This window comes from Nuphar pumila, chromosome 15 (genome assembly GCF_984573655.1).
Source record: "Nuphar pumila chromosome 15, dmNupPumi1.hap1.1, whole genome shotgun sequence".
Lineage (NCBI taxonomy): Eukaryota > Viridiplantae > Streptophyta > Magnoliopsida > Nymphaeales > Nymphaeaceae > Nuphar > Nuphar pumila.
Window position 1 is genome coordinate 24,028,927 of NC_143263.1, and position 144,179 is coordinate 24,173,105.

The 144,179-nt window shown below is 36.9% G+C and overlaps 2 protein-coding genes across 5 annotated transcripts; both read right to left on the minus strand.

The window, feature by feature from the left end:
* Positions 1 to 9,296: 9,296 nt before the first annotated feature.
* Positions 9,297 to 76,035, minus strand: GC1 (golgin Putative 1). Of its 4 annotated transcripts, XM_089990155.1 has the most exons (21): positions 75,776 to 76,035; positions 74,468 to 74,548; positions 74,252 to 74,292; positions 73,486 to 74,130; positions 73,336 to 73,398; positions 66,864 to 66,941; positions 66,527 to 66,730; positions 65,158 to 65,214; positions 64,971 to 65,045; positions 64,808 to 64,879; positions 43,466 to 43,528; positions 43,264 to 43,362; positions 41,488 to 41,559; positions 40,614 to 40,682; positions 39,209 to 39,256; positions 39,008 to 39,103; positions 38,836 to 38,912; positions 30,272 to 30,317; positions 27,457 to 27,555; positions 27,323 to 27,367; positions 9,297 to 9,533 (listed from the first exon to the last, which is right to left on the minus strand). In XM_089990155.1, the coding sequence occupies exons 1-21, from the start codon at positions 75,801 to 75,803 to the stop codon at positions 9,462 to 9,464; spliced, it is 2,130 nt and encodes a 709-aa protein (XP_089846281.1). In that variant the 5' UTR covers positions 75,804 to 76,035; the 3' UTR covers positions 9,297 to 9,461. The 4 variants fall into 4 exon arrangements, with proteins under 4 accessions (XP_089846281.1, XP_089846283.1, XP_089846282.1 ...); XM_089990157.1 differs by lacking the exon at positions 30,272 to 30,317; XM_089990156.1 differs by lacking the exon at positions 27,323 to 27,367.
* A 39,893-nt stretch (positions 76,036 to 115,928) lies between these two features.
* Positions 115,929 to 116,797, minus strand: LOC149814830 (uncharacterized). The gene has a single exon (XM_089989412.1). The coding sequence runs from the start codon at positions 116,773 to 116,775 to the stop codon at positions 116,128 to 116,130; it is 648 nt and encodes a 215-aa protein (XP_089845538.1). The 5' UTR covers positions 116,776 to 116,797; the 3' UTR covers positions 115,929 to 116,127.
* Positions 116,798 to 144,179: the final 27,382 nt, after the last annotated feature.

Here is a 144,179-nt window from a genome sequence, read left to right on the forward strand (position 1 = left end):
GCAGCCAACAAACCACCTGCGATGTAGTGTGTCCGGGTGCTTTACTGCAACAATCGCTGCAAGTGGGTCGGGTTCTGTCTAGCATGAACCCACCTGCTATCGAGTTTTCCACAGTAGGCCATCACCAAATGAGACGAGTTTGAGCCTTGTTTGTCAGCTGGGCCTAAACCATTTCAATTTGGACTTGGTTGTGTGTGTGTGCAGCGGTTTGGACTAGGTCTGGTCCCACCTGGACCAGACCCGATTCCTCAGGCGCACCTAAACTAGGTGATGTTTTTTCCAGCAATCGTTCACCCCGGACAGGTTGCATGCATTGCGACAGTGCTACATCGTTCCTACCCTGCTTCCCCTTATGTTTTGTTGCAGCTAGCACATTTACTAGCCTATTATTCTAAGCGGCCTGCAACAGGCTCGTTCCCAGTCCCTTGCCGATATCGTTGAACGCTTTTGGATGGCCGCACGTCCCTACTGCCTCCAAGTTGTGGCAGGCACGGATTTACAGCCACATGGGCTGTGAAACACGTGCCACATTGACTATTTCTTTGTTGTAGTTTGTCCCTCTTTGTGTTGGGTATTTGGTTCACTTCGTTGTCGTTCTTGTTCACAATTGTGAGCTTTTTTGTGGCAACATTCTCCTGCGAGATTTTTTGCAATGTGGTGCCCCTCTTATGGTTTGGATGTGTTATAATGAATGGGGGCACATCGATGCCAATGCCTGAGCTTTACTCTAAGGATAGCCACATTGACGAGATTGCACTTTAAAAATAGTCATCGCCGCATGTTGAGTGAATCGCCATGTATCACGTGCACTTTTTGCATATCGTGACACATATACGAACTATTTATGACAAACATGTATAGAACCGCTCATGACTTGCTTAATGATGTGGCGAGTTTTAAAACCTTTGAAATATTGTTGCATGATCAAAAATCTATAGAGCAAATTGTTGTAAAATGTAGCGTGCCAATATATTTCTGCAATGTATTATTATTGCACATCATGACACATGCATGGGAATCTTTCATTAAATTGCGTATGAATAATGGCGCGATGCGTTGCGATTATGTGAATCGCCTTTGCGGTTCATGGCACCTAATGTGATGTGGCACGAGAAATGTAAATGCTTATATTGTTATACCATGTGAAAAAGTGTATTTGCTTACGTATCATTAGTTGTTGACCAGTGACACTTTGCACATGACATGTTAGCCTTGGCCTCCTAACCCAAGTGACAAGAGACACACTGTAAATCTATCGCTCCCATAATGAATATAACAATATCACTATTGGCTATACCATCCACCCCTTACAAGGTAAATATAGTTTTGAATGGGCCTGAATGATTCTTTTATAGGATTTAACATTTTCTGAGCTTTATATCTGTAGGCAAAACCAGAGCTCAATAGCCCAAATACCCGTTTAGGGTAAACACTAAGGTCATATGTACTAAGCCCATTCAGTGTTACTCTGTAAAAACAAGCACTCGCTTGTAAAGGCGAAACTATATAAGTTTGTGTGTAGACATGACTCATGAAGCGAATGAGTGCTCTATTTGCACTTTTTTTGGTTTAGAAAACTCATACAACAAAATTTTGCAAGAAATATCATGCTACACAACAATTTCTCTATTCAACGACATTTGAAAATAGTTTGAACCTTAGCCATAATATTTTATAAAAAAATTGGACATTTTAGTTCAAAATCCACATGGTTCGACTAACCCTTAATCTTATCATTTTAACAGGCATTTATTTATTCATGCAGATACTAAAATTTATGAAAATGGGCATGAATAAAATTTTAACCAATCATGCATGCATTATAAACTTGTCAAATATAAAAATTATGTCTTTGATAGAAAAAACTTAAAGACCACTGCGTTCTTGGATTTATTATGGTAAAAAAATTATTATATTATATTATATATTTTTACTAAATTTTAAGCAGTACCTGCCCTATAAAAACTAAAGAAAATCCTTTTTAAGAACCTCAAAAAAATCTAGAAGCTATTTAAAATGATCTTAATAATTTTTATAAATTTTTTTGCAGAGTTTCCTCTATAATAACTCTAATATTCAAAAAAAGGTTTTGAACTTGAATTTGAGTTATAAAAATTTCAACATGACTTTGCGTTATAAAAATTTGAATCAAGGTTTTAAAAAAAAATTAATTCAAATATCTAAAAAGGATTTTGAAATTTTTTAACAGAATTCTCTTTATAGAAATTTGAATTTTCTGTAATATTTATAAAAATTTTGAAATAATTCCTGCTAAAATAATTCAAAACTTTTGAAATGTATAAAATTTTTGCCAGAACCCTGGTTATAATAATTCAAAAGTTCAAAAATATTTATAATTTTTTTGCTAGAATTATTGCTATAATAGTTATATTTCTAAAAAAATTTATTTTTTTTTGCAAGAACTACTTCTATAGTAGTTTTGAATGCTTAAAACGTTTATAAAATTTTTAACAAAACCTTCCCTGTGTAGAGGTGAGTTGGATTAAATTCAAACTAAATTGCCTCAATTTAAATCCAAAAAAAAATCCTAAGGGTTTAGGGAAGGAATATGAGGTCCTATGAGCACATGCTAGGGTCTAGATGAAGAATACGAGTACTAACCTTATTCATAAAAATTTGAGCAACACTTTCGTAGTAGAATTTTTGAATTTATATTGAATTGAGCAGAACTTTCGCTATCTGGACTCAAGAGACCGATTTTGACCCATCAATACTCCTTCAAAGAAACGAAGGTTGCACTTGGATAGAGGGAAAAGGCTTGGAAGGGTTTGTCAGACGAAACCAGGATTTTAACAGAGGTTTGGGTTGAAAATTCTAAAGAGAAGGGCTAGGGTTAAAGAGAGAAAGATATGATTTAGGAGAGAGAAAACTAGAAAGAGAAAATGGGAGAGAAAATTATTGTAAAGAGAGAATGGAGGGTGGAGCTATTTATAGGCCCATGAGGAGGTGCCACCCCCCCCGTGGGGCTCACACCCCTTCTAAGTGTCAACATTTTGAGAGGGGAGGGGTGACTCACCCTCTCCCTTGTCATGTGTTAGCAGTAGAGAGAGGGAGAGAGAGTGTCACCCTTTCTCTAATATGGAGATACCTAGAGAACATGGTTTTTAAGTACATGGTTTTATGAAAACCATGGGCTATCTATTAAAATATATTAAAATAATAATAAAATATAAAATTATATTTTAATATCTAAATTTTATAGCTAAATTGCCCTTATTCAGATCTCATGTAACCAAAATGCCACTTGAGTATAGAAAATTATCATTTTACTCTTCAGTGGTTTAGAAATTTACCTAAACTTGCAACTAGGGTGGCAAATTATTGTTTTACCCTTGATAATTTTATTAATTTCCTAAAAATGCCTCTGACATGAAAAATACCTTTTCACTCATGTATAGTTGGAGAATTTACCTGAATATGTCACTAGAGTGGTAAATTATCATTTTGCCCTTGACAATTTAATTATTTATGAGTATGTCCCTAAATTATGGATTTTGAGATCTTTCTGCTTGAATAATATCCAAATCAAATTATCATTGAAAATTTTCAGATATTATAGGTATGACTCACTAGTCTCATTCAATGTTATGAACTTGCATTGTTGACTAAAGAGAAAGCAAGCCCACTTGAGTGCAAGGCGGAGTTGGCTAACCGATTACTCTATATTTGACAAGTGACCAACAAGGGCAAGAGTACGTCCGAGCATGAGAATGGGCTCAGTTTAACACCCAAGCAAAAAAAGAGTGACAAGATCTAACCAAGATTACCAAAGAAGATGCAAATCAAGAAGATCACCAATGAGAAGATGGGGGAGCATAAAAGGCTTGGCTTATGCTATTATTGCAATAAAAAGTGGTGATCAAGCCATAAATGTAAATCCCTCAATATGTACATTGAAGAAAGTGAAAGTGAAGAAGAAGGAGAAGAGAATGAGGGAAAAAATAAGAAGACAAGATCATCCCAAGATCTATTATGCTCTTACCAGGATAGTGATACTCCAATGCATGTGCATGATCAGGAGGTTCATAAATGCTTTCATATCCATATTGGTGGATACCAAATCACACAAAACTTATGGAGTGCTCACGTAGCCAAAATTGTGGGATGTGAGGTCCTCCCCGAGCACCAACTTGCAGTGGTGGGGAATGGATTCAAGCTCAAATACATGAGTCAATGCCCAAACATAGAGCTCATGATTCACTGCCACAAATTTCGAGTTGATATGTTTGTGCTGTCTCTAAAGGTGCTGATGCCATGTTTGTGATGCAATGGTTGCAATCCTTGTAAAGTGTGATATGGCATTTTTAAATTTTAAAAATGATTTTTTATCATGAACAACAAAGGGTTGAGATCTAAGTCCAAAATGAAACTCCCCTACAAGAGATCAATTTCAAGCAAATAATTGAGGAAGCTAAGGCTAACCCCCAAAACATTACGATGAAGACTCTAGAAGGTCCAAACTCGGGCCAAAAGGCCATAGCTCCAAGAATTGAAGAGCTTATTAAAGAACTCATAGAGAAAGAGCCAAAGGGACTTCCGCCCATGAAGAACCATGACTACTACATTCCTAGTGTGATAGTGACCCACTTAGGCAAAGAATGACCCTACAAGAATATGAAATCACATGAAGATGAGAAAGATAATGTAAAGGTAAATGTATTTTCATATGCCTTGTGTGGGTTTACACAATGAAGAAAAAAAGGCATAAACAAGGAAAAAATGGTGAAAACTCAATCCATCAAAGAAGGAATTCAACCTACCATTCTACAAGAAATATCAAATAGTAAAGAGATTAACATAATGCAAGTGCTACCCATGGTAGACAAAAAGTTTAAAGAGGAAAACTCAAGAAAAGGTCAACAATTTGGGTAACCACATGGTCATCAAAGTGACCATTTGAGGCACTATATGGGAAGACCCCCCCCCCCTCCCCCCTCATGTACTTTTTTACTTGAGTGGAAGTGCAAGGACCAATGTGGTTGATATGACTCTCATTGCAAGAGATCCAGTTTTGAAAAGAATACCTCTTGGAGAGCCAAAATATAGCATGCAACCACTTGGGACCATGAGGATGACAACATGACTAGGTTTTCCAACTACTTGCCTTGAGGATAGGCAAATTTTAATGGGGATGAGAATGTTACATGCATTTTTCTATGTTATCATCATCGAAGACCTCTATTCATATATGTTGGCCATCTAATTTGGGATCTCTCATATACTGAAGGCTAATTGACTCTTCTACATATCCGATTTTAGGTGTCATCAAAGCTACAATTTTTTTATAGCTACCATTTTTGAAGACCAATATAGATCTTCAAGCTGGGTGATCAATGTTACATTAGTATATTTTAACTCTTTCAAATGCCATCATTAGGTGCATATACCAACCACACAATATATGAAAAAACTTAAATATAATAAACCCTAAACAATAAATTCGGTGACAATTATTAAATAAAATATAAAAAATCCACAAAAAAATCCACAACAACAACCAAACACAAATAAATAAATAAATATATACATATATATATATATATATATATATATATATATATAAACACCCACAACATGGGTTTTTTTATATGATCATATCTACAAAAAAGAATCATTAAATCGTTAAGAAAACAACAAAAATCAAACATTGTGCCCAATATACCATATTTATTATACAAGTTTCACAACATATAAACAACAAATTGGACGATAGAATAAAAGCATATAAATTATCAAAAAAATAAAAAAAATGTGTTTAAAAAAATGGTTTAACCATTAAATATGTGCTTACAGGAAAAAACCACTATCGATGAATTTAGAATACTCGATGACGAAATCTCATTGGAATAGTTGCCAAAATAATTGTCAGAAAAGTTGCCGCCAAGAAGCTGGTTGGGGACCACAAAAAACCCTAAAAAATTATGCAAAAAGAGCCTTGGGGTGCAGTGTTTTAGTTTTTATACTAAATTGTTTCACATATAATTTTATGTGAACTTCGTGACATATGTGCGAACTTCGTCAGGTATGTGCGATGTTTTGAAGCTTCAGAGTAACACGAGATTCACACATAATTTTATGCGAACTTTGTAATATATGTGTGAACTTTGTCAGGTATGTGTGATGTTCCAAAGTTCGAGATTAACATAAAGTTCACACATAATTTTATGCGACCTTCACGATGTCTGCAAAAAAAACTTGCCAAACTCTTTCTAAGTGAGAGCGTGCATTACCCGAGGAGCAGAGTGATATATCATGTGAACTTTGCTAGTTTCGCACAAGCGGGGTTAAAAAGGTCAAAACAAAGTTGGGTATTTATAATTTTGGACATGGGAGAAATATTGAAATTTATAGGGTTTTTAGGAAAACACATCAAATTACAATTAGTATGATTATTTTTTGAAAAAAAAAATGTGAACCTCCTTTTAAATGGGAGTTTGCGCCGATGCACAAACTTCATGAGTTTTGCACATGTGAAAGGTAAAAAGGTTATAACAAAGTTGGCTATTTGGGGTTTTGGTCATGAGGCAGATTTTAGCAAATTGTGGTTTTTTTTAAGAAAACACATCATTTTTACTGTATAGTACAATCATTTTTTGATATAAGAAACATGACTGTTTTGCTTTTTTCTTGACAATTTTGCTCTTTTATTTGGACAGCTTACATGATGCCCGATTTTTTCAGGTGGCAACTTAAGACAGGTGGTTTGACAAGGCGCCTAAATTTTCAGATGACAAAAAGGTAAAATTGTCAAAAAAAATATAAAATTGGCCAGACTTGTCATATTTTGATTCTTGAATTAACCCTATTTGTCATATTTTTTGGTCTCATCCTAAACACGGAATGGTGTCAAAAGTGAGTGCCATCTAAATCTTTGTCAGAAAGGGTAAAACCCAAGGTCTTTTTACTTGTGAAACGAGCAGATGGATCATATTTGATGCGTACCTGAATGCAGAAATGGTGATTTGAATATAAATTCGAATCCTAAAAAAGCCCGACCATGTACACGTTAATCCCTCATGAATATAAAGGTGATCTTAGTTTAGGATCCAATCCTACAATGATCTATGGAACTCTTACAAAAAATCCAACCTAATCTGGGCCATTCGCACTCAATGCCCGTGGTTTTTACCTACATCTCCCCCTAATGTTCTAGACTTCTAGGTAAGGTGGGAAATTGCTTATGGTTTGGCTCATTCTTGGCTCATTAAAATTTGTACAATAGTCTCGGAAAGCCTCGTTAACAATAGATATTCAACTCATACATACAGACTTGTTAAGTAGTAACAAACATACTTTTAATATATTTTACATCACATAAATGCAGTATAAAATAGGTGTTCCAAGTATTTGGCTTGTAAGAAATAGGTTTAGATTTCAAAATCCTATTGCTTCCAGCTTTGTGACAATGTCTTTTTTCTGTAAACTAGGCAGTCTGAATTTGACTTAAAGAAAGGTCGTATGTTATTATGTAATACGAGTTTCAACGAGGCGTGTTTATGTAATTTACTTAATGTAAATGCTTCTTATGGAACGTCCCTAGGATGCAATATTTTCCAAGGGCGTCACCTTGGTTGCATCTTTTTTCTCTCCTATGATGCTTGTGCACAATTTACGTAAATTTGATAAAATATCAGCGCAATCAAAAGAATAAAAAAGTAAGTCCCCATTGAATGGAATACTATTGAATATTCTTCTCTTCTCTCTCTCTCTCTCTCTATATATATATATATATATTTATTCTTCTCTTCAAAGTTTTCAAACCCTTGATCTTGAATACTTGTTCTTAGAGTCGTTTCCTTTAACTGTTTTAGTCTCTCAACACTTTTCTTCTCCTTAAATTTCCCCGAAACTCAATTGGTGTAGAGTTCCAATTTTCAATTTCGAATCAATATATAATTTTTGTAACGAAATAGCTCAAGCTTGTCGTGAGCTCACACTTGGCTCAACTCACTACAAGAATGAGCCAAGATTGAACTCCCAATGTTTGACTCATTCAGCTTGTTTACCGGCCCTAGCTTTGGGACATTGCATAGCTTGCCCAAATTTCTGTGGACATAAATGCCCTCACTTCTTAAACAGGGTTCTCTTGGTCGTGAAGGTTGATCGCGTGAGCACCGTGCTCACTTGTGTTAGATAAGGCCGCTATGGGGACTGTGGATGGATGTTATCTTGAGGTGCAGTTTGAGCTACGTCTTTTCCGTGGGATGCTACATCTGTTCCTGGCAAAATGGTTTCACCAGGGCGTGGTTGAGTTACAGGGCACACCCGAGCAAGGACTGACGGGTCCCTGCCTGGATGCTGTCCGGCGTATGATATGCTGGAAAAAACTGGTCTGGCAGGGACCAGTTGCTTCCCGCCATTTGTATTTAAAAAGGGTGGGACAGAACCAGTGAGTCACACCCCCAGGGGTGCGACCTACTGGCCCTGGACAAATGCTACCTGGCATGTCCAGTGAAGCAAACACGCCCCAGGGACAACAATAGTTCAGGCTAGGGTCAGATCAGATACCTGACTAAAGGTGCAAACAGGTCAGATGCGGGATCGATCATGATACATACAAATCCGAACATTGGGCAGCAGTCTGAATACAAATTTGGGTCCAAACTAAATCCAACGTGGTAAGAGTTGAATCTGAACCCGGATTTAAATGATGTTACTGAATCTGATAAAAAACAGTTGAAAACAAGGGTTTCACATGCAAAAGGTGAAGATGGAATTACAAAATCTGCATGTAAATCAGACAAAGTATCAATCTTAATCGGAATCTGAAAAGAATCCTATCATACAATGTCAAATATCCGATGAGAACATACTACCGTATCCCAATTTGAGATCCAATCCTATCATAATGTCGAGGAATGGGATCATAAGTTTGGCTAAAACTAATCCATTTACAACCCTACGAGTGACCAACTGCCGCTTAGTTAGATTCAGTTTCAGAATTTTACATCCGAATCTGCATCCAACTAGCATACAAAGTCGCATATGAAAATGTAAAAACAAAGGTTATGACCAACAACAGAAGGATACTTCAATCAAATAAGAACATGATATTGCATAAATGATTGAAGCACAACATATATAGCGCCACGTATAGCAAAGGGAAACGTAATAGGAAGGTTCACTAACGAACTATATTTGCATGGTTAAAAGAAATATAAAGAAGCTGATACAGGCTCACATGAATGCAATTTGATTCTGGCAAAGCATAATGCACGACGTATAAGACTTCGACAATGGGCACTCTTGGTGAAGCAATAGAATCAGCCTTCGAGTTCAAGCAACCAGTAACAGCTCATATTTTACTATATAAAAGAATGAATATAAACTCATTTATAGGTAATTAAAATATGAAAAAAAAACATATGTAGCAAGGGAGAGATCAAAATATTCCCAAATCACTGCAGCCCATAGATTTACATAGGAAAGAGTTGAACCCTTTATGGCAACTCCGGTTTCACAAGCCCCATTGATGCTGCAACTTCTTTTGATGAGAGATTGTCAGCTTGATCCTGGAATATGACAATCAAAGATTCAAGATGCTGATAGCAAAAAAAATAACAAAGGCAAAACAACCAATGTTGAGAGCTTATACCCCCCAAATTTATTAATCTAGACCTACTGAAAGATTTCCAAACCCATGGTTCTACGTTCTAACAAATCCCCATTAGAGGTCATGAACAGTAATCAAGGAACATTTCCTCAAAAATTGTAATTTGTTGACAGAGAGGGAAATTATATTTATTTTGGTGGTCTAAAAGCACTGATATACACATAGTATACACATTTCACGTTAGGCTAATTATCCATAATCACAGACAAGCGGAAATGGCTCAGACTTCTAGAGTAGCTAAGGCCACACCAGTTCAACTGTCTTTTGAACAACAAATTAGGCGGGATAAATTATTGAGAAGAGACGATATAAATTGACTATGAACTTCACATGAAGTCAGATATCAATTATGCAAGCACAACTGAGTGCAATGGCCATTATCAGGAAATCGTGACAGTCTAGATTGTTAAAATGTAACCGTAATTCCTTTTATATATATATACATATATAGATAGATAGATACATATATATATATATGTATACGTATCTATATATACGAATATATATGTTTTTCTTGTAATACCCTAAAAGGGTATTTTTGTCATTTCAATTTTACGCACATTCCATTAGGAATACGATTGTATCTTTTTTATTTCTTTTTCTTTTATTTTTTTCCTTCTTTCTTTTATTCTTTTTGATATTCGTACCACCTTGGGGGGGGCCAATGTAGACGTTGGACCCCTCCAACGGTCACATTTGTGACCGTTGGAGGGGCTCCAACAACTACATTGGAGCCCCTCCAAGGCCCTCAATGTAACCCTTATAAAAGTGGGTCCTCTCTTTTGTATTAGTATTCTTGTGGGAGCTTTAGCTCCATTGTAAAAGGGTTTTTACCCTACTTTTCATAATAAAGAAATATTCTTTTAGCCTTTTGGCTTAACCCCTTTGTGGGTTTATGGGTTTAGCACTTTATGTGCTTTTGGTTGCCCCTTAGTGGGTTTGTGTATTTGCACCTTAAGTGTGCATTTATGGGTTCATTATCGAACCCTTTGTTTTCTAACATGGTATCAGAGTTAGGCCATGATCGGATTGTCTTTTGGTGCATCAGAAAGCGTGTCGCTCAAAGAACTTCAAAGAATGATGAAGTATCTTCAAAGAACGGTGAAGTATTTATTGTTTTTTTTTCTTCTTTTTCTTGAAGTTATTCGGTATGTATCCCTTTTCTTAAAGTATTATGCATTATGAAACTATTTTCTTGTATGTGCTTTCTTTATCATTATGTTTTGCACATTTAGTGTTTGTGGTACTTGAGAACCCTTACTTTTCACATATCACATTTCACTTATTCGCATGTTCTAAAATATTTCCTTTTAAAAATTGGTAAACTTGTTTTTTTTCTAGATATATGATTGCTCAATAATGGGTCATATATCATATTTATTTTTTTAAAATTTGATGTCAATCCTATTTGAACTCGTGTATGGCTTTAGGAGTTTTTTTATTATTATTATGTTGACTCCAAGTATTAAAAGCTTGAAGTTCATATTTTCCATGTCTTTGTGCATGTGTATCCATGCCTTTGTGCACTTGTGAGAGTTCTTGTGCCTTTGTGCACACTTTTTGTTTGTTAGCATTGTGTTTATACACAAACATTTTTTATATATAGAGATTTTTGCATGAATGAACATACATGGTTGTGATAAAATTCGTTTATATGTGTAGGAAGCTCTTAAAGAAAGTTGGTTTGAGATTGGAATTTTTTTTAGTATATGAAGGATTGTGATAATTCACATACTTCTCTACAATTCATCGATTACTCATCACATATAATAATAATTTATGAAAAATCCTTTATATAGTGATGTTTTTCAAAATTGTCTTCAATTATACAAGATTGATGATTCTTGCATAGTGGTTTCGCGATTAACTTATAAGTTAACTTATAAAATTATATATGTTTTCTTGCTAAATGAGTATTATTGGTCTTTGCTTAATACTTTTGACTCTCATATGAAACCTAATTTGTTTTGAGGTTCTCTCTTGTTTGTGTGTCTTAGTGCACTTTTTGCAAAAAAATAATATATGAATTTGGTAATTCTTGAATATGAATTTCTCACATTTGAATTAAGTCTTTGTCTTTCTTTTTTGTATCAACCTAAGTGGTTCTTGTTAATGATAACTATTTGTGAGAATTCCGCAATCCTTGTGAAAAGAAGGATTGTAAGGGTCCTTCAATGTTTTTTGTTTATTTAAAAATCTTGAATTTTTTTTATGGTAAGCATGTTGTATGAACCATTGTGTTCATTAAGAAAGATCTTTTAAAAGAACTTCCCACATTATATAGAATCTTAATATGCATTATTTAAAATTTCATATTGTGTTTATTGCATAATAAGATCTTTTTGTATAAAAGATTTCATTAGTTTGGATTTTCTTCTAAATGGTGCAAGTTTATAAACTTGTTTGTATTGTATCACTTCTATTAAAGGATGCCTATGTTGGCCGTAATATGTTCTCATTTTCTTGCATTAAATTACACTTGTTGAGCATATAATTGCATAATTAAAGCTTAAGAGACTCCGGCTCTCTTCTTTCTTCGAATATATTTTCGTTACATGCCTTTGTGCATGTTTGTATTATTTTACGCCTTTGTGTGTATTTGTTCAAGTATAGTTTGAGTCGCTTCGTGCACATCTTTTGTGAAAACATTAGTGCTTGTTTGAATACTCTTTAAAAGAGTTTTTATATTTTTAGTGCCTTTCTCAAGGCTTATGTATGTATTGTTCCTTAGAGGACTTGGCTATTGACTCTTTTATTTGTCCATTATAGGACATTGTAAGTGATTATAACACTTTTTATGTTTCCGCATCTCATTACAATCAAAGAATATTAAAGCTTGGTTTTACTCTTGATTATCCCCAAAATGGTTCTTTCACATAAGCATTGCGTATTCAAATGTTATTTTTTAAAGAGTATTCTTTGCCTTTTATGGCACTCTTATGTTGTCCATCATAAGTTGTTATATGATGCATCAATCCTTTATGGCCTTGTTGTTGTTATATCAGAGATGTTTGTTGAGGTGAGTTATGTGCACCTCGTGTTATGTCATTTTAGATTGTCAACTTGCAGTTTGACTCTAAATGGCTTGTTATGAGATCTCTGATTATGAGTGTGTCACTTATTTGTTTTTGGCCGTTGATTTTTATGGATGCTTTTAATTATGTATACCTGTGATGGATGTCTAAGGTTTGAAACCATAGTGTTTCGTGGTATATTGAAAAATTGATGTTCTTTAATTGTATTTTCATTACAAGCTTTCTTAGCTCAAGTGTTTTCTCCTCTTATGCCTCTTATCTAAGTGTCATCACATGTAGACAAGAAATATCTTGGCTTTGTTCTCTTGATCTAGTAGCTGAACACACTTGTCTTGAGCGTCATTATATGTAGACAAAGATTGTTGTTTCACACCATTGTATGTGATGTTAGCCCATGGTTGGCTTTTGTGTCCTTGTTCTAGTCGCTGATACACTCATTTCAAGTGTCATTTTATGTAGACAAGAGATGTGTTGTCACGCCTTCATGTGTGTTTTAGCCCATGGTTGGCTTTGTACTCTTGTTCTAGTAGCTAAACATACTTGATTTAAAGTGTCATTATATGTAGACAAGAGCTGTTTATTCACATTTTTATGTGTGATTTTAGTCCATGTTGGCATTTGTACTCTTGTTCTAATTGCTGATGCAGTCATTTCAAATATTATTATATGTAGATAAGAGATGTTTTTATACACCTTCGTGTGTGTCTTTGGCCTCTAGTGGCATTGTTCTTGTTCTAGTAGCTTATACACTTGATTTATGGTTTTTTGGAGGACTAATGAGGTGGTTGCTTGTAGTAGATGAATTATTATTGAGATTTGCAAAATTCCATTTATCATATGAGAATTTGAAATTTAGTTTTGATATGAGGTTTTCTAACTCATGTTCATTTCATTTTGAAATTTGGTTTTTATATGTGCACATGTTTTTCGAATCAAAGAACATATTTTGATTGTTTTGTCTCATAAGTGAACGTAAAACTTTTGAACTCGTGTTTTATACACTCTCTTTTATCATATGCTCTTGAGCATTTCCTTCGTGAAATCTCTTTCAAGAGAATTGCTCAATTCAATAACACTTGTTTTTCTCATCCTGTAAGCTCAAGTAATATACTTGATTAAAGTATGATTGAAGCATGTTCATTAATGACTCTTTTAGTATTGATTCATTTCATTACATGATATCGTATACATATGCTCACAATGTTTTTTTTAATCCCTCACTCAATTAAGATTCATATAGTTTCTTATGTGTTGCCTCTTTGAAGGCTCTTTATGTTGTCCCTTCATGGACTATTTCGATATTCCCCATTGTGGTTTTTTGTTCATTATTGGACCATGCGAATGCATTAAGCATTCTTATTATACATTTCCGCACACTTTAAAATTTTCTCACTACTTATTTTTAAGGATATGTTTTTTTTAAAAGGTTGGTCTTTTAAAAACATTTTGCATGCATAAGTAATTATCTTGTCCTGACGGATCCTATGCTTTAAATAAAATAATTATGCCTTTAATATGCACATAATATCCTTTTGCATCATTGTTGTTTTTTGATGAATCATATGATATGGTTTCGTGGATTCATCTTGATTGGAATATTCCACTTGATTAAAGTGCAAAGATATATTTTACTTGGACTTTCTTTTGTTTATTCCACGGGATCTTGAAGATGAGATGAAAAAAAGTACCTTAGATAGATCATGGAAGGTGCTCACCATTAAAGACAATTGGAGAAAGACATTTGCAAATTTCAATGGCATTCCTACTGAAGACTCTTGAAGCCTTAAGATTCTTCCTCTTGGATTTCTTTAAACTTTTTGTTTCCCCACGCAAAGTTTGAGGGGGGGGGGTGTTAAAATGTAATCGTAATTCCTTTTATGTATATATATATATATATTCATATATATATAGATACATATACATATACATATATACATATATGTATACGTATCTATATATATACGAATATATATGTTTTTCTTGTAATACCCTAAAAGGGTATTTTTGTCATTTCCATTTTATGCATATTCCATTAGGAATATGATTGTATTTTTTTAATTTCTTTTTCTTTTATTTTTTACCTTCTTTCTTTTATTCTTTTTGATATTTGTACCACCTTGGGGGGGCCAATGTAGACGTTGGACCCCTCCAACGACTACATTGGAGCCCCTCCAAGGCCCTCAATGTAACCCCTATAAAAGGGGGTCCTCCCTTTTGTATTAGTATTCTTGTGGGAGCTTTAGCTCCATTGTAAAAGGGTTTTTACCCTACTTTTCATGATAAAGAAATATACTTTTAGCCTTTTGGCTTAACCCCTTTGTGGGTTTATGGGTTTAGCACTTTATGTGCTTTTGGTTGCCCCTTAGTGGGTTTATGTATTTGCACCTTAAGTGTGCATTTATAGGTTCATTATCGTACCTTTTGTTTTCTAACATAGATGTCTTGTTTGCTTGGCATTGTATGCCAGTTAGTATGAACAACCCCTATATATTGTAGCAAATGGAGGTGAAGGTGTACCAACTAAGGATCTAAGTTGTGGCAACCCCTATATATTGTACCCCTATATATTGTAGCAAAGGATCTAAGTTACCAACTAAGGGAAAAAAGAAAGAAAGCTATGATAAAACTACCTTTGGTTGACAGACTTTGTCCTGAAAACCGAGAAGGAATGGAAGGGGAGAGGAGAGAGAAGAGAGCACGTTCTTTTCTTGGAATCGGCAGCCACTCTGAATTCACGATGGCTGCACTAAACTTTATTAAGATAAAATAGGTTTTACAAATCTTTTACAATGACAAAACTACCCTGTGTTAGTAATGTATATTACATTACAATATATCATACACGTGGACTATATGGATCCTCTACTGGATCTATATCCGATCTATATTCTAACACCCTCCCTCAAGTTGTGCATGAGATTGAATCATGTGCAACTTGTTCTTCAGATACCAAAAACGGTTACTTGTGAGACCCTTTGTGAACATATCAACAACTTGGTCTTCTAAAGACACATAAACCGGTTCAATCTCTTTGTCTGCTACTTTTTGTCTGATGAAATGTTGGTCAATTTGAATGTGTTTGGTCCGACTGTGATGAACAGGATTGAATGCAATTTGTATATCACTTCTATTATCACACATGAGGGTTGAACTTGAGATACTCTCTCCCATCTCTGTAACGAGATGCCTAATCCAGGTTACTTCTGCTGTGGTAGCTGACATAGATCTATATTCTGCCTCCGTGCTAAATCTTGCCACAACTTTCTGTTTTCTACTACTCCATGAGATAAGATTGCTTCCAATGAAAACACAGTATCCTGAAACAGACATCCTTTCATCTGGTTCTCCTGCCCATCTGTATTTGTATAGGCCAATATGTCATGTTTCAGTGTTACCCATGAAGATTGAGCATATATGAGTCCATCACCCACCGTGCCTTTTAGATAGCGAAGAATATGTTTGACGGCATCCATGTGACCAGTCTTTGGTTCATACATGAACTGAGATACTTGATTCACAGAATATACAATGTCTGGTCTAGTAAAGGTAAGATACTGTAACATGCCCACTAAACTGCGATACTTGCTTGCATCAGGATACAACTCACCATCACAAATGTTGAGTTTTTGATTGACAACACTGGGTGTAGGCACATGTTTGCAATCTGTCATTCCTGCTTTGGCCAGAAGATCAAGAGTGTATTTGTGTTGAGTTAATGACATTTTTCCATCTTGGTTGTTCACCTCTATACCAAGAAAATATCTTAGTTCTCCAAGATCTTTCATCTTGAATCACATACTTAGTAAAACTTTAATTTGTTGAATATGGTCTGGAGCATTACCAGTGATCACTATATCATCAACATATATAAGTAAGAAAACCATATATATGAATAAAGAATGATCTAGTTGGGAACGAATGAAATCATGAATCTCTAAGGAGAAGCTTTCAAACCATGACCTGGAGGCTTGCTTTAAACTATACAATGATCTGGTTAATTTACATACATATTCTTTTGGGTCTCCCCCTGCATAACCTTGAGGCTGCTCAATGTAGACCTCTTCTTTTAAATCCCCATGAAGAAATGCATTTTTAACATCAAGCTGACTAAGGCTCCACCCATGTTCAATAGCCAGGCCAAGGATAATACGAATAGTTCCCATTTTCACCACTGGGCTGAAGGTCTCATCGTAATCTTGGCCATATTCTTGGGTGAAACCTTTGGCAACAAGACGTGCCTTGTATCGTTCAATGCTACCATCCGGTTTATACTTAATCTTATACACCCATTTCAAGCCAACAACATTTTTATCTAGGGGACGACCAACTATCTCCCATGTTCGACACTCATGAAGTGCCTCTATCTCCTCATTCATCGCTTCAATCCATTTGTTAGATTGAACAACTTTACAAAACCCAAGTGGTTCCTCATGTTTTTCAATCTTGGATAGAAAGATCTGAAAATCAATAGAGAAGTTATCATAACTCACCCATTTTTCAATAGGATGCCTTATCCTGCTTGATCTTCTTGGCGCCGCTCTGTTACTGGATAATGCCATGTGTTCTCTAATAGGTGCATCTGTTTGCTCTCTGGGTCTTCTGGTGTAGACATTTCCTTTGTATCTCAGACATTCTGTTTCCGATACCTTATCTGAAGCCGTCTCATCATGTATACTTTCAGGATCCAAAGTGGTATGTTCAGCAACATGTGAAATAAGTTCAGCACTGAGCCATGAATCATACCATTTAGGACGTTTTTAGAGACATGATCAGACTTGGGCTTCAAGACACTGGAGGCTGGATCTTCATTGAAGACATACATGTTTCCACGTCGCTCTCCTTTAGCGAACATCTCCTTCGTTTGAAGATCCTTGACAAAGACAAAAGTAAGAGTAAATTCCACAGATGAATTGGTAGAATCAACAAGTTTAAAAACAGAGACAATATTTTTCTTTATATTTGGTGCATGAACAACATCAGATAAAGAAATAGATGACTCAGACAAAGGAACGAGGACATTGCCTATGTTTGAAATAGGGTGGTGAGTCCCATCTCCAGTTACAATATTAGATTTACCAAAATAGGGGAACCAAAGTAGAGAACTTACCTGCATTGCCAATGACATGAGCTGCTGCCCCAGAGTCAACATACCATATTCCATCATCATTCTGTTTCAGGTTTAAGTTTGCCATCGCAGATAAGAGAAGATCCTTAGCATCATCACTGACCCGAAATGCACCTGCAGTTCCTGATGTAGCAACATTTCTATTGTTTTGCGCTCTATTCCGGTTTTGTGGGTTGAACCAATAGTTGACTTTGATGTGACCTCGTTTATTACACTGATAGCATGTGGGAACATTATTTGAAAAACTGATTGTGGAATTTGGTGTAGGTAGTAACCCACGTCCACCCTAGATGGGAGTTCCCTTGCCTCTGCCACGTCCTCCTCGTGCACGATTAACCATCATGCCTGTGGCAAGAACCTCATGCGTAGATGATTGTCCTGCTGAAGTATCAAACATGCTTTTCAGAGTCATCTCGTAATGAAAGAGTTTGACACGTAATTCCTCAAAGCTGAGTAACGTAGGCAAGCATAATAAAGAGGTCACAAGAACATGATACTCTGATCCCAAGGCATTAAGTGTCTGCTGCACATTCTCTTTATCTTACACTGGATATCCAACCATGGCTAATTGATCTGTGATGCTTTTGACTTGATTTAAGAATTCAATAATGCTCATTGCCCCCTTTCTTAACACCTGAAATTCGCGTTTAAGAAACAATACTTTAGCCTCTGATATCTGAGAGTAGGTTTGAGCTAAATCCTCCCACAAAACTTTAGATGTGCAATCATCAGGAATGAAAATCAATACTTCTTGTGACAATGTGGAAGTGATGTACGCGACAAGGGCCTGATCGCGCTTCATCCAAGTAACAAATGCAGGATTGCGAATAATATTTGGCAATCCTCCATCCTCTTTGGCTTCGGTTGTGATAAATTCTGGAGGCATTGGAGTGGAGCCATCCAAGTGGCCTGAAAGGTCTTGACTTCGAATAAAAGGAGCAATTTTCCTTTTCCAAGTCAGATAATTGTTGGTCGTTAGCTTTTCCGAGACTAGCTGTCCCAGAAAGTTGGAAGAAAGACCTGAATTACCTGAAGTATCCATTGATAGACTGTTTGACAACCGAAAGACACTAGTGACTGAAACAAAAAAAAAATAAAAACTAGTGTGGCTGAAACTGAAATAAAGGACTGACAAAAAATTAATATAAGATGAATGAGAGTAGGCAGGCGTGACAAGCAGATTTCAGACTAGCAGTAATGAGATGTTTTTTGAAACGATAGAGAATCAAACTGAGAAACCATAAATGATGGAGAAGAGAATCAGAAACCAGCAGCAACGTGATATGGGAATGAAACTGAGAGAAAAAGAAACTCGGCTTTATGAAACTGAAAAGAACTCAACTTAAGAAGATACGGTAGCAGAACTTGGCTTCATGAGGGTGGAAGATAACTTAATTTAAGAAGGGACGATAGCAGATCTGAAAAGGTTTCAGATCTGCGACAGATAAACTCACTAAGAGAGAATGAAAGTAAGACGATAGCAGATCTGAAAGGATTTCAGATCTGCGACAGAGAGACTCACTTAAGAGAATAAAAATAACAGAAGGGAAAAGAAGGATGAAGGTAACGTGACCTGTCGACTTTTCACGTTGATGGTGTTAAAATGTATTCTTCAATCATTGTAATCATATATATATTTTATATATATAAAGGATGATATATATACATATATGGTATATATGTATATGTATCTTCCTAATTCAGAATATTGAAACAAGATGATACACAAAGCTGATAAAAATTATTGACTTTATAGAACTGGTAATATACACAACCTAGATACACTGATTCAAAGCATATACTCAGGTTATTCCCAAAACATTTCACGTATTTCATTGGTTATCAATTCCGAACTCCTTTAATCGAAACCCCCCTTTTTATCGAAATCGAAACCCCCTTTTTAACAGCATACCGAGATCCCCAAATCAACAATTTGGGGTTTTTGGATTGGGGTTTACCGAGAATCCCAAGTCCGGGGACTTGGGATTTCCAGCAACCCACACAACATACTCGACCCCACGATTTTCCCTAAAGAAAAAATAAGCAGTAAAACTTTCCTCTTCCGGTGCTTTTCCGACGATCGGAGGCTGCTGTCGCGAGAGAAGAGGTTCGTCGGCTTCGACTGCTCTGTCGTCGTGAAGGGCTTCGAGAGGGAGAGCAAGAAAACGAGGAAGAGAGGATAGAAGAGAGGAGCAAGAGTAGGAGGAAGAGACACAAGACCCCCTTTTGAAGAGGGGATAGACTTTCCCTCCGGCGGCTCCGCGCCCCTCCCCTTTGCTATCGAGTTAGGGTTCCTTCAGAACCCTAACCACAAATTTTTTTTATTATCGGTAGGTCATGGCCTTTTTAACTCGAGGTTCTCTCTTTTTTTTGTTTCGTTACACAGGGCACGGGTCGAGTCTGAGACCCGCGAACCAACCATGTCTGAATTGCTTATTAGGATCCGTGATTTGGATCCGTAATTCGTCTGGGTTATGGATCTACAGGTTGGATCCTTGTGGATCCATTCGTTAACTTCCCCCTTTATATTTTTAATATAATTATTATTATATTGCCATTATATATATATATATATGTATTTTCAATAGCTATAATATTCATCACCTATATCGATCCCTTTATGGGTCCTGAATTCGAGATTTGGATCCCAGGCCTAAATCAAACCAATTTATGCATAAAAATCCAAATAAATAAAAGACAAAAAAAAATACGGTTATTACAATAAGCCACAAAATGACAATGGACAAACACAAAAGAGAGAGAGAGAGAGCTACAAAATATGAGAACTTTTATTAAGAAAAGCTTAAACAAACTTAAGAAATACATGGGACAAAGCCCCTTATTTATATACAAAAAGGGACCCAAGGAGGGGCTCCCATAGAGTCGTTGGAGGGGTCCAACGTCTCTATGGTGGACCCCTCCTATTAGGATACAAGGAAAAATAAAAAAGAAAAAAGAAAAAGAAGAAAAAGCATATCCCTAATGGATATGCATGTTACATGTAGAAAGACTATTTTACCCCTAATGGGTATTACAAAGTATTACAATATATATATATATACACACACACACACACACACACACACACACACACATATATATATATACACACACATATATATGTGTGTGTGTGTAATAACAATATATTTTAACATGTTGGTATCACGTGTCTCTTATTGATTATTGCATATTCATGCATGTTCATTTCATTCCATGATAGGCTTGCTTGATATAGGAAATTTTCTTTGCTTGCATTCTTTTTACAATAAAATACTTAAAATTTTACAAGTTACAACCTGTATTTGATAAATCTGCATCTCTTTCATTACACCTTTATTGATCAACATTTTATACGGCAGAAAGTCGAGATGAAGGAGATAGAACTACGTCATGTTCGAACAAAAGATCAAGTGGCAGACTTGTTTACCAAAGGGTTAACAGGACGACAATTTTGGCTATTGAAGAGCAAGTTGTACATGCTTCAAAACCACGTACAACTTGAGGGAGGGTGTTAAAATATAGTATGCGTATGGATCTGGATCCAGATCCATACGCACGTTATATCAAAACACGCATGCCTCATAATGTTTCATTAATGGCAATATTGTAATATCATATTCCTCATGTTTATATTAATGAATTAGGGCTTGGAGGTCGAGTATTCTGCTGCCGCCCCAGCCTTTGGCTTCTCTCTGTTTTTCTTTCTGTCTCCTGTGCAGGTGATGCGTGAAGAAACCCATCTCACTCACATTCTTTCATGGTATCAGAGCTGTAGCTGTGGAACTCTACCAGCCACCCATTCAACGAGATCCTGTTCTTAGGCTGCGTGAAGACTCCTTCAGCCGTGAAGACATCCTGTTCTTTCTTCTTCAACTTTTCAGCTGCGTCTCTTCCCTCTTTCTTAAGACTCGTGAAGACTCCTGTTCTTCCTTCTTCAACATCGTCTTCTTCAACATCCTTCAGCCGTGAGGTCATCTCCTTCTTCTTCCTCTTCAATATCACCATCTGATTGTATCTCCTCCCTTCCTTTATCCCCCAACTGATGTTGGCATCGATTTCTTCTAAAATCTTCAACTGCACTTAACGTGCGTTAATTTTTTCCCCAACTGCACTTAACATGCGTTAATATTTTTCCCAACGTCATCATTCTTTTATCCCCAACTGCACTTAACGTGCGTTAATATTTTCCCAAGTCTTGATGTTTTCCAAAAATTTTTAATCAGCAGTGAAATCAGAGTTTTCTGTACAACGCCTATAGGCAGACTGTAACAGATTACATTCTCGTTAAAAAAAAAAAAAGGTGACTTCTGTAGACTGTAACAGATTACATATTCTTACTGCAGCACTGCTGATTGATTAAGTGATCTCAACTTAGTTTGCTTTCTTCAAATTTTTTTTTTGTTCGCCTATTCATTGTTGCCATGAATATGGATTCATACTCGTCATCGGGTCCCTCTGCAAGTTTTTTAAATCAGCTTGTCACAGAAAAACTTACTCATTCCAATTTCTTAACATGGAAGAGACAAATACTTCCGTTTATCCGAAGTCAGGATCTCAATGAACATCTGGATGGCTCCATTCCTGTACCACCACGGCTTATTTTGCAGGAAACCAAGGATGAAAGGGGTGATGCAGTTACCAAATCTATTAAGAATCCGGAATATACCACTTGGAGAAAACGGGATCAATCTTTGGTTGCGTATATTACGTCAACACTCTCTCAAGAAGTGTTGGCTACTCTTTCAGATGATTGCACTGCATCAGATTTATGGAGTAAGCTCTCTCAGACATACTCTCAGATATCAGAAGCCCGAGTTATGTATTTAAAGAATGAGTTTCAAAGTTTAAAGAAAGGCTCCATGACAGTTATGGAATACATAGGCCGCTTGAAGAGTATTACTGACCAATTGGCTGTTATTGGGAGTGCTATTTCAGATAAAGACAAAGTACAACAACTCCTTAATGGGTTGGGCCCTGATTTTGACATGTTTACCACAGCTTTGACATGTCTTCCTCACTTGCCCAATTTTGACGATCTTCAAGCAAAACTTCTCCAACATGAGATGATTATGAAACAAAGGGCAGAAGGAAATGAATCAGCTCGTTCTCATTCAGTTTTGGCTATGGGGACTTCTGTAGGTTTTGGACGAGGGAATGCAGGGCATCAAGGGGGCAGAGGCCGAGGTCGCTTTGGACAGGGAGGACGTGGTATCTTACCCACCCCTAATATTTCGGGTGTCTCTAATATAGGGAATCAGAGGAGAGTGCCCACTTGTTTCTTATGTAACAAAAGAGGACATGTGAAAGCTGATTGTTGGTTTAACCCGCAGAACAGAGGAACAATAAACAAAATTGAAAATAAAACTTCTACTGTGGACATGAAAGCGCCATCTACAGATGTGCAACAACTTTTGTTATCAGCATTGTCACAGATGACGATCAAGCAAAATGAGCAAGGCGAGTGGTACGTTGATTCTGGTGCTGCCACTCATGTCACGGGTAATGCAGGTAAGTTATCTCACTTATTGCCTTATTTTGAAAAAGGTAGTATAGTTACGGGAGATGGAACCTCTCACTCCATTACTCATACTGACAGTGCACATATTCCTATGTCAAAGTCCTCACTTCATTTGTCTGATGTCCTCCTTGCCCCTAATATTAAAAAGAACATTGTCTCTGTGGCTAAACTTGTTGATGATATGAATTCTTCCGTCGAATTTACTCCCTCTTCTGTTTATGTTAAGGATCTACGAACGAAGGAGACGTTCGCTAAGGAGGAGCGTCAAGGGAACATGTACGTCTTCAAGGAGATTCCCTCAGTGTCTTCGTCTTCAGTCCCAGTTCTCCAGTTGAAGTCGTCCAAGCATTCTTCAGTGTCTTCGCCTTCAGAGCCTTTGTTTTTCCCTTCATTGAAAGTTTTTAATTCATCATATCATTGTAATAAGCCAGACATTTGGCACAGTCGCTTGGGACATTGTAGTCGCGGTTTTGTTGAAAATCTTGTATCTGATGGTCTTCTTCCATAGTCTAGTTTATCTTCATTTTTAGAAAGTAATAAATGTTCCTCATGTGAACTCTGCAAAAGTCATGTTCTTCCGTTTCATATCATTAATAAAAGAGCTTCAAGGCCTTTTGAGATTATTTGTTCCGATGTTTGGGGACCTGCACCTATTCCTTCTCTTTCTGGCAGTCGTTACTATGTTATTTTTGTTGATTCTTATTCCCGTTATACTTGGATATACTTCTTGAAACATAAGAATGAAGTTTTCCAAATATTTCGGGAATTTCATTCGATGGTCAAAACCAAGTTTTCTTGTGATATTGTGCATTTACAATGTGATGGTGGAGGAGAATATTCATCGAACGAGTTTATTGCCTTTCTTCGGGATAAAGGAATAAGTCGACAGGTTTCTTGCCCTCATACCCCTCAACAAAATGGGGTTGCGGAGAGGAAACACAGGCATATTGTCGAGAGTGCGATGAGCATGTTACATGATAGCAATGTACCCGTTAGTCTCTGGACAGAAGTTTTTCACACATCTGTTTATGTCATAAATCGTCTTCCTATGGCACTTCTGGATCGGAAATCTCCCTATTATACTTTATTTGGGCAACATCCCTCTTATGATGAGCTGCATGTTTTTGGTTGTGTATGTTACGTACATATTGATTCATCACTGCGAAATAAGTTTCAGGACAAGGCCGTTAAGTGCAGATTTGTTGGGTATGCAGATGAATACAAAGGCTATCGATGTTATGATCCTACTACAAAACGTATTAGGACCTCCAGGAATGTTGTTTTTGATGAACAAAATTTTCAGATCAATGACCCCGATGAGTTGCCATCTCGAGAATTAGAGGTATATGATCCATGGATGAGCGCAGATCTTGTTGCTAATACAGGAGAATCATGTCAGGCGAATTGTCTTCCTTCGGCTTGAGTAGAGAGTTGGATGACTCACAGATGCATGTTGAACCATCTTCAGTTGAGCCACCTCCAGTAGAGCCACCTCCAGTAGAACGTTTTTCTGGACAGATATACACGAGGAGGGACAAAAATACAGGACCAAGGAATGTGGAAAGCATCGCAAATGATCCGGCTCAAAGGTTATCACGCATTAGGCATCCTATTCAACGATGAGTGAGTTATGAGACTTTTTCCCTTGACTTCCAGTTGTTTATGTCTCAACTCACAAAACAGGAGGAACCCACCTGTTTTAATCAAGCCCTTCAATCTCGTCATTGGACTGAAGCTATGAATGAAGAAATGGAAGCACTTCATGAGTGCCAGACTTGGGAAATAGTACCTCGACCGGAAGGAAAGAATGTTGTTGGCTCAAAATGGGTTTATAAAACAAAGTATAAACCCGAAGGTAGTATTGATCGATATAAGGCGCGACTTGTTGCTCGAGGGTTCACACAACAATACGGTGAAGATTACGATGAGACTTTTAGTCCGGTAGTCAAAATGGGTACAATTCGTGTCATCATATCCCTAGCAGTTGATCGAGGATGGAGGCTTAGCCAGATGGATGTTAAAAATGCATTCTTGCATGGAACTTTAAAGGAGAAAGTATATATGGAGCAACCACCTGGATATGCTGAGAAAGACCCTACTGCCTGGGTGTGCAAACTAAGGAAATCTCTGTATGGGTTGAAACAGGCGTCTCGTTCTTGGTTTGAAAGTTTCTCTATGCAAATCCAAGGCTATGGTTTTAAAAGATGCTCTCTGGATCACTCGCTCTTTATTTATCAAAAGACAGACATCGTTATACTTCTTCTTATATATGTTGATGACATTGTGATCACTGGGAGTTCAGATAACCATGTGCAAGATGTGAAGCGATTTTTAATGAAAACTTTCAAGATGAAAGATTTAGGGGAGTTGAGGTACTTCCTTGGTGTGGAAGTTGACAGACAACAGGACACATTGACACTCATGCAACAAAAATACACTCTTGATCTTCTGGAAAGAGCCTGGATGACGAATTGCAAACCAGTCAGTACTCCCAGTATATTACATCAAAGGCTGAGCTCTGAAAATGGCCATCTTTGTGTCAACCCTACAACGTATAGAAGTCTCGTGGGGATGCTGCAGTATTTGACCTTTACCAGACCTGATATAGTTTATGTTGTTAATCAGGTATCCCAGTTTATGCATGCTCCAACGGAAGGTCATATGGAAGCTGTGAAGCGTATTCTACGCTATTTAAAAGGAACTATAGGAGACGGACTTGTTTATCGCAAGAACAATAACCTATATAAAGGGCATGAACTCATCACTTATACAAACACAGATTGGGCAGGAGATCCAGATGAGAGACGGTCTGTATCTGGATATTGTGTATATATTGGACACAATTTAGTGTCCTGGAGCAGCAGAAAACAAAAGGCAGTGGCACGATCAAGTACAGAGGCTGAATACAGGTCGATGGCTGCAGGCACGGCAGAAGCTACATGGATTAGACACTTATTGAGTGACCTTGGGGAGACACTTATTCGATCATTTCTTCTATGTGATAATCAAAGCGCAATAAACATTGCGTGTAATCCTATTCAACATAGCAGAACGAAGCATATTGAGATTGATCAACATTTTATACGGCAGAAAGTCGAGATGAAGGAGATAGAACTACGTCATGTTCGAACAGAAGATCAAGTGGCAGACTTGTTTACCAAAGGGTTAACAGGACGACAATTTTGGCTATTGAAGAGCAAGTTGTACATGCTTCAAAACCACGTACAACTTGAGGGAGGGTGTTAAAATATAGTATGCGTATGGATCTGGATCCAGATCCATATGCACGTTATATCAAAACACGCATGCCTCATAATGTTTCATTAATGGCAATATTGTAATATCATATTCCTCATGTTTATATTAATGAATTAGGGCTTGGAGGTCGAGTATTCTGCTGCCGCCCCAGCCTTTGGCTTCTCTCTGTTTTTCTTTCTGTCTCCTGTGCAGGTGATGCGTGAAGAAACCCATCTCACTCACATTCTTTCAACCTTATGGTACAATTTTTACAACATTATTATAGGTTGGGCCTATAAATTACAAAATATAGCTCCGTAATTCTACTCTGTTGGGTATAGAGTTCTTGCCATTGAAACTCCCTTGAGATAGATTGGAGATTCAATTTTATGGCTATTTAACACATGCATAAAGTGAAAGTTCCCATTTTGAAAGATAAACAGGCCCAACTTTAAGCTATCCAACTAAAACACAAGTAGGGCTATACGAGTGATAACACAAGAAGATGGTTGCACATGAACTTCGATCAAAATTTCTTTCTCATAGGGGATTACATGCATACCCTCTAGAACGTGTGATATTTATGAATTTTAACACTCAATTCTTATATTTCCAGAAAGTAAATCTGCATTATGAAAATGACTTACACAATCAAAGGAAAGTAAATGCATTTTTCAATTGAAAAAAATAAGCTTCCACTGATTGTGCAAGCACAGCAAATATCATCAAAATGAACACATCTAAGAAAAATTAATTCAACATCAGCAGCTTACCTGAAGGCGATGCAACAAGTACAGCAGAAAAACATGGACAAATACCTGGGATTATGAAAAAAAAGCTGATGGTTTGGCAACAGGTAAGATTACTACTGCTATAAATGCATCATATGAACATGAATCACTCTTACCAGGTAGAAGAGTAAAGTAATTCGAGCAATGGGGTATCTCCAAAGAAACTTAGTGGCACGGACAGCACCTGAATCCAAAAATTTTGCAGCCTTTTGCAGCTGTGCAGATCACCTCTATGGAATTAGCACATGATAAAATGGATTGCATATGCATGCTGTACCCATGCATGCATGTGTGTCTGTGTGCGTGTGTATATGTACATGTGTGTATTCACTGGATTCCAAGGTAGGAACATTAAGGACATACTTCATGGAGCAAGTGGGAAGCGCCTTGTTAGGGTGATGTATTTTCACAGTCCAACAATCAGCATTTTCACAATTCTATATGAACAAGTGCCCATATTATCCTTTTTCATGCATTCAAGAGTTGAAACATTAGCCACAGATAAATTTTCATGGGGTACTTGGGAATTTCCCTGTCAGTGTGATGAATTTTCACAGTCCCACACATGGATGTGAAAGAGGGATGTGGATGCAAGAAGCAAGAAATGAGTGGTTTATAAGCACATGCGAAGCGGAAAGCAAGAAGTGATTAGGAAGCAATTACAAAGTTAATTAAGAGGCTTTTTAAAATACATGAACAAAAGAGCCAAAGTTATTATACTATATGATACTCTAATTCATGATAGATTTGTTCACTATTTTTTTTGCTTTTAAAAGCATAAAAGTTATGTTAATATAATACTTATTGAACCTAAAAAAATTCTTATCTTTTATTATATGACTAATTACACATATATCAAATGTAAATATGAAATCCGTTTTGAACATATTTAAGCAAAATTTATTATATAACTAGTAAGCAGCATAAAATGGGTGAAGATTAGCACAACACTTATTAATTATATACAGAGAGCACATAATAGAATACATTTCTTATAATGAGAAGAAACCATGAACATTTGTGCCTTGACTTTTTTTAACGAATAACGTAAAATACCTTTGAATTTAAAAAGAAAAAAAGCTCTTTAAGAAACTATAAAAATTGTATTGCCATTAAATATTTATTCTTCAATCTAATTAAAATAGGTCATCTATGGAATTGTTATTGTGGGAATCAGAATTAATTAATTGTGTAAATATATTGTTTTCTTTTGAAAACTGAATTCTCATATTGAAAATCCTTGGAAGCATGCTTCCCTTGATAATGGAACCAAATTTCGGAAGCACCTAGGTACTGTTTGGAGGACACCCAAAACCCAATTTTCAACTGAGTTTTGGGTGTTAACTGGGGTTTCAGCCCAAAACCCAGGTTTTGGTGTGTTTGGGTGACACACCAAGACCTGGTTGAAAACCTGGGGAGGGCCCAAACCTGGCTAAGTTAAAATAGGGGCCTCCCCTTGGTTTGCAACCTGGATTATTGGGCCCCCTCTCCTCACACTCTCAACTCCCTCTTTCTCTTCCCTCCCGTTGTTAAGATATTGTATCTATCTAATATGTATATATATATATATATATATATATATATATATATATATATATATATATATATATATATATATATATATATATATATATATTCTGTGTATGTAAACTGAAATACCCATCAGGGGTATTTCAGTCATTTCACTCTTTACTTTTTATTTTGCTGTTTTTTTTAATTTTGTGTCAAATGGCTGTTGAGACAGTCCAACTAGTCGTTGGACTGTTCCTAACAGTCATAAATATGACCGTTGGACGCATTCCAACGACTAGCTGAACTGCTTCCCATCTTGGCTCCATAAATATGACCTCTATTTTGTAAGTAATGCTTCTTGAAGCATATTTGTGATTAATTCAAAATTATATTTTTTATTCTTCTTCTCTTATGAATTGTTGGTGTGTATCTCCTTTCTGAGATTGTATTTGGTCCATAAGTGGCCTCTTTCTATTTGTGTTCTCTTGAAGCCCTTAATGGCATTCTCTTGTATTTTTTTGCTTCATTACACCCCCACCTCCCTACACACTAGTGTGAGTCTGGCCATTTTCCGGCTGGAAAACTCCTCTTTTTTTAAGCATCAGTAGTGGTTGGCCATTTTCCGGCTAGCCACCGGCCGGGAAATGGCCGGCCAACCATTCCCCCTTTTCACAGTTTAATGGCTGGCCAGCAATTTTCCGGCCAACCACCATCTGGGAAATGGCCTGGCCAGTGTCACCTGACAAGGAAAACACCGGCCAGGCCATTTCCTAGCCAGTGGCTGGCCGAAAAATGGCCTGCTTTTTTTTGGGGGGTTCCAAAATAGCTCAATAGGACTAGTTTTTGGCAAACTAGATTTTCCAAAAGCCTGGATTGCAGCAAAACCTGGGTTGGTGAAAACCCAGGTTTTGACCCTTGTCATCCAAACGACTCATTAGCTTTCAGCTTCCAAAGCGGCTTCCTAGGAAGTGGGCTTCTGAAGATAGGTCAAAGTTTTTCATAACCATTGTCCAATGATGGGCATTTTCAAAATTATATATGAAAAATATATTCAATATTGAAGGAATGGAAATTTCTATCCTTTCAGCTTCCTACCACAAGAAGCAAGGGCCACTAGCAGTAGTAATAAGGAATGATGGTGGCAATTATGTGCACACCTTTGTGACTGTTCTGTAACAGCCAAAGCTCGGAGCTTTAGATACTTCCCTTCCTGCTTATTGCCAAATATAGGGTTGACACATGCATTAATGAGTATAAACTGCAAAGGTACCTTAATTTTAGTAACTATGTAAGAGAGTATGAAGGTAAAGTATAATTATCTTCACATCCTTGGTTAGGCTATCTACCATTCCTTTGTGTGTGTTGAGAGAGAGAGAGAGAGAGAGAGAGAGAGAGAGAGAGAGAGAGAGAGAGATGCACCTGCATGCCTGCTCCAACCATGTGACGGTGATGTAACGGGAGAGCCCTGAATTTGTTTTGATAGAGATAAGTGTTATTAGGATTACATGCATTAGAAGAATATGAACAAAACATAAATACAAAGATAGTAGATCTTTATTGTTGCTAATGTCACTTTCAAGAAAAGCACAACTGCTTGGTTTGATCCCTAATGAGATCAAATCCCACTTGAGGTCACATCCATGTCAAATATTTGCAAATTCCTTTTCATTTGGGTAGGGCATTATATATATATATATATGTGTGTGTGTGTGTGTGTGTGTGTGTGTGTGTGTATGTGTGTGTGTGTGTGTCACAACCGTTTGTACCTACAATCTATTTGGGATCTCATGATGCAAGTTGTTTCTACTCAATCTAACCTTATACATGTGCTCAGCATGGTTGATTTGCTGGGGATTGACTACTGATACAGATCCAATTTTTGCAGATACGGATCCATACCCAAATGCCCAAATGAATGAGCTAGTGGGACCCATTCATGGGACATTCCCTCCTAATTTTGAAGCTCAAGGCTTAGAGGGACTCACCCCATGGGCACCCCACTTATTTCTAGAGAGCAAGGATGGTCGTGTAAGGAGCTTAAAGGGTATCTCTAAAGATGGAACTTGGGAGACCAGGTGTGGTCAATTTATGGAGAAGGCTCTATATTTAGCTTGGTCCAAGAAGGGCTTAACCAAGAATAGCCCAAGCACTTCAAGGTTTATCTAGAAATAAGGATTTTATTTAATTCTCATTTTGCAACTTGTGAAGGCTTTATGAGCCCCTCTTTGGCCCACATATAGGCTCTTGTTTTAACTTGAAGGGAATGCAATTTGAATCTCTCTCTCTCTCTCTCTCTCGTTTATCTCTTCTCTCTTTAAGGGTTTGTCCCTCTCTTGTTTAGGTGTGTTGATCCTTAGTGGATCCGACTCACTAAAGTGGACCAAAGCTGCAACCAAGGCCCACCTCAATTCGGCATGGCCAATCCCAAGTCACTGGCAATCCCAACTTCCCCAAGCCAAACCGTGAAGCCTCTAGCCTCACCCTGCTGACCCAGTCATTGTGGCAGTTCCTGATCAAGTCAACCTAAGCCCAGAAAGTTGTGCAAGCCCTTTCATTGACCCAATCCTAAGTTAGAGTCTACCCAAACCAGAATTTTGATGACCCAGCCCAAACCATAAGGTGTTTGAGTCTGAAATTTGGACCCAATACACATTGGGCCGGGGTGTCCAGTTTCAGCCCCATGAATTTCAGGATTTATAGAGTTCTCAATTTTGAGAACTCTATTTTTAATTCGGGTCCACTGTGTACAAAACCTAGTCTGCCCTACTAAAACCCTAAAAAAACCGACCACTTTCCTAAATCATATCTCCCTGGATATTAGTCCAATAACCCTCAAATTTGGTCAGAAGCTAATTCCAAGTGTTTAGATTAATCCCTCAAAATTTGAGATTTTCTGTGGCAGTGTTTGGGAGTTCTAGAAAACTAGACCCTCTCTACCCGAATTGACCTTTTGACCTAGACCTTAACCTAACTGAGCCTACCCCTACTGAAAAATTTGAACCCAAGCCTAAAGTCCCAGAGACACATCAAAGTGGTATCGAGCGAACCCTCATGCCTCCCAAGAAAAACCAAGATCGAATGTAAAACCCATGTTTAAAAAAAAATTTGTATCGGACCCGGGCCAGGTCGGGTCCAGACCCGTCCTCATTAGGGTTTTAAAACCCGACTCAGGAAGAGGATTTTAAGAAATCCTCTTCCCGAGCGCCGCACCCCACTCGCGCTTCAATTGGATTAGGGAAACCCATCGGGGTTTCCCCATTTACCCCCCCCCCCCCCCCCCGAGCTCTTTAAGAGCACCGCAGGAGGGCAAGGGGAGGCACGCCTCCCTCTCGAGCCTCCTCTTCATCGCTCTCCTCGTGCCGACCTTCCCCCTCGTTCCCGGAGTGTGGCAACACTGCCGACCGACGATGTCGGCGATCCTTTCCCCAGGTACGCCCTTATTCTCCCTTCACCTCCCTCTCTGTCATCTCGTCGGAAGGCACGACAGAAGGCTGATGGCCCCTGTCGTGCCCTTCACCCTCTTCTTGAGGGTTTGCCAGGAGACCGACAAGCGGCGCACGGCCCTTGCCGCGCCCTCCCACTTCCTCTGTGCCCATCGGAGGCCCGACAGGTGGCCTACGGGGCCCCTCTCGTTTCCCTCTCTCTATTGAGGTTGCCAGAGAGCCAGTGGCCCATACGGCACCCCTCCTCTCTTCCCTGTGGGCTATCGAACGACCGACGAGAGGTCGGCCATCCCCCTGCACCCCGCTCCCCCTGTGCCATGCCTTTTCCTTTTTTTTTGTCGTCGTGACTCTGTCAGGCAGGGGTCGAGGCCCCTGCCATTCGTCAGTTCTTCAGGCAGGAGCCGAGGCCCCTGCCATCCCTTGTTTCGTCAGGCAGGGGCTGAGGCCCCTGCCATTCCCTATTTGGACGAGCAGGGGCCAAGGCCCCTGCCGTTCATAATTGTGCCAAGCAGGGGCCGAGGCCCCTGCCATTTCCTGTTCCGTCAGGCAGGAGCAGGGGCCCCTACCATTATTCGTTTGTCAGGCAGGGGCCTTGCCCCAGCCATTTCCTTGTTTGGTCAGGCAGGGGCCGCACCCCTGCCGGTTGCCGTTTTGTCTGGCAGGGACTGAGGCCCCTGCCATTCATTGGGTTGCAGGGGCCGAGGCCCCTGTCATCCAGTTTTTTCAGGCAGGGACCAAAGTCCCTGCCATTTATTACTCTTGCGAGGCAGGAGCCGAGGCCCCTGCCGTTGGCTATTGTGTCTGGCAGGGGTCGAGGCCCCTCCCATTTATTGTTTTCATCAGGCAGGGGCCGAGGCCCCTGCCGTTTGTTGATTTGGCAGGCAGAGGCTAAGACCCCTGTCATCCGTTGTTTTGGCAGGCAGGGGCCGAGGCCCCTGCCATTCACTGCTTTGTCAGGTAGGGGTCGATGCCCCTGCCATTCGCTGCTCTGTCTGGCAGGGGCTGAGGCCCCTGCCATCCGCTGTCTTGTCATTCGTTGTTTGGTCAGGCAAGGGTCGATGCCCTTGCTGTTCGCCGTTTTGGTCAGGCAGAGGTCTTGGACCACTATCGTTCTATTTTTCCTTATTAAGCAGGAGCCTTGACCCTGCCACTCATCAGATTCCGCCGACAGGGCAGGTTTTACCATTGCCCTTCTGTTCTTTTTGACAACTATGTCATAATAACTCTTGCACTTTTGCAGACTTCGCATCGAACCCCGCTCTGGCTCCGCGGCCTGAGCCTCGTATCATCTACACTCAGCGACTAGAACAAGGACACAAACGCCAACATGGACTAAAATCACACACCATGGTATGAATCAATGTGCCTTGTCTACATAAAATAACACTCAAGACAAGTGTGTTCAGCTACTAGACCAAGAGAGCAAAAGCCAACAAAGGGCTACCAACACACGAAGGTGTAATAGAATTCTTGTCTACATATTTGTTAAATTATGTACATAATCATATAATGTAATATATATTTTATATATATATATGGTAATACATATACATATATTAATATATATGTATATGTATCTACTTATTATATATATAAAATATATATATTTCTATTTGTTTAGCCGTAGGGGTAGTTTAGTCTTTTTCTCTATTTTACGCACATTCACTTTATGAATGTGTTTGTAATTTATTTTTAGTTTTCTTTTTCTTTTCTTTTTATTTCTTTTATTTTTGTACCTAAAGGTACCTTGGGGGTCCCACTCAAATAGACGTTGGGCCCCTCCAACGGTCACATTTGTGACCGTTGGAGGGGCTCCAACGTCTATGAGTGGAGCCCCTCCAAGGCTCCTTTGGTGTGGTTATAAATAGGGGCTCTCCCCTTTGTATTCCTTCATGGCTTTGAGTCAAAGCCCAAGTGCTCAATAAATTGATTCCATTATTTTTATGCCTTTGCGCATTTGTGAGTTGTGCTTTTGTGCACAAGTGTTCTAAAGTGTTCTTATTGTGCATTCGTGGCGGGTCTATTATCAAGAATATTAAGGTCTTGATCTTAGTATCTTATTGGAGATACTTTTACAATATGATGACACTTAGATAAGGGGCATAAAAGGAGAAAACTTTTGAGGCAATAAAACTTGTAATGACAAACATATAAATAAAACCTTGAAACAATATTCTTCAAAAAAAGAATACTCATAACAATATCATTTTGAAATAAAATGTGTGAATATACACACACTAAGAACACTTATGCACAAAAGCACAAAACATAAATGTGCAAATGCACTCATATGATTCATAAACAATAAAAAGTTGGGCAATAACCCCAAAACCTTGATTTTAATATACCTTAAAACATTTAAGGTTTTAAACATCATATATCCATCACATTTATATATAAATAAGAGCATCCATAAGATCAAAGGCCAACATTAAACAAGTGACACACTCATATACCAAATCATTCTAGAGTCCCAAGGTGCCCATAACTCACCTCAACCACCATCTATAATATGGTAAGTGGACAAACTAAAATGACATAACAATGAGTGACACACTCATAATTAGAGATCATATACCAAATCATTCTAGAGTCCTAAGGTGCCCATAACTCACCTCAATCACCATCTATAATATGGCAAGTAGACAATCTAGAATGATATAACACGAGGTGTCCATAACTCACCTCAACAAACATCTCTAATAAAACAATAATAAGGCCAAACAAATGATGAATTAAATAACATGTGATGGGCAAATATAAATGCCACAAAAAGGCAATAAACACTTTAGGAATCATTTTTCAAAGAAAAGAGGACCGATTAAAAATTGAATCAAAGGTCCAATATAATCAATCACAATAATATGCTTTATAACAACAATTTTGCATAAATCCGAATTATGCTTAATCTTCAAAAGAAGTCATTTATACAAAAAGACTTATTATGCAACTAACACAATTTATGAAATATTAAGCAACATCATGATCATTATCAAAAGACTCAATAAACACAACATGAAATACTTAAGCTATGTCACGTGTGAGAAAGGAATTAGAATCATCCAAGAAACAAATCAAGCCTTTATAATTTGCAATTATATATATACCAAGATGTAAAATGGCAATAATCTTAAATGTGTAAATTTAGGATAACATGTACCAAGATATTGCGGAAGCATTCATAATGATAAAAGAAACAATCTTACAAGTTCATAAAAAGTAAACACAAGCCCTAAAGGAGGCAATAAAAATATCTCTTTATTGAAAAGAGAGTATCATGTGAAAATGTCTACGAAGAGACAATACACATACAAGCATAAATACTTTATAGAAGAAGTGCACGAAAGCACTCACACAACACTTGAACAAAATACAAAAAAAGCGTATAAATAATAAACATGCGATAATGCATGTATTTCATAAAATGGAAGCAAATGCTTGAGACTCTCAAGCTTTAATTATGTAATTATATGCTTGATAAATGCAATTTAAGACAAAGAAGACCATATTATGGCCAATGTAGGCATCCTTAGAGATACAATCAAGAGGTTTTGAAACTTTATATGAAAAATACAAACAAACATGTTTATAAAGTTGTATCATTAGAAGAAAACTCAAAAATTAATGAAGTCTTTTATACCAAAGGATGCAATAGATACACTATGCATTCTATATAGTGTGAGAAGATTTTAAAAGATCTTTCCTAATGAACACAATGGTTCATACAACATATTTATCACAAATAATTTTTCAAAATCCTTTAACTAAACCAAAACCATTGAAACATCATTGACAAGAACTACTTAGGATTCATAACAAAGATTTAGATGTGAAAGATTCTTATACAAGAATTATATCAAGATTTTTCAAGAAAAATGCACTAAAATCCATAAACAAGAGAAAAACTCAAAACCAATTAGACTTTATATGAGAGAAAAGATTTTTTAAACAAAGATCATTAATCAAGAGATCATATATAATCTATAAAAGTTAATTTATGAAATACTTATGTAATCATCATAAATCCCACATAATTGAAGACAATTTTAAGAAAGAACATAAATTACTATTTATATGTGATGAGTAATCGATAAACATATAAACAAGAATTTATATATTTGAATAGCAAAACAAGTTTACTAAATTTAAAATGAGATATTTTAAAAAAAAATTGAACATGCGAAATATGAAAAGAGGTGATTCAACTATTATAAACACTTCATATGCAAAAAATAATTTCATAATGCATAATATGTTAAGAAAAGAGATACATACCGAAAACTTAAGAAAAAAGAGAAGGACAATGAATACTTCACCATTTCTTGATCAACACGCTTTCTGTTGCATCAAAGGACAACCCCATCGTGACCACGCTCTGATACCATGTTAGAAAGTGACTTTGAATACTTTAGGTTCGATAATGAACCCATACACATGCACATTAAGTGCGAATATACCCACTCAAGGGAACAACACAAGCACATCATGTGCTAATACATAAACTCATAAAAGGGGTAAATATGACATAAAGTCATAAGTTGAATATTATTGAAGAAAGAGGGTAAAAACCCTATACAATGGAGCATAAGCTCCTCCAATGAGTAAAGAAATACAAGGGGGAGACCCCTGTTTATAACACAAGAGAGGAGCCACAAAGGGGGCTCCCAAAGGAGTCGTTGGGAGCCCCCAACGGTCACATTTGTGACCGTTGGGGGCTCCCCAACGACTCTTTGGGGAGCCTCCCTAGGTGGCGCAAACCCAAAAAAGGAGAAAAAAAAATTAAATTAAATTACAAACATATTTTGAATGGAATATGCGTAAAATTGTGAAATATCTAAACTACCCCTATGCCTATAAATAGAGAAATATATATTTTATATATATAATTAGGATAATACATATGCATATATACCATATATGAATATGTATTATCCTTTATATATGTAAAATATATATAATATAACAAATGTTGAATGATACATTTTAACAAAGGATTCATGTGGAAGACCCAGAATGATTTTCTTTTTTTATTCATATCGCCGACCCCAATTGTTTTGGGATGAAGGCGTAGTTGTTGTGTATATATATATATATATATATATATATATATATATATATATATATATATATATATATTCAGAGAGAGAGAGAAGGTGGTAGCTGCTAACCACTTTTCTAGTTAACCATTGTGCTAACCGGGCTTTTGAAGGGTTTTCCCATGTATTACTTAAATCTGACCGTACATATGTGTTCGGCACAGCAAATTTATTAGGAAACGACAATTGGATAATGTTTTTTTGATGAAAACATGATTTTTCAAGCCTTGATAGCTTCAAGTCAACTGACCCTAGCGACAAGTGAGTTTTGATTAAATCCAGAGATGAACGCTTGTGTGTCTTTGTTGATGCGGACTGTCAAGTTTAGTCTCCTGAAGACCTTGCTATTTGTTAACATCACATCATAGCTTTTGTTACTCTTTTACTTTCTCCTCCGATGAACTTTCTTTTATCCTGTCTTTTTGGGAGTCTCTCTCTCTCTCTCTCTCTCTCTCTCTCTCTCTCTCTCTCTCTCACTCGTGAGAGAGAGTATATATACGGCGGTACACGATCTTGTTTGAATGGATCTAGCGACCAAATGTTAAATCTAACTGTACATATGTGTTTAGATAATTTATTTACTACGTTAGAAGGCTTTATCATATCTAACACACCATAAGATTTTATTTTTTATATGGTGAAAAATCAACGGCTCTCAATTCATGAAGTTAAGGGTGGTTTAAAAATGGTATAAAATATTATGTTTGAATCAACTTTAATACATGAATATAGTAAATAAAACATGGCAAATATGAACCAAAAGTTAGATTTTGCTTTTGGAGCTTAAATCTATGTAAATCAAGTGTGTACCACTGTAAGTTATGGTGGTACAGTACCACAATAGAAGTACCTATGTGTGTGTGTGTGTATATATATATATATATATATATATGGGGTAACATTTGGTAATGAAGACATGAGGTACATACACCTCTTATTTATTTATTTATTTTCTTGGTTGTTTTTCATGGAACTAACCTTACAAATGTAATCTACATGTTTTTCTTAGTGGGAATCGGCTCTAGATCATTTGATTATGACATGTAGCCAGGCTTTTATAAGCTTCAAAAATCAAAGGCCTACAATGTACAATACTTTCCCAAGTCATAAAATCATGTTTTTTCATTGACAATACATGATCCAATATCCAGTCCCCACTATTTTGAACATGCTGAATCCATTCATGAGGTCAGATTAGATCAAAACAACCTGCACAATGAGATCCAGAGGTGTGTGTGTGTATACATATATATACATATAAGTTGGGTATCCTTCCTTCCAAATGTCTGGCATTCCTTATCATGTAGGTAAATACATAGACATTCACATACATAACAACTAACCCAATCCTACAGAAAACAAAACGAAAGAGAAATGCTTGGAAAAAATATAGAAAACATTGTGGAAGGAAAGGCAAAGATTGGCTATCAAAGGAAAACCATACTCAAGTGCTTTCATATCGGCTTCCTCGTCCCAAGATGTCGTTGCACGGCGTAAAGCTTTAGTTTTCTCTACTTCTACCTGTTTGAATTGATGCTTTAGTGCAGATGAAAAAAAAAATGAGACCAGACATGATAATCTTGGTGAAACCCAATTTCTGCAGTCATATGACAAACCTGGGCTTCCCGTAGACGTTTGACCTCTTTCTCCAGTTGAAACTCGGCTGCAGCTTTCTCACTGGCCATAGCTTCTAGTTGTGTTTGCTTCAAGTACTTCACACAACAAACAAATTATCACCTAAGCATCTTCTTCAATTCCTAACTCAAGATGGATAAGAAATATTGGATACAAAAAAAACTCCAGTCATCCCAACATACCAATAAATCAGTTAATTCACGGTATCGTTTTTCTAGTTCCATATGCTCCTGTTCCATGTACATGGGAAACAATAAAATAAGGAATGATCCAAAAATAAAAATGAAAAGGTAACATCACAAAGACCAAGTCCAACTATTGAACTTCACTTTACATATTTTGAATTTGTTTAATCAACACTAACAGAACGTTATGCAAAATACTGCATTACTATTATTACTAGCATATATTTTCACTCACTTTAGAGGTTAAAGACAAGATGTTCATCACCAATACATCTTTTGGAACTCGCACTGTATCATGAAAAGTTATATCTTACCTAGGAACCACAAAAATATTGGTCAGGATCAGGGTTATAGATCAGCTTTACCAGTCATTGTTTCTCCAGCCTGAGTTAGGGGAAAATATCTAGATTCCTTTGTAGGCAAAGAGGATTAGCAGAGGCAGCGGCAGGAGCATCAAGATGGCAATGTTAAAAGGAACACGAGAGTAGAAGGCTTAATGTTCCCTGCTGGAGAATAAAGTTGCTTGGTCTAGAAAGTTAATGCTTTGTAGAAAGCTGACGGGCTGGACATTGGCATCTTCCTGAAATATCTACACTATTAAACGGTGACTTATCCAGTTATATAACTGTATCCATTGCATGAGCAGGGCAGAAAACCTCTGGATGTGATCACATAGATCTCTGAATGAAATGACTAACTCAGGGATATACGAAATACTAACATGTTGAATGCAACATGAAATATCATCAAGTTTGATAAACTGAAGAACCACACCAAAACCCAAAAACCAATGCATTTAAGGCCATTAAGTCCTGAGTACGGGTGCACAATGAGCTGAGCTAGCTCGGGCTCCACTCATTTAAGCTCGGCTCAAACTCGTCCGAGTAGATAAATGAGCCGAGCTTGAGCAAGACCTCAAGCTCGGTATACATAAACGAGCCAAGCTTGATTGATCTTGATTAACCCAATTAAGCTGGTTCGTGTAATAATGTAAGGCGCCCAGTATTGGTACATGAGTAAATTCTGTCAACGTAATAAGCACAAAAGAAGCTCTTGCTTTGATGGGTAAGATTGTAACCCTCTGTGAAGGAGGTAGGGAATTCAAATCTGCCCATCTTCACTTTTGATTTACATGTTTTTTGAATAAAAAAATGTTCATCTCGAGCTGAGCTGAGCCGAACCAAGCTTGAGTTCAACTCGAGACGAGCATGAACGGTTCATTTTTTTTAATGAGCCGAACAAAGCCAGCCTAAGCTCGGCTCAAACTCGGGTCGTGTGCAGGCCTAGTGCTGAGGATATTAGTCAAGAAGATAAAAAGAAGGTTGGACCATGATAAGTTGAGCTTCCAAGGCAGAAAAAACTGTCACAAGATAAAAGAGGATAAACAATAAAAGCACCCGACCTGCCGTGAATAATGCTCAGCATCCCTTTTCATCCCTGCCATTTCCACTCTCATCTTTTGCATCTCAGCCTGTTCAAAGAAACAAAGGCATTCCTAAGAAACATGACTCAACTCATAATTTGATTATAGTTTTTGAGACGCTCTTTTAGCATCACTGAAACAATTATGCCAATTGTTACCACCCGACATTAAAACTGTTCTTGCATGGCATGTTCATGTCAGTCCAATAGCCACTTAGTTGGAGATTTACAAGTTGTACATAAGTCTGAAGTCAGCATTATGGTTGGAGAAGGGGAGTTTGAATGGATTGGACATGGTAGATATGATAGATGTGTGGTGGTGGTGTCAGGAATCAGCTAATGAGGTGTTGGCAGTAGTTATGATAGAGGTAGTGGTGAAAATGAAAGTAAAGGTTGTGGTACAATGACTTGATTAATGTGATACTAGCATGGTGGTGATAGTGTTATGCTTTAAGAAACTTGGTTGATATGGTGGCAAGGGAGTAATAGCGGACATGATGGATTGATGGCAATGGAAACAGCAATGCTGGATGGAGAAGGGAAAAAAAGATGCACTATCAAATGCGCCAAACAATTCTCATGATGTATGCAACTAGAAATCATATTACCTTGCACAAGCTTTAAGACTAACATCTTATCAAAGCAATTGCATAAGGAAGGACAGCAACCTCGAATATCTACCAAAGATAATATTCATGCCAAACCAACAATATGCCATTCCTAATGCATAATAGGTGCAAACCAAACAAGTACATTTCCTTGGATTCATGATATCCGACTCTTCAATAAGCAAAGTTAAATTAGATAGGCAAGTCAAAAGGGGAGAAAAAAAAAAGAATAAAAGAACAACTTGCCTCCAAAGAGGAGAGCTTACTCTCTGCCTCTCTTTGACCTTGTCGTGCACGTTCTGCTTCTTCTTGCCAGGCCTGCATTACAGGATTCTGGATTAAATAACTGATATAGCACCATAATAAGCTATAAACTGTTGTAATAGATGTATTTAAAGAACAAAATCCAGATGATGACAAATGGAAATGATTTTTTCATTAATATGGTAAAGTCTCACACATTACAAATACAATATGAATAAAGACATTATATCATGTCATGCAAATCCAGAATATAGAATTTTTTCTTTTTTATTCAAGGATGAGAACCACTAACACATTCACAAATGTGAATGTTAAATACAATTAGATCTTGTGGTTGGATAATGCGGATTGGGTTGGTGATCCAGATTAAAAGAAAGGCAATTTTTGAATATTACGTGTACTAAGAAAAAAATGATATCTTGGAGAAGTAAAAAGCTACAAAAGCAGAGTATAAAACACTATCTGGAATGGCAGCTAAAATTTTACAGATTTTGCTGGTGTGGATTTTAAAGGGATGAAAATCCATCAACTTTTATGATAACAAAAGTGCCATTTCTTTTGCCACTAATTCTATTTTGCATGATTGCTCAAAGTATTCCCAAATTGATTACCATTTCAAACATGGAAGAGTAGAAACCAGAGAAGTGAAAATCAAATTGCTTCATATTATCAAGTGGTCAATATATTTAATAAAAAATTATCAAAGGATTGATAATAACTTATCAAGAGAAAAGTTGTAAATTTTAAACATGATATACAACTTGAAAGGGAGCGTTATCATACAACCAGCAAGAGGGTACTATATTCAATCAAGTTATAACATGTCTACTTAATGGCATCTTTGTTATTTTCATTGTACTATGAGACACCACCCATAGTGGCATACCCTTGTAATTTTTAGTGTTTGTGACATTGTTTATAATAAACCCCACTTTTTTTTTATAACTATGTAAAAAACCCAGTTATGGCACCATATGTTAAGGAGAAGATTGAGATGCTGCTTCTACCCTACAGAATCGTTAGAGGCTAACCCTGGTTGCCCCCTTGTCTTCTTTGAGCCCTTGCATATTCTTACTGGTGATACCACATTTACAAAAGTTTGGAATGTGTCTTTGCTAATTCCCGGCAACCACCATCATATATTTTGAGTTTGCAACATTTAATGATAAAGTGTCTGTATGTGCATCACGGAAGCAAATGCCCAAACTAAAATGAGTAGCCCTCATCAACTGAATAATTCCCTTATATAAGCACATGTATGTTAGTAAAATGGAAACACAGCCAAATTACAAAAATATAAAGTATAAAAATGCTATGGCAGACAATTCATGAACACACTATACAGATGAAGGCCCAGCCATCCAGTCCTATAGTAATTGACACTATATATATGATAAACTGGATCCAAGTGAGAGTAAACATGTGAATAGTCACAGAAGTCTACCAGAGCTATAAAAGTATGGCAGCCAGAATACTATACAAAAATGGAAATTGGATATTTTTTCAAGGGTAAACACGTTTTTCGATACAATTTCGATAAAAGTAACTTTGTGGGATAACTGCTTAACCAAGGTCAAAAGTTTGGAAGATATAAAAAAGGTGAGAAAAAATTGCACAAATTATTTAGGACTGAAAGACGGGCATATCTGAAAAATTACAGCTAATCTTCCAAAATGACTCATGGACTGGGACAAATGTAATTCACAAAACCAAATGGTTGGCAATAAGTTGCACAAACTTTTAGATTACATAGCATACCTGGAGGGCTTGATTTGCTTCTTCAGGGCATCTTTTCTGTCCACGACGAGCTCGGGCTTCCACTTCATGCAACTCTTGATTCAAAGATGCACATTCTACCTAATCATATTAGATATAAGTATATCAAACTGTGATTCAGGAGAAAACATTCCTTCCCTTCCCTAAAATTCCAAAAAGAAGAAAACAGGCTGTAAGAAGCTACCTCAAGCATAGATATTTTGTTCTCCAGTTCTAATGCCTTTGATGTCCTCTCATCCACTATTCTCTGCAAGGGCCACCACCAGTATGATTTTAAAAGGGTAAGACAGAAGTAAAGATACCAATAAATAAACCATAACAAGCAAATATCAATAAATAAACCATAACCACGTGTTGTATTTCAGCAGTAGACGAGAATCAGAAGCTTATGATACATGATAAGTACTATTGAAAACATGAAACAATGCAGAAGTGATCTGTGAAAGGAAGAAAAAACATTTTACTTGTGGCCGAATGCTGCTCTGGATTTTGTCCAATTTCATAAAATGTTTAACACGCTAAATTCAGAATAACTGAATTAGGTAAACAACACAAAAATATGCAAGATAGATAAACTTGCATAACATAATTACTCTACCTATTAATGCCAAGAGACTTGAAACATAGTAGACCTGAAAACACTTTCACTGTAAAGTGAATGAAAGAACTATGACTGAATGAATTGGAGTAACAAGGGTATTGGGTCTTTTTGCACTCTGTAGCACCTCTGGTACGTGCCAGCCATGTCATATGCCTTCTCATATTGTGCTTATTGCCTTGTTGTATCTTGTTTCTTTTTCATTTATGTGCATAGTTTGTATAATACTTCCTAGAGTGGCATTGTTGTAATACTTAAAATAATCTTGACTTTTTATGTGCTGCCCTAATTAGGGCTTCTTATATTAATAAGAAAAAAAGTGTGCAGACTACACAGTAAGGAAAATCAACTAAAGCCCTCTCGTTCAACAAGAGTCGGTTTCTTCCTTTCTCTATTCTCAAAAAATATTATGGCATCAGAGCCACCATCTTGTTAGAATCATCTAAGTTCTTCCCTCTATTCTCTGCTTTTCTTTCTTATCCTTTCTTTCTTCTCCTCCAAATCATCTTCCTCTTTCTTTCTTACCAGATTTTTCCTCTTTTTCACCTGTTTTTCGCTCTATATCCCTAATTCTCCTAACCCAGGATTCACATCCCGGCACACACCATGAGGTCATCCATAATCTTGCTGACATCAGCCAACATCAGCATAGCAATGCCACCCTATGTGCCCCAATTTCCCTAATTTCTTTGGTCCTTGTTTCTTGTGCATTTTGGCTAGTTTTTTTTTTTGGGTTTATTATCCCTCTTGTTTTGTGCTAACTGCTAAGTGTTGGCTATCAAGGGAAAAAATAGAGAAGAAAAAAAATCAAAAGAATAGAGAGGTTTGCTATTAAAAAAATGAAAGAAAATAAAGGGATTTCAAGTAGCATCTTTGAAACTAGCCATGAAAAAACAAAAAGTACCTATTATACCGACTAGTTCCACTCCCACTACTTCACTTAATGCATCTCATGCACCCAATTTGGGCTCTGCCCTTATTTCTTCCCACATGAATCTCCAAAATTTAAATGCCATTCACATTGTTTTGAATTCTTCCACTCAAATCTCCTCCCTTAAAGTGCATATCAAGCTTAATGATTCCAACTACTTCACTTGTAAGGGTGTTCTTTTGCCCTACATCAAGTATCTTTATTGTTGAATTGTAATATCTCACAAATTTTCCACTTTTTTTTAAATTTAATAAATATAATTTTATTTAAATAATAATGTTTTGATGTCTGAAATTAAAACAATATATATAATAATAAATAGTGGCTGAGATTAAATGGATCTTGGACCCATTGCCAAGATCCATGATCCAGTTATAATATGGATCTTGGACCCAAAGCCAAGATCCATGATCCAATTAAGATATGGATCTTGGACCCGTTGCCAAAGATCCATAACCCATTTAGGTTAAGTTAAATTAATCTTTATTTTTAAAACTGAAATTTTATTAGTAAAAAGGTTATTAGAAAGTGATAATATATATAAGAACCTTGGATTATAGAAGTCTTTCTATTTCAAACAAGGTGGGATGTCCCTTCTAGGGAGTCCCACTAGCCTTATAAAAACCTCCATATCAGCCCTCTCTCTTAATACAGATTTTAAGAGAGAGAGAGAGAAGGCTGAACAGAAAATAAAGGAGAGACTGAAAATCGTGAGAGAGAGAGACCTCAAACATCTCCTCCTTTGACTTTCTTTGAGGTTTAGCCCACAACAAGGAAAAGGTACGGGTTCCTCTCCTAATTTGATAGAAAGGAACTTAGCTTAGGTTGAATCATGCATAGGTTAGAGAAAGATTAAATATGTGCCTTCATACACAGATTTTTTATTTTTCTGGCTGTTTCAACCACCGATTTTGATTTGGGTTTTGATGGATTGGAACGGTCAACCTGTGGTAGTTTCAAGATTCCGTATGGCAGCTGAGATGGTTTGAGTTAGATCTGAATTATAATCCTAGTTTTTCTCTGATTGATTTCATGTTGGGTTATGGATGAGACCGAGAGCCATTGGAATGTGTCTTTTTCTTGAATCATAGCATGTCCTGGTTCAACTTATCGTGTATTCTGAAGGTTCTCACATATATACCTATATATACATATGTAGTTAACAGGTACATCTCTGAATTTAGCCTGTCAGGTTTTGTTAAATCAGTTGATAGGTATTTACAAACAGGTATATTACAGTCTGATTTATGTTGGGGCATGCATCACGGGGCAGATCTGTTTATTTGGATAATTTTTGTTTTGCTATTTGTATTTGAGTGAAACTGTTACAGTCTCGAATCATGGTAAAAAGAAAAGGAGATCTGGGTTTGGTGTGTGCCTGCTAGGATTTCCTTTTTGCTTTGATAAAATTTTGTTGGAGGGTTAAACAGAACCTCACGAAATCCAGATTTGATGGCCTGTGCAGTTTGCTGTATTGTGAACTTAAATGCTGATATCGTGGACAGCATGTTAAACGAATGATGAGTGTCAATTAAGTGCATGCTATCAATAACAGTCTATTTATATTCATCGCAGAAATAGATTTTTTTCCAACATGCTTAGGTTTGTGAACAGGCTCAGACCTACTTACACGTGCAGATTTTCTTTTTAGCATACTTAGGTATAGTATGCCTTGATTTCTTTGGGTTAACGTTCCCGACATCGATTTAAATTGACCACTTATGTAGTTCATGTGCCTGTACAAATTTAGTGTTCTCCGATACTAAATCTGCTTATGAAACATGTCCAGCTGAACACAAAAATCGGTTTGAATCGAGCTCTTGCTGGATATGACAGGGCCAAGGGTTCCACCGAAATCCAAAGGAACTATGGGTTTGGATTTTGAGTTGGTCTGGTATTCTGAAGGGGGCTATTTAATGAGTCTACTGACCTGTCCCAACCCTGTATTATGTTAGGATGGGTCGATCAATATATATATATATATATATATATATATATATATATATATATATATATATATATATATATATATATATATATATATCAAACCAGAGTTACCGGAAGCGCCTAGCTAAAAGGGGAAGCGCGCTTCGGAAGCGCGAAACGTCGCGCTTCCGAAGCGTGGGGGGAAGCGTCCCCCTTTTTTGGGAAGCGCGCTTCCCTTTAATGGGGGACGCGTTTCCCTTTAATGGGGGACGCGCTTCCCTTTAATGGGAAGCACGCTTCCCCATCGCTTCCCCCACGCTTCCCCCTCGCTTCCCCCACGCTTCCCCTGTTTTTTCAAATTTTTTATATTTTATATTTTATATTTTTATTTTTTTCGCTTCCCCCTCGCTTCCGAGACGCTTCCTAGGTCGCTTCCGAGACGCTTCCTAGGTCGCTTCCGAGACGCTTCCCGAATCGCTCCTAAGTGGTCCCACGCTTCCCCGCTTCCTAAAATTTTGAAAGTGCCTCGCTTCCCGCTCCCGCTTCCCGTATCGCTTCCCGCTCCCGCTTCCTCAACTGGCAACCATGTATCAAACACTTCAGTCAATGCATTCTGAAATTTTTGTTATCTGGTTCTTTATCCAATGATTTAATCATGTATATCATGCTTAATTTCCTGCTTTAGCCTAGGTTTCATACACAAATTCAATATGAATTTACTAAACTTCAAATATGATTTTAGTATTTTGTATGTTATGCCTTAAGAAAATTTGATTATGGCAGTTGTGGCTTTGCATAAATAAGATTGGTTTTATACATAGGATTTGCTTCCTTAAATTTAAGTAAATTGTTTTTAGTGTGTTCAAGCGTGAAGTATGATAAAATCTGATTTTTTGAATTAGTTATGTAAATCTGTATCGGTAGTTAGGAATTGGGGTGTCCAATTGGTTTAAAAATTGTTTTGTTAAATGGATTAGAAACCGGATTTGAAGAATTTTTTGCAAAACTAAAATTTTTCTTATGTTGTTTCAAAAATCTGATTTTGATTGGATCTGTGAAATCTGTCCGGTCATGGATATTGAATTTAAACCTAATAAGTGCTGAAATTGTTCGATCACAAAAAGTTTGGATTCTAGGCCAATATGATTAAATATGATATGCTTGATAAAGTTTGCATTTGTTCATGCTTTGGTGTCATGTCTTGTGCACTGTGAATACTAAATGTATTTGTCTATGGATGATTATTGTCACTGTAAAATTTGTAAAACTATTTAATTTATATTAAATTATGTAGTGATTACGTGTGAACCAATGATGGGCCATTGAAGGCCAGGAGCATGTGTTGCTCACGTAGTAGTAAATTATAAATGCATTGCAAAACTATTTTGGTATTGCTTTTGAATTAAGTACACTGTTGAATGTGAGAGAGCAAGGGCCCAAATATGTTATTGCATGATGATTTGTATAATTGTTCTTATGTAAAAAACTTTTAATTGATTAAGTATGGTAAAAGAGACCAAACAATGTAATATTTTTTCTTCCTTGGTGGCCTTCTGAAAGGGTAGGAACCTTAGATGGCGGTCATGGGAGATCGTGAAGATACTAAACGCCGTGCATTATTTTCCTCAAGAACCCGATGTGTGGTTCGTGTTCTCGGCCACGATTATAGGGAACTCTCGTCACTTTGCCTAAGGGCGGTGTTGTTAGACTTAACCGCAGTTATTGGTATACCAAAAAAGTAGCGTCAATTGATGTTGATTTACTTGTCCTTCTGACATTAGGTGATGATTCATAATGTTCTGATTGATGATGATGATTCCTGATGTCGGTCGAGAAACATCTGTAGAACCCAGTTAATAAAATACAAATTGTGTATTAAGATACTACTGGGAACTGCCTTAAACCTTAAAATTTTGACTTGTTTTGAGTATCCGCGGGTTTTACATAAGTGAGAATTTAAATGTGTGCATTAAATAAGGATATGCATGCAAAAGCAATAAATAATTAAAGTTAAATAAGTCATTTTTGGATGTTGCATTGATTCATGCATCCCTAAATATTTAATTTAACATGAGATTGTTAGTTATTTTATTTGAATTGTTTGTAGAACCCTTTTAAAGTTATGTTTGATTTGATTTATGTTAATTTTCTTACTGTTGGATTTTGAGAAGGTCTCGTACAAGAACTTTAGTTCTGACCCTGTTTTTAAAAATCTTTTTCAAGTACTCAAGCACATTGATGGAAGGACTAACTTGCTGGAGGGAGCAAAGGTTATGATGTGGTGGCCTGGGTTTTGACTATGTTGGGGAGTTTTTGTTTTGAGGGAACATGTAAACCTTAAATAGGGACTATTCAGTTAAAATAAATTCAATTTCAGTTCATGGTTTGATTTATTCTATGTTTGGAATGATTGTTGGGTTGTGTATATTAAATTTGTAATGTGTCTCGAGTCTCTGAGATATTTTATACAATGTTTCAAAATTATTTATTTATAAAAAAAATTGCTGCAAAAATTTAGAGGGTCAATTTGGGGTCGTTACATGAATTACCTAGATGACAAGAATAGACATGTAATCAAAGGTATTTTTGTCCATGATCTGGAAGGTGGCATGTTTGCCTATCTTTATACTTATGAGGGGTATTTTGGTAACTTAGTTATAAGTGTGTGTGTGTGGTAATGCAAACACACTAAACGAAACATGCTAAATGGGTTTTTCAGCTTTTTCGATGACCTTTTTCGTGATTCTGACCCCATAGATGTGTTTGGCATGGTTGATTTACTAGGTATCGATACCCGGATCATGTGTTTTTGATGAACAAAGACGATATTTGGAGCCTTGGAAATTTACAAAGATTTTGGATTGTTGATTTTTTGAACCTTATAAAAACCCACCTATGTATCGGAATTGAATGCTCCAAGAGTTGATCCCTATAAAATCAAGTACGTAGATCACATCTAAACGGTCGAAAGTTAAAAATAAAATGAAAAATCCCAAAAAACCCATTTAGCATGTTTGTATGTATGTATATATATGAGAAGCTTGTAACAATGGACGCATAAAGCGTCCACTATTATCATACATTTTTTCGCCACTGATCACACGGGCATTAGCGGCGATTGCGACTGCCGTTAATGCCTATTTTCTGCCCAAAGCATTAGCGGTGGTCGTGACCACTACTAATGCTCTAGTTTAGAAATCAAACGCATAAGAAGTGTTCGATGGAACGCTCGTCCACTATTATAGGTATTTCATATATATATATATATATATATATATATATATATACATTGGTGTTATTGAAGACAAGGTTGCAAGTATCGTATTGTTACCCATAATGGTCGGGCTCAAATTAAGACCGTATCGTATCATATCATAAACTATCATAAATTTTTAATAAAAAAAATCAAGAAAAATCAGAAAAAACTAGCAAAATTTCTTAAAAAAATATACCACATGAAACATTAATGAATTGTACAAAATACAACCATAAAATCATATATGAAGCATTTATGTCTATATGAGTTGCATAAGACATCATCAAACATCAACTAATATAGAATCATAGATAATATTACATGCATATCTTACAAGAATAATGCAAAATATTAAATATATTGCAATTAAGAACATGCCATAAGACTCATACTTTCATATTACATAAACAAAAATATTATGGCAATAGTGGCACTCGATTTTCAATCGATTTTCACACATTACTTGAGTGTCTCATTGCCATGCCGGATCATCTAATGCCATCTTTGTTGGACTGTGAAGCCTGATTTTTATCTTGAATTATACAAAATACAATCATAAAATCATATATGAAGCATTTATGTCTATATGAGCTGCATAAGACATCATCAAACATCAACTAATATAGAATCATAGATAATATTACATGCATATCTTACAAGAATAATGCAAAATATAAAATATATTGCAATTAAAAACATGCCACAAGGCTCATACTTTCATATTACATAAACAAAAATATTATAGTAATAGTGGCACTCGATTTTTAATTGATTTTCACACATTACTTGAGTGTCTCATTGCCATGTCGGATCATCTAATGCCATCTTTGTTGGACTGTGAAGCCTGATTTTTATCTTGATATAAATCTCTAATTTTCGTGGATCCAACTTCGCAGAAAGTTGGCAAGGGGTTGTATAGGGGCAGCGCTCCTCAAGACAAAAATTTGTTGGATGGTGGTTTTTTAATTTTACTCATAATAGAGTTTTTTTATCTTAATACACTTTTTTGAGTGAAAAAATGGTGGAAGTGCTCTCCTACTAGAGCAAACTGCAAAAGCCCTCTCCCTTGTGCACGGATTGGCCCCCAAATCACTCTCATGAGTCCTAGGGTGTGTGGATACCTCTCTAATGGATTCTACACAAACGAGGGAGTCGGCCCTCAAGAGGTCTTTAAAACCCAAAACTGAAAAATTACGATTTGGTCATTGTTTAAGAGTGTTGACCTTGTATCGTACGATACACCTCGTATAGTACGATACTGTATGATATTGGCATGTATCGTACGATACAACTATGATATGCACTTGTATCATGATACGGTCTCCACCACTACGACATCGAAATTCAACTAGAAATCCAGCTTGTGGTGCTTCCAACTCAAATAAAATGACTTCAATCTCTTCTTAAACATCTCCACGTTGATTGCATATGACCCCACCCCCTTCACCGCGTTGGATCCATTAGATGGCTTCAAGCTCCCGTTACATTGATCCACCATCAACCCAAAAAAGAAACCCTAGACCCCCAACACAAAAAAAAGAAAAACACATAAAACACAAACTAGAAAAAAATCACAAATTTCACCTGATTTTCGCCCATTAATCCATCAAATCCAAGGAGAACTGAATAAACATTAAATAATGAGACGCAATCTCAAAAACATCCTAAAACCTATTTGAGGGAAAATTTTATGGATCTTTGTTAATACATATGTTTTTCAAAGATTTGCAAACTAAACATGTTGACGATTTTGCTAGAGAGAGAAAGTTTTCAACCTTATTTTTTTTATTCAACACAAACAAGCAAAAAAAATTCATTTGGAAAATTTAGCATATCAAAACTTCTCATAGGCAAAATTTTCTTTCCTAATGAGATATTTTCTTGCTTCCAAACATGCCCTATGGCTTCCAATTCACCCATCAACTTTCTTTCTCAACCAACTCGATACTGAAAAGCTTGATTCTTCCAATTTCATAACCTGAAAAAAAAAATCCCCTTATTAATGCTTTTGATCTAGTGGTGCACCTTCACAGATCCATTACTTTGCCTCTAAAATTTGTGGAAAGTAAAGAAGCAAAGAAAGATGGCACTAGATAGGGAACCCAAGTCAGAAACCCTGGTTACGTTGCTTGGAAAAAGAATGATCAGATCGTGGGGTAGCATTCATCACAGTAACATCATCAAGAGGAGTGATTGTTCAAGTTCCAATTGGTGCTTTAGTTGGGGAACTATGGGAGATTCTTCATAGGTGGTTTGAGTAGATTTCAACCCCAAATATGTATCATTTTAGTTTGGGGCTTAAAGAGGGGTAATATGAATGCTCTTGATTACCTCAATCAGGTCAAATATGTGATACATTGGCTTGTTGCCATAGGGAGTCTCATTTTAGATGAAAACATCATGATGCAAATGGTTAGAAGATTGGGCCTAGAATAAAATATGTCCACTACTATGTTCACTGGTCGGATTCTGAGACCCACTTTTGATGAGCTGAGGACTACGTTATTTGATTTTGAATCTATGTTCAATCTTGCCTCAACCAAAAAAAAGTGATGATGCAGTCATAGGATATAGATGGGTTTTTAAAGTTAAGGCCAAGGGAGGTGAATCTTTAGAATGGTATAAGGCTAGACTAGTAGCCAAGGGTTACTCCTAAGAATACAGGATATAGTATGAAAAAATATTTACACTGGTTGCACGCATGACAAGTGTTAGGATCCTTATTGGCCTAGCATTCATTAGGAAGTGACCTATCTATGTTAAGAATGCCTTTTTTAATAGACCTTAACGAGAAAGTATATACATGGGTCCTCCACCCAGTCGTGTGATTGAGAAAGGGAATGTTCTTCGACTAAGAAAGACTATATGGGCTTAAGAAAGACCCTAAAGCTTGGTATGACAGATTCAATAAGATAATGTTAAGTTTGGGATATAGATCTTGTTACACTGACACTGTTCATTTTGTGAAAGTTACATGTTTAGATATTGTCATCCTCTTGCTATACGTGCATGAAATGATTATCACCTAAAGTGACAAAAAGGGAGGAAAAGAAATCAAAATCATTATGATACGTCTGATCTTGGTTATTTAAGGTATTTTTTAGGTATCAAAGTGGCTTATTCACCAAGAGGATACCTCTTGTCTCAAATGCAGTTGTGAATATTATAACTAGATCAAGGATCTAAAATGACAGGAAAGTAGATACCCCAAAGGTGGTTAATGCAAAGATGAGGCTTAAAGACAGAACTCTACTTGAAGATCCAACACCACACCGATAATTGATAGGGTCTCTAACTTATTTGTCAATTACAAGGCCATATATTGCTTATATTTTTCATACAACAAGCCAATTTCAACATGCATCTACTACGATGCACATGAGTGTTCTGATGCGAATTATCAGATAAAAGACTTTTCTTATCCTTCTCGTCTTCTTTAGAGTTAATTGTTTATATTGATGCAAATTGGAAAGAAAATCTGAATGATAGAGTCTCAACCAGAGTTGTCAGCCAGGGAAGTGGGAGCGGAAAGCGATTCGAGAAGTGAGGCACTTCCAAAATTTTAGGAAGCGGGAAGCACGGGACGACTTAGAAGCGAACCAAGAATCATAACGAAAGCGAACCAAAAGCGACTTAGGAAGCGAACCAGAAGGGAAGGGGGGAGAGAAAAAAGTAAAAATAAATAAAAAACACAAAAAATGAAAAAATAAGGAGAAGTGCGCTTCCCAAAAAAATTGGCGCTTCCCCACACATTTTGAAAGCGTCATGTTTCGCGCTTCCGAAACACCCTTCGAGGAAGCACGCTTCCCCATATGCTATGACGCTTCCGATAACCCTGGTCTCAAGTAATGGTTTTTGTGTTTTTTAAGGAGACTCATTTCTTGGAGGTGCAAGAATCAACAGAATATCACATAATGACAACTACTATGAAGATTATTTGGTTAAAAAAAAATTCAAAGATATGGGTGTTGTCATCTCAAATCATTCGAAGATGTGTTACGACAATAAGAGTGCTATTTACATTGCTAGCAACCACACATTCCATGAATGAACAAAACATATTGAGACGAATTGTCACTATGTTTGAGAAGAATAGATTTGCCTTATGTATCTTATGAATATCAACTTGGTGATTTCTTCACCAAGGCCTTACCCTCTCTGCATTTTATGTTTTTCCTTAACAAACTTTTGGTTCACACCACAAGTTTGAGAGGGTGTTAAAATATATTTGTTGAAGTTGGCGGCTAGGGTTTTCAAGTAAACAAGAGGGAGAGAAGAAGAGAGAGAGAGAGAAGAATAGAAATCATTATTTCTCATTAGGGCTAATCTCACTTAAATAGAGAGATTAGCGAGCAACAAAGAATGTACAATAATACCCTTAAGAATAATAATTAAATACCAGGGACCCGACCCACTAGATAGTTACTGCTTCTCAACACTCCCCCTCAAGCTGGAGCATATATATCAATAATGTTCAGCTTGTCACAACATTTTGAAAATTTTGAACTAGCTAGGGGTTTAGTGAAGACATCTGCAATTTGGTTCTCTGAAGATATGTGCTTGGTACAAATGTACCCAGTTTGTACCAGGTCACGTACATAGTGACAATCCACCTCAATATGCTTTGTCCTTTCATGAAACACTGGGTTATTAGCAATATAAGTAGCAGCTCTATTATCACATATCATCTCCATGGGTAATGAGACTTTCACTTGGAGATCAGTCAACACAGATTTAACCCACACCATTTCAGCAGCAGTCTGAGACATAGCCCGATACTCTGACTCAACACTCGATCTGGCAACAACAGTTTGTTTCTTACTTCTCCAAGTAACCAGATTTCCTCCAACAAACACACAGAATCCAGTTGTCGACTTTCTATCAACAACCGACCCTGCATAATCTGCATCTGAATAGGCAGTAACATCAAGAGAAGGATTTTGTTTAAACCATAGTCCTTTACCAGGAGATAACTTTAGATATTTGAGAATCATCATCGCAGCCTCCCAGTGAGCCTTTGTACGTTTGTCCATAAAATGACTTATCTTGCTCACGGCTAAAGATATGTCGGGTCTGATAACAGTCACATATAATAGCTTGCCAACCAAGAAGCGATAACGACTATTGTCCACATACTCTGATTTTTCATCTAGATGAGCCTTAGGATCCATAGGAATCCTTGCAGGTTTGGCACCTAACATTCATGTCTCCTTCAGCAGATCCAAGACATATTTTGGCTGTGACAAAACCAATCCTTTTTTTACCCCTTGCGACCTCTATGCCTAAGAAATATCTAAGTGGTCCCAGTTCCTTAGTCACAAAGTGTTTCTGAAGATGAGAATTTGTGTCAGCAATGTCTTTTTCACTGCTTCCTGTGACTATAATGTCATTAACATATACAATCATGACCACAATCCCTGTGCAAGACTTTTTAATGAAAAGAGAGTGGTCAGAGGCAGATCGAACAAACCCAAATGCTGACATGACCTCAGCCAGCTTGGAGAACCACGCACGGAGACTCTGTTTGAGACCATAGATTGCCTTGTTCAACTTGCATACCTTCTGACACTCCCCCTGAACTTCAAACCCCAGAGGTTGTTGCATATAATTGTCTCCTCCAAGTCTCCATACAGAAAAGCATTTTTCACATCAAGCTGACATAGAGACCAACCATGGTGCACCACGACTGACAAAACAAGGCGAATAGTCGCAAGACGAGCAACAGGAGAGAATGTTTCAAAAAAGTCCACCCCATAAGTTTGAGTATAGCCTTTCGCAACCAGGCGAGCTTTAAACCTTTCAATCAATCCATTTGAGTTATACTTAATAGTATAGACCCATTTACAACCAACAATATCAGCCTCAGGTGGAGGATCAACTAAGTCCCAGGTTTGCCGAGAGAGCATTGCATCCATTTCATCCTGCATGGCCTTCGCCCATTCGGGGTCCAGAAGAGCTTGATGATGATTGAGAGGAACAGATGCAACAGATAATGCTAATACAAAATTCTTCATATTTGCACCAATTCTTGCCTCGGAAACAAACTGAGAAATAGGATGAAGTGTACATTGCCTTTTTCCTTTCCGAAGAGCAATAGGTAAATCATCATCAACAAGAGAATTGTCAGTAGGTTCAGGAACACTCACCTCGGGAGAAGCTGATGGCACGGGCATAGAGTTGGGTGGAGCTCGATGTGTGTACACCACAGGAGGATGTTTGTAACGGGACGGAGTCGAACTGGGAACAAGAGGCTCAAGACGAACCGACTCTAATGGAAAAGGGGGGACAGGAAGAGGGAATGAATCACCTTGACTAGCCTGTATTCTTGGAGAAGTACTAGAAAAATATGGGACAGACTCAAAAAATGACACATCCGCACTGACATACTCTCTCTGGGATATGGGATCATAACAACGATATCCCTTTTTATGCTTAGGATACCCAACAAAAACACATTTTATAGATTGGGAAGACAATTTATCTCGATTGGGACCAAGCTTATGAACAAAGCAGACACAACCAAACACCTTTGGTGAGACAGGGAAAAGAGGAGCTTCAGGTCTGAGAATTTAAATGGGAATACGATCCCCCACTGAGGTTGAGGGCATACGGTTTATTAGGTATCCAGCTGTTAGAACTGCATCTCCCCAGTAAGATGCAAGCATATTGGACTGAATCATAAGGCAACGGGCAATATTGAGAATGTGTCTATGCTTGTGCTCCGCTATTCCATTCTGTTGCGAGGTCTGAGGTTGGATCCCAAGGTTTTTATAAAATTGTAATAGGTCAGAGAATTTGAATTCAAGAGCATTGTCAGTGCGAACAACTTTGACGCAAGAATTAAACTGAGTTTTTATTTCAATAATCAAGGATTTTAAAATAATAGGGGATTCAGCCCTATCTTTTAACAAGAATACCCAAGATAATCTGGAAAAATCATCTACAATGACTAAATAATAACGACACTTAGAACGACTAAGAATTCGACTTGGACCCCAAACATCAACATAAAGAAGATCAAACAAATTTTGACTCAAGGGACTCTGACTAGACGGAAATGAACTCCTATGATGCTTCCCAAGCTCACACGCTTCACACAACAGAGTTGTGGACGGCGAGATGTGAGGAATAACTCTACGCAATTTAAGCAACGGAAGATGACCAAGACGATGATGCCAAAGCAGCGGACTAGAAGAGGACTCAACCGCGGAATGAGCAGAGCCAACGGGTTAATGTAGATAGTAGACTCCACCTTCCTCATATCCTCCACCAATCGTCTTCCCCGTCAGCAAGTCCTGAAAAGTGCAACAAGCAGGATCAAATATTACTCGACAATTCAATTGTTTCGCAACATGACTAACAGATAACAGATTTTGAGGGAATGAAGGAGCATGGAGAACATTTGATAACTGAAGAGTAGGGGAAATGGAGATATTTCCTTGGCCAACAATGGGAGAGGAACTTCCATCGACAAGAACCACATTTTTATGGTTAGCAACACTATCCAAATTGGAAAAATCACAAGCATTTCCACATAAATGTTGAGATGCCCTTGAATCAATAATACACCTACTACCTTGGCAAGATAAATTATCACCTGCAGAACATGCAACATCAGCCACAGGAGGACTAGACAGACGATGTGCCAACAAATCATCATACTCAGCACGAGTGAGTGTAACCGAATCATTAGGAGGAATAACAGGAGACTCGGGTTTGGCAACTTGAGTTGTAGGAACAACTTTAGTTGAATGCGCAGGGGGTCGCCCATTCTTGTCAAAACATCTATCTTCTAAATGTCCAAATCTTCTGCAGTAGGAACATTGAAGTTTGCCACGTCCTCCTGTGCCTCGACCACGTCTTCGTCCTCGTGTATTAGGAATAAAACCTTGGCCTCGACCATAGGAGACAGACATAGCAGAGGTTTGTGAGTCCGACTGGGATGAGGGAAGAGACATGGCAAGCCTGCTCAGGCGATTGTATGCCTCAGCAAGAGTGGGAACATCGGATCCTGTCAACATCTGAACTTTGGCAACTGAGAATTCAGTTGACAGGCCAGTAAGAAACCGTGCGACCATGGTATAACCTCTGGTTATCACAGCATAATAGTCTATGTGCATTTAGTCTCTCAAACCCTGCTTTCACAAAGGCATAGTACTGGGCTAGAGATTGCTCTCCTTGCTGCAACTGATAGATCTCTTGTTCCACTTGAAGAATACGACTTACATTAGTTTCTTGTCAGTAAGTATCTCGCAAATTATCCCACATTTGTTTTGCAGTTGTGTAATAAATTAGCCCATCAGCGATTGCACACTATTCATAATCCACGACATGACTATATCATTGTCCTCTTCCCATGCATATTTTCCAGTTTTGTCTTTAGGCTCACTTTCTAACAAAATATGTTTTCTGCGATGCCCTGAAACAGACATCATGAACGTATGAGACCATCTAGCATAGTTGGTCTCATCGAGTTTTACAGATGATCCATAGGAGAATGGATTTGCAAAAGCCTTATACTCAGTGGTTGAGTCATTCTTCAATTCAGTTTTCTGCGTTTCAGCCATGGAATAGGGTTGTAGATGTGTCTCACTTCACAGACACTCCACACACACAATCTGCTGCAACAACTATATATCTGACCAACATCGAGATGCAATTATAACACCAATAAATCTGATCAAATTTAAAAGATGCTGATCAGTTCTGGTTTTCCACACCGATCAACAACTTCAACACTAATAGGTCTGATCAGCTTTAAGAGGCGCTGATCAGATCTGATTTTCCACACGATCGGTAACTTCAACACTAATAGGTCTGATCAGATTTAAGAGACGCTGGTCAGATCTGACTTTCCACATGATCGACAACTTCCATTGTCTTATTTAAAACACCACCCACAAACACTTACATCGACTTAACAGATCTGATTTAGATCACAAAGGGAAAGGCTGCGACACGCAGCATGAAACCCACAACCACGACAAGAAGTTTATAATCACCCAAAACTGAACGCAGACTTGAATCATAAAAAACTGTGTCATTCACCCTCAGATCAATACCCAGATCTGAACACACAATTAAAATTGTATTATACCTCACCAGATCGACTCCAAGCAGCGACTGCAATCTTGGTTTACATACCTAATAACCACGACGCAGAGATCATATGCTTGTATTCATCGATTGGCCTCCACTCCGATGTCGACAACAAATCTATCATCTACGATACACCAAGAACAAAGATGATGCCCAGATCTGCAATCCCTCTGACGCGTAAACCTATTTGAGGAGGAACTTGATCAGATCACACGCCCAGATCTGCAACCTGCTTTGATACCATGTTGAAGTTGGCGGCTAGGGTTTTCAAGTAAACAAGAGGGAGAGAAGAAGAGAGAGAGAGAGAGAGAGAGAAGAATAGAAATCGTTATTTCTCATTAGGGCTAATCTCACTTAAATAGAGAGATTAGCCAGCAACAAAGAATATACAATAATACCCTTAAGAATAATAATTAAATACCAGGGACCCGACCCACTAGATAGTTACTGCTTCTCAACAATATCTTTTGATTTTTATCATATATATAGCTTGTTATCTAGGTGTTTATATGTAATTTTAGTTTTATTTTATTTATAATAGGTGCTGCCCATTGGGGGCAGTTTGATCTTTTTTATTTTGTAATAGACACTTCCCATTAGGGGCAGTTCTGTCACTTTTCTTTTAGCCGTTGGGACTAGCCCAACCAACGGCTAGTTGTGCTAGCCCCTCTCTCTTCCCTTGTGTATATATATGTGGGATACTTCCCACAATTTATCTATGCTTTTCTTAAGCATTTTATCAATAAATTTGTTTATTTTTTATGTGTTTCTCAGCTCATTAGTGGCTTGTGATGGTGAACCACTTGTGCTCTTTGTATTTGCCCTTAGTGGCTATTGTGTATTGCCTATTGTGGCCTTGTATTTGTGCACATCTCTCATTGTTTTGTATTCTTTTGTGTTGTGCGCACTCCGATTGTATTTCATTACAAAAAATAACTGTAACACCCCGGATTTCCAAAACAAAGCTAAGTTAAAATTTCCATGAATTTCTTTTTTTTTCTTTGCAGCGGAACTTAAAAAGTGTTTTAGCAGCGAAATCAGACGATAATGAGTCGTCGGTTTTAGAAAACTCTGAGCACGTTGCAGGTATGTGGCCAAGCAACTCATTGATCACCGAAGTGTTTCATTTTATCGAAAACCACATGTTTATTACAACATCACTGCTTGAAAAAGCAATATAGGTTCAATAAAGGGAAGTAGTACAACTCTGTCTAGAGAAACTCTGGAACTTGATGCCGCCTTGTTCCACATATCGCCACGCAAGTCCAACACCTGAAATCCCCATTAAACGGAGTCAGAATCACTGATGGTCTGGTAACCAAGCAATAGTATAACCATTCAACTCAAGCAATGCGTTGACCACTTAGGGTCGCAGTTCGTAATAACGACGCTCAAGCCTCCAAGACTTAGCGTATATCGCAAGAGCCTCATCAAGGCTATGAGTTGAACATCTGCTCAAGTCTCCACGACTTAGCCTTGACCTCTTCCGGGTCTCAAAGGGATGTCTAGCTCAAGTCTTCATACTTGGCACATTTGTATCCCACGCATCTAAGGACAGCTCCTCGAGCTTCGCTTAGCCGTGCGAATACAACACAAGTCTTTGCTCAGTCGGTCCAGTCGTATACCGAACATGACACATTCACAAAGGTTATGCAGGACTGACTCAACAACGTCCATCCACTTATACATTCAAGCATCGTTGAACCTAAGCTAATGCATTATTTCGATATTTAACCTCTTTCACCATTGGTACGCGAGCAAAGCATTGTCCGGGCATCAACGCGACGTTTTGGGGGTTGATTATTCTATATATTTTAGATACCCCAGAGGCCTGTTGACCCTATCCATAGTATGGCAGTGTGTTTCATCTGGGAGAACCCTACTAGGCCCATATTCGGATGCATCATCTACTTGCAGTAGTTGAGTTCAATCCTTAGATCTTAAGGATTACCACGACCCCAAAACCCATGAGTAATTGAGGCCATCGTTGACTCTATCAGGTCCAAAGTAAAATACGTGTCACTCAAGGTTGTACCATTACTGTCATTTCACAGTGAGCATAATTTCTGAAGGGGTCTGTCAGTCTTACAATTACTTGGACAGATATTTGCATGCCATTTAGGCAGCCCGTGCCTCAGCACTATGGGAGTATGTACCCGACCCCATTCAGTCTGCCACAACACAGTCATCAACTGAGGGGGTACCCCTAACACGATTTTCAATCGCGGGGCAAGTGCGACCTTAAGTCTTATTCATATGCATGCAGAACACCGCTCTTGGCACTGCGGCCACCACGAGCATCACACATCTTTTGGGTGGAAACAACACACTCTGGCTCTTCGGCCCTTACGAGTCTGGTTGTGTAATCGTTCTCAATGAACATGCATATGACTCGATCTAAATAGATCGGCTACTCGGCGTATTTTTACGCAACGAGTCCAAACCTGGTTAAGGCGCAACCTCTACTCTGGCTCAGCGGCCCTTACGAGCAAGGTGCCCTTATAGGCATTTGGAAGACGAGTCGTTCTGGCATCGTTCCATCAACGGACATCATTATGACGTTCAACTGGTTCTGGCAGCTCTTCTGCCAACCATTTCGTCAGCACCTCCCCTGTTCTATCGGCAGTGGTGCGATGAACCTTTCTACGTTGTAGAAAACATTCCATGAACTGGGTAGCACTCTGATATATGACAGAGTATCCTGCTACGTTCTTTCTGAGTTATTCTTAGCTTCTTCAGAAATTTCAGCAGCACTTCCTTTCTTTAACGGAGAAAGTGTGCATTTTTTTTATCCATTTCAGTGGCATCTCCCTTCTTTGGCGGGAAATCGCTATCCTTAACTCGGGAAATGGATGTGCACCGTTGTGCGTACCTTGCATCCATCAAGGTTGTGGAAACCCTAGGCCATAGTCAGGTCATACGTAATTGACTTAGTCTTTACATAAAGAGCATTTTTGCCAAAAAAGCGAAGCCTTTCCAATAGAGGCTTCATTCGTCAAGCAGAATCTTGAACGAGGAGCGGTAAGGGAATCGCATTGGCGATTTGGAGTTGATCTCCATTTGAACGCTCATTTTACGCACCATATATGTAGTATAAGCAGAAGTTTGTGCTTTATACAGCGGTGGCGTAAAGGAATGCGTGTATTATTGTTCAGGGTGTTTAACCGAACGAAATATTCTACGTATATATTTGCAGAAAGCAGGAGCCTTGGTGTCTTTCAACACGACGGCGTAAGTAAATGCATAATCGGAAGTGCATTAATCGAAAATTGCAAAAAACATGAGCTTTGGCATCATACGACGCGACGGCAAAGGTAAATTACATAGCCTATGCGATATAAGACGCGTCTGCAGAATCAACAGATATACACCTAGATCCGTATCCAACGATAGTTATGAGGCGAGCAGGTGAACACCGAAGTGTTCTGAAGAACTCAACCAAGAACTAAGGCGAGATACCATTTTTAAGAACGCATATACTGCGCATTCAATATATATATATATATATATCCAACGATAGTTACGAGACGAGCGGGTGAACACTGAAGTGTTCTGAAGAGCTCAATCAAGAACTAAAGCCGGATACTACTTCAGAAAGTATATGCTATATACAAACAAGCAAATACTTAAGAGAGATGGATCAACGAAGCGAGCTTACTTCAATTTGAGGAAGAAACGACTCTGGTTGCTTCGAACGCTTCGATCCATCCTCCGAGAGGTTCGACTTTAAAAAGAATCAAATCCGAACTTTGGACGAAAAAGGACTTGGACTTTGACTTCAAACCTAACTAGGTTCAAGTCAAGTCAACTGGGTTTGGACTAGGTCAGGTGGGTTCAGACCTAGGTCAGGTGGGTTAGGACCAGGTCAGGCAGGCTCAGACCAGGTCAAGTAGGCTCAGACCTACTGGGGAGGTTCTAGAGAGAGAAAGGGCTAGAGAGAAGGGGGAGTGGCGATTTTTTCTAAAGCGGGGGGTCTATTTATAGGAAATGAAACTTGAGCCCCAAGTTTCATTTTTACCCTTTTACCCTTGGCTTTTCCGGAAATTCCTAAAGCATATTCCATGGAATATTCCATGGAAGATGCTGAAAGGTGCTGGAACATTCTAGAATATTTTTCTGAGAAATATTTCTATGGGTCCCACCAACATTTCCGTAGGTCCCGCAAAAATTTCGGGTTTTCGGCGTTTTTTTTCAGAAAAATTCTAAGTACGTCATTCTCTTCGTATGAACGTAACTAAGAAAGTTAGCTCGAAGAAATCTTTTGATTTCGTTCAGGTAGGAAGTTATGGCTTCCAGAGTGTTTGAGCATATATTCGCAAAGCGACGAATATCTTAAGTATAATTGGCTCGCAGGAATTGATTCGTTTCGCATTCTGAGAAAAAATGTTATTTTGACCGGTAAATGCCTCATGAATTTTATTCAGAAATCATCTGAAAAATTGCGGGTCTTACAATAACTTTAAAACTTCCATTGCTAGCTTCACATTATATCAGAGCCCAAGAGGTGCTAGTGTTTCTGCTTGATCAAGTTCAGTGTATACCTTTATCAGTTTATCTATATCCATTTGTATAAGAACCTAATAGGGTGCAGCAGCCCCGTGAATATCTTAATCATGTTTTTCATACAAGTACCATGTGGACCCTAGCATGTCCCTAAATATATATCCACTGAATAGAAGGATGCTCAAGAGGGCCCTAAACAAAACATTGAAAGGACAAAGGTGCTGTCCTATTCTAAGGTGTGTAACATGTGAAGAAAAAGAAAAGGACATTTTGCAAAGAAAACTTCGTGACAGTTGGGTCTCGTTAACTATTTGGACAGCTTAAAGATAGGTAAAGAAGATGACATGGTGGCATGGACAATAGGCTTAGCCAAACTTTTGTGGTTAGTTTAATTATAATTGTATTGCCAAGATAGTGAAACTTATCTAAATGAAAAGCTTTGGGGAATTTGCCCATCACAACAAGCAAAAACATCTGCAAAGTTCTCTATCTACCAAAAAGCAAAAAAGGTGCATTGATTAGCATATGTGATTTGAATAGAAATTTTTTTTCCCATGTTGTTCACTAAGCTTTCAACCAATCAACTTTCATGCACTGATTGTGGGGAAGATAGAGAATTAAGAAGACAAGGTTACTCATCTTGGTTAGATAAATGCAAAGAAAAAAAGGGAGATGTTGGCTGATAACTACATGGTAAAGCATAGCAACAAAAATGAATAGAAGGGTCCCTGAGGATCAAAGTCTCAAAAGAACTGTGGTAGATGAAAATACTTGAACCTAGGATGGGGTCCAAGAGGAGATAGCTTTGCCTAAGGTCACAGATATCTGTATTAAACCTGACAATGGGAACATGGTGTCATTTGATAAGCATAAATCAAAACTTAATAAACCTTGTGTTATTCCAATTTCTTTCCATCAGAAAGAAAAAGATCTGTTTCTAAATGAAATAGAAAACTAGCTCTCATGTTTCTTTTCATAGAATAAGATTAGAACAGGTAAATAACAAAACCATGACCTAGCATGAATGTCCATAGCTTTCAAGTTCCAGGGCATATTAAACAGATAGGAATCCTATAAGATAATTCTGGAAAGGAGAGAACTATGCAAGCGGAGAGAGCCTTTCAACTATATCAGCATGAATCATTACACTGCTTAGTACCACCATATCATCCTCAGGTTCTTCACGGAGCAAAATTTATTCCTGTTACTATACCTGAAGCCTTGAAAGTGCAGATGAAGCCTCAACAGCTCTACGCTCTAATTCTACTTCTCTCTCCATGAATGTCTGTAAATTCAAACATGAATTTCATAAATGATGAAGAAACACATTAGAGAAACTTGTGGAAGGATTGAGAAATTCCAGAGCAAAAAGTGACCATTTTGGTAGCATTGTGCGCTACGCGCTCTTCCTCAGCCCTGCGCTCTGCAGATGCTAACTCTTCACGTAGAGCCTAGCAAACAAAGCCAAATATTCAGGTCATTTCAAAATGAAATAATGGCTGGAAAAAATGTTACAAACCATGCATGTAGGATACCAGTTCTAACAAAACACATTCGACACACCTGAATCATTCGAGTCTCAGTCAGTTCTCGGCTTCTCATTATAGTTTCCATGTTTGCCTGGTCAAAAAAAAGTCAAGAAGCATTAGAAAGGCTAATCATTACAAAATAACAGCAAAATAAATATATGCAATTTCTTCAACTTCAGAGAAACCATTTCATAGTAGGCAATGGATGATCGAATGTGATAAAAAAATGGCTCAAATGTCAAAAGATACACGGCATCATATAATAACATTTCATAACACAGAAAAAAAATCCTAAGAAAAAAAATCTCCAACAAGTTAACCAAACAAAATTGTGCATCCTATTAAAATGCATCCTTTTCTCAGGGCTTGGGGCTTTCAAATGACCACATGCTTAACCCATTGAATGGATTTCCAGAACTGACAGAAAAATTATCAATAAGAAATGCACATGCTTACTGACATTAAAAAGTCACAAAAAGGAAAAAGCCTTAAAACCATATCACAAGGGTAGAAGCTTGGGAATGAGTACAACACAGGTATGGTTGGTACAATATGCATGTTTTCCAAAAGAAAAGTTTGGAGGTAAAGGTGGTTGTGCATGTCTCTATGTACAATGTGGTATGCTGCACATCTTGAAGCAGGCAGTAACTTCAATACAGCTTTGTCAATCCATGGACCAATATCAGACCTTAGAGTGTAATCCAGTTTATAATGAGTTTCCATGATCCGTAAAGCCCTGTGCACTTCAAAAAATAAGAGGTGAATAATTGAGCATTCTGACTATAGCAGCTGTGATGGATGTCCAATTGCTAGAAAGCAGTCTATTGGAAGTTGAGAAACAGTGGAATATAATCTCAAAAGAGACTTCTTCTTTTGCTAAATTCTTAATAACCACTAAGGTCATTGTACTGCAACTGATGTTCATCTTAAATGAATGACCTGTAACTAACATTTAATTGATCCAACAGTAACACATGAGGATGAAATTTAGTGGAATATACTGTAACTCTAGAAAGTGCAATGCTGTGCATGAATACAATTTGAGATTTCTCAATGGCAACTACTCTACCAGTGTATAATTGCTTTAGTAAAATATACTTGGAAGTTTGGAACATTGAGAGATGATGTATCTTGGAGGAGCCTGCTACTTATAAAATTCAGCTCATGGAATCTAATGTTTCATGGTTTTCAGAAACTTTTCAGCATAAATTCAACGTATCTTGGTAATAGTTATTTTACTAAAAATGCAGGCTTTGTAATGTTGAGATACAGTCATGCATGGGAATTAGAAGCTCAGCACTTATCACCTACAACTATAAGCATAGCAACATCAACCCAGTATCATGTATTACACTTGTCAGATTGATTTAAATCACAAGTTTCTAAAGTTGAAGTCATTCAACCTGCAATGATGCAAGCTTTCCTTCAGATGCAGCTGCCTGTTTCTTAAGAGCATCTATTGTGGATGAAAGGACTTCAATTTCCGCATTTTTGGAAAACAAAGCATCAGCCATCTCTGATTCCACTCTGGATATGGCAGCCCGGGATACAGATAAATCTTGCTGCAGCTGTCTTGCTCGAGCTTCATACAAACTTCTTTGATCTTTCTAATTAAAACCAAATTGACACAAAAACAATCACATGATTGTTTGACTTGCAGTGATGCTATCCAACATATTAATAACTGCACAGTGCACAGAACCCAGATAACTAAGGAAAAAGAAAGCATTTCATTTTCACCTCAGCAATAAGAAGCTCTTCTAGTTGGGCATTTTCAGATTTGTATTCTTGAAGACGAGAAGAAAGACCAGCACAGACCTATATGTTTGTGAAAAGAGAAAACAGTCATAAAATCACCTCTTGAAATGAGAAACCAATGAAGACACCATTTTTAGAAAAAAAAGGTCCTTATAAAATCCAGAATAAGGTGTCACAACACAATACCTAATAAAACTAAAGAACCTAAAATGGAAACATGTATCAGAATAGAGCAGCCTCCACTTAGTAGGGATCTTCACTCTTTCAGAAGCCCAAAGTTTAAAACATTAATAGTAACAATAATAATAATAATAAAATAATAATAATAACATCAATAGCAGTTTGCTTGCCCTTGGAGGCATGTGACCCTATGCCTTGAAATCACCTATATTTGGTTCAAAAAGCAAAAAGATCTTTCCCCAAAAGATAGAGATTGTTCATATTCTCTTCATTGTCCAAGAAAAAAAAGCTAGTCAAAGGTTTGAACAATTCTTAAATCGATACATCAAATGTCAGTGAACTATTAAAAATCTTCCATGAAAATGGATTCTTGTTCAAGACAAAAGGACCGGATTGATTAGACGCAAACTTCTCTTGAAATTTTTGACATAGAGAGAGACATCAATCATTTTCTAAAAAACCCTTTAAATGAGAATGTTGGAAAAGTATGGAAGAAGATAATACAACACAGAGGACTCATGGGGATAGGGCTGTTAAAAATCTAAATGTATATACAACATATGTGTACATATACGCATTTGTGTGTGTGTGTATATATATATATATGTGTGTGTGTGTGTGTGTGCGTGTGTGTGTGTGTGTACATGTTATGTTAGTACCTAACTAGTAAATAGTAACTAGGTTAGTGTCTAACTAGGTTAGTTTCTTTTTACTTTTTCTTTTTACTTAGCTAGAGAGGCATTGGAGAGAGAGCCCAACGGCTCTATTGGAGCTAACGACCTCTCTCAACGTCTCTCTTAGGAGACCCTTTTGTATGTATAAATAGGGGTGAAACCCCCTTTCAAATGTATTACTCTTGCATGGTCTTGATCAATAAAATATTATTTGTATTTCTTGTATTTTCCCCTTTAATGGGTGTTTGTGTATGAGCCCATTTGAATGTTCTTTTGGTGTTTTGGTGGAACTCTTTGAGTGTCCACCTTGTTGTTTTGGTGAATACATTTTGGAGGATTTTGTTTTCTTACATGGTATCAAAGCTTGGAGATCAAGCTGATTTTTCGGTGTATTGGGAAGCATGCCGCTCAAGATTTTGAAGAGATAATGTTTCTTTTGAGAAATTTATTCAAGTCCTCGTGTGTTCGTGCTCTTCATTAGAAGTGCTCTCTTTGTGGTACCCAGGGTTAGTTTGACCGCACTGGGTTCCGCACCCGCATCGACGCGGGTGCAGCACCTGGTTGGCCGAATCCCTGTGACATATATATATATATATAGAAAGAGACAGAGAGAGAAGCCCATAACAGTGGACCCACAAAGTGTCCACTGATAGTGGATGCTTCTCCGACGTTGATCCCACGCAGATCATCGGCTACAGTTTTTTTTAACGTCTATAAGGAATTTCGGATTTTCCACCCAGATCATTAGCGGCAGTCGCAATCGTTGCTAATGCTCTAGATTTAACCAAATCAGACATGCAAGGCATGTCCTGCAGCTAAGTCACACGGACTCGGCTAGGGAGGCGTCGCACCCGAGTCGACACGCCCCGACACGGGTGCGGCTTAGGACACGGTCCGGACTCGGTCAACAACGAGTCGGACTCGGTCAACGAATCAAGGCCGAGTCCATCCTCGTTTTGGACTCGGTCAATGTTGACCGAGTCCAAAAATGTTCATTTCGAAATATGTTTTGGATCTGGGCCGGGTCCGGATCTGGACCCGACCCAGATCCAAACTTCATCTCGAACCCTAAAAGGGGTTTACGACAGAGGGAGGGGCTTGCCTTGTCGATTTTGCCTCCCCCCATCCCCTGCACCTTCCTCACGTCGGCGATCCAGACTCCAACGACGGTAGCCGCAGGCGACGCCAGCCACTGTCTCCCTCTTTCTTTCGTCAATAGATATGCCCCCTATTCCCACTCTCTCATCTTCGTCCGACAGGGGGATCCCCCTTCCTTATTTTTCGGCAGGTGGCAGAACCCCTTGCCTCTGACCCCTGCCAGAGAAAAGAACAAGCAGGGGGCTCCGCCCCTGCCTCGTTCTTATTTTCCAACAGCCCCCTCCCTGCACCCTCTGCTCGCAGAAGAGGGGCTCGGCCCCTCCCCTACTGCCTTTGGCTTTTTGGCAAGAGCGACGCCTCTGCCACTGATAAGGTTCAGTAGGGGTTTGCCCTGCCCCTCCTTTTTGCGCCAGACAGGGGGTAGGCCCCCTGTCTCGAACCTGGTTTGCAGAGAGGGAATGAACCCCCTCTTTGCATCATCCCCTCGCAGAGGAGGGCCTGGTTTGAACCTGATTTGCACAGGGGGAACGAACCTGGAGGTCCTATTACTATTATTTTGAAGTGTTTAATAACTTTATTTTATTTACTTATTTTCTTTTCAGTTTTCAGATATAATGGCAGCTATGTCACATGGGTGCGGGTGCGGGTGCGGGGATTCGGTACTTCCAAAAAACCCGGGTGCGGGAGTGCGGCAGGGGCAAAAATGTCAATATATATATAGGGGGTCGGGGTTCCCCTCCCTTACGAATCGATTTTTTTTTAAAAAAGCAGTTGTCTGCTGCTTTTTTTTTTAAAAAGTCGAGCAGCTGACAGATAGCTGCTGTCAGCCAGCTGACAGAGCTGCTTTTTAAAAAAAAGAATAGCAGCTGACAGCTGTTGTCACAGCTGTTGTCAGCCAGCTGACAGCTGCTGACAGACAGCTGCTGTCAACAGTTTTTTTTAAAAAAAAAATTCGCAGCATAGGGCAATTTTTTTTCAAAAAAAAAAATCCAAAAAAAAAAATTGACTTAAATGATCCTGGGTGCGGTCAACGCACCCAGGATTGGGTTGACCGCACCCGGTACCGCACCCGCACCCGCGTCGAGTCGCGTCGACGCGGGTGCGGCACCCTGCTAGCCGAATCCCTGTGACATAGAATGGCAGGTTCTAGCGGTAGTGTCAATACATTTGGTTCAAGTTCTAACCTTGAATTAGAAGATTCTCAACCACTTTGGAGGCTTGTGACAAAAGGGATAAAAGCTAGTGGTGGTGAGAATGCGCAGTTTCATTGTAATCTATGTAAGACTGTTTTCACAGGTTCTTATACGCGTGTAAAAGCACATCTTTTGCATATTCGTGGTCAAGGAATTAGAGCATGTTCTAGGGTTGACAAAGACATGTTAAAGCAATTAAAGAAAGAACAAGAGGAAGGTAAAAAGAAGAAAATTGCAGAGATGAGAAGCGATTCGATTAATCTGTCTTTTCCTATTGCTAGTGATGTACAAGAAGAGCTTTTAAAGAAAAGAAAGATGGAAAGCAATAAAACAATACAAGCGTCATTCAAAAACATGCAAGAGCAGAAATTGATAAAAAGATTGGTCGATTCTTTTACTCAAGCTCAATTTCTTTTAATGTAGCTAAAAGTCCATACTGGAAAGATATAATTACATCTTTGGCTAATTATAATTTGAGTGGTTATGTGCCTCCTAGTTTAGAAAAACTAAGAACAGTCATTCTTGCAGAGGAAAAAAATAGAATTGAAGACTTGTTAGATACCCAAAAATTTGCATGGAAACAACATGGAGTTTCTATAGTTTCTGATGAGTGAACTGATATACAAAGGCGACCATTGATAAACTTCATTGCTTACTCACTTAATGGGGCCAATCTTTTTGAAGATTGTTGACGCATCTGGGGAGTATAAAGATGAATACTTAAAGAGATTATTTGTCGAAGTGATAAAAGAAGTGGGTGAAGAAAGTGTGGTGCAAATCATTACTGACAATGCTCCAGTTTGCAGTCGTGCAGGAATGAATTTGGCAAGTGAAGATAAATATTCATATATTTTTTGAACTTCTTGTGCAACACACAATTTAAATTTGGCACTTAAGAGTATATGTAATCCATCAAAAGATGATCCACATGCACGTGAAATGTGTTTATTAATTGAGAAAATAGAGCATGATATTCGAAATATTAGAAATTTTGTTGTAAACCATCATCATGCACTTTCTATATTTAATAGGCATTCTGATCTCAAGTTACTGAAAGTTGCTGAAACTCGTTTTGCTTCTCTCATTGTTATGATGAAAAGAATTAAGCAATTCAAGAATGCATTGATGATGATGGTGGCTGATCAAGATTGGGATTTTTATCGTACTGAAGATGATGTCAAGGCTCAAGCTATCAAAAAATGCATTTGTGATGATTTTTTGTGGGATAAAATTATATATTTTGTTGAATTTACAGAGCCTATTTGGGAAATGCTGAGAGAAGTTGACAGAGATGTACCCATGCTTTATAGAATTTATGAAATGTGAGACAATATGATTGAAAAAGTTCAAAGTATCATTTTTAAACATGAGAAGAAAGATATTGCACTTGATGATTCAGAATTTTACAATAATGTACATTCAGTTTTAGTGAGAAGATGGGATAAAAGCAATACACCTTTGCATTGCATGGCACACTCTGTCAATCCAAAATACTATGCAAAAAAATGGTTGACAGCAGGTGTTGGTCGTGTTTCTCCAAATGAAGATCCTGAGATATCAAGAAATGGAATGATATGTTTGGGAAGACTTTTTAATGATTTTCACATGTTTAAGTTTGTAAATAGTGAGTTTGGCAAGTTTTCTACTGGGAGATTTGATTGTTTAGCAGCACTCGTGGCAAGGGACGAGGAAGATCCCCTTAATTGGTGGGCAACATATGGATCAGAGACACCAAATCTGCAATGTCTTGCAATGAAATTGTTATCCCAACCTGCTACATCATCTTGTTGTGAAAGAAATTGGAGTACATATGCTCAAATTCACTGCATTAAAAGAAACAAACTCACTAGTAAAACAACAGAGGATTTGGTTTATGTTCACTCTAATCTACGATTAATTTCTCGCCGCACCAAAGAAGAGTATAGGTACTTTTTTTCTTTGTATTCAAAGTTTGTATTTAAATATTTGTATTCAAAGTTTTAAGTTAGATACTAATATAGTTATTTTTTGATGCAGTTGTGGACCATCCAATAATTGGGATGTAAATCCAGAAGATTTTGACTTGGAGGGAGAACATAATTTGCATACTCTCAACATGGACTACCTCGATCCTGTTCTTCCCTCTAATTCAGACGATGAGGCAGATTTATGATAAGTTTTGTTGTTTATCACACTCACAAGCTTCTTTATGTGTTATATTTTGGTAAGTTTGTATTGTTAAGAATTGTTTTTTTATTTTTGCATTAAAATTTATAATTTTTATGTGTTAATTTATTGTTATATATATAATTATATATATTTAAAATATATATTTTTTAATATATATATATATATAGCTGAGTCCCCGTGTCCGAATTTTTTGAAATCGCGCCTCACCCGTGTCGCACCCACACCCGCACCCATGTGACATAGTCCTGCAGTTGTTTGAAGGAGAGGTCGTCCACTGTTACGACCTCTCCTATGTATATATATATATATATATATATATATATATATATATATATATATATATAAGTCCTAATGTTTTGGAGAGGCTCAAAATTTAAAGTGACCGAAGACCCTCTTCTCAACCTATAAACCCCTTACAAGTAGCATTTTGATTTTTCACATGCACTATTTTCCTCTCCCTCATTTATTTATTCAACACAAGTAATGTCTTCTCCCTCTCTCATTAACCTCTCTTTTTCTCTCATTAATGCTCTCTTTCTTTAGACACACACGTGACCCTTTCCTATTCCCAGTGTCACTCTCTCTCTCACCCTTTACTCTTCCCAATGCCCTCTCTCTCTCTCAAACCCAACACTTGTTTTTATCTATTCTCAATGTATGCCACTAATTGCATTAAGTACAACTCTCTTTTTGCTCTATTATCAATGCCACTTTTTTTTTTAGAGTTCTGGATTTGGTTTTTGGATATGGCAGTCTGGACTTAGGAGCAAACAAATTTCAGTATTACATAAAGAAGAAAGGAAACGAGATCTACTTCACATCTTTTTACTCTTTACATTTCTGCTTGTGTTGTTTATATCAGCAGTTTCATCCATTATTTTGTTTGTCTGTTATGTGCTTACTTGCATTATGAGATTGTCTTGGAGAAGCGACCAAAAGAACTGTCTTTATTTATGATGATGATGATGCAAGTATGAAACACACACACACACACACACACACACACACACACACACACACACACACACACACATATATATATATATATATATATATATATATATATATATATATATATAATATGCAGTTCTAAGAATGACTTTAGAAGAATATATAATGGTTCGTCATATAAAATCTTACCCGTGCTAACCTTGCCTCTTTAGATTGCCCTGTGGAGATTGCAATTTTAAGCAAACCTTGTGCCTGCGCGAGCAACCAAATGATTAATAAAAAAATTCCCAGAGTTTACATATAGGGAATCTCTACTACTACAGCAATGGGGACACTTACCTCATCAAGCTGGTCTTGAACTTTGGCAGCAGAAGAATCCATTCCATGCTGTTGTTTTTTCGAAAAGGGCTCTTCTGGTACTTCCATCACACCCTTCCCTTGTGCATCTTCAATACTAGTTTCCACTTTTGTACTTTCAGGATTCTCTTCTTCCACCTTTGATATAGGCTCTTCACCTGCAAATTTGGTTTTCATTCCACCATCCACATGATGTTCCTCATTCACTGGTTCAATACTTTTGGACTTGAACAGTGAAGATGAGATTACGGGATTATCCATTGTGATTGATATGCCCACAGGGGCACTGGAAGTCACAGAAGAGGCAATAGCTTCTGCACTATTTTCATGTTCCAAAACTTCTTCAATTGTGCCAGCAATAGAAACAGACTCGCTGACATCATTTATTGAGGGCTCTGATGTAGGTGGGATGGATGGTACAACAGGATTATTTTCTAAACTATATGCAGAAGAAGGCTCTGTGCCTGAATCAGTAACAAAATGATTCAAAATGGCTTCTTTGATTTCGGAATGGAGAGACTCAGCTTTATCATTATTCTCGTGTACTACCAAGATTTGTGCATTGCTTTTATCTCTTTCAATATCGCTTGACCTAGGAGATTCAGGAGCTGCAATTCTTAACTGACTCTGCAAAATAAATAATACATATAACAACTGACAGTTTAAAATGAAAAGAAAATTATAGATCATGCGTTAGAATACAATATTTATGTAAAACCAAAGTAGGAGTTCAGTTCAAGACCTTCACCTTTGATCTTGTCTTCAAGCTTTGCACATCTTGCCCAATGACTGCTTATTGATCCAAGAAAGAAATGCAATAGAAAAATTGAGAAAATGAGGATTATCACAAAAGTATAATAGAAACTTTATAGAAGATAAAGTAAATGCATAAAATGAGGTTTCCAAGCTTCACTAGATCAGTGGAGCAAAATGAAACTGTTGCATTTGAGTTTAGCATACATACCAATGGGAGGTGGTTCAGATTGTTCATCTCCCAACTCAGCCACAACCAACTTTGCTCTTCGATCTACAACTTCAAATAAATCTGGATCCAAAGCCATCAAAATATATCATATTAATGACATGAATGACAGCATGCCTAATGCCCCCAGAACCAATTCACGGTGCACCCCATCCCTCTCATATTTCTTTTGGACCATTCCAAAAACCCGGATCTTGTTATCCAAACCAGTTCCAACCTGATTTTAGCCCACCTAATCCAGTTTTAAACCTATATCCGACCTAGAACCCATCAAAACCACTCCAACCTGACCCAAAACCCTTTGGACTAAAACCAGACCCAAAATCTTCGCCATAAGCAAAGTCAAGACCCAACCCAAAACCCTTTTCTGGATCCATATGAGGCTTATGGCATCGAACTGGGCCTTCCTGAGTTCACAGGTGATTGCAATGTAGATATCTTCTTTGAATGGATCTAAATTTTACTATTGAAGCTAGTAAGTTAAAAAAAAAAGCTCTCGATAAATGAGTAGAGTTGATCACATAATCAAATAGATTTGAGCCTAATACCCTACAGGAGAGGTATGAGTACGAGTCTGAACAACCAGATGTTACCTAGCATCAGTTAATATGATTACAAATGTCTACAAGAATGCATTTAAACAGCACAAGCATAAATAGCACAGGATATTTGGCTCGTGGACCTGAATGTTGATTCCATGGTACTGAACTTCTGTTTTGACCCATGGTGTTCATATTCCACAGATGATGAGGAATGAGATTTCTTGGGAACTGATGTAATGACCTGTTTGGTTTCTGGAACTGAAAGATGACTTCATGGATTTTGTTTTCAAATTGGTAGTCGCATTCAAGAAAGCACAAACCATGCAACGCAATACTTTGGAAAACAGAATTATTGTATTACCAATAAATAAAGTAATGTCAGAATGGGATTGAAATTCAGCTAAGAACATCAAACGCATTTTCCACAACTGAAGCAGAAATGGAGGGGAAACAATAAAGAATCCGTGTAAGAAAGAAGACCCAACATCGGTCTTAAAATTCACATGATTATTAAGTGTACTCTGCCTACAAATGACCGAATATGACATACACATTCAGAACCGGGAGTGCACCTTAAAAAAAAACTATTTAAATTACACGCTAGATTTTTTCCTCTATAAACAGCAAAAAAGGGAGAAAAGCTAATAAAATCAAACAGAAAAAAACAACGAAACGGAAGCTAAGGTAAAACAAGACCAGATCTCGAAGAATTTATTCCCTACGTTACTGAATCGAGTCGAATTCATACCTTCTGCGACTTTAAGCCAAGAAGCCATCGGGAAAAGAGGGGAATCTAGGACAAACCCTAGCTCTCCGATCTGACGAGGAAACTAGCGAGATCTTCAGGCATTTCCCGATCTTCGCAATGGCGAGGGAAGGGTCGACGAGATTTTCCGGCGAGATGCCGTAATCCGGAGCACATACCTCACTCGAGGTTTTCAGAACGTCGCCGGAGAATGTACGGACGAATGAGAGGAGGGAACACGGAGAAGAAAGAATTTTGCGGGAAATCTTGAGAGGGTGGATTCCCCATTTATAGTGCGTCCGAGGAACGGTCGCGGGTCGTTTCATTGGTTCAGGGTTGGGCCCATTTGCTTCAGGTGGACGTCAGTGCCGCCGGAATTCCAGAGGAGTGATTCCATGAGTTGCATACCGGTGTATCTTGGGTAAGTCTATGATCTCTACCGTTGAAATTGTCTCCCCGATTAATAGGATTCATGGTGGGGCCCACTTCGTTGATTAAAAAAACATGAAAATGTGAAGAAAAAAAAAACGTTTCTATTAGAGGGTACAGTACAGTCGAAAGTAACCAATATTATCTCATATATTATTTCAATGGAGACACATCCTAAAAGAAGTAGACTAGGTTTAACCATAGGAAGGAGGATCAGGTGCAATGTAGGTGCAGCAGCACACTAGAAGTGTGCAATCACACTTTACCTGATCCTCCCTCGGTTGACCATGTATGTGAACCTAAGTCCTGGGCTTGAATTGAGACCAAGTTTGAGCCCGATATATATAAGTCTCTCAATGAGTTGTGCCTTCTCCCAAGCCAGCTGGGCCCTAATGGGCTTGGCTACTAAGCTACTTCATGCCCAACCATTGTCAAAATCTTTAGTGTATCCGCTCGTCTCTAAAAGGTTTGTATCTACAGAAGCATTTGGTCCATGTAAGTCTCATTGAGATCCATATTTTGATTTGGATCCCGATCTACTTTTGAGTGCTCAATGTCCAACCAAATTCAGAACCAAGTACATTGTGTTTAACACAAATTTAGGCAATGTTTGGGTGTAAGACCCATAAAATTTCCGGAATTTTTGTTGGTCAATGTGAGTTGATTTCTGATTAAATTGACCAGTGTGATTGATGAGTAATTTATCTTCATTTTTCTGGCTTGTTTTAGTACATTTGGCAATTTTTGTAAACTATCAGGTAAATTATAATCTTTCATTTAATTTTTCAACTAAATCAGTTAATAAATTATGTAGTTGAATTAAATTGACTAAGTACATTGTAAGGGCGTAATTAATTATGTGATTGAATTATATAACCAAATGAATATATATATATATATACATAGAAATTATTTATCAAAAAATATTTTCTGGGTTGAAATGGACCCAATTGGATATGGATCCAATATGGAAGTCGACCATGGATTTCGTGTTGGTTTGGAACCAGACCAACCCTACTTGTTTGGCAAGAATTTCCAGTGCACGTCACCATGGGTTGGGACGTTGCAAGTATAAAATCTAATGGTATGTTATGGCAATTTGCTATTGAGAAAAAAGATGAATGATGATCTCATAACCGAGCCTACGAGTCAGTATATTATGGTTTATAAGTGTCAAGTCAAGGTGTCAAGGGTCACACACTAGCCCTCAAATTTTATAAAAGGAATACACATGTAAATTCAAACATACATGAATACTTCCATCCGACTGATTTAAAGGTAGCAGGGTATTTGTGCTTGACAATTTAGAGGTACCAGGACACTCTGGGTGGGTTTGCATAATTAAATGAATAAAGATTTGGTTAACATACCTATTTAAGGTATGAATGATTGAGGATCTACTACTCTGGTGGTATGATTCAACATTTTGGGAAACTCCAGTGTCTTTGAGCTACTGGGTTCTGATAAGGAAAAACCCTCACAAATAGAGAAATACAAATTAATAAGATAGCAACCCACTCAGATTCGGGCTTACCTTGGAGATGGTAGGTGGTACACAACTTCGAGAACATTTGCTTCTTAGTTTGAGCGGCAATGACTCGTTGGTCTCGAGTTCTCAGAGTTAGGGGATCTGAACTATCAAATTTGTCATAGGCGGTAGTTTCACGTTTTTCTGTAGAAGTTAAGGATGCATCCTATTGTCTTGGGCTTTTGGGAGGTTCTCTTGATCATTCAACCACTCCATTAGGATTTCAGTTTCAGTTAGACATTCAGGTTAATAAAACATCAATGCATAATAAACCTCTGAATGTTCTCTTCTATTACGGTTGCCTTGTCCTGCGAGTACCCATGGAATAATTCAAGAGAAACATTAAATTTTTCTTTTTATCACCCAAACAAAAGATTATGAGCTTTATACTTGACATTATTGACTTGTGATTAGTTAATTGCGCATGTGATTAATTATTTAAACCTGTGATTTTTTGTTTGATTAGGTGATGATTCATGATATACAATAAAGTAGTTGCATATTACTTATTCCTCTATGCCATGCTTAGTATCATGCTTTACTGTACATCTTTATTCATTTACATTAGATACTTATTGCATAATATATATGCAAAATCATAGTATTTTCCTACACAAATTATTTTACTATTTTTCAAGAGAAGAGTAAAATATAAAGAGCGGTTGTGGGATGGTGTACGAACTAGGATATATGATCTATTGTTGGGATGTTAAAATTTTTTTAATTATGATTAATTATGTTATTCAGTTATTCTAAACTCTGACCTTATGTTTTAAAGTTTTATAAAAAATGAAATGAATGTTAGTTGCTTTGATGATTCCTGCAATGTGCTTGAAATGGTTAACCTGGTTAATTTGAATATTTCTGCTGTTTAAAAAAAAATCCTAAAAATTTGGGTTACACTTTGAGGCGTTACATTATGCATTTACATAGTCAAGGTAGGCTAATCGTTGATATCTATACATGCTCAATTCAATCAATAATGAAATGCATTAATTTAGCATGCATATCAGTCAAATATCCTATTTAAGCATCAACAAACATGTTGCAAAAAGTAAAATACAACCCAACATTAACAATGCCATACTAAGCAGTTTGGATCCCTGTTAACTCGATTTTGAAAAATCCACCAAAAATCATAGGTACCAAATTTAACTCTCAAAAATTTTCTAAGATTGTCCCATCATCTTAAGAAATAGAATTACAAAATTCATTGTAAAAAAATCAAGAAAATTTCGGGACTGAACCCTATTTAAAAAATATATCAGACAAATCCTGTTAACTACAAAAATTTAATCCAATTTGAGGGATTTCTCAAGATTTACAAAAAAATCTTTTGACAAAATCCTTTTTATAGAATTGTTTTATATATGTTACCTTTCACCCAGATTTTTCATAATTTATTTTGATCAGTTTTGATTAGGGTTTTAGAGCTTTCATAATCTTTTGTCAAAATAGTCCCGCTGATAGGGCATAAATTTTGTGCTCTGTTGCAATGGACATTTCGACCTTCAAACATACAAACGAGATGGAACAATATTATAAATCCAAGTCCTAGATGTGTAAAACACTCTAACATTTTTATTTTTATTTTTATTTATTGAACTCATTTTTACAGAGATATCAAATTTTTTTAAACTGATAAAAAAAAAACGAGAACAGATTAACAAAGATTTAAAGTCATGCAAGATCTATTAAGCAAAAACAAGAAATATGGTGACTAGGGCTGAAGGTACTCCTATAGGGATTACACAAGGTGGAAGAAGGTCTGCAATAAGGAGGGAAGGCTCTTTATGGTAGCAAATTTCATTTCAATGTTCAAATTTTGTTTTTTCAGCTTTTAGAGGTAGGTATCTCTCTCTCTATCTCTTTCTCACTTGCTTGTGTATATAGTATTAAGATGTATGTGCATGCTATGGTATTGTCCACAAATGCTCATTAATATATGAATATTAGTCAAGCATAATAGAGAAGCTGATATTATGGTGTTCTTGGTATTTTACTCTCCAGAAATGATTTTAGGAAAAATCAAATTTTGAAGAGATTCATATTTTTTTCTTGGAATCGATTTTGGGTTAGATATTTAATGTTTATGGATGCTTGAATGATCTATATTTTTATATCATATCCATGATTAAACTGATGTTAATGACTGATCCAACCTCTAAAACATGGTTTTGCAAAAAAACTAATTTTTGGATTCTTAAATGCTTGCTTTTAGAAAATCATTTTTACTAAAATCGATTTATGTGATGTTGATCCATGCTTTGTATTAAATTATTTATGTATGTTAATGACTGATCCAACCTCTAAAACATGGTTTTGCAAAAAAAAAAAAATTTGGATTCTTAAATGCTTGCTTTTAGAAAATCATTTTTACTAAAATCGATTTGTGTGATGTTGATCCATGCTTTGTATTAAATTATTTATGTACACCATGTGTTTAATTAGATTCTTGATGATCTGATATTAGATTTGCAGGGTCGATTTAAAAATTTAAAGAATAAAATCTCTTTTGGTGAAAAATCAATTCTTGGTTGATAAAAGCATTCTTTTAAAAAAAATGGTTATGTGAAATCCTTGATTTTTTGAGTTGAATCTTGTGTTGATTTTTGTTATGAATGTGATTTTTGAGATTGATGTCTGCATTTCTATGTATGGTGTGTTATTTTGAATTAAAATCAATAAGATGCATACTTATGCTATTTTTTATGAAAATTATGCATTTAATAATGTGTTACTTGAAAAACACATTCTGACTTATAATTTTATTCTGATTAGTCTAAATGAATGTACTGGTTCTCCCAAATAGTGAACCAAAAAAATTTCAAATTTTAGAAGGATATTTCAAACACACAAAGGAAGTCTAAAAAAATTTGAGTTTGTTTGAGGTCCGGATTGAGAAATTTGACCTCTGTAAGTTAGAACAAAATTTATATCATGACAAAATTCTGTAATGATTGCTTGTGATTTTTTATTTTATTTTTCTAAGTATGCTTCATGTTTATGGTCAACATTTTTATTAGTATTAATTTACATATTGATGAAGTCCCTATAAAAATTTTAAGTACAAAGTCATTCTAGTTTGTGAATTAAAATTCGCGAAAATTGGTTCTAAAAAACTGAAATTTTTGAATTGCAACCTGTCCAAGAATAAGAACAAGCTATAGTGCATGAATTTTAATTCTGAGATGGCATGGAATTTAGACCTGAATTTTGTGAAAGATTTTTTTAGACATGCCTATCTAGCTATAATAAAAATTGCAAAATTTGTTTTATTCTTAATTTTTGTTAGTTGTGCCTCTTCATTTAGAGCGAATCAGGCATGTCCATTCAGTGAATAGAAAATCAGTTTTGAAAAATGATTTATTTCTTTCTATTCTAAAATGAGTTAGTTTTTTGATGTAGTTAGCTAACATATCTGTGCATCTAATATAAAACTTTCAGATTTTAGTTCATTATAATCTGGCCATGGCAGAATTTACACCAATTGATAAATTATGTTCATGTAGTTACGGGTTGAAACTCATGTGTGGTTTTATGTCATGGTTTAGAAAGTTAATCAGTTGGACAAGAACTGGTTCCAAAATTGAATCTTGTGGACACACTACTAGTTTAAGTACAATGTGTAAGGTTGTTAAATATGCATGTATACAATTATGAACATGTAATTATGCATATGTTGTAATTTAGAATTTTAGGGCTAAATGAATGTTCTTGACAAGTTTACGTGCTTGATTGCTAAATATAAAATGCAACATGATCAAATGAATTGTAGTATGAACTTATGTTCTAAAATTGATGTTATGATATACTGCATGTGTTTACGATGTGCATATAATGCTATGACATGTGGCATGTGCATATGAGATGCATATGGGTTTACAAATGCACATAGTGTGGTGTTGTGCAATATGTGACCATAATATGTCATGTATGTATTTGTGCATTAGATTTTAAAAATCCACATGTGCTCACATGTTTGCTCATAATTGCATGTTGAACTGGGGTTCCAAATGAGAACCCGAACATAGTTGATGCAATGGGCTATCCCTGTAAAATAGTTACATTAACATGTGGCCTAATAAAGATGACCCTAATTCAGGATTTTGGGTATACCTCACAAGGGTATGCTATACCGGAAGTCTCAGGTCTACCTTTGAGAGGATAGATGGTACAAACTCTCTAGACCATTAAATTATTAAAAATGCTTTGAGTGGCAATGACTCAGTTGGTCCCCAGTCTTTGAAGTTAGGAGCCGAACTACCAATATTTATTTTAGGTGGTATGTTCAATTATTTTGCAGAAGTGTATGATCGATTCTGCTTGGTTCAGTCGTGGACCACTCTCGTGGGCACCCGACTCAGTCAATTACTCAGAAAAAATTAAAATACATAGCATAATAAACACCCGATTGGTCTTGTTTGTTTCGTGAGTTACCCTTCGAGTACTCGATGGGGTTGGTAAAGAAGAGAAACAATACATTAGTTAATTAGGTATACTTTTTTAGTATGCAATTGCAATCATATTATATCTATTTTGAAAGCATATATTTAATATTGTTAATGTTCGATTGATATGCCTTGATAAATTGTTGTCTGAATTTAATTATTATGATTATCATAATCTTATTTAGAATTAATGTTGATTACATGCATGATTAGTATTGTGTATGCATGCTTGGATAATGTGTTGCCTATTGAGACTTGTAGAAGTCTGACCCCCTACATTCTATACAAATACAAGTAATAAATAAACAAGCTAGGGTGGTTGCGGGATTCTGCAGGAGTGCCATGTAAACCAATCATTTGAATCTTGGGGTCTTATGATTATTTAAATTATTAAATTTAAGACTGAATATATGCGCATTTTAATCTTATTATTAACAATTTAAATTTGATTTATGGATGAATGCGTTGTGTTGTGTTGAATACTCGTAACTGTCCAAAGTTTGCAACCAAAAAAATAATAATGTTTTCACTATTTAATAAAGATTTTCTTTTATATAATGTATTCAATTCAGTTTGCTTTTGGTGGTTTCGTATTGGATATGGCACTAAGAGGCTAAGACACGCTCGCGCTTGCACTCAGGCAAGTCGTCTAGTGCAATTGGCAAAGTCGTTGCATCATTACATATTAGAAGCAACGATTAAATTTTTTTAGATATTTTTTGGGTTAAAATTTCGAGAAGTTGCAAGAAAATTTAAAAGTGGAGAAGGGCCAAGTGGGACCCACACTAGGGGGGCATCCTCCCCTATTTCTGGAATCTTCTAAAAACAGTGTAGAGGGCCTTGATGGCTATCCAAGAAAGAAAAATTGGAAGTCAAAAGTGTGAGCTAAAAATGGAGAGAAGACCCCTTTTCTCGCTTGGTCTAAGTAGGGTTAACTGGATTTAGCTTTGCCTACTTTAAGTTTTTTCTAATTTTAGATGTAACTTTATTATTTGTTTATAAGTTGTGTAAGGCATTAAGTGCCTCTTTGTGGCCTATATATAGGGCCTTGCTCTATGCTGAAAATTATCAATGAAATGAAAGAACTTGAATTTTGATTCCTCTCCCAAAATCATTTCTCTCACTCTCTAGCTCAAGAGTCTCTCTCTCTCTCTTGCCTAGATTCTCTCATTTGTGAGTCCCTACCCCCTAAACTCATCTCTCTCTGAGCGAGCTGATCCCTAGTGGGTATGTTCTTCCAAGTGGACCAAGGATACAACCAAGGCCCACCCTTAACTACTGCAGTCAACTTTAACACAACAGTGGTCTTGACCTTCTCAAGCCCAAACCGTGGAATCCTGGATTTTTCTAGCTGAACCAAGATTGCAGCAGACCCTTCCCCACGTAGCCCAACCTCTATAAGTCATCCCAGACCTTCCCTTAACCCCAAACCTAGTTTGGAAGCCCCTAAATCAAATTCTGCCAAAACCAGATTTCTGACATGACCAATTTTTTGTTCGACTTCTCAATGTCTCCCAACCCAAACCGTAGAACCTCTGAGTCTACAAATTTTACCCACCCTTCCTTAGGATATATAGTTTTAATCCTTAAAAATTCATGATTTCATGGTTTTTCAATTATGAGAAATTAATTTTTTAATCTAGGTTTCCTTGAACTAAAACCTAGTGAGCCTACAAAAAACACCCTAAAAACCCACCACTTGTCCACGATGTATCTTTTTGTTCTTGTGTCACCAGACCCTAAAATTTTACTCAGACCTATTGCCAGGTGTTTATAAACTTCTGTGAACATTTAAAAGTTTTTTGTGTTGTCATTTGCGTGTAGTGAATTTTCTACCGAAACCTATTAGAAAAATAAAATTGTACCTGAATTTGACTTTGACCTAACCGAGCCCACCTAAGCTCATAAAACCTAAACCTAGACCCAGGCATAGTGGTATCAGAGTGAATGATCCTCGTTCTTCAATTTTTTTCCAAAATGAATCGCGCATTCGACAAAGTTGCCAAGAAGAGGAGCAACACCAAACTTGTTAGTGTGAGAAACTGCATGTATGAAGTTGCAGCTAGCTTCCAACAAGTGTCCAGTTTGCTGCAAAAACTCCAATTAAGCATCCAAGCCACGTAACAACTCCAACCTACTGCCCTTGGTGAGAATGTCCTTAAGAAGCATGTTAAGTTTTCGGCATGAGAATCGAGACCAACATCGCAGCACGATGAGAAAATGAATGAAGAAAGTTTGAAAGCAAGTAAGAACAAGTCTCGTGGTGCTGAGTACGAATCTCCTGCACACATGGCAAACCTGCAGGACACTAATGAAAGTGGCCTTTGGAGGCCCCAAACCCTGCACAATAGCTCTATCTAGTAAAAATCTAGCCAGCACCTCCGCCACCAATGGTGATTCCTTACCTGACATCACCATCCCCTAAGCTTGGGAACAAGACTAAAGCTACCGAGTCATGTAAGCAAGGTGACCCTTTCCGAGGCACCACCACCATCGTCACCATCACCAACACAGAGGCTTGATACATCAGACCGTGAGCACATTTGGTCTGGTAGGAAGCTCGATCACCAGCATATGGCCTATTGCTGCAGCCCCAGTGGCAGCCACTCCGCATGCTCAAGTGCATGCCCATGTGCGCTACAGAAAACCCAAAGTCCCAGTCTATGGAGGACTATATGTAAGACCCCCCAAGCAAGACTCCCCATTCTCAATATATGCTGGACCCGAAGCTTGTGCTCATGATGGATGGTGGCTGGTGCAATGACCAGAACGTAGGAGGCGAAAGCACCTACTCTCTAGTGTGTAAGAGAAAGATCTTGCCACTGAGCACCACGAGAAAGAAGCTCCACATGTGGGCCAGGCCATTGTTGCTACCAACAATGGCCGCACACTCTCCTCCAGCGACCTCAAACTGGACTTGAACCAAAAAATGCTGTGGTCATTCTCTTCCGTCCTAACCAACTGCTGCACGTAAGGCTGCTGATATGTACTTCAAAGCAAAATCAAGTAGTGCAAATGGCAAAGTCGTCAACTCCACCATTGAACTGACCAACCTTCCCAACATCACCAAGAAAGCTCAAATTGAGCTCTACAACTGGGGAGGCTCCCTAATGAGCACATTGGGACCATCCTTAAGGTCCGTTGAAATGCATGAGAAGTTGTGAGAGAAGACAATTATATATGATTGGTGCTTTTTCGGTCTTGAAAGAACTGATGGTTATGGCTTCGTATTTCCCGTCTCTAGTCACAACCAACCTCAATAGCTCACCTAATGCCTTCACCCACAAAACCAACTTCTCCAGCTGCAGAATCATGGGGCAGCTCTTAAACATGAAGGGCAATACCATCACTGGTGACCCAGCAAGCATCACTGCCCCAAAAATTGCCTCACGGTTGGTACCGTTGGGCAGAGGAATGCGTGAGAAGCATGGAAACAAATTCTCATGCTGTTACCTGGGAATCATGGTCCTCATAGGCAACAGAAAGACTAAGCCTTTTGCAATTTTTACTGATAAGGAGGTGAAAGAAGCCATGCAGAATTTGAGAGCCAATGGCATCAGTATTCTGACATTAGGCCCGTACTTGCAGCCTACACCATTGTATGCAACAGTTAAAGAATGTATGAATGAGTCTTGGCTTGAGAAGGTCGATATTCTTGTCCTTGGTGGAGGTACGTATGATCATCACCCTCTACAAGGCACAAGTTTTTTCTGTGGGATCCATTCTTGTTGACAAGTTTGTCCATGCAACATCACTTCCGTGACTGCTTACTTTGTTGAGCATCAATACCACCATTGAGACTTGTTGTTTAATATGTGCAACCTCTGCAAAAAATTAGAATCTGAGTGAGCAGAGAAGGTACCCTCATCCTGAGTTCAACTGTGGTACAATCTCTCCTTCATCGAAGCTAGAGCATGAATCAAGATGTGTTTGCTCAATGCACAGGTGTTCTCCTCAATATAGTGGTTTAGGGGTGTGACCACTTAGGTGTCGTACAAACATTAATGAGCATTTGGGTGGATTCAACTTGCGGAAACATGTTGACTAGCATAGGTGACTTGAGTTCAAATCTTAACGACAGCACCAACATTGAGAAGATCATTTGGAAGGTGAGAAAATTTGAAGAGCTTGGTCTATAGTGTTTGGAATAGACTGCTTCACTATATTTTATCCTGGTGGAAACCAAAAGTGGATCCACCACTGGCGAAGTGAGCTCCCTCCTCTAGAGGCTTATGTGTGCTCGTGTGTTGAAAAGATGCATAGGAGACAAGTGGCTAAAGGCTGAAAGACAATCTGCCAAACAATGTGAAGGATCACGCCAACATTGGAGTTAGACGTCAACCTTTGTAGCAAAATCTTGCCTAGTGGGCTAGGAAAATCTCAATGATGAAGGGATGATGCAAACCCAATTCTTGAAGACCCAAATTCAAATCCAATGCTCTAGGTGTTGGGACGTGTGGGTCCCACTCATGGGACACCACTTCCTAATTTAAGCAGTGTGGACCTTGTGGGACCCACCTATGGGATGCTTCTTCTAGAAATATCCCTTGGGAGCTTAGTGGAATCCACCTCCTTGGTGCCCCAACCTCAATCAAGACCCTATGGGAGTCGTGTAACCCTCTTGAAGGCTCTCTCTAAAAATTGTGCTTGGAAGTCAAGGAGGACTCAATTTATGGAGTCTCTAAAAATGGGAAAGTCAAAAGTAGAGAAGGGCCAAGTGGGACCCACCCTAGGGGTGCATCATCTTCTATTTTTGGATTCCTCAAAACAATGTGTAGAGGAGGAAAATTGAAAGTCAAAAGTATGGGCTAAAAATGGAGTGAAGACCCTTATTTCTGGCTTGGTCTAAGTAGGGTTAGCTAGATTTAGCTTTGCCTACTTTAGGTTTTATCTAGTTATAGATTTAGCTTTATTATTTGTTTATAAGTTGTGTAGGGCATTAATTGCCCCTATGTGGCCTATATATAGGCCCTTGCTCTATGCTAGAAATTATCAATGAAATGAAAGAACTTGAATTTGGATTTCTCTCTCAAAATTGTTTCTCTCTCTAGCTCAACTTTCTCCTTCTCTCTCTCTTGGCTCAATTCTCTTGCTTTCTCTATTGCGAGTCCCTACCCGCTAGACTCGTCTCTCTCTATAAGCTAGTACCTTCTCTATCTGGGTGAGCTAATCCCTAGTAGGTCTGCTCTTCCAAGTGGACTAAGGTTGGAACCAAGGCCCTCCTCGAACTGGTGTAGTCAAATCGAACATAATGGTGGTCTCGACCTTATCAAGCACAAACCATGGAACCATGGTAATATTTAGCTGAACCAAGACGGTAGTAGACTCTTACCCACTCAGCCCATCCTAAGTCATCGTAGACCTTTCCTGAACCCCAAACAAGTCAGCCTGAAAAAATCCCTAAAAAAAATACCACTTTTTCAGGATGTATCTCCTTGTACCTATGTCACATGACTCAAAATTTTACCCAAACCCACTCCCAGGTGTCTAGAATCTTTCATTAACATTTGAGATTTTTTTGTGATGCCGTTTGAGCATAGTGAATTTTCCACTGAAATCTTTTAGAAAAGTAGAACCTTGTTATCCGAATTTAACTTTCACCTAACCCTTAATCTAACCGATCCACCCTAAGCCCATAAAACCTAAGCCTAGATCCAAGTATGCATCAACATATGAGGATGGAGCTAGGTGTCAGCATCCTCTAATGACACATTCATTTGTCATTAAGAGCAGGTCATTTCATAGATTATCGTTAGTACTTGCCATTGATGACAAATCAATTTGTCGTCAATAGCATATGTCGTCAGCAGTTCCCGCCCATTTCAAAGAATGCGTGCCCTTGGGATCAACCATACTTAATTCACCCTTCCAAAACCAAGAACATGGCATTCAATTTCTAAACCCCTTTACAAAGATAAAATCCTATCTAAGGCAACCTACCTTGGCTAAATCTTAGCAATCTATTTCAAAACTGACTTGTAGGAACCATTCATCCCAATCAGAATTGAATCCAAAAAATGGATCTCAAATATGCAGAAAATTGATTCTGATCAGCCAGAAAAACTATAAATGGGGAGACCCTCTCCCTATTTCAACATCTAGTATCCATTGAGTGCTTGTGTCCCTACTTTACAAAAATCTCAGTATACCTTGCCTAGCCAACTTAGCCTAGCCTAGCTTATCCTAGGGTTTCAGATCTCATGTCTTACTCTCTTATGAAGCCCATACCTAGCCAAAGTACTATTCATGTTCTCCTCCTATGCTCGTCAACCATAGAAAGGGCTACCTAATCCTGATGTGCGATTTAATTTATTTATTTTATTTGTTCATTGTATTTTATAAATATTAGATCTTCTAGCATTCATATATTCTTGTTTGTTTCTTATTTTTCTTAATTTTTGGTGGATCCCACCATCGAACTCATTTCTTTCATAGGATCCACGTACGAGGTACACCACTCACAAGCCGACACACCAAAACAAAGATCTACATCTCCTAGTTCGGTTGATCCCTACTCAATGGAGGAGGAAAGGTGCACAACCTTGAAGAACAACCCCCTACATACTCTCGAATCTGAATCTGAATTTCGAACCCATTTTTGAAACTTTTTTTAGTGAAAACCCTTGTCTTTGTATTAAAAAATCCGAAGATCTACTCCTGGTTTCAATTAACCACATAAGGAATTAATTTTGGTTTGTGCAGTTGCTTACCTAGTTAGAGTTCTAAGATCATAGCCAACATAAATTTTTGTTCTTATGTTGCATCAATTTCTTTAGTATGCTTGTCTTTGAAACACTTAGGATTATCTATTTTACTTTTCCTTATTCCTTTATTCAATAATTTGTCTAGTTAGAGCATCTTATGCTTCTCACTCAACTAGTCTTCTCTCTAATGGTTAAAAAAAGTTTACCATCTTAAGCTTTCCTCAGGTTTATTACGTTATATGCATACACTTTCATAGCTTTGTGGTTTAGAGCATCCGTTTTAGTAAGCGGGAGGTCTTGAGTTTGAATATCAATGAAAGCAACTTTTTTTATGAATCTGTGCAGAATATATGTACCGACCTAGTTGGATATTGGCTTAATTGGATTCAGTGAAAAGGACAAACATAAATCTGGGTCATCCATGTTTATTTTGTTTTGTATAAGTGCTAGTAGTTTTGTTTGATCTACTGTTATTGGATGTTCACTTTTGGGTGTATTAGTTTTATTTTGATTTATGATTGTATTTTTGGTCATTCTTGTTTTCTTTTTTCTTTCTTATTCAGTTTTAGGTAAAGGTGGCATCTTTCTCAACCATTATTATCTTATACTTGTTTAATAATATCATATATTATTTTTTCATTTGGCCTGCAAATTTTGTAAGTTTGAAGGTTCAAGCTCATCTCATCATGCTACACAACAAGCTTATATTCAATGGATAAACATCGAAGATACTCGAATAGTAGACAACATTTTAGATATAAATCTAACTTGTCTTAGACAAACAATTAATTCCCCAGTGCTTCTTATTTCCCTCCTAAGTGGCTCCTTATATATTTGTGATTTTTGAACATTCCTTTTCACATCTCATATAAATGTCATATTATAGTTTTAGTCCTTCCAAGGTGGAATGTGATAACTTTAAAACTTATAGTACTAAATTACATATGTGAAAGCCTTTTGAAATAATCATGATTATTTTCTTAGGTGTTGGACATAACAACCAACCACTTAGGGCCTGTTTGTTTCATGCAATTTTCATTGGAAATTGCTAAGCTTGCATTCTTTTCCCACCATGAGACAAAAATAAGAAAAGAAAAGGTGGTTGCATTCAGTCTAATTAAGGGTGGCAGAAAAAAGAAATGTGGGTTAGTAGAGTGACACTCATGAGGGATACCTCCAACATCCTCGTTTTCCTTTTTCTTTTTTTTGGGCTAATTTACTACCAAAAGGTTTGATAGCTTTAGATTATGATCAATCAACAAGAAAACTTCGTGATTATATGTATATCATGAAATGTTTCTTAGTTTGATAGTTAGTAATTGAACAATATGTGGATTGTTGTATTTGATCAAGTTATTTGTATTTCTTATCTCGACTGGTCAAGTTAAATCAGTTCTTGTTTTTCTCTTTTTTTGGGACATATTATTGTGTTATCTTTGTTAGATTCTAATTTGTGGTTTTTTTATTTTGTATATCTTGTTTTTGAAGTCTCCTAAGGCTTAGAAGGGATGTCAAAGATGCTCTCAAAGATTTCAATGTATATTTTAGCATGGGTAGCTTGCGAAAGTCATCCATAGAGAGACTCAAAATGAGAATACTAGCAGAAGTCACCTGACTTGGATCTTTTGTCATTTTGAAATTTAGATTTTGTCACAAATATAAGTGTATATGTTTTTTTTTCTTCGCACAGATTTTATAGTTTGCTCCAAACATTTGAACCTCATTCACTTGTGCATTAATCTATGTTAACTCTTTTGTTGAATGTCTTATGATGGAAATGATGGAATACGCAGTGGACTCACAATTATATATTTGTATGTGTATTGGTACAACTCTGTGGAGCAAGTATTTGGCCAGAAAAAAATGGGGGTGAAAGGGACATATGTGTATATGTGTACCTACTTCTTTGTGTCATTAGTGCCACAATATTATTTTATATATTTGTTAGCATATGTCTACCAGTGATGGCTTAAGCTGTCACTAATAATCTTACTCATTTTTTCTTAATGAAACACCTATAGTGACAGTCTAAACCATCCCTATAGCAAAGAAAGTACTGTCACTAAAACTATACAATAGTGACAGTCAGTTAAAGCTGTGACAGTTAAAGCTGTCGGTAAATGTGATAGCTAATAGCAAAGAAAGTACTGTCACTAAAACTATACAATAGTGACATTCAGTTACTATGGCTAGATGTTATAGTGATGAAAGCTGTAGTGACAATTGTTAGAGCTACAACTATGGCTTTTGTGGGTTTTAGTGACAGTTTTGACTATCGCTAAATATCAAAATTATTGTAGTGTCACTTCGGGTTTACCTTGCTAGGGGAAGGCCCCTCAAGTGTCTTGCTTCTCAACGAGGGTTCCTTGTCATAAAAAAGAAAAAGAGAGAGAAAAAATGGATGGATGTTTGTGTTCAAGATGAAAAAGAGAGGATTTGAACCCCTCCAAAGGTGCTTCGTCTTTGTAAATGGCAGGAGAGATTATATAGGTTCGTACATACTTGCAGAGGAGGCCAACTTTCCTGATCATAGATTCGGTCATCCGGCCATGAAGTCATATCACTGTTGCAAGTTGTTTTAATCAAATCTGACCCAGTAGGTATGATCTATTTGGTTCACTTAGTGAAGATCAACATTTCAATCACCGGAATCCAACTTGTGCAAAAGATTATTCCGCGATTCAAAAATCCAACAGACTCAAAATTTGTAATTTAAACAAAAATACAAGTTTTTTCATGGAGAAACTACCATCCAAGGATCAATTCCTATCACATCGACCATGATGAATATTAATCCATCTATAGAGTCAGATTTGATCAAAACAACTAGCAACAATGAGATCAAGGGTGGGTATGAAAAAAGGTATGACTTTATGGAATATTTCTAAAATATATGGTCTGTTATTTGTCACTATGCTCAGGACCAATAACCCGCGTTTCTTTGTCATTTTTCAATACATTAGATATCAATTTAAGCTTGGGTGATCATACAATTCCTTCCAGCATTAGTGCATTCTTCAAGGTCTCAATTTCACATAGAGTTTCATGAAAGTTGTGTGACACGACATGCATTTTTCTCTAGTCCCACAAGGCTCTACACACCTGGTTAGGTGGGTTGGCTTAGTGCACGTCACCTTGTTGGGACGTTCCAGGTTCAAACCCCAATGGTATAGTTGTATAACTGGTAGGGGCCGGTCTGCCTAACCCCAGCTTGCTTTTCATAAAAAAAAAAGTGGGTGGGCTTAAGACACTATAGAAGGCTTCTTCAGGGTGAGGGGACGGCCAACGGACTTTAACTGTTTGAGGATGGCTATATTGCGAGCGCCATTCTCTCTCGAGCTCAAGCTCCACCCCCTGTCAGTCTAGGACATAAATGGTCTAGATCCTACACATTACTCTCTCTCTCTCTCTCTATATATATATATATATATATATAGTAAAGTGTAAGTTTCAGACCATTTATATCTTCGAGATTGTTTCAGACTCTTTTAAAAAATCACACACACACACACACACACACATATATATATATATATATATATATATATAATCTAAACGTGTAGATGTGATTTCTATGCTTTATTTTGTAAAAGATATGTATTAGTTTAAATAATTTTCATGTTGAGATGTGTTTTTAGCTCAACAAAAAGATTAATAGTTCATGAAGCAGGTTTATGCCCCCCCGGAAGATGCATTGTTTGCTACAGTGCGTGTTCGGGGGTCCAAATGAGTGCCACATATATAAGCACGTGGGGCTCGTATCCTCGTGTGTGTCACTTAGACTCAGAGTTCGTTGCGGTTGCAAAGACTTAAGTACCTTTTCTCTCCATTCTCGCCATGAAACGATGGTTCGAGAAAAGGACAAAAATGTCCTCTATCTAAAAAAAGAAAACGACTGTTTGAGAAAAGGACAAAAATGTCCTCCATCCAGAAAGTCGAGGATGATGTTAACTCTTCAAAGTCCAAACGTTATGATTGCATCATCTGCTGTAACACGAGCTCCCTTTGACGACACACTCTTTATCATCGTCTGTTGCCACCGGAGCACCCTTTGCCGTTGTCTACTGCCACAGGAGCAACCTTTGTCGTTGTCTGCTGCCGCCGAAGTACCCTTTGTTGTCATATGCTGTTGTCGGAGCATCCTTTGTTGTCGTTTGTTGTTGCCAGAGTACCCTTTGTTGTCGTTTGCTGTCATCGGAGCATCCTTTGTTGTTGTCTGCGCAGTGGCAACATCGTTGCCACCATCGACTGCATCTACCTTTTGGGTATTTCTCCTTCACTATCGGATTACCAAAACTTGTATCATTTTGTTGAGTTTCGTGTAAGGTTTCGTTATGCAAACAAATCAATTTGTAAATCTAAATGCTAAATCTTACAACTAGTTGTACTATTCATGCTAAATAACACCTATTTTCATATTAAAACAAATCAATTTGTACCTATCCACCTTCTGGGCATCGAAAAACAGTTAGCACGATTTGTTCTTATGAAGGCCAAATATTTCAACGATATGTACTTATGAAGGCTAAATTTCTACAGTGATTTGTACGTTAGAATGCAACAATGATTTATACATTTAATGTAGTAGTGATTTGTACGTTCAATGCAACAACGATTTATACGTTTAAAGCAATAATGATTTAATAAAATTTTCACAATTTGTATTTAAGTTTGATAAATTATAAAACAATGTTTACGTATGAAGCCCAAACGTTACAACAATATGTACTTATGAAGGTTGCAATTTCTACAATGATTTGTAAGTTTGAAGCAACAATGATTTATATATTTAAAGTAGTAGCAATGTGTATTTATGAAGTTACCTCGATTTGTACTTAAGTTTGCTGAATCTTACAACGATATTTACTTATAAAGTCAAATATTGCGATGATTTATAATGTTGGTGATTGTTTAACGAATAGGATAATTTGTATTATTATATACTTGAGAGCCGGTTGTAACATATAATGATGCAGTTAAATTTATGTGTTGTGTAGGTTAGCAATGTCTAAAGCTCGTCAGACAAGAAATCCCCTGCAGTTCGATAGGATGACTATTAGCGAAATTATCCACCAGTCCCATCTATATGAGCGTTATGAAAGGTACCAAAATATAATAAAGATTGAGAATGATAAAGACATTGACAAAGTGTTGGAATTATATAGTGTGAAGAATTATCCATCAAATATTAAGGCTGAAGAGCAAAGGAAGCATGAGGAAGAACTAAAGATGATGATGAAGAAGAAGAAGAAGAAGGATGATGAAGAGAAGAAAAAGCAAGGAAGAAAAAAGAGGAGAATGAAAAGCAAAGGAAGAAAAAGGCAAATAAAGAAGGAGGAGGAGGAGAGGGAAAGACAAATGAAGAAGGAGGAGGAGAATGAAAAGCAAAGGAATAAAAGGCAAATGAAGGAGGAGGAGAAAGAGAAGGAAAGACAAATGATGAAGATGGAAGATGAAAGGCAAAAGAAGAAGCATCAGGACGAGGAAGAAAAGGAAAGGCAAAGAAAGGAGAAGGAGGACAAGGACGAGAGGGAAAGGCAAAGAAATAAGAAGGAGGACAAGGAAGAGAAGGAAAGACAAAGGAAGAAGAAGGAGGACAAGGAAGAGAATAAAAGGCAAAGGAAGAAAAAGGAGAAGGAAGCAGATAAGGAAAGAGAAAGAAAGAAGCAAAAGGAGAAAGAGAAGGAAAAAGAAAGGAAGAAGCAGGAGAAGGAAGAGAAGGAAAGAGAAAAAAAAAGCAGGAGGAGGAAAATGAGAAAATTAAAAGGAGTGAAGAAATTGAAAAGCAGAGGAGGGAGACAAAGGAGCGAAGGAAGGAAGAAGAAAGGTAGAGGATGGAGGGAGGGGATGAAGAGGAAAAAAATGTGACCAAGGTACGTAAATCAATCATGTTTGTCATGTTTTACTGTGATAGATATTATTATGTATAGCGATTACTATGATAACGATTACTATGTATAACGATTAATGCGATAGCAATTACTATGTATAATGATTATTGTGATAGCAATTACTGTGAGTGATTTACTGTGATAGCGATTACTATGATAACGATTACTATGTATAGCGATTATTGTGAACGATTTACTATTATAGGTATGATTATGTATAGCGATTACTATGATAACGAGTGTGCAACGATTATTATTTATAGCGATTACTGTGTACAATGATGTGTAGAAGTACAAATGAGACTAATTTTGATTTGATACGAATAATATGTTATTTTATGTTACAGGGAGGTCAGAAGAGAAGTAGAGCACCAGGTGAAAAGCTCAGAGGATGGTGTCAGTGACCTATAGTTCTGTCGTGGTATGGACGACTGAGTGAATATAAGAATGATCGATTACGAAATATGCACTTCGGCAACCTTATGGACCAGCATTATTTTGAAACGTGTTGGAACACCATGACCCATAAACATAAAGCAGAAAAGATTTGTTCTATCACGATTTGCTTTTACAGGCTTTGTCTATGTCAACAATATGTCTATAGTGATTTACAAATCGATTTAAGTAACAATTACAAACCTATATGAGTAAATCATGATATTACATATCGATATCGTTCACAAAGACAAACAAAGACATATCGTTGTCGCAGTTACTTTATAAATACAATTAGACATCTCAATAATTACCTACTGATGGTGATATATGTTTTCTTTGATGATGAGGGTCATGTATTTTATCTAAGCCAAACCATTGTAGTCATATAAAAAAAACTAGGGTTTTTCATAAATGATTGCGGTTGTAAATCACATCGATTGTTTTTCTTTTCAGACATTTATGAATCAGTCATTGTGTAAATCGTTTCATGGCCAAACCATTGGTCATGATGTATTATAACTAGATACTCATATTTTTGGTAAATGAATGTGGTTGTAAATAACATCGATTTGTATTTAATAGGCTACTACGACAACGATATATCTTTGTTTGTCTTTGTGAACAATAACGATATATAATATCACGATTTACTTATATTGATTTGCAACTATTACTAAAATATTGTTTTTATATAAAATGTAAATCTGTATCATGCTATAAATCAATATGTATCATTGAATTTACCTTGATTTTTATTGTTGAATTTTACATCGATTTGTATTTATGGGTTTAGGTGGGGGAGTGATTGGATTGGGTTGGTTGTAAGACATATATATAATTTAATTAAATTTATTTAGTACTTTTAATAATATTTATTTATAAAACAACTTTTGTGCAATGATTCAACTATAGTATATGTACAACAATGTGTATATGTGAAGGCTAGATGAGACAACGATTTGTTCATGCACTTTTACTGCGATTTGTACTTATGCACAGTGCGATTTTCATCCACTTGTGGCCGACATAGACATCATTGTGTAAATCACGATAGGACACTACATGGTATAACGATTTATATACCAAATAAATCACCATAGAGGCAATTTACGAATAGTGTAAAAATTAAGCTACAACGATTTAACAACAATCATGCACAGACAGTAAATATAACAAATTTTTACTTTTAAGACAGTTTATTTACAGAACTTTTTGCGCAGCAATTCAACTACAGTATATGTATAACAATTTATATATGTGAAGGCTAGATGAGACAATGATTTTTACTAATGGTATAAGCATTGAACAACAACGATTTACCTACGGTATCAAAATTGTAGCTCTGCAGGCTAGATGAGACAACAATTTATACATGTGAAGGATACATATTACAATGATTTATACATGTGAAGGATACATTATTAAACAGAATTCACACGTGATAGCTCACTTTCGAATTGAACTGAGCCTGTCATGAAACAAAATAATATAAGACACTATCACAAGAAATGCAAACATTCTCCAACATTGATTACATACCAAAAGACTTGTAAAGTTAAAGTTATTATTTCAGAACAACTGGTCGGGAGGATTGAAGGTTCCAACATTATAGTGCACGTCTGTAGGGTATTGCTGCATGTTAAAAATTACACAAGTCAGATATTGATAAGCTGCACGTAATGCACTTTACATAGAAAATAATCTAATGTATTACATACCTGTTCATGCGAAGGGTTTGATTGCTTTTGCTTAGAGGTTGGTTGTTTCTTAGACCTTTTCTTGTCAACCAATTCTAGTACAACCTTTGTCCTCCGACAACTGCGATCAGAAGCAGGTTTCCTTTTGATACCCTTCGCTAGGTGAATTTTTCCAGCATAATTTACAACGTTGACTCCTGATTTGTTGAAAATGATGTTTACGCTTCAAAACAACTTCTCATGTGGGTCAAGAGAAGCATGATTTTCACCTTCGTTGTTCGCTCTCATTTTCTTAGACTAGTCTTTATGAGCTGCAACAGACTGATAGTGAATTAACTGCATGTTTTCAAGTAACTCCCTTGACACTTTTCTCATACATACATAGGCTTCTTCACTTTTCGATGCCAAATCTGAAACATGCATAAGTGACATATATAGTTGTTGGTAACGTGAGGCTATGTGGCACTTCTCATTAACACCAGATTGACTGATATTATCTGTATCCAGTAGTTCAATCTTTGTTTGTCTCATCCATCTTCGCATTAAATCTGACTCAGGTATTTCTTGTATTTTCTCTTGATTAAGTGCCTTTAATGCATGACGACATAAAATACCTTTGAATTCATACATTTTGCACATGCATTCAACTGTTTCATTGTTAACATTGTACGTAATATATGCTTCTTGCCTTTTTGGATGCTCTTCGCTATCCCATACAATATGGTATTTGTGCATATTCTCAGTTTGTACATGTCCTTCTATGTTACAATTCATGACCTGTATAACCTCCTTAATCCATTCAAATACAGTTAGTGTATATAGATCTGCAGGTCACATCAATATTTTCATGCCCAAAGTTACATGGTGTGTATTGAAGCATTTCACATCTTATTCAAGATCATTCTGTCTAAGACCGTCTACAAATAATATATATTGTTCCATGAAGCAAAACATTGCTAAACATGAATACATAGTTTTCTTCACTATGGCATGCATAGATTCAGCTCTTTGTGTGCTTATCATACATGCACAAAAGTTTTGTCTTCCATATGCCAATGCCCACTTCTCTTTTTCTGCATATAAATTTTATAACCACATATAGTCTTCAAGGTCGTACATCTGAGTCATTTCCTCTCAATCAGACATAAAAGTGACCTCGTCTATACTCTCAAGTACACACCGTGTAAACTTTTTGTCAAACCTTGTCTTTTGATTAAATATGTGTCATATGTTCTTTGCTGTATTTTGAAAGATATGTCACAAACATAGGAAATGATGTGCATCTGGCCATACATGAGACACAATAGCCGTAATTGCGTGATCACCATCTGTAAGTACAACTTCAGTTTGCTTTCCATTCATTGCTTGTGTAAATACTTTGAACAACCACTCAAAGCTTTTTTTGGTCAGGTCATACAAAAAAATACCGCCTAATATACAACTCTGTGAGTGATGGTTCACTGCGAAAAACTGCATAAATGGCCATTGTTCAGTATTAATATTTACTGACATAAAAAATAAGCACATCAATGAAGCATTCATAATCTACTCTTGACTTTGAATCTGCCCAAAACATATTCAAAGCATATCTATTTTCATTCAGTTGCATTACACTAAAGAAACCATAGTCAATGCTTGATTTCTTATGTAAGTAATCAACCAAAGAACATATTTCTTCATTCTTCATGTTATATGTCATCTTCCTTCTCAAGTGGTTTCGTAGATCCATAGGTGTGAATGGCACATTTTTGAGACCACCATCTATGTGTGCACATAAATTGTATTACTTCCGTAGTGCAATGCCAACGTTATCAGCTATTTCAGCAATTGCAGCATGGGGTTTAGTTATTTTACGATGTGACCTTAACATAGGAGTCATAAATGAAGCTGATAATTCATGGTTATGATCACTGATTAAAGTATGAACTACATATTTTTCATTCGGAAGTCTTCTTAACACCATTCTTGTTGGACATCCACATCTTGAATCTAACTTGCTCCTTGTTAGATTTTCACTTGACTTCTTCCAACCTTCCTTAGAACAAACATATGTCTTTCTCACCATGACACCCTGTTTATTTTTTGACCAAGAATACCTTCTAACACTGAAGCCAAGTTTTAAGGCATAATCATTGTAAAATTTATATGCAGCTTCCGCATTATTAAACTGCATTCCTTCTACGAGAATAGAGTCAAGTGTACTATCATGTACATTCTCAGTGTATGCACCCTTCTTATCATGTACATCATTAGTGCATATGTTCACTTCTTCAGGTGTGTCATTAGTATAAATGTCCACTTCTCCATAACTTTTCAATGATTGAGATACATCATCTTCACTGCAACCAGATGATAAGCTCACCACTGTCATAAGCAGGAAATCAATTTGTGTTAGCCAACGCTTACATTTACTACGTTTCCAAATATCAAGATAGGGAGAATAGTGAAAAGTAGCATTAAAAAGAAAGCCCCATAGAATGTTTTTCATCTCATGTAGTCGTCATCCTTATTCAAAATAGTGAGAGCATGCTGGATCTAAGAAGGATAGAGTGCATTCCTAATTCCTTTTTCATTGAAGGGCTTGCACATTTGCCTTTCAACATAGTAGGTAGTAGCCTAAGCAATCGGTAAGTGATGAGCATTCACCTTTGGTCTATCTGTGACTGGTAGTCAATGAATGATTGATTGTTACCAACGAAACAACAATCTGTTGGTCGCCATAAAATGTAAATTGGAGTAATGAATGAATAACTTCTCTTTCCGATCATTGGAATGAGAGAGTTCCATTAGGATAGGTACTCAACCCTAACTAGAGATTGCACAATGTTGCACCTTTCTGGGAGAGGATTCCCTCACCCCCAGCCTGACTCTTTTAATCGAGGTTTCAAGTTCGATCAATACTATCTCCTATTGGTCAATTTCTTTCCTTTGGACCCGAGCCCCCAATTCATCTATGTAACTTGACCCTTTCTTTAATGAGTCCCAACATTGAAATTTCTAGGCTCAATGATTTCAGACCCTCGATCCATCCAATTCAGATTTGTTTGACTGCCCTTATTGATCAGGGATCGGAATTGGACCAGGGCTAGTAGTTGGACATCCGTGAATCAATGGACTCTCATTATCCTTATGAACCTATACATCTCGGCTTATGACTAACCCTACCCATGCCCGTCCCTTGTGATGTGCTAGAAAAGAGTCTTATCTGAAGTCACCCATTCAAGCTAGTCTTTTTTTGTCCACCCGCAAGCGAGAACTGGAATACCATGGGTTTGGGAGGAAAGTGGAAGTGAGGGTATGGGAAAGGGAGGTTTTAGAATGCTATGTGGAATGCTTTATATCTCTAAGAGCAAAGAGGAAATAGATCTATTAATTAATATTAATGAAAATTAGGAGATAATTAATTGAGCGAAGAAATAATTAATTATTTTTCGTTACATATGCTCGTGGGGACTAAAATCTGGAGCGATAATGGAATGCACACATTAATAATCTATGATGATCTTAGTAAACATGCGGTAGTGGTGGTTTCTATCAGGCTTGAGATGCAAGTGGGGCCAAAGGCAATTAAAGATCATCTATAGGAAATCGAGCAAATTCTACTCTTAATCGTCAAAATGGGGAGATCCTTGGTTCACTCCAAAGCTTTCACTAAGAAATTAATTCGATTTCAAGTCAAGGCGGATAGAAGAATGAATTAAGATTTCGCTCATCATCATCTTTAAGTTGAATTGGAATAACGAGCGCCCGAATTTCCAAAGATTCTTATAACCATGGATACTGATAAGGTTAAGCAAGTCAAAGAAATGATTGAATGAATCATAGTATAAAAGCAACAACGATTTGTTATTTGCTTATACTATGCATCGAGTTGTTATTTACCATGCCAATAAAAGAAATGATTTGTCGTATATGTGTGTTGACGATAGCGATTCATGTGACAACAATTTAATTATATCTATGACACTGTGAACCGATTTTAATAGAAATTGATAAATGAGCAACAATTTGAATATGAAAATCACCACCACAAGCGCGCAACAATGTATTTTTGCACGCACATGTTTTAAAATTCTGTCTACAAATATCTTACAAATCGAAACTAGAAAACACATAATATCTTACAAATCGATATACATATTGCATGATATATTATAAATCGATACGACAATTCAGCATAATAGCTTACAAATTGACACTACAAAACACATAATATCTTACAAATCGATATACATATCGCATAATATATTACAAATCGATACAAAAATTCAGCATAATAGCTTACAAATCGATATTAACAAACAAAATAATATCTCACAAATCGATAGTATGTTACTACAACCATGATTTGCGTTACATTGCATATACTAAGTGAATGGATGATGCCGGATGGGGTAGAGGCCCTTCCTCGCATCTGTAAACAAGCATTCTTGTCAATAGGTCCCAATGTCTTACAAATATCTTTAATTTTTCAACCATCAAAAAGATAACATCTACCTGCAATAACAAAAGAATACCTTAATGGCACTCACGCCGACATACGTTCTTTAACAATAGCATGATGATATGAAAAGGTACTCACGATGTCTTAATGGCACTTGTTGGAATGTTTGTGCGTCATTGCTTTTTTCCATACTGCCTAACAAAAATGAAGAAAAAGAGAAGACTGTAAAAAGAGATGGCCGACAAATGCCCCTATGACACCCACCAATGATCAAACCAGTCGATTGATTTATAGTTATCTCCACAAGGTAGGAACGTACCCATGAATGTTTTGTAACACAAGGTAGGAACGAAAAGGCGGCAATGTGTTGTAACACAAGCTAAAAATCAAGGTGGGAACCTGGACTCGAGATAACGACAAAGGGTGCTTCGACAGCAGCAGACGACGGTAAAGGGTGTGCCATCAAATGAAGCTCCTGTTACATCAGATGGTGCATCGTCAAAGGGTGATCCGCTGACAACATAGTAGTTTACTGCTTAGGGTGAAAATAGAACGTTTGGACTTTTTGAAAAGTTAAGATCATCCTCCCTTTTCTAGATGGAAGACATTTTTGTCCTTTTCTCAAACCCTCATTTCATGGCGAGAATGTCGGGAAAGGGTATATAAGTCTTTGCGACCGCACCAAACTCCGATGCTAAGTGATGTCAACACACATGGGGATACGAGCCCCACATGCTTATATATGTAGCGCTCATTCGGACCCCCGAATATGCACTATAGCAAACCTTGCGTCTTCAGGGGAGAACATGCAACACCCTCCCAATAGTTCATATTACAACAAAAACTTGGTTAACTAAAAATCAAATAATTTTTTAAAATTAATTTGATCTCAAAGATAGTTCTTAGTGAATAAGCAATGACAAATACATCTATGAGTTTGGATTAAGCAAAAAACACATGCAAGTGAGTTTTGAATGGGGTGTGGGATAGTTTGGGACACATAAATAGTCTCGAACCTACACATTACTCTATCTTTTTTCTCTTTCCCTCTCTCTCTCTCTATATATATATACATACAAAGTGTCCATTGTTAGTGGATGGTTTTCCACCACTGTGCATTTTACACTTTTAGCGGCAGTCCTTGACCACCGCTAGAAGGGCAATGACTGCCACTAAAGGTTGAAAAAGTGAGAAAAGAATTTATGTTGCATCCGAAGGTTGGGCATTAGATGATACATTCAATCGTATGCATATATATAGGGGTGGCAATTTCTGACACGACCCGCCAACCCGCCTCTTAGGCGGGTTCGGGTTGGGCTTAAGCCAACCCGTTTAATAAACGGGTCGACCCGCGTAACCCGTTTATTAAACAGGTCGGGTTCGGGTTGGGGGTATGCCAACCCGCCAACCCGGCTGACCCGTTTAATAAACGGGTTAGGCGGGTGGGTCAACCCGCCAACCTGACCCGCCAACCTGCCAACCCGATCCGCCAACCTGAAAACCCGTTTACCCGACCCAACCCATTTATTAAATGGGTTGGCGGGTTGTGTCGGGTTACCCGTTTATTAAACGGGTTGGGTTCGTGTTTGCCACAGTCGACCCGTTTAATAAACGGGTCGGGTTCGGGTTGAGGTATGCTGACACGCCAACCCGCCAACCGATTGCCACCCCTACATATATATACACAGACATGATGATTCCTACCGTGGCACCATACTGTGGTACACTCTCCTAGTTTTACAGATGTAGCCACCAAATGGTAAATCTAGTTATATAGATGTATTTAGCATAGCTTATTTACGATGTTAGGAAGTTTTATCATGTCTAATATACCATAAGATTTCATTTTTTAGACGGTGAAAATCAACTGCTCATAATTCATAAAATAAGAGTGGTTTAAAATGGTATAAAATTCGAGTGAACTTGAACACATGAAAATAATAAATAGAACATGCTAAATATGATTCAATTGTCAGATTTTGCTTTTGGAGCTTAGCTCTATGTCAATCAAGTATATACCACCATGTATATATATATATATATATATATATATATATATATATATATATATATATATATATATATATATAAGAAAACCAAAATAAGCATTGTCCACTTCAATTTTATAAAAATCCCCTATTGCTCACTTTCTTTACTCTGCATCCCCTATAGCTCATCTTGAAGAGACCAATAGGGTAGACTTTGTACCCTTTTCAGATTTCTCTGAAAGAGCGTTGACAATTCCAGTCATGTTGATACCCAACATGCCCTTAAATATGTGGATCCCAAAATGGGCCTCACTTTCACCTAATATGAAAGAAGTTGGTGACCAAAGTCCCTTGGCCCAATAATACAAGGGACCAGCTTCACAATCACATGCATAATTGGCTGCATGAGTGCCAAAGCCTCTGATCCATTGTTTAGTGTTTAAATTTTTCTTGGCGATTGTTTCCTATTTCATCTATGGCAAAAAAAAAAAATACTTCTATCAAGAATGGACTTAAGTGCCCTTACGATGGATAGTGATGGATGATGGCAATGGCAGACTACTGATCGCATGTGATAATCACTTTCATAAGAAAATATCCACCTTCATAAGAAAATGAGCAAGTTTTCTCGCCATTTAGGTGAAACAAATGAGCCGTAAGGGACTACACAAAGCCAAGTGTCAACTTTTTTTGAGAATAGTCCCAGGTCCTGTACTTTTCCCTAACCAAACTTTTGAGATAATCATCTGTGACCAATGAAAAATGAGAGATAACTATAAGACTGAATAATTGCGGTATGTGGGGACAAGATAGGAACGAAACTTATGCATTTGAATGGGCAAAGTAAGCGCGCTGAACGTGTCATCAACAGGCTTTATTACACGAGAGAGAGACCCTTCAATTATTTGAGTAAAGAGGGCTACTGCTCCATTGCCCCCTATTTATTAAGGTCCTTTTCTGCCATCCCTTTTCTTCTTTCCTTCTTTTTCCGTCTGCCCCTACTTCAACTTGTGATATATACGAATTGTGACACTATTGAAGGATGGATAGTTATCATTTTAGGCCAACCCCACACTCTCTTGTACATATATTATTTATATCGCATAGACTGTTCCCTTTGTGGCATTATTTGCTTATTCTCTCCTGTAAGATTTTCTTTTAAGCTAAAGAAAATATTCCTCATCCTTAACTACAAATTGGCAGGCCTGCGATTGGTGAAACGGTCGAGGTTTTCCCTACCAATGGCCATGGGGGTACACCTAGTTTCAAACTTGCAGCAAGCGCTGCGCCTGTGGGTTTTGAACTTGTGACGTCCCTTGGGCTTCACCAATATGCTACAAGAGAGAATAAGTGAATAAAGCCACAAAGAATATGATGATTGCTGAGATGGCAAGTTAAACAAGTTGAACCAAGTCATATACAGGCACATATTTTTTCTAAATGAAATCATTCACAAAAGGGAAGTAATTAATTTAAAAAAATCACACACACACACACACACATATATAATGGAAACCTACAAGATACAAAACCTACTAAATGAAACATGATAGTTGATTTTTGGGTATTTTTTGAAATTCTGACCCCATAGGTGTGTTCAGCATGATTGATTTACTAGAAAGGGACACTTGGATAATGCATTTTGGATGAAAAAATGGTATTTGGAGCCTCAAAAATGTATGAAAATTGTAGATTGTTGATTTTTGAAACCTTATAAAAACCTATCCATGCATCTCGGAGTCAAATATTACAAGAAGTGATTCCTATAAAAACAAGCATATAAATCACATCTGTACCATAATGCAGTTATGAAACTAAAAGACTGAAAAATAGGAATAACATAAAATTTGAAGGAAAATTAACTAAAATAATCAATAATCATTCATCCAACTCCCTTTCTATCTCTCTATAATGAGATAGATCTATAACGAGTATTTATAATAAGCAAAGAGAAAACCCTAGAAGCATTAATGCTAATGTGGATATATGAAAGATATATGAACAAATCTATTGGACGACGATGATATACAATCAATGTTGTATAGGGGTAATATTTACTTAGTTGCTAGTAAAGCTACACAAATTGATAATATTTGTGAAGTTAAACAAGAAGTTAGAGGATGCATAGTTAAACATCAAGTGGCAGTCTGAAGTGATGTATAAGACATGGTCGAAGTGATGTACAAGAATGAAATGATAAATTTTTTATGGATAATCTGCATCTATCTCAGCCAACAGTTATTGTGCTCACTTCTCTAGTGAACTTCCCACCATTTCTAATAGTTAATGATGAGAGGATCACTGCAAATGATGTAAAACCACTTGGACAAACTAGTGTCGGTGATCTTCATCACAGAATGTTGTATGACACCCAACCTTCCAATGCATATGACAAATCTAGGTAAAGGTTGATGATCTTTCAAATTTATGCTTGAACTAGAAGTATTATTTTTTGGTTAATCTTGAAAGTTGAGAATGCAAGAATATTGTATTTTTTAAAGCAAAGAGAGTCATAGATACGATGAATTTTGATTTAGTTTGTATAGCTGATCAGTCAGTTTGTGCTAGCAGCGATAACGGGTATAATGCAGAATCAGATGATAGCAATGATTCTAAGTATACTATATCGATTGGACCGGACTCAGAAATGGTAGGGGAGGACCAAATTAGTAATGATTTGGAAGAGAGAATGATGCGCTAATGACATTTGGGAAGTCAAACCCTTGGTTCTCAATGAATAGTTTCTCATTCAATGAAGATCAATTAAAAATAATTGATGCATAGACTTCTTAGTTGTATGATGAGTTACATAATAAAAAAGTAATGAATGCAAACAATTTTAGTACCTATTAATAGAGTCAAACGATCGCAAAATTAAATGTTTACTGATCTTGAGCAGCGACGCAAGTTTTTGAGAGATTATGTTATTAGGAATGGCTTTAAAACAAAGTTTCTGAAGAACTGCAGTAACAGTCACTCTCGTATGTATGAGAAAGAACCCAGAACTATGATACATTGCCCGTAAAAAATATACTACATAAAGATGCACGAAACAATGTTCTTTAAAGTGAAGAGGTACCAAAGTGAGCATACATGTGGTGGATCGCTAGGTAACCTTGTTGCAAAAAAAGTGTCTATGAAGTAGATTATATATGTTATTCATGGACACTTGCATGATAACTCGAAGATGACTCCAAGAAAAATTATGAATGACCTCAGTCGTGCTGTAGGTATGGAGGTTTCTTATAAATATGCATGATGTGGACGTGAATTGACTAGGCTGATGCTATATGGTTTATTCAAAGAGTTTTTTAGGATTTTTCTTGCTTATTGTCATCATTTGATGACAACTAACCCTATATCAGTAGTATTCATTGAGAATGATACAAACAGTAGATTTAAGTACATGTTCCCATTCTTCTGACCATGCATTCATGAGTTTGTCCAATGATGACCTCCACTTCTTATGGTAGATGACACCTTTTTAAAAGAAAAATACATGAGTAATTTGTTGTTCGCTTGCACTATTAATGCTTCTAGTGATATGTTACATGTAGCATTTGGAGTGGTAGATAAGGAGTTAAAGAAGTCATGAAAACAGTTTTTGAGGCATGTAAAGAAACAAGTAGATATTCATGATGATGATAAAGCTAAGGTTAAACAACAATTAACAATTATCTCAGAAAGGCATGATGGGCTTCTATATGTTGTCCCTCGCACATGGTGTAACTGTCATTATGAATATTGCATGAAGAACTTGACTGAGAACTTTTTGAAGAAATTTGGTGTATCACTTAGTGCATACTGGTGGTGCATCGTCAAAGCACCCACTAATGACAATGTCATTTTTATATTTAAAAAATCCATGAGCAAAGTGTTTGCTAATAAAGTAAAATCGATACATTGGACTAACAATTATTTTTTCACTAGAAGGTACGGGTGCTTAACCTCTAATATAACAGAGTGCTTTAATTCATTGATTCTCTTTGTACGTGACAAGCCCTTAATCTCACTTATTGAGAACCTTCGTCTAATGTTGATGAAACTTTACGAGAAAAGAAGGGCTAACGAGGAGAAAATGACTCACATAGTGGTATCTAAGGTAATGACAAAGACTAAGGAGCGTCAGATAGAAGCACAGAAGCTATGAGTAGTAGTAGTGCATTGCCTCTACCATCATTATGAATCCTGTAACCGAAAGCACGTTTATTGTGTTGATCTTGAGAGTATGAAATGCACTTGTGAAGAGTGACAAGTTAGCAGGATTCCTTACGATCATGTCATCACATGCATTTTGTATGAGACCAATCTTTCAGATGATTACCGTGATAAATTCTATACAATTGAATCATATCGAACTGCATATGGTACTTATTCATTTCATTTGATGGCCTATAATGTCCTACACGGAGAATGAAAACAACATCAATTAAGAAAGCAATGTGACTTTTTCCTGACCCTTATTCCCATATTACCACCAGTGTCAATTAAGAAAGCAACATGACTTAAAGTGAGGAGATGAATAACGAAACACAAGGAGGTGGTACCATACAAGTGCAATGTATGTCATGAGCTTGGCCACAACATGCAGAAAAATGATTAGGAAGTAATGTGTGAGTATTCAATACATTTTAAAAATAGTCTAAAACATGCTTTTTTGTAGTTTACATAATATTTTTTTTATATTGTGCTTCTTTTATTCAATTACTTATTTGGTTTAATGTTTTGTTGCAAAATGGTCAGCCACTATTATGGTAGATATTCCTAAGCAATCAAACTGGTAATTACTTTTGTATATGTTTGTTTACTTAATATATGATTGTTACATGTATGATTGTGGAATATATGTCTTTTTGTATATGCAATACTTGAGATTAGGCAATGAGGGTTGAGTTTGCAGCAATGAAAGTTGATGAAGAGTTTAAGCTAGAGGATGCACTTGCCCTTGTGGATGAAGGTGACCATTATGCTTGTGGCAATAAAAGCAGATGGAGAGTCTTATCATGTATATGTGTTTGTTTATGAATGGATTGTGTATATAACAAGGAATGAAACTGTTTGATTCTTATTTTTTGAGGAGAATGAATTGTGTATATAACAAAGTATGAAGTTGTTTGATTCTTGTTTTTTGATGAGAATGAATTGCATATATAACATAGAATGAAGTTGTTTGATTCTTGTTTTTTGAGTAGAATGAATGATTTATATAATAGGTGATTGATTTGTTTATATGTTGTGTGTGTAATAGGTGATTGATTTGTTTATGAGAATAAAATGTGTATATAACAAGAAATGAAGTTGTTTGATTCTTGTTTTTTGAAGAAAATGAATTGTGTATATAATAAGGATAAAATTATTTGATTCTTATTTTTTGAGGAGAATGAATTGTATATATAACACAGAATGAAGTTGTTTAATTCTTGTTTTTTGAGTAGAATGAATTATTTATATAATAAGTGATTGATTTGTTTATGTGGTGTATGTGTAACAGATGATTAATTTGTTTATGTATTATGGGTATAACAAGTGATTGATTTGTTTATGAGAATAAATTATGTATATAACATGGAATGGAGTTATTTAATCTTATATTTTGTTTGATATGTGTTGTTATAGAATAGGTGATTGATATGTTTATTAGAATCAATTATACATGCGAATTTCATAACTGGTGATTTTTCGCATCAGGAAGGAATTTCATAAGGTACAAGCAAATTTTAGTTTATTCTTTTTAAATCAGAAAAGAATTTTGGAAGGTTCATACAAATTTTCTTTCATCCTTTTTAAATCAGAAAGGAATTTCATAAGTACATATAAAAATTCGCAAAAAGTTTGATATTGAGAAATTTCTCATTAGCATCACACCGGTATTGTGAAATTCTTTTTTTTTGCAAAAATTTTTATTCTCCTTCACTATTGTAAGAGATTTTTCAAAAAAATCATTGACGTATGGCCAACATTTGGAGTTTGCAAAATAGGGCATTCAAATGCAAAAAAGGAGTTGAGAAACAAAGCATTATTCTTTCACAAAATGAATTCGCTTATACATTGCATTCATTCGATTCTTTTACAAAATGAAGATTCTCATACATTGCATTCATTTTATTTTTTATCACAAAGCGAAGTCGCTCATACATTGCATTCATTTCATTCTTTAACAAGAATGTTGCTTCTCACTGCCTCTTTGATGGGGAGAAAATAGAGTATATGAAGAGGTAACTCCATCTATTGGGCCTCAAGAATGCTCTATACAATGCATCTTTGATGGAGAGAAAAATACTATACTATGTGTTGTTCTCCTAATTTTTTCTATCCCACCTATACCATGTGATCAAATGCTGAATATGAGATACATTGACTTTGTGTTGATGAGAAAAAAATACATCTATCTCGCTATCACAGTTTGTTAGAGAGGAGGCCCCCATCATCGATCTCGTTCTCTATGATGAGAATGGATTGTAGATTTCATTTTCAATGCCACCCATACCATAAGATGCCCTTAACAAAAAAACTCACCGTCGATAATTTTTTGCCAATGTTTTCACCGCCAATGCTTGGCTCTGAGAAAATGACCATAATTTTTTACTGATTAGAGACCATAAAAACCTAGTTTCTATGAAATCCAAGATTTGCTTTTATACTATGCTTGTATAAAATTTTGGAAGAAAAAGAAATTTCGCAATACTATATGTGATACTCTTTAGTAATTTTGCAATTATCAGACTTCTGCAAATTTTATGATTTTGTAGGTGATAGCACAAAACTCATTCAAAATTTTGCAAATTGTTTGAAATTTCACAATCTTTTTTTAAAAAGTGCAACCTCAGTTGCATTTTTGTTGACGAATTCTGTGGGTGTATTATTTTAGCATCATGACGTGCAAAAATAAAAAATTCTTACCTGCAAGGGGTAAAAGCATCAAGAAAAAATTGAGAACCTGCAATTTTGTCGATTTGGTAAATTGCGGGGCATTTTTTAAACATGTTTTTTTCCTATAGTACGGTCATTTTTTGTAATAAAAATGGATCCAAATGGATAATATTGCCCTGTGGTATTCTACTCCCACACTTGCATCACAAACCCATACAAGATTTTATAAATAGGAAAAAAAATTGCACCACTAATAATTATCAATATATATGAGTAATTCATTCACTATGACCATTTTGTTGTTAGGCCTCTATTTTACCACTTCAAAAATCATAATTGCACTCAACTTTGGCTTAATAATAAATATGATCCTATTATATGTATATATATATAGCTGCCTACCACTTTTCTGGCCTACCACGAGCAAACAAGTGTTTTTATCTTGTTTATGCAAATTCGGCCTTGCAGATGCATTCATCATGGTTAATTTGCTAGAAAATGATACTTGGATCATGTTTTTTTAATTAAAAATATGTTTTTAATCCTTGAATATTTATAAAAAATTTAGACTATCAAGTTTTAAAGTCATAAAAACCTACCTGTGTATTAGAATTAGGTGATCCAAGAGTCGATTCCTATAAAATCAAGCTTATAAAATATATTTGTATGGTCAAATTTGAGGAAAATATGAAAACATCTTCAAAAACTCGGTAAGCAATTACGACCCAAGAAGTTATAAGTACTTGGGCATGCACCTAGAAGCCCCTTATTTGCCAATAGAAATGTTGTCCTACCTCTACATCAAAAATCTCATTTAACTTCTTTAGTGTGTTGATGAATCATGGTAGAACATTCATATTACCCTTTACAGAAATAAAAATTAAGGAATTATTTTGATTCAACCATTTTTTTTGCTCTACTGCCTAATTTAATCATATATTTCATATACTAAATTAATTGCAAAAGTATAGGAGTTGGTTGAATGTATTTACTGAAATAATCCAACCCTTTATTAGTAAGGCCTATATAGAACTACAAAAAAAAACTATATTATACTTCAAAAGTGACATGTTTCTCAAAATGCTCTATAATTTTTAAAATTTGATCGATTTTCAAATTCATAATTTTTTTGCTATAAAAGGCCCTTTTTACCTTTTACACAAACAAATTTTCTCCAGATATGCAAACTTCTTCTTAAATATCCTAATATGCAAATTTTCTCCTAAATATATAAATTTCTTTAAAAATATACAAAATTTCTTCCAAATATGAGAATATATGAATTTTTACCCAAATATACGAATTCCACCAAAAGGCTTTAGCGGCACTTTCAAAGCACCACTAAAGGTTTTTTACCTATAATGATACTTTTGTAAATACTAGGTATGAGACCTTTTGCCTGATCTGACATTCACAAATACAATATGGCATTCACAATCATGAGTTACAAAGGTTTCCAAAATGTGTGAACTCCTTTTACTAAAATCACATAAGGGGCACAGACAGAAGGGCATTTACAAATGTGTCAAGACATTTGCATGCAAATGTTAGGACATTCACAAATGTGAGAGTATTTAGTTAAAAAGGTGTGCACATTTTGGGGACCTTCACAACTCATGGTTGTAAATGTTTCCAAAATGTGCGAACCTCCTTTTAATAAAATCACATAAAAGGGCACAACTAGGAGAACATTCAAAAATGTGTGGGAGAAAATTCACATATTTTTGAGGAAATTTACATATTTGAGAGAAAAATCACATATTTTGATATTTGGAAGGAAGTTCACACATCTGGAGAAAATTTGGTTGTGCAAAGGATAAAAAAGTTCTTTTACTACAAAAAATTTGTGAATTTGGACATGAGGCACATTTCAAAAATTGTAGGGCATTTAAAAAAATGCATCATTTTTTTTATACAATACGATCATTTTTTTTATAGAAATATGCCATTAGCATGAGTAAAGCTAAAACAATACTAGTATTTATATAATTTGTAGGTACAACTAAATTCTCATAAGGATTCTCCAAGGTAGAAGAGCACTAGACCAGTTAGAAACAAAAATAAATAGGAACAACGTTCCAATAAAAGGAATTGAAGGACCATATTCTTCTTCTCCAATTTGAGTTTGGCAATGAATTCAAGAACATATTCAAAGAAATTTTGTCCATTGGTTGAAATAGCTAAACCTAAACATATAGCAATTAGGACCTAAGAAGTTACAAGCATTCACTGGGAAACCCTATATATATTGTTGTCAATGTAAGCAGGTAATCCTTGTAGTACAGGCAAGGGGTGTGTAAATGGACTGGATATGGTCCAAAACATGCCATATCCAAATCTAAACATGAAATGCAAATAGTAGATCAGAATTTGAGCTAGGATCTAATAATATAAGATAAGGTAGGGTTGAATCTGAATCTGAAATGTATGTGGTGTACACTAGTTCCAACAGAAAAGATAAAAAAAGAAAGCCTGTTACATGAAAAAAACAAAATTATAATTGGATCAAATTTTTATCAGGATTTCAAACTAGATCCATTCAGAAATAAAAATGAAATGATTAATCAATTCCTTAATCCAATATTTAAATGCACATTCAGATCTTACTTTAAAGATCCAAATAAGGAAATAACATGTTGGGTTTGGATTGGATATCAGAACATATGCAATCCTTTTGCACCCATAGTAGAGACATCAAAGCCAACTTGCATTAGCGACACTAACAGCTATATGGGTCTAACAAATTATGTGAACATGCACAAAAGATTTGTTACTTCAACTAACATATAGGACTTTTTAATCTTTTGTTTACTGGAAATAGAGTGTATTATTTTATTCTATATAAACAAGACATAGAATGAAATACATTTCCCTTCCTGGCCACAATCCAACTATGTTTCCATTTGTGCATGCAAAGAGGAGAAAATTTAGGTGAATGTAGTTGTGGGAAAGGGAGCTAACAGTATAAAATTTAAATGCATTATTAGTTTGTTAAAAGTAAAGACATGATACTAGGGGTGGTCATCAGGCTGGCCCAACGCAACCCAATTAGGACATTCACAAATGTGAGAGTATTTAGTTAAAAAAGGTATGCACATTTTCGAGACCTTTGCAACTCATGGTTGTGAATGTCCCAACAATGTGTGAGCTTCTTTTTAATAAAGTCGCATAAGAGGCATAAGCAAGAGAACATTTGCAAAGGTGTAGGAGAAAATTCATATATTTAAGAAAAAAATTGCATATTTGAAAGAAAATTCACATATTTAAGAGAAAATCACATATTTGAGAGAAAATTCACTTAAAGTTTGCATATCTGAAAGAAATTTGCTTGTGCGAATGGTAAAAAGGTCCTTTTCCAACTAGAGATTTGTGAATTTCAACATCAGGTGGATTTCAAATTTTGTAAGGCAGTTTTGGTAAATACATCATTTTTGTCATAGAATATGATTATTTTTGGTATTTTATAATATGGCCAGCCCGAATTTGGTCTGATTATTTAATCGGACTGGGCCCTGTCCGAGTTCATTTAGGCTTTGGCTGCATTTTGCTGCTGTAGCCCAACCCGTCAAGGGCCGGGCACTTGACTGACCGTCCGGCAACCATCCCAATGGTCACCCCTGCATGATACTACTTTTCAGTAAATCTATCCTCCCTACCCTCACAGCTCTTAAAATAACCAGTCTCTACTAATGTTGTCAGTATTGGTACACGTCAATCGTATGAGCAGAAAATCGATACGCATCACCCCAGAACGACTATTTTTTAATAAATATAAAAATATTAAAAATTATTTTAATAGTTTTAACACATGTCATGTTTTGATTGACGCATCATGTTTTATTATTATTTTTTGGCCGATACAGCTGAATTGTTGCGGAAACGATTCAGGGCTGATACCGATGCTGACAACATTGGTGCAGAGTTTGCTTAATTTTCACTTGAAGGATTGGAAATTCTACGGTTGGATTGGGTGATTATATATATATATATATATATATATATATATATATATATATATATATATATATATAGAGAGAGAGAGAGAGAGAGAGAGAGAGAGAGAGAGAAAGAGACTGCAAACCTTCCCAATGAAAACCTCCCAAACCTCTTCAATGTAAATTTGTTGGTGTTTTTTTCAAAATTCTGACTACAGATGTGTTTAGCATGATTGATTTACTATACACTTGGATCATGAAATTTAGATAGAAAAAATGGTATTTGGAGCTTCAAAATTTTATGAAAATTGTACACCGTTGGTTTTGAAACTTATAAAAACTGATTCCTATGGTTAGAATTTTGAAAAAAATATCAAAAATCCAGTAAACCGTCCATTGAAGAGGTTTGAGAGAGTTTTCCATTGGTAATGTTTTCATTTACCCACCTATATATATATGAAAAATCCCCTACGTTGATTGCCCTATGGTTGGTAAAATCCTTGGGGTCCCCCCTTTCCCACGAGGACGTCTGCACGGTTTTTACATTGCGGCGAGGGTTTTGAACTGGTGATGTCCTGTCAACTTGGCCAGGTTCACAAGTTGCCCCTACCAGAAGCCTAGACTATCTGCGCTTTTTTTATTATTATTTTCATAAAATAGAGACATATTCAAAACAGCATACAATTATAGAAACATGTTAATTACTAATAAATATAATATATATAAGCATAAATAAATAAAAGATATGCTACAATTATATAGCATATATTTTGTATGTGGAAAACATTTTAGAAAACATATATACAATCGGACATTTTAAAAAAATCATAAGGTTAAAAGTTTGACTGCAGATGTTCCAATTCTTCCTCCTTTTCACATGACCACAGATTTGCCTCAGGAAAGAAAAACTAAAAAAAGAAAAAAGATTGTACTACAGACCAATTCAGAAATGGTTGAGCGTATTTCTAGACAATTCCCCGTCATTTGACGTGAAATTTCATTTCATGGAATCTAGAACCTGCTGTTTCCATATCATTGAAGATCAGAATCAGGTGATTCTTCACGATTCTACTACTGGGAACAACCCAGTTTAAACATAAATGGGTTCGATGGAACTCATAACTGCTTGAAAGTGAATTAGACCATGCATCTCAAGTAGAATTGCCTACCAACCCAACACAAGAGAATCTTAATCTTCTTATTCACTGCCAATACACCAAGAGCTAGGGAAAACCCTACTTCAACAAATAAATCAACTTAGAGTGTTTGCATGACAACTTTGGTTACCACCAGTATCAAGAGAAGCATATATATATATATATATATATATATATATATATATATATATATATATATATATATATATATATATATATATATATATATATATATATATATATATATATTGGAGCAATTCAGAAACTAGACCAAGCTTCCCACTTCTGCAGTTGGAAGCAAATTAACCTTACCACTTTCACATTACTGATTGGTGTTCTTACCAAGCCTTAAATACCTTTCAAGATCACCAGCCCATCAACACCATGAATATAATCTCATCTCCTGCCATATGGTCATTTTCAAACACTCAGGTAGATGTACCAACTTGAAATTACTAGCGTGGCGGATCACCTACACAACCGGTGCCATAATTTGCAATGGTCCAATTCATGATGTTCCTTTCGTTTAACGGCCTAGCTCATATATTTCTTACCATCATTCCCATCAAAGTAAATTTGAAAACTCTTAAAGCGATAATATAGTTTTCCAAAACAGCTCCAATCCATAATTTATCATCTATTTAGTTTCTATGCTAACACCATCGCAGTAGAAGGAGAAATCCAATCACAAAAGTCGAGCTAAATACAATCTCATAATTAAGATTGTGGTGCTGTAAACACAAAATCATACAGAGGTTATTAACACATCCATAATTTGTCTTCCGGGCAAGACGTCCGCTTGCCCGGAAATTCACTTGGCGTCTTAGTAACGTGCCTCTAGCGCCGTCGTGTGACTTTGTGAGCGCAGCTGCTCCTTGAACCTGGCGATGAATTCCTCGGCTTCCTTGTCGATGTGATTATCATCATCTTCCTCATTTTTTAGTGGGAATGGGGAGTCTGTGACCCTCAAAGAGTATGGAGAAGGCATTGGACTTAGGCCATAGGCAGCTGTGGACAATGGTGTGGTTGCATCCTTGCTGGAGAAGTCGGAATTCAGCAGTTCGAGCGCCTTTTGGAAGGCGGCAGCTGCGAACTCATCATCAGCAGATTGAGGGTATATGCAGGAGAGGTAGCTATGGTGCTGGGGTTGGTGGTGGTAGGATTTATGGTGGTGTTTGCGCTTGCTGTGGTGGAAGGGGAAGGTGTAGGCCGGGGTGTTACTGCAACTGAATTCATATTCTCTAGGTGCATAAGGGACAACGCTAACGCCTTCGGTACGGCAGCTGAGGTCGGAATATTGGACGGACATGAGATTTCCGATGGCTTTTCCGGCAAGTTTGCCTTTCTTCATCATGTGATGGAGGTCGTCCATGATCTTGTGTTTGGAAAGGCCTTTCCTTACCATGTAGAAGACTATGCGCACGATGTGCCATAGCCGTTTGGCTGCTATCTCTGGTGACCTTTCTCCCATGAGAGAGAGAGAGAGAGAGAGAGACCTAGTGGTGGTTTAGTTCGAGGAAGGAGAGGAGGGAGGTGAGCTATTTATTGGGTGGTCAAGTTGAACGCGTCCAGAAAAAAAAACGATATATTAGCATGAATATTTTGAACGAGGTCCACACAACTTTAATTATTTGGTTTATGATTTGATTAAACAATATATCTTGATATTTAACGGAGTGTCGTGCAGGAAAAGGACCAGAGGAGAGAGGAGGTATTTCCAGGTGTATGGTGGAAAAACATGGACAATAAACTAATTTCTTATGTTCTTTGATATTAGAGCTCTCTCTCTCTTACTGTTAATAATAGATGACGGTAGGGTACTTTTACACACTCTCGCTATCTCTCTCTCTCTCTCATTTTTAAGAGTGGGGGACGGGAGTAGCGCATTTTGCTCTCTCTCTCTCTCTCTGGAAGACAAGGACGAACAACTTGGTGAAGTAGGCTGGTTTGAATTGGACGTGTCCTGAACACGTCTCCAGCCAGTTTATACTCCAATGATTTAGGCGGCTCACCTCTCTCTCTCTCTCTCTCTCTCTCTCTCTCTCTCTATATATATATATATATATATATATATATATATATATATATATATATATATATATATATATATATATATAGAGAGAGAGAGAGAGAGAGAGAGATTGGTAGCTGCTCAATTCATAGGTGCTCCGTCCATGGGTCGTGATGGACAGTCAATGCTCAAAAATATAAAAAATACATAATCGAATGATCAAATGTCATTTTCTAGCAACCGGCTATGCAAACACATTTGCAAGGTCAGATTTGTAAAGAACAACCTAAAAACACCCGCTCACTTGCAATAGACTGGAAAAGTGGTAGGCAGCTATAACTTTTCTTTATATATATATATATATATATATATATATATATATATATATATATATATATATATATATATATATATAGAGAGAGAGAGAGAGAGAGAGAGAGAGATGGTGCCCTCGTGTACCCCCAACCCTAAATTGCACAATCAAATGATTAAAACAATGCTACAAATATGATCTACATGGTTTGTTTAATAAAAACCTTAATTTGGCTCATATCATTGCGAGGTGCAAGAAGGATTTTTCAATGCAAGAAAAATCAATGGTTCACCAAAATTTTACCATTTAAAAAATCATGATTTGTTTTTAAAAACGCAAGGTATGATTTCCTACCAAACAAACTATGCTTAACACATCCATAGGTTTAGATGGCAAGAAAGAGGTGTGCTTGACCTTGGGGCACATGAGGGCACACCATCCTATTTCTATATATATACATATAAGATGGGTTAATATTTGGTGCTATTGAAGGTACAAAATTATATAAAACTATTGAGCTGAAAATCATAAGTTATAGATTTCTTTTGTTGATTAAATTCTATAGACTTGATCTACAAGTTCTATTTAGTGAGAAATGAGTTTTAAATCATATGATTGTGATATATAAGCAGGCTTTTTAAGAGCTGCAAAAATTAATGGTCCATAATGCACTAAAATTTCATGACTAAAAAAATCATGTATTTGGATTAAAATAACACCACACAATAAAAAAAGTCAAACTTTACTAGCATAAAAATTGCACTAGCAAAGACAGGGAAAGCGCTACTAAAGATCTTTACTGGCGTTGGCATTACATAAGTAAGTGCACCATAGTTGGTCTTGTCGATATAGCCTTTACGGGTGCAAAATGTTTGTGCCAGTAAACATTGCCTTTATTGGTGCAAAATTTATGCAAATAAAAATCTCTTTACTAGCACTAATATGATGCCAATCAAGAAAATTTTTCATATTTTTAATTAAAAAATATCTTTACTAGCATGAAATTGTTTTGCGCTAGTAAATATCTCTTTACTAACACTAATATGGCATCAATAAAGAGATTTTTCTATATTTTTAACTAAAAATATGTATAATCTTTACTGGCGTAAAAGTTTTATGTGCCAGTAAAGATCTCATTACTGGTGCTAATATGGCGCCAATAAAGAAATTTTCCCATGCCTACCCAGTCATTGCACATGTGGCACTTTCGTTTAGGTATTTGCCTCGATCGACGTAGCATGGGCCCACACCCTTCATGCTTTCGTTCATGTATGTTTTGACGCACATATTAAATTCTGAGTTATATTTTTCAATTCTATTGCATTAGATTTTATCGTGCAGAGTCCTAGATCAGAACCAACACTAATCTAACTCAAATTTGAAGGATTTGATTTTGTTTTTTGTGCCTATAATGATTTTTGGGTCCTCAAAGAGCTGGACAATAGTCTCAATGACTTTGTAGATGTGTGGCAAATTTTTTTCTCAGCTTGCAATGAGTCGAGTACATATTTTGATGCAACCTAGACACTTTTGTGAGGGTTTGAGCAATTCAGGTGTTCGACAGTTATTCCGAGACGAGTTTGTCTTGTGTACAAGATCCCCATACCTAACAAGCCGTTGCACACATGGCACTTATGGTACCATTACTGTAACTTTTTTTCGTATAACAAGTATCGTCAACAATGGCCCACACCCTTCTTGTTTCAACAATCCTAGAAACCTGTGATATGACTCGAGCATAAGAGATATATGGTGAACTCCACACCATGTTCGAAGCAAGATCTGTTTAGGTCGACAAGCACCTCGCTAAATTGTTCAGTGACTTGGCTATGCTCAATGAGGAGTTGAATAAACAATTCTAATAACTTCTTGTGCGTATGGATTAATGCGATTGGGAGGATCATAATAGAAAATTCGGCCTCTGTGGCCAAACCTCAAGGTCCACCAACATATCTTATCAGGCGTGCCAACCCCAGATGAAATTTCTCAAATTTTCTGGGGCCAACCCTATGAGTTGGATATTTCAGACCAAGAAATACTTTCAAATTGCTAGGACACTCGAGAAGGACTTAGCAGCCTTCGCCTCGATCTATCTCAAGGAAGATGCCATCCGTTGGTATCACTAGTTGGTGTCTTAGCTTAGGATGACTACTTGAGAACGCTTTTCCAGAGCCCTCGTAATATGATTTGGCCCCTCTACCTATGTCAATCACCATGTCTCGCTATCTAAGATCTGCCAACAGGGCAATATTGTTGACTACCAGACAGAGTTTGAGAGGTTGAGTAACCTCATCCTGGCTGGTCCCAATAGTCATTGATTGAGACTTTTATCGCAAGACTTAATCTAGACTAATAAATTGAGGTCTAGGCTATGAGACCTATCTCCCTAATATAAGGTTTCAAATTGGCACGCATCGCTGAGGAGAAACTCTCCACGATGAACTTATGTTGAACTCGATAAGGTGAGACACCCACTCAGCAATATACAACCTAGGGGAATTTATCCTCTAGCAGGACCGTGTCCTGCCCCACACAGAAGATCACACCTCTTAAGTCGTCAGAAAGGGTCACTAGTCACCCTATACAGTTGGCACGGTCATTGGAAGCACACCTCAAAGTTCAGGTCAAGTGGTTGTCTCGTAAACAGATGCCAGAGTGTAAGATCCACAAATTTTCTGAATTTTTAATCAAAATAAAGTGAACTTCTATGTGGCAAATTCAATCTATGAAAATATTGATTAATTTGGTGATTTAATATTTATCCTAGCTAATTAGGGTTTATTAATATTTATTGAATTAAATATTAAGCATTTAATTGTTAAGTATAATTAATTAGTATTTTTTTAGTAATTAATAAATAGTTAATTATAAACTATGCCTAATTAATATTAAGTGGATGATTACACTTGAATTATTCATTAATCTGTGAATTTAAGATGAGAAGTCTTTGTTAAAGTATTAAAAAATAATTTAATATTCTTCTTAGAGTTTGCATCTAGCTTGGATTTAGACCAGATCCAATTGGAGTTGGATCAAACTAGAAGATCGAAAGTGAAAATTTCATAAATTGGAGTTTCTAGAAATAATATAAGATCCAATATAGAAATTTCATAAATTGAAGTTTCAAAAAACAATAACAAGAAAAAAATCAAGACTTGTAAATAAAATATTATTTTAAAAGGTAACTAGGAGTTAGATCTAGTTGGAATGAAACCAACTAAATCCCAACCAGGAGGGGGGGTGTAACGCACAAAATTTTGAAACCAAAATTTTCTAGGGATTTTTTTAAAAATCCCTTTACATGATTTTTTTAGATAATAGGGAAAACTCTTTTTAGATTCTGTTTAAGCTTTGAGCGGGTTGCAGTTACCAAGACACGCATATAAGACTAAAATAATTGAATCAAATCATCAGTTGAATTGCAATAAATCAAATACTAGTCTTCTAAATATCAGAGTTTACAGGACTAAAGAAAAATAATAAAGTAAATAAAATGATTTAGTCCATCCAATAACATAAAGGACTATGACCTTCTTGATGCCAACCTGAGTCTCTTATCATTGCCCTCTAGTTTATTTGTTACCTGAAATATTAAAATGTAGGGGCATTAGCCACAACCCCATTTGAAAAACACTCTATACATAGGCATGAAAAGAACACAAATACACAAAGTATATGACTTTCTAAATGCAACCAAATCATAATATGTTATAGCCTATAAACTCAACACAGTTAAAGATCACAATAATAATAATTTAATCACGTAAGATTACATAATAATTCATTTATACCATCAAATAATGTACCTGCATCATATCATTAGTAATCAAGATAATAATAAAAAAGATCCATGTATACCAATATATGCATGAACTAGAAACTATACATGACATGCATAGAGATTTATATCAGCATTCAATGAATCATTTAACCACTAGTTAACCTAATCTAATGCATTATTTTTTTTCTTTCCTGAAGGGTTGGGATAGGACTTTAGCCAACCAAGCTAGGGCTGAGATGGGACCACATGAGGTATCCCTATCCCTAGCCTAAGCTAAAAAGAAAAATAGAAAGAAAGAAAAAAAGAATAAAAGCAAAAAACAAAAAAAGAAGAAACAAGGAAAAAAGGCAAGTTTTGCTTGCCTTGTATTTTGGAAAGTGTAAGGAAAGAAGGGGGGTCACAACCCACCCTCCTTCATCCTTAGTTTCAGACCTAAGCAAGGGTTTTAGAAACCCCTTCTCAACCTCTTTGATGAGAAATAAAGAGATATTTTGAGAGAAAAAGAGGTATTGTGAAAGAGAGAGAGAGGAAAAGAACAAGGATAAATCATCCAGGTTTTCTTTTCCTTTTCGTTTTTCTTCATGGTGGAGGTGTTCAGTAGCTATTGGAGGTTGCATCCAAGCTTGACAACCTTTGTTGGCGAATCCAAGGTAAGAGACAAAGGTTTTTCTGATTTGAAACACTGAAAGAGATAGGTTCACGTATCACATAGGCGTAAATTGATCCCATCACATGAAATATGCGTAGGACCAATTTTCAAATTTGATCCTAGGTGGATCAGACCTTAGAGTGAATAAAAATTTGGTTTTACATAAGTTTTAGAAAATGTTTTTGGTGAAATTACATCACCAAAGTATATTTTGTACAAAATTGGTTTTTGAAAAGGAATTTTAGTGAAATTGGTTAGTGTGGTTGAATATGTAGTTTTGATCCATGAAAAAAAGCATATGTAGGTTGTTTAGAATTGTAAATTCATGATTTCAAACCATGTTAGTATATGAATGGTGATTGATTTATTGTATGACTAGTTTGATTAGGATTTTATTAAGAAACGTGCCTAAATCAAATTTTTATACTATTTTCATGAATCATGAATGAGTAGTGCTCAAATTCATGTAGTTTAGCATAGAAAATTTATGATTAATGGTTGTATTGTACTGTGATCATGTTAGTTTAATTAACAAGTATATTAGATTAATTTTTGTGTTATGCTTAACATTGATATTGAAGGATCTGTATATTTAAATATCTGTTATGATGTTCGCGTTTTGGATCTGACATATTTCAGGAAAAATTTCACAACTCAGTGAATAAAAGTCTAATAAATACAAATAAGGACACTATCGTATTTTACATATCCAAATCTTGAATTTAGAGCCCTTATTTATTTTATTTGAGTAAGTGTTGATGCACATACGACCTCTGCAATAAGTTTTCTATGCTCACAACAGGACTGAGTGTGAAACTGTCTTGTTTTTAACTTGATAAGTTTTAGAACAAAATATACGTCTCCTAAGATACGAATCAGAAAAAGAACATAAAAATAGTGGGATATTCTACACATTTGGGGCTTGACTTTAGCCTCTTGAATTGCCCTGATTGAGTTTGTTTTGAGTGTGTTATGCCCTATGTAAGAGAGCACTATTTTCTAGCTCAGGTTACATGATTGTTTTGACCAATTATTTTGATAGTCATGAAAACTCATACAAAACTACTTATTTAATTTTGTAAAAAATCTGGGTGAGAGTCCTCATACAACAAAGTCTCTGTAAAAGGAGTTTTTCAAAAAGAGTTAACAATATGTCCTAAAAAATTTTCAAAGTTGGAGGATTTTATGTAGAATACTGAAACTGGTTTATAACATTTTCTGAATAGGGTCCAGTCTTAGGATTTTCATGATTTTGTTAAAAATGATTTTAATATTTTGTTTCTTGAGTTGTGTCTCTGACATGTTGGGGCAACTCTAGTTAAATTTTGTGAGTTAAATCAGATTCTTGTGAATCTCGATGGATTTTCCAAAATCAGGTTAACAGTAACCCAAATTTCATAATTATCATGTGTAAGTATCTAGTAGTTTTCTATATTATTGCAACATGTTTTTGGATGCTTAATCTTGATTATGGGCTGATTAGCATGATTAACTGAATGCATTTCATGTTCAATCATGATTTATAATCATGTATAAATTAAATATGTTAATAAGCACTATGCATCACAAGGCATGAATGGTGGAAAATAAATGGATGCACATGTTTGTTTATTTGGGCATGATCATGATTGAATTGCATATGAAGCTTTCATGTAGGCATTGAACATATGATATGATGTACACTTGATGTTAAAGAATGTGTGGTATGAACATGACTCATGAGTGAGCTTGGGTTCGATGGAACTCATGGGTGTCTGTGAAGCACCAAGAACATAAAAGACTAAACAACCATGCCCATAATCACATAATTGCCTCAAGGAGGTTATGTTCAAAGTCACCCAGAGATGGGGTTTGAACTTCGAGCTGTTTGAATGGGTTAAAACAACTTTGTATTATAGAGTCTTCCCGAGTGAAGATTGAGCTAGCGAGCCCGTGTGTTGAGAGCACTTGAAATTAATGCATGAGCCTAATAAGGAAATAACACCCATAACCTATTCAAACCCATGACCACTTTGGAGAAAGTGGTGATATACATGATCAGTTGACCGTTGTCGCTTTGGAGAGCTAGGTGTCTTCGTTGGTCAGTCTCTGGTCGTAAGGGGATGGACTACCGTGTGGCCTAAGTGGTATATCTAGAATCTCTACAAAGTAGGAATCGATTTCGTATGGATCACTGAGAGATTATTTCAGTCATATACCGCTCCAATGGAAACTCCAAAGGGAGTTTGCAAATTCTTTTAATCGATAAAGCTAATAAAATACATGCCATAACATACACTTCATTGGATTGGTTGAATCGGAGTTAGGAATCTGAGAGTGTACCTTTATGGCTAGAAAAGATAAACAAGTCGTTAAGTGTAAAATCACTAGTTTTGAGACAATCTATACATGAATTTATTGGTTTTGGATTTGTGCATTCTAGCATAATTGTTCTAAAATTAACTGCAAGTATGATTGATTGTAATAATGTATTTATGCATGTCCTGATATACTGCATTGCATGCTTTAATTGATATTTGCAATTGCACCAATGCCTATTTCTTGCTTTGAGAGATATTTGTGTTTTATGTGGTTGGTACAACTTACTGGGATTGTGGTTTGATGCCCCTACTTTAACATTTTACAGGTAGCACTTAGGCTGGGGTGTTGGATGATTGCTTGGTAGTGTCAGGGAGATGGTCACGTTCTTCTTTTTTGAAGAATCTTGCAGAAATTTTAGATTGCTTTGTTTTTTGTTTATTGAAATGTAAACTTTGAATTATTTAATCATGAAATGATATTAAATTTGAAAGTTATTTCTTAGTTTTAGTGTATGGGGAGTTGAGTTATTATAACCGGCCCAAGGTTGCGTCAGATTTCAAAAAAATTTATTTCGCTCTGTTATTGGTGTTTAAAAAAAGGTCCTAAAAATTTTGATATAATTTTGGGGCGTTACAGCAAGAGCAAACACAATTGAGTCAATTTTGCTAGAGGAAGACCATCTCTTATGTTTGTTGTATAAGAATATGGCTGCCACGTAGAAGAGGATGAAATTGACATGCGGCTAGAGACATCGACTACAATAGTTTCAAGTGTTGTGATCTTATGCTCTTGAAGTTTCCGCTCCACTAGCAAATAATAGTACGACGAGTACAACAACACAAGTTGACACATCGCTTTCACAGGCCTTTTTTTATATCGAGGAGGATCAGGACAATGGCTTATCACTTGAACCTCCCCGCAGGAGCTCATGTGCACCCTGTGTTTTATATTTTATGCCTTAAGCCCTAAAGAGGAGACTCATCGGATGGGTGTTCAACAGAGCCAAACCTTGGTGATACCTCACCCCAATTGATCAAGGTCTTTGGAAAGAGAAGGTAGAAGAAGGACAACCCCCTAGTTATGAAGATACCAGTCCAATGGCAACGGTGTGGACGAAGCAACATGGGGAGAGGAAGACCAGATAACTGCTCGGTATCCAAAGTTTTCGCCATGAGGACAAGGTATGTTTGAGAGGGATGGATAGTTAAAAACCCGCACACACCTCGGGTCTGCACGTACAGATCCCAGATTCATCCCAAATCTATCCAGCTGGGGATTGCGCAAAGGAGAGAGAATCTTCCAAGACTCTTCCATAGAGTGGGACGCACCCTAGAGAACCCCACTTTCTCCAAGACTCCCACTTACCTCAAGATTCCTCCATATAGTGTGATGCTCCCTAAAATCTCATCCAGAAAAGGACTGTGGATATACAATTTATCCTAATTTTCTTTTTTGATACATAAATAGGTATGTACAACTTATTTTTTAAATGAGATTTAATGAGTTCAACCTCTGAGTTTCATTCTGGTTCTTGTGTACTTACTCAAACAGAGAAAGATTTTGCTACCTCAATCCCCCGTCCATCCACATTCACAGTCGGCTAGTCGAAAACATATTTCCCTCTTCCAGCCAACACATTCGCCTCCTCTACGATCCCTGTGCCCGTCATGTGAGACGTCCCTTTCACTCCTTGTTGGATTCCCTCTTTGGACGTGTCCCAACCCTGATACATGCCCAGCCCTCCTTCCCCCCTATGGTTCTCCTTGTGGTTGTGTCCTACCTGGCGACACATCTGCTCACTGCAGCATGTTCGACTCTGACCAGATACACCACAACCTCCTGCACTGCTGCTGCACCTTCACCTCGCTGTTGCTACAGCAACCCCGTGATAGCTCCAAAACCAGCCCAGTCTTAGCCACAAGGTCCTGCTCCTTCTCGAGCTTGGATCTGCACTCCACTAGGCCTTGCACTGATAAAACCGATTATCTGGGAGTCGGATTCTATCATAAACTTTGTCCACTCGCCTCATTTACAAGCTCTACTCATTTGCATACTCCATTCACTTCTATTGAACTAAAGAAAGTTGGCCTGATTAAAACAAGAAATTAATGATAGCAAAAACCTCGTGAGAATTTGAATCTTTTATTCTCACATTTTATTAGGAAATAAATGGCATGAATAAATAAGTTAGAAATAGAAAAAATTCAAAAAGCAGAAAAGAAACATAAAAAACATAACAAACCAATATTTCCCATGAAATAGCAGTTAAAATAAAAAAATATTGTGATAAAATTGTAATATTTTTATTAAAACAATATTATTATGATATTTGAAAAATATTGTGATATTTTTTGCCATTTAAAACGGTAACCAGAATACTGTGTAAAAATATTGCTTGTATTTATTATTATATTAGCTTCTAACTTATCAATCTAACAATTTTTTGTCAAAAATCGTTGTAGGCTCTGTTTGTGAACTCGCAGTTGGTGTGACTTATGCATTTGGAAGGCGGTATTTGCCAATTCCATGATTTGCAGCTATCAGCTCTAAGAGGTGATAGTTAACAAATCCAGTTTTTTAGTGCAAATACAAAGGGGAAGTCACTTTATACATTTGGAAGTGGCAGCTACCGATTCCAAGATTTGGCAGCTACACTTCTTAAAGTGGGTAGTTATCCAATCCAATTTTTATTGCAAATGCAAAAGGGGAAGAGGTTTTCACCTCCTTTCCTAAGTGAATAAACTACCTCCTCAACGTTGTTATCCCAAACAGCCACGGCCATGATAGTTTGACAGTTTTTATCACACGCGTAAACTCTGATCCCAGCTACCAGTTCCAAAAGAAGGACTTATTGGATTGGCAGTAGTTTCGTATCACACAGTATCTTAACACACTTAGGTACCGATTTGGATGACAGGGGCCAAAACCTGGTTTTGCCTCAAACTAATCATAGCAAAAAGTTAGTTTTTAGGTTTTTAGTCACAAAAACAAAAAAGAAAAGAAAAAAAGGTTGATTGTTTTTCAGCCAGCCGCCTGGTCATGTCCAAAACTTTATATATATATATATATATATATATATACTAAAAAAAAGAAAACGTGGCAGGCCATTTCTCAGCCAGCCAGCGATGGAGAAATGGCCAGGTTGGTGTCGGCAACACCAGCCCGGCCATTTCTCGGCTGGTGGTTGGCCAAAAAATGGCAGCCCCACTATTTTTTTGAAAAGAATGTTAAGAAAATATTTGGTGGCTATTTTCTAGCCATAAACCAGTCAGAAAATGGTCAGGCCATAGTCGACAGCGAGGGCGACATTGGCCCAACGATTTTTTGTAAAAAAAAGTAATGTTTTTCGGCCATTTTCTGGACGGTCGCCGAAAAAAATTTGTCTGACCCACCCCCAAGTAGAAAAAACAGGATGGGAGGGGTCTCTTTTACAAAACTAGGTTGAAAACTTAGTTTTCCCACAAACTAGGTTTACCAAAACCTAGTATGGTACCCAAACTGCCAACAAACCAGGTTTTGAGTGCAAAACCAGCTTTGGCACCAAGGACCTCTTATTATTTTTAAAGATCATAGTTTTTAGGTGTTTTATACTAGATCTGAACTGTTATATGTATTTATCATTGCTTATTTATTAAGAAGCATACTTTCTTTTGATTTGATTGGATGAAAAAAAATAAGAATGTTTTATTATTAAATTTTAGTACAATATCAACCGTTAGATTTTTTTAACTCTTTAAAATACACACCTGAGCAAGCATAAACATGTTTAATCAAAAACATGTTTTTATTGAATAAACAATGATGGGCTTGGGCCCTGTAAGCAGCGACTTCGTACAAAAAGCAGAGGTCTGGTGCGGATCAGATTCAGTGTTGTCAAAATCGTATCGGCTATCGAATGGTTTGAACAACGATTCAGGTGAATCAGCCTATACCCATTCTCAAGTGAATCGTTTTGAATCGGCTAAAAAATATTCTGTATCAATCAGAACGTGACACATGTCAAAATCATTAAAATAATAATAAAAAATTAATTTTAAGTATTTTTTATATTTATTAAAAAATAACCGATTCAGGTTAGTATCATATCGGTTTTCTACTGATACAATACGAATCGGCCAATTCACATTTTTTCACATATGTTTTTCAATAAAAAAAAATTGTCACACATTTTTTCATAAAAACTAGCTGGTAAAAACGTATATACCAAGATTAAAATGCAAAGTTTACATCTTTATGGAATCTTTCACGACATTTTAAAAATCTGATAAGAATTTAATTTTTAAAAATTACAACATTTCTTCAATTTTCTTTCATTCTTTCTTTTTTTATAAATGGGGAAATAATGTCAAGAAAGGAGAAAATTAAAAATTATGGTTTTGCAATAAGTATATGGGTAAGTTCGCTATCACAATGTGAAATATCGTCTGATCCCTTTCATGAAAGGTGCCGCAACGGCTAAGCATGAATGGCGGTGCATTTAATACGTTCTTGATCGCGTGTAGCCTTTTTGAGTTATCATTGAAAAAAATGAAGAGCTTATCAAATTCAGTTTCAGAAATTTTCTGGCCTCCAAAGTCCAAAATGGCATCAATCAAACCAAGAACAGGATGGATGGACTGCGCAATGCCACAAACAGGCGTCCTTTAAATCTCTTTAAATGTCATTATCTTTTTCATGGGAATTCCATCTAGGCATCAAATGGTTGGGCATTCTTTCCAAATGAATGCAGTTAATTATAACTATATAGAATTGCCTGGTTTCATCTGGAGGGTCGTCATTATCTTGCCCATATCAATCTTGAATCAAGCAGGGTCCATCTACTTCTAGATCCTACCAAGATGTCTTCTAAGTCGCACTTCTATATATTTTGAACCATTGCAGTACGTATGGGTTAGATCTAGACTCAGATCCATTATTAGTCTGTATAATCTGAACCTGACATACTTTTAGTTTGTATATGGATTCCCTTCTCACCTATTAGAGCTAGCTAAGAGACCTTTTGGGTACATGGTTGTGACTTAAAGGCGTGTTTGCATCGCAGGACAAACTCTGCGTAGGGACAATGCGGTTCCCATGCAGTGTTGTCCCGTGTTTGTAACCTGCTGACAACACACATCCAACAGGACGCACTGCATTCTGCGCAATGCCGTCAGTATCGGTATCGGCCCTAAATTGTTTGGCCAACGATTTAGGTGAATCGACCGATACCAATTCTCAAGTAAATCGTTTTAAATCGGCTAAAAAATACGATACATATCGGCCAATACAGGCCGGTACTGATAACATTGATTCGGTGTGGTGTGTTTTCAACACTGCCGCATGGGACATGCCAGTCGCACCCCTAGGACAGACTACATGTGTTCTGTCTGCACGGCGTTTGTCCTACAATGCAAACACACCCTTAAAGTGTGATCAATGTCAATAACAAAAACATCTCTGCCAGTGATGACCACAAAGGTGGGAAAAAGGTTTTTTGATAACCCGAAGCCCACTAGCAGGTCTCGCTGTGAGCGTTCCATGCAGGCCATTTGATCCGCACTCTTTCCTTCTGCTCCTAACTAATCCTACGAAGAATCACATATGGGGGGGGGGGGGGAGGGACTCCCTTTTGAAGATCCTGTTGTTCCTCTCCCACCAGATGTATAATGATTCTTGAGTACAGGGAGTTCATGTTTGGTTTGAACTCTTTCTAGTTACAGGTTTCCTTTAATAAAATTTCAACATGACTCATTCTTTCTATCCTCTTGGAAGGGTTTCTTTGTAGTGGACAATCACCAGAGTCTACTTTAACATATGGATCATGTTGATGGATATCAGTATCCATGACATCATTTACTAGATATGAATTTAGACCTATCTTTACATACCTCCTCAAGCTAATCTCTCCAAAATTAAGCTTGTCTTAGAAATTCTGAGATTTAGGAAAGATTTGTTAAGAATAATAATTGTTTGATCTTCAAAATGAATAAATTGAACTTCAATGTCTTGATGATCAACCTTTACTCTAATGAAGTGAAAATCAATTTGTATGGGATTGGTCCTGGCATGAAAGTCATGATTGGCAGTTAAGTCGGTAGCTCTCATATTATCACACTAGAAGATGGGGACTTAAGGTGAGTTACACTGTAGATCTTTCAAGAGTTGTTTAAGCCATATTAGTTCAAAAATTGCCCTTGCTATACCCTTATATTCAACTTCTGTGCTGGAATGAGTAACAATGTGTTCCTTAAATGAGCTCCAAGAAAATAATTTTGGCCTAAGAAATGTAAGATATCCGTTGGTGGACTTTCGATCATCTGGGCATCCTACCTAATCAGCGTCAGAGAACCCTAAATGTCTAAGACAGTTAGACTAGTTAATATGCAAACCATAATTAAGAGTCTTTTTAAGATATTTCAATATGATTTTAACATGAGTCCAATGGTCTACCATGGGCTCATGCATAAACTAGCATGCTTTCTTGACTGAGTAGGCAATGGATGTATAGCATTATTATCAGTTTCTCATAATATTTCAAAAGTGAAACATTTGCACCAGTAGGAGTGACAACTGATTTGCAATCAATCATACCCAAGTTAATGAGAAGAGCTGTAATATATTCTCTTTGAGTTAAGACAATTTTGAATGACTCTTGAATAACTTTAATGCCCAAAAAATAATGAAATCTACCCCAAATCTTTGATTGAAAGCTTGAATAATATTTTTGTCTTATTCATAGGATAACAATAATGTCATGAACATATATCAAGACAAAGATTTTAATTTCATTATTATGTCGAATGAAAAAGGATGAGTCAGTTAGGAATTTTAGTTTCTCTAAACACACCTTCAATCATTCAAACAATGCATGTGGGGTCTGTTTCAACCCATATAATGCTCGATTAAGAAGCATACTCAAGGTGACACTTGTCCTCAAATCCTGAAAGTTGCATTATGAAGCCTTCTTCTTTTAAAAACTCACGTAGGAAGGCATTATTAACGTTTAATTGATGAATCTATCAACCACAACTCGCAATAATAAAGAAAACTGTTGTGACAAAGGTAGGTTTGATTACAGGGCTTACGGTTTCAAAATAATCTGCACCCTCTCGGTGACTGCCATGACCACTAGACGAGCTTTGCATCTGATAATGAATCCATCTATATAAGAGTTTTATGTTTGTTTCATGGGTGATATATTATCATTGCCTGGCCAGTTTTTCCATGACAAACATGCCGCTTTATTTTCTTTTTGAATATTAACGGGTAATATTTGTTCTTAGTGGCATCAATTTGTCAGGTCAGACATATGGTAACGAAACATCAGCCTCATTATTTGATGATTGAATATTGGAAACTTTTCTTGTTTGAGACCTGCCTTTTATTTGATATTTCAAGACAAGCACCAACATTTCCTAAATTTCAATCCAAAGCTAATGTTTTCCATAAGTGTCAAACACAAACCATTAAGTGGTTAACCTCTCTCAAAGAAAACTGTCCAAAGCTTTTAAAGTTTTTTAAAGTTTCCGTTTTACTTTTACTAAAAACACATGATTTGAACAGTCGAGAAAAGGACAGGGTGAAAGGCATTTTCATCATTTTAGAACATTTAACTTTGGTTAAGTAGTTGAGGGTAATGATAGATCACATCCTGTCATTTTTTGACAATTCTGAGAAATAATTAGGTCGAGTTAAGAAATTCAAAAAGAAGAGGTCTCTTTTTGAAACTATAGGCAAAGGCAGGTTTCTAAATGAAAATTCCCCTTGAGCATTAGACTAGCTAGGTTAGAGAAGCCACGCCAGACTAAGTTCACTGTAAATTCAAGCCTTTTTTTGTTTGTTTGTTTGAAAGGCAAGCTGGGGTTAGGAAACCCTTCAACGTACCACTGGGTTTTGAACCTGCAACGTCCCATCACAAGGGGACTAGCACTGATAGCTCCTTGGTACTCTAAATTAATTAAGCCTTGGGACCTCTCTATGTTGCTTACGGAAGCTTATTATTATTATTATTATACAGAATTTAGTCATCCCCATACTCTTGCTTAAATATCCTGCGCAATGAATGCCATCTTGCCAAGTGGAATGCCATCCTCCACCAAAAGCTTTGCTATCAAATAGTCCCCTTTCACGAATTCAATGGTTGTCTGTGGTTTCATGTACATCTAACCGGCATTGTTGAGTTTTAGCTGTCCTGGAAAACTTCATTGTGATTTTTTTTTTTGAAAGAAGAAAATTTCATTGTGATTAAAAAGCTAATTTCAGCAGAAACATTTCCTGTAACTGTATTGAGTCCCAGGCCTTCCCCTCATTCTTCTTTTTTCTGCAAAAGTGTGCTCTCAATTTCAGGTATCCATGAGAGGTGGGCCACGCAAGGCAGGGTGGTCATGGGGCCCCACCCGGGGTTTTCCCTGGCTTTGGCAAGGGTTCCTCGTCATAAAAAAAAAAAAAAACAGGTATCCATGCATGTTCTGCTAGGAAGCACGACATACCATTCTTACTTTAAGGCAAAAACAAATCCATTAGAAAGTATGGCCAAACAATCTTTAAAACAGAAGTTTGTGAGCCGTGCTTAAATTATTTAAACAAAAGATGGCTTTTCTGATTATGTCAAGCATCTTTAAACCCTTGTTGGTTAATCATGAATTGCTCCATTTCCTTTAAATTTGCTTCTTTCAATTACCTGAAAAAGCAGCTATGCCAAATTCTTGCTCATGGTGGCAAATATTGATAAACTTATTAGCATTAAGCGTCTAAAACCAATCTCCTTATATCATTATTTGCTGCCTTCTTTTCAATAACTGTTACAGATATTGACTCGGTGGAAATTTATGTTTTCATCATCTTAAAAGAATGAACCACGTATTTGTGATCGGACCAATCAACACCAAATTAGACTGGCAGCCAGCTTGTTACACGAGAGAGAGAGAGAGAGAGAGAGAGAGAGAGAGAGAGGTACATGCATTACGACACAATACCGAACCCTTGGATTGATGGCAAATAGATGCGTTATGTTAGGTATGGCAAATAGATGCGTTATGTTAGGTTCAACAAACAGAATTATAATTGGTTGCCATCTTTGACCATTCCCATCGACAGCACTGAAACCGAAAACAAAATCAGCTTACAAGTGTGTGACAGAGTAAATATTTTGTACTGACAACCGTACCATAATATCTATTTGTGAACCATAGTTGCAGAAGATACCAACTTGCCATAAACCTGAATTTTAGTGCATTGTGGACCATTGATTTTTTGTACAGAAGATCTGACCCAATAAGTGGCCCAAACCGGCAGAGTAAATATTTTGTACAGACAACCGTACCATAATATCTTTGAAGGGTCTGACCCCACGGTTGTTAAAAAAAAGTGGATTTGTCTCTATAGATGTGTTTAGCATGGTCCGTATGCTGGAGATGGCAAAGAGGATTTTGATATAAAACACCATTTTCTGAAACATAAAACTTTAGTGCATGGTTGACTATTGATTTTTTTTTTTCTTTAAGGGCTTGACCCCACCCACCCACTCACCCACTAGGGATGGCAGTGGACCGGGGTGGAGGCGGGAGATAAGTTATCTACCCCTGCCCCTTCTCAAAATTCTGCCCTCCATTCTCACTTTCATCCCCGCATGGGTTTTGATTTTAACCTTCATCCCTGTTTCATGTCCTTCATCCTCAGTTCAAATGGGGGCGTTGCGGGGTGTGACCCCATTTTCTCTGATCCATTGTCATCCTTAAAAGTATTTTAGTTATTTTACTAACGGAGATTGGGGACAGGGTAGGGCGGGGTAGAGGAAAGTGTAATTAAGTCCATTCCTGCACTAGTTTTGATTTTAACCTCCATCCCCGTTTCATGTCCTCAATTCCCAATCCAAATGAGGCGAGGCAGGATGGGGCCCCGTTTCCCCTGTTCCACTGCCATCCCTACCCATAACCTCACAATCTCATGTTCAAGATACCATTTTCAACTAAACAAAGATTCAAAATTGAGGGTCTAAAAAAACTCTAAAAAGTAAAGAAAATAATGCTTTCTACTTTAATTAAAATGTATAATCGACTGTACACAATATTTTACCTGATGTAGGATACCCTAATATATGTTTTAAAAAATTGAAGGCAAATTAATAAAAACTGACATGTTTATCACGACAAAACACGGTCAAAGATCCGGTTGATAGATCTAAAAATAGTTATTGGGAAAGGCCAAATTAATGCAATAAAAAATCAGTGGCAAAACAGAAATGTGGGGACCAAGTTGTCTGCACTCTGCAGGCCTCAACGAGTCAACATCTGTCCAATAATCTTCCTAGACGTCATGCTCATGCCATGCCTGTTGATTGAGTACTCGATCGACCCGTACCCGTATTCTCAGGGTATGATCATAAAAACCCAAATCCGACCCGAGGAATCTGCGAGTCGGGTTTGGACTTTGGATTACATATCTGATCAGACCCCGCTTGACTTCAGTTTTTTATATGCATTTTTTAATGAAGTAAGCTCGTTAAATTATATAGATCCAGGTTGGCAGAAACGGGAATCCAAACTGAATCCATCAGTGGATTTGCGTAACCCTAATTTGTCCCCGACCCGTTGACAGCCCCACTAGTTGAGCCATATACACACCACGTGAAGTTGAAAACCGTTCAATTTTCGTGAGCTACTTCCATGGACGCATTACACTAATCAGTCATTCCTGGTTTCATGAAACACAATTATTTGTCTTTCTTAAATGCCGTTGTATAACTTTTACAGAAGAACAAACATAGAAAACCAAATGTCTAAAATTACGAACATGACAGCAATTGGGGCCCACTCTCCATCAGGACAGTCTTGGTGGCAGTGGGCTCTGGGACACAAGCTGGAGTTAGGCGGAACCCCACAAGTTATTATTCAACGTACCACTGGGTTTTGAACCTGCAGTGTCCCACCACAAGGAGAAGCGCACTGACAGCTCCTACCAACAACGCCGAGCCCCCTCACACCTAGGGCTGGTAAATGAATTGAACAGCTCGCTCGATTCGGTGTGGCTCATCACGTGCTCGTGATTGCCATAGACAGCTGATGAGTCTAGCTACGAGAAGTTTGTTTAACTTAAATGAGTCAAGCTTGAACGCAAGGTGTTCGGCTCGGCTTGAGTGAGCTCATATATATATATAGATAGATATATATATAGAGAGAGAGAGAGAGAGAGAGAGAGATGGCAATGGATCGGGGCGGGGGGACAGAGTCTCCACCCCTGCATGGGGATGGATTTTAACCTCCACCCCCGCCTTCATCCCCGTTTCATGTCCTCCATCCCCGGTTCAAACGGGGATGAGGCGGGGCGGGGCCCCGGTTCCCGTAGTTTATTGCCATCCTTTAGAAGGACTAGGGATGGGGCGGGGCGGAAAAAAGTGTAAGTCCATCCCCGAACGGGAATGGATTTTAACCTTCGTCCCCGCCTCCATCCCCGTTTCATACCCTTCATCCCCGGTCCAAACGGGGCAAGGTGGGGCGGGGGCCCTGCTTTCCCCAGTCCACTGCCATCCCTAATTTTTATGTGATGTATAGTGCAAGCAGGGGCTCGTGTCAAGTGCCCAAGTACTCTCTCTCTCTCTCTCTCTCTCTCTCTTATGCAAAACTGCAATGGAAACAAACAAACCACAAGATACATAAAAGAACACAAGATTAATGTGGTTTGACACTCGGGCCTACATCTATGGATGAACGAGTAACCAAAATTCTACTAGCAAGATGTGAGAAAATACAATGACGAGGCTTAAAGCTCTCAAAACCCTAATCTCAATACACCAAAAGCAGCAAAGTCTTCTTTGCATGGCATTGTTTTGTACTAATCACATGGCGCTTAATTTGGTTGCAAAGGAATGCTAGGCGTCATATGGAACATGAGCTGCCTTGTTTAGTTTTGCCAAATGCAGCCTTGCGCCAACTTCGGCAACCAATACGATTTAAATGGCCTCATCGGGCTGAGCCAATTTGTCATATGTCTTTCATATAAATTTCTGATTTATCTGAATATTTTTTCTTAAAAAAATAATACACCCGAAAACTCTCATACCCAACTCCAAAAGGAGGTGGCAATATATGTGATGAAGGAACAAAATTCTAGCTAATATATAAAGGAAATTTACAAAATTAAACAAGTTCAGACCAAGCCTGGCGCCCACCATAAACCTCATTAAAAATTTCTCTTGTTTCCAAAATGTTTTTGGATCCGGCCATAGATCATCAAAACGGGTTCAAGATTCAAGATACTCACTCACGACATCAACTTTATTCATTTCATGGACAAAAATGTTAACAGTCACCGGGTAACAAGTAAAACAAAGAGGACATGAGAAAAAGAGAAGAAAAACGAAATCAGAGTACAAAAAGCATAGTAACGTTGTTTAGGCATGCAAAGAGATGAATATTAAATTATCATGTGTGTGTGTGTGTGGAGTACAAACAAGGAAAATTTCAGACTTTCATGCATTTTGGTCCGGGTGGAAAGTACTTGGCAGGACAGTTCATCTCATATCATCATCATCATAAAACTTTAGGTTTTTGGTTTGTCTGATCTATGACAGACGGTAAAAGGATGAGAGCAGAAGGTAAGAAATGTCCAAACAGATATAGCAATATTTCATCAACCATGTAACTGTAAACATTAGTTGGTGAGGTGATTTTACTAGGTTAAGTGTGCCACCTAAATGTCTTGCCCCAGTGCATTAGGTGATCAGGCTTGACATTCTTTCACAGGGATGTGGCGTTAAGTACCCTACCTTAACAACCCTAGCAGGTCTATTGGAGACATTATGGCCACCCCCACTTGTACCTGTGGAGGATCTTAACCATTAACGTGAAAGTTTTGGAGCAACATTCACTCTATATGCTAGATCTGGCTAGTGAACAGGGCTTTCACCCACTCCTTACTTTGCGTGCATACTGTCCATCATTTTTCAACCTCTCTCAAAGCGCTTTCGCCGGAAGCTGACAAAGCTTGAAATTGGCTTGGCATTAGAGATGGCAGTGGACCAGGAGAAAAAGGGGCCCCACCTCACCTTGCCACGTTTGGACCGAGGATGGAGGACATAAACCTGGATGGAGATTAAAATCAAAACCCGTGCGGGGATGAACTTACGCTTTCGCCAACCCCGCCTCGCCCTGTCCCCAATTCCCGTTAGTAAAATAACTTTAGGGATGGCAGTGGAGCGGGAAAAACAAGGCCCTGCCCTGCCCTGCCCCCTTTTGGACCGGTGAGGAGGACATGGAGGCGGGGATGGAGGTTAAAATCAAAACCCGTGCAGAGATGGAGGGCAGAATTTTGAGACAGGGCGGGGTGGAGACCTTGTCCCCCGCCTCAGCCCCGGTCCACTGCCATCCCTACTTGGCATAATAAACGTTCACTGTAGTGGCACAAGCATTAACTTGAGTGAGTGTTTAAAAGCATAGTGACAAACCTGGTTCTTCGGGAAATCTTCGGTGATGTATTTGAAAAAAAAAAATAACATATTGATAATATAGAAGTACCGCAAACAAAGTTTTTAATTGCATCAAAATATTCTGTTTTCAATATAGACATTAATTTGTTTATTTAAATATCACTTAGTTTTTGGTGTAATATCGGCCACTAAAAATGTTGTGCTAAAATTATGACATTTTTCGAAAAAACTATTTACAACAAGCCACGTAACCTAAAAGGTGTTTACAAAATGCCACCCATTCTTGCAATTATTATATTTACGGTCAGCTTAATGAATTCAGGACCAAGTAGGGTTGGTGGAAAAGAAATGAGCTGCTCATGGTTCAGTTCATGCTTGGTTTGCAAAGAGCTCGTTCAAGCTAAAAAAATTAGTCTCAGCCAGTCGAACACAAATAATAGGTGTTTGGCTCGGCTGGTACAAGATCGTTAAATAGAGTATAGGAAAAACGAGTTTTACTGGCGTACATCCTGCATTGCGCCAGTAAAACAAAAGATTTATTGCCGTTATCTTTTTCTGGCACAGCTTAAATGTGCGCCAGTAAAGGTATGGATTAACATCCGCGCCAACTCCCCCTTTCTCCCTCCATTTTTTTCGCGTCTCTCGTCTACTTCCACTTACCCCGTTCTCTCTCTCTCTCTCTTCCCTTTCCCTTCCTAATGAAGTTCAAGGGGTCGATCCAAAGCCTGGTTCACTGCAATGGCTATCTGATCGTCCGATCGGTGCCTTAGATCGCCGAAATCAGGCGTGCCTTGGCCTGGAATGGCAGATTGCAGATTTCTGATTACCTCCGCCGCTGTCATCCGTTGGTTGGTCCTGCCCCACCGCGGAGAAGAGAGGGAATGGGAAGCGGAGAGGGGGAAGAGAAAGAGAGGAATCTGGCTCCACCAATTTTTTTTCTCTTTCCTTTTTCTTTCCCATTTTCATTTCCCTTTTGTCAATTGACGATCAGATCATTTGCTTGAGTACTGTCAGTTGTTCCATTGGTATATTGGGGCTATTAGGTGATTTCAGTTACTTCTAATTACTATGAGCATGATGAGGACAAAAACATTTGATACTTATGCTGCTGTGGTGAAAATATTTCAAATTTCTCCCTCTCTATGTCTATATTGTGCTGCCAAGTTGTTATGCCATCGTTAATGAAAGAATCATGGAGAATAGTTACTTAGATAATTGATTATATTTAGCTTTAACTGTAAAAAGTTTTTCCAAACCGAAGTAATCAATTCATGGTGTCTATAGTCGATAGCAGAGCTCAACTTTTTTTTTTCCGGGATGGAATAATTTTTTTATTGATTATTTGTTTATAGCGTTTTTGTTCCTTCATTTACTATGCAATAAGGTTGTATCTTTCACTTCAGTGTCTTATATTCTCTTGCATTTTTTTTCTTCTTTTTTTGCCAGGAACACTACTCATGACCCAGAAAGGCAAAGAGCTGTGTGGGCAATCTATGGTAAGCTCTTTGCTTGTCTAATTTTTCTGAGGTTCATGAAATTTTCTTTTCTTTTTTGTATTTTTTTTGTGCTTGAATCTATGGCAAGTACTTTTTCATGAAAGTGATGCAAAAGCAAGGGATGTCCCATATCCTGTTGTTGGTGAGATCTTTGCAAACCCTTTGTCTGAACGTCACAATGTGAAGAGTTAGATGTAATATCTTTCATATACTATGCAAAATTGTCAACTTAATAAATAGTCTATATCTGTTTCTAGCTGATGCCAAACATATGCTGATCACCCTACCTGGACTGCAATATTGATAATGTCTTATTTACATGGGACTGATACCTGGATATGAAAAGTTGGAGAGTATTTTATTGATCTTTTGGAAAGAACTACAATTGAAAATTTTACAAAATTGACAAATGTATTATGGCTAATTTTAGAACAGATAACCAGTCTTTCTTTAGCTATTTTCTGTGACAGTTTCAAAACATTAGTTAGAATCATTTTTATGTTGTTCTGGAATATTTATGCCTTGTTTTTTTCTTTAATTGGCTTGATTTATCATAAAGACTTTAACTGAACATAGTTGCACAATCTCTTGTACCATGCATTTGCAATGGGATGATGGTATGTTGAAAATTAACAATAGAATATGTTTTTTCTTGCTACTTCTAATGATACTTTTTTTGTACAGTGTGTTGATGTGCAGATCCATTTCTTTCTTTTTCTCTAAAGTTGGCCTTCTTTATAGATTTTGAGTTCTCTAATTCTTTTTCATTTTCCAGTGAATGGGATCAACCTCTTGCTGAGATGAGACCTCCAGGATCAATTCCTATTAAGGTATGTCTGAATGGGAGGATTTCACTTGCCGAAAGTTCTAGAAAAGACTTAGATCATCGCAATGAAGATAAATTTTTTGACTTTAGATATAGAAAATTAGCTTTTAATGCACTGACCAGGAGATGCCAACTATCATTTTAGTTTCTACCTTGTATGTAGCAGTCAAAGTTTCTACCTTGCAGTAGGCTGGTAGTGACATGCTTCTAAGATGGGGGTTAATTATAAAAAAAGGAAAAACATCACCACTATCAAAATTTGGTTCAATTTTCTCTTGTCAGCTTTTTTCGTTTTGGTGGCTCTAGGATAAATTTTTTATCTGTGGTTTATGATATTGAAGCAGGAAGACAACCAAAGTGTCTAATGCCTCAAAAAACAATGAGAAGAGTGATGATCTGGTAAAAGTGCTAAGTATTGGCAGGCTACAGGTAGCCCAGCCCATACAGACTGAGTTCTTATCCATTTTGAGCCTCAGTATGACCAGCCCATACAGGCTGAGTTGCATTCATTTCAGTACATTGTCTTTATCAAAGGATTCTTACTAAAAATATAAAAATAAAATGTAAAGGATTGCAATAATTTGACAACAAAAAGAACAGAATAACGAAAATAATACATAGTATCATCACATTTTTTGAGATTTCCAATTTTTATAAGAAATTCAAATCTTCAAAATTTTCATTTTTTACTATTTATCATCTGTTATATTTCCTTGTGATATTCCAAAGAAAAATCATCTTTCCAATTCTCCCAAGAAAAACCTTGCCAATATTATTGTAAATCCACATTTGTGACCAAGTTTCTAGACCAAACCAAAATGTGAAAAAAACTCTTGCTGAACTACAAAGAGAAGTGAAAGAATAATACTGCGATTCACCTGGCCATATCTTAAAGCCATTATTATCAAAGGCAGTACCACCATCATCCTCAACACAGTCAATAAAATGCACTCTAAAATCCCTCCCTAGATGTTGATACCAAGCCCCTGTTTCTTCTTCCTGCAGAAAAGCATAGGATGCATAAAAAAGAAAACTGAAAATGACATGGAAATGCATGGACATGTATATGAATCTGAGAGAGAGAGAGAGATGCCAAACCTTTAGAACAAAATGTACACCTGCAATTGAGTGGTTACTGTTGACATCAATCTGTATTTCATGAAGTACTTGCCCTTCCACAGATGATGGTGACTGCCTCAAAGGTGTCTCTATTGTGTAGTCCTAAAAGCACAAAAAGATAAATGTTTCATTCTCTACTGAGAAATGTCACTTGTTTGTAAAAAAAAAGATTAAATGTCAATGATGCAATTAAATCTGATATAACTTGTTTCTATATTCTTTGCTACTCAAATACCACACTACATATTCCAAACATGGTGAGGAATCAGGAGTAGTTGAAAACCTGAAAACTTGAAGGAGTTATTTAAGCTTCCAAACAATAGAGGGAGTCCACAACTCTTTTGAAATATATTTCCCTTGAAGAACAGTAGTTGTACTCCCTTTGACTCCTTACAAATCCCTTCAGCACAGGTTTCCAAACAGAGCCTCAGATACTCTAGGACTCACGCATGCACAAATGTGGTAATGAACTGCCATAACCTTTGTTTAGCAAGATCTAATATTTTATTCTCATAGAACATATTTTTTATGACTATAAATTTTGTTAGCAATATTCTCAGAGTTTGGGTTTGAAAAGCATTGTGACCATTTGTTCCTGCATTTTTATACAGCAAGATAGGAAAAATTCCTTCTTCATACTTCAAATAACAAAATATATGACCATATGATTATGATATGTTAAAATTACTAATATATTGTAAGAATGCAATGTGCACATCTGTGTGTGCATATTGTAGCAAATTATCAATGAATTCATTTTACCTTCATGCTTCAATCTAACAATTTGCTGACAGTCTAGCATGCATATCTGTATTTTAATTCATTTAGAACATCCATTTTCTTGACAGTCTAGCATTAAAATTGTTAATCCAAAGCATATTCTTATGTAAATGCTTTATGATTTAGCCATCCATATGGCCCAATCATACATAAAATTGTATGGGTAGGTAAATTCTACTTAGCTGATTTCAAATTTCTGTATGCACCTCCGCCAACACACACACACACACACACACACACACACACACACACACACACACACACACACACACACACACACACACACACAAGTTTGAAGAAGTTGATGTGCTTTGCTATTGCATGTGCCTGGAATCTTTCTGGTTCTTGAACATTATTTAAGGCTTTTCACATGAATAAAAATATTAGACTTGCATTATGCCAGAGTCTACTGGACTGATCACCAAAGTAGTTGGCTAACCAACTCCCTTAGCAGGAACCATAACAGCCATTGTGTTGGTTATATCTGCAACAATTCTTTGGAGGTAGTGCAATAATTCAATTTGACTTCTTCATTACAATCATTTCCATCAAAATGTGACAGCTTACATGACTTTATCATGTTATTGTAGGCATTTCCTATCCTCCTGATAACTCTCTACTTCCTTTGAGTGAGACCCCAGTAACCTGTTCAGGTTTGTTGACATTAACTATTGGAAACCTGCTCCATGATAATAAAGGTAGTTGAAATTTCTGACTTGGTTTGTAAAGCATCCTTTTGCTCTACTTGTATCTGACTTCATCTTGTTTATTGAACTCTTGTATCAGGTCCTGTATATTCTCCTAAGATTTCTCCCTCTGTATCACACTCAGAGAAACCAATAAAACCAGTAGTGTCATTACCTTCCCATGTACTGCCATCACCTCCACATAACAGAAGTACATATACTGGAATACTTCCAAGATGATTAGTTGCCATTTTTATGAAGCCCTCTTGTATTGGTAAATGGACCAGAAACATATTTTTGAGTTATCAGAGTTATCACCTATCAATGTTGGCATAGTCATATCATGTTATCTTACCAAATTCTTTGTGTTGTCTCTTCCACTTCTACTGTTAGAATTGTTAGGATTTAATTTTTGGAAGACAAAGTAAAACAAAATAAATCCAAAGATGATCAAAGAAAAGGATGAAAAAGTAACTAAGGTCATTGTCTTTTATGGTCAACAAAACATGATGTTTTCATGTTTCAGTTGCTACAACTTTAAGTCATGCTTTCTGCTAAAGCATGCTGCTTAGACTCACATTGTCTCTTGCAAATGACAATAACAATATAATGATCTAGGAGTCATGTACTTAGGTTGCTAGGCATTGTTTAATGATCTGAAAAGTAGTTTAATTGAATGGCTTATGGAATAATTCTGGGTTGATTTGATCAAACGTGCAGATTGCAAGCCATTTGCATGCACAGAGCCCTACACAAACACCCCACAAAAATTACTAGCACCTATAGCTTTACTAGCAACCAAGTAAACATCACTACTATATCATCCTCTAAGATATGTATCTATATATGTTAGCCATCCAATTTTGAAGAACACTTATACTAGATGATCATTGACTTTTCCATATATCTATTTTTATAAGACATCAATGCTACAAATTCTTTATAGCTGCTAATTTTAGAGACCAATATAGATCTTCAAATAGGTTGATCAGTTCTATAATAAAATACCCCTACCCTTTTAGAAGCCATTATAACTGTCTACACCAACCATACAACATACCATTCAGTTAACAACTACTCAGAAAATCAACAACCCACAATTACCCCTCTAACCTCTATTCAATGTTTGTGCACAGTCAACCCCAACCATATCTGCCAGAGGGAAAATGACCAAGATTTGGAAAGATCAACTCCCATACTCGTACCCATTGACAAAAGGGTGCTTATTTATATATGAATCACAAGTATTGGATCAATGAACAAGAAGGGGTCTGTCTAACCCCAGCTTGACTATAAAAAAACAACAAATATATATATCTATGCAAAATACCCTAAACATAGTAAATCCTAAATGATAAATCAGGTATCAAATATTAAATAAAACATCCACAACAATAAAACATACATAATACATCCATAACAACAACCAAACAAAAACACTACAAGGTTGTTAACTTCTTATATCTATAGAAAAAGGAAAAAGTTTTGAAACAATGGTAATCACCAAAATT

Excerpts from the sequence above, each read along its gene's own strand:
- GC1 (XM_089990155.1), bottom strand. The coding sequence starts at position 75,803 with ATGGCTTCTTGGCTTAAAGTCGCAGAAG. Across the intron at positions 73,399-73,485 it reads TTCAAGACCAGCTTGATGAG|GCACAAGGTTTGCTTAAAAT; the intron begins GTAAGTGTCCCC and ends TTGCTCGCGCAG. Across the intron at positions 65,046-65,157 it reads CTGAGACTCGAATGATTCAG|GCTCTACGTGAAGAGTTAGC; the intron begins GTGTGTCGAATG and ends TTTGTTTGCTAG.
- LOC149814830 (XM_089989412.1), bottom strand. The coding sequence starts at position 116,775 with ATGGGAGAAAGGTCACCAGAGATAGCAGCCAAACGGCTATGGCACATC.